General features: G+C 45.7%; 13 protein-coding genes across 25 annotated transcripts; 7 read left to right on the top strand and 6 right to left on the bottom strand.

The window, feature by feature from the left end:
• Nucleotides 1-7,681: 7,681 nt before the first annotated feature.
• On the bottom strand, nt 7,682-19,493 carry mfsd11 (major facilitator superfamily domain containing 11). Of its 3 annotated transcripts, none has more exons than XM_053442577.1 (15): nt 18,345-19,493; nt 18,213-18,250; nt 17,701-17,855; nt 17,568-17,623; nt 15,913-16,020; nt 15,746-15,825; nt 15,565-15,661; nt 15,183-15,241; nt 14,932-15,088; nt 14,219-14,262; nt 10,684-10,749; nt 10,370-10,495; nt 10,065-10,239; nt 9,776-9,911; nt 7,682-9,642 (listed from the first exon to the last, which is right to left on the bottom strand). In XM_053442577.1, the coding sequence occupies exons 3-15, from the start codon at nt 17,794-17,796 to the stop codon at nt 9,481-9,483; spliced, it is 1,362 nt and encodes a 453-aa protein (XP_053298552.1). In that variant the 5' UTR covers nt 17,797-17,855; nt 18,213-18,250; nt 18,345-19,493; the 3' UTR covers nt 7,682-9,480. The 3 variants fall into 3 exon arrangements, with proteins under 3 accessions (XP_053298552.1, XP_053298551.1, XP_053298550.1); XM_053442576.1 differs by lacking the exon at nt 18,213-18,250 and having other exon boundaries at nt 7,682-8,771; nt 9,471-9,642; nt 18,345-19,490; XM_053442575.1 differs by lacking the exon at nt 18,213-18,250 and having other exon boundaries at nt 18,345-19,491.
• Nucleotides 19,319-23,026, top strand: srsf2b (serine and arginine rich splicing factor 2b). 3 transcript variants are annotated; one of them, XR_008341977.1, is made up of 4 exons: nt 19,319-20,000; nt 20,711-21,029; nt 21,916-21,982; nt 22,817-23,026. XR_008341977.1 is itself a non-coding variant. In XM_053442589.1 (3 exons), the coding sequence occupies exons 1-2, from the start codon at nt 19,570-19,572 to the stop codon at nt 21,006-21,008; spliced, it is 729 nt and encodes a 242-aa protein (XP_053298564.1). In that variant the 5' UTR covers nt 19,319-19,569; the 3' UTR covers nt 21,009-21,029; nt 21,916-23,026. The 3 variants fall into 3 exon arrangements, 2 of the variants coding, with proteins under 2 accessions (XP_053298564.1, XP_053298565.1); XM_053442589.1 differs by having other exon boundaries at nt 21,916-23,026; XM_053442590.1 differs by having other exon boundaries at nt 19,320-20,000; nt 20,723-21,029; nt 21,916-23,026.
• A 1,027-nt stretch (nt 23,027-24,053) lies between these two features.
• eif1 (eukaryotic translation initiation factor 1) lies at nt 24,054-26,550 on the top strand. Its single transcript, XM_053442594.1, has 4 exons — nt 24,054-24,245; nt 24,994-25,151; nt 25,250-25,351; nt 25,452-26,550. Exons 1-4 carry the CDS (start codon nt 24,215-24,217, stop codon nt 25,494-25,496), a joined length of 336 nt encoding a protein of 111 aa, XP_053298569.1. The 5' UTR covers nt 24,054-24,214; the 3' UTR covers nt 25,497-26,550.
• An 850-nt stretch (nt 26,551-27,400) lies between these two features.
• si:ch211-198p11.6 (uncharacterized) lies at nt 27,401-30,472 on the top strand. 2 transcript variants are annotated; one of them, XM_053442592.1, is made up of 6 exons: nt 27,401-27,603; nt 28,396-28,440; nt 28,532-28,642; nt 28,941-29,078; nt 29,362-29,463; nt 30,140-30,472. In XM_053442592.1, exons 2-5 carry the CDS (start codon nt 28,435-28,437, stop codon nt 29,446-29,448), a joined length of 342 nt encoding a protein of 113 aa, XP_053298567.1. In that variant the 5' UTR covers nt 27,401-27,603; nt 28,396-28,434; the 3' UTR covers nt 29,449-29,463; nt 30,140-30,472. The 2 variants fall into 2 exon arrangements, with proteins under 2 accessions (XP_053298567.1, XP_053298568.1); XM_053442593.1 differs by having other exon boundaries at nt 27,411-27,436.
• A 1,766-nt stretch (nt 30,473-32,238) lies between these two features.
• LOC128457997 (chymotrypsin-like protease CTRL-1) lies at nt 32,239-38,998 on the bottom strand. The gene is made up of 8 exons (XM_053442578.1): nt 36,771-38,998; nt 35,199-35,219; nt 34,815-34,977; nt 34,264-34,532; nt 33,322-33,467; nt 32,787-33,175; nt 32,516-32,687; nt 32,239-32,390 (listed from the first exon to the last, which is right to left on the bottom strand). Exons 1-8 carry the CDS (start codon nt 36,823-36,825, stop codon nt 32,373-32,375), a joined length of 1,233 nt encoding a protein of 410 aa, XP_053298553.1. The 5' UTR covers nt 36,826-38,998; the 3' UTR covers nt 32,239-32,372.
• A 1,102-nt stretch (nt 38,999-40,100) lies between these two features.
• Nucleotides 40,101-53,119, bottom strand: fus (FUS RNA binding protein). 4 transcript variants are annotated; one of them, XM_053442568.1, is made up of 16 exons: nt 52,912-53,119; nt 52,610-52,798; nt 51,023-51,047; nt 50,555-50,742; nt 50,302-50,470; nt 49,377-49,594; nt 48,826-49,012; nt 46,942-46,976; nt 44,492-44,527; nt 43,006-43,115; nt 42,521-42,650; nt 42,239-42,337; nt 41,883-42,039; nt 41,656-41,753; nt 41,348-41,480; nt 40,101-41,202 (listed from the first exon to the last, which is right to left on the bottom strand). In XM_053442568.1, the coding sequence occupies exons 2-16, from the start codon at nt 52,620-52,622 to the stop codon at nt 41,163-41,165; spliced, it is 1,638 nt and encodes a 545-aa protein (XP_053298543.1). In that variant the 5' UTR covers nt 52,623-52,798; nt 52,912-53,119; the 3' UTR covers nt 40,101-41,162. The 4 variants fall into 4 exon arrangements, with proteins under 4 accessions (XP_053298543.1, XP_053298542.1, XP_053298544.1 ...); XM_053442567.1 differs by having other exon boundaries at nt 52,610-53,119; XM_053442569.1 differs by lacking the exon at nt 40,101-41,202 and having other exon boundaries at nt 41,399-41,480; nt 41,637-41,753; nt 52,610-53,119.
• A 449-nt stretch (nt 53,120-53,568) lies between these two features.
• arl6ip1 (ADP-ribosylation factor-like 6 interacting protein 1) lies at nt 53,569-59,688 on the bottom strand. Its single transcript, XM_053442566.1, has 6 exons — nt 59,531-59,688; nt 58,623-58,756; nt 57,933-58,052; nt 56,162-56,279; nt 55,646-55,730; nt 53,569-54,507 (listed from the first exon to the last, which is right to left on the bottom strand). Exons 1-6 carry the CDS (start codon nt 59,564-59,566, stop codon nt 54,389-54,391), a joined length of 612 nt encoding a protein of 203 aa, XP_053298541.1. The 5' UTR covers nt 59,567-59,688; the 3' UTR covers nt 53,569-54,388.
• Nucleotides 59,689-60,339: 651 nt separating this feature from the next.
• Nucleotides 60,340-68,739, top strand: srrm2 (serine/arginine repetitive matrix 2). 3 transcript variants are annotated; one of them, XM_053442746.1, is made up of 14 exons: nt 60,340-60,555; nt 61,779-62,030; nt 62,130-62,225; nt 62,592-62,777; nt 63,227-63,310; nt 63,395-63,460; nt 63,544-63,573; nt 63,716-63,829; nt 63,990-64,128; nt 64,217-66,009; nt 66,440-67,111; nt 67,207-67,278; nt 67,706-67,813; nt 68,264-68,739. In XM_053442746.1, exons 2-14 carry the CDS (start codon nt 61,783-61,785, stop codon nt 68,316-68,318), a joined length of 3,663 nt encoding a protein of 1,220 aa, XP_053298721.1. In that variant the 5' UTR covers nt 60,340-60,555; nt 61,779-61,782; the 3' UTR covers nt 68,319-68,739. The 3 variants fall into 3 exon arrangements, with proteins under 3 accessions (XP_053298721.1, XP_053298723.1, XP_053298722.1); XM_053442748.1 differs by having other exon boundaries at nt 67,706-67,872; XM_053442747.1 differs by having other exon boundaries at nt 61,745-62,030.
• Nucleotides 68,740-71,591: 2,852 nt separating this feature from the next.
• Nucleotides 71,592-75,605, top strand: si:dkey-16l2.16 (ras-related protein Rab-35). 3 transcript variants are annotated; one of them, XM_053442753.1, is made up of 6 exons: nt 71,592-72,153; nt 72,787-72,837; nt 73,301-73,424; nt 73,530-73,654; nt 73,740-73,864; nt 74,067-75,605. In XM_053442753.1, the coding sequence occupies exons 1-6, from the start codon at nt 72,099-72,101 to the stop codon at nt 74,214-74,216; spliced, it is 630 nt and encodes a 209-aa protein (XP_053298728.1). In that variant the 5' UTR covers nt 71,592-72,098; the 3' UTR covers nt 74,217-75,605. The 3 variants fall into 3 exon arrangements, with proteins under 3 accessions (XP_053298728.1, XP_053298729.1, XP_053298727.1); XM_053442754.1 differs by lacking the exon at nt 71,592-72,153 and adding an exon at nt 72,160-72,623; XM_053442752.1 differs by lacking the exons at nt 71,592-72,153; nt 72,787-72,837 and having other exon boundaries at nt 72,850-73,424.
• A 767-nt stretch (nt 75,606-76,372) lies between these two features.
• anapc2 (anaphase promoting complex subunit 2) lies at nt 76,373-82,207 on the bottom strand. Its single transcript, XM_053442764.1, has 14 exons — nt 81,796-82,207; nt 81,091-81,340; nt 80,266-80,587; nt 79,984-80,116; nt 79,635-79,854; nt 79,315-79,434; nt 78,999-79,116; nt 78,736-78,914; nt 78,511-78,652; nt 78,063-78,138; nt 77,682-77,888; nt 77,465-77,597; nt 77,045-77,286; nt 76,373-76,925 (listed from the first exon to the last, which is right to left on the bottom strand). The coding sequence occupies exons 1-14, from the start codon at nt 81,892-81,894 to the stop codon at nt 76,716-76,718; spliced, it is 2,451 nt and encodes an 816-aa protein (XP_053298739.1). The 5' UTR covers nt 81,895-82,207; the 3' UTR covers nt 76,373-76,715.
• Nucleotides 82,208-82,406: 199 nt separating this feature from the next.
• rnf25 (ring finger protein 25) lies at nt 82,407-86,495 on the top strand. Its single transcript, XM_053442751.1, has 10 exons — nt 82,407-82,459; nt 82,692-82,763; nt 83,910-84,006; nt 84,167-84,234; nt 84,464-84,533; nt 84,670-84,741; nt 84,904-85,050; nt 85,123-85,212; nt 85,362-85,499; nt 85,596-86,495. The coding sequence occupies exons 1-10, from the start codon at nt 82,443-82,445 to the stop codon at nt 86,259-86,261; spliced, it is 1,437 nt and encodes a 478-aa protein (XP_053298726.1). The 5' UTR covers nt 82,407-82,442; the 3' UTR covers nt 86,262-86,495.
• Nucleotides 86,496-87,097: 602 nt separating this feature from the next.
• On the top strand, nt 87,098-90,894 carry kat8 (K(lysine) acetyltransferase 8). The gene is made up of 11 exons (XM_053442750.1): nt 87,098-87,515; nt 88,008-88,082; nt 88,595-88,773; nt 88,859-88,912; nt 89,013-89,177; nt 89,266-89,355; nt 89,689-89,829; nt 89,997-90,090; nt 90,211-90,361; nt 90,437-90,591; nt 90,670-90,894. The coding sequence occupies exons 1-11, from the start codon at nt 87,212-87,214 to the stop codon at nt 90,732-90,734; spliced, it is 1,473 nt and encodes a 490-aa protein (XP_053298725.1). The 5' UTR covers nt 87,098-87,211; the 3' UTR covers nt 90,735-90,894.
• Nucleotides 90,895-96,314: 5,420 nt separating this feature from the next.
• On the bottom strand, nt 96,315-112,136 carry LOC128458097 (xylosyltransferase 1). The gene is made up of 11 exons (XM_053442749.1): nt 111,906-112,136; nt 106,162-106,696; nt 104,119-104,291; nt 103,810-104,012; nt 101,956-102,036; nt 101,432-101,648; nt 100,985-101,161; nt 99,620-99,888; nt 98,080-98,275; nt 97,467-97,803; nt 96,315-96,637 (listed from the first exon to the last, which is right to left on the bottom strand). Exons 1-11 carry the CDS (start codon nt 112,134-112,136, stop codon nt 96,315-96,317), a joined length of 2,742 nt encoding a protein of 913 aa, XP_053298724.1.
• Nucleotides 112,137-136,599: the final 24,463 nt, after the last annotated feature.

Raw genomic sequence — 136,599 nt, 5'->3', positions numbered from 1 at the left:
GGAGACAGAGAGGGAGCGAGAGAGGGAGTGAGAGAGGGAGTGAGAGAGGGAGCGAGAGAGGGAGTGAGAGAGGGAGCAAGAGAGGGAGCGAGAGAGGGAGTGAGAGAGGGAGTGAGAGAGGGAGTGAGAGAGGGAGTAAGTAAGGGAGAGAGAGAGGGAGTGAGAGAGGGAGTGAGAGAGTGAGTGAGAGGGAGTGAGAGAGGGAGTGAGAGAGGGAGACAGAGAGGGAGTGAGAGGGGGAGACAGAGAGGGAGAGAGAGAGGGAGACAGAGAGGGAGAGAGAGAGGGAGTGAGAGAGGGAGACAGAGAGGGAGTGAGAGAGGGAGTAAGCGCGGGAGACAGAGAGGGAGTGAGAGAGGGAGACAGAGAGGGAGTGAGAGAGGGAGTGAGAGAGGGAGCGAGAGAGAGAGGGAGACAGAGAGGGAGTGAGAGAGGGAGTGAGAGAGGGAGCGAGAGAGGGAGCGAGAGAGGGAGTGAGAGAGAGAGTGAGAGAGGGAGACAGAGAGGGAGTGAGAGAGGGAGACAGAGAGGGAGTGAGAGAGGGAGACAGAGAGGGAGTGAGCGAGGGAGACAGAGAGGGAGTGGGAGTGAGAGAGGGAGCGAGAGAGGGAGCGAGAGAGGGAGTGAGAGAGGGAGTGAGAGAGGGAGAAAGAGAGGGAGTGAGAGAGTGAGCGAGAGAGGGAGTGAGAGAGGGAGACAGAGAGGGAGACAGAGAGGGAGTGAGAGAGGGAGTGAGAGAGGGAGACAGAGAGGGAGCAAGAGAGGGAGTGAGAGAGGGAGTGAGAGAGGGAGACAGAGAGGGAGACAGAGAGGGATTGAGAGAGGGAGTGAGAGAGGGAGACAGAGAGGGAGTGAGAGAGGGAGTGAGAGAGGGAGTGAGAGAGGGAGTAAGTAAGGGAGAGAGAGAGGGAGTGAGAGAGGGAGTGAGAGAGTGAGTGAGAGGGAGTGAGAGAGGGAGTGAGAGAGGGAGACAGAGAGGGAGTGAGAGGGGGAGACAGAGAGGGAGAGAGAGAGGGAGACAGAGAGGGAGAGAGAGAGGGAGTGAGAGAGGGAGACAGAGAGGGAGTGAGAGAGGGAGTGAGAGAGGGAGTAAGCGAGGGAGACAGAGAGGGAGTGAGAGAGGGAGACAGAGAGGGAGTGAGAGAGGGAGTGAGAGAGGGAGCGAGAGAGAGAGGGAGACAGAGAGGGAGTGAGAGAGGGAGTGAGAGAGGGAGCGAGAGAGGGAGCGAGAGAGGGAGTGAGAGAGAGAGTGAGAGAGGGAGACAGAGAGGGAGTGAGAGAGGGAGACAGAGAGGGAGTGAGAGAGGGAGACAGAGAGGGAGTGAGCGAGGGAGACAGAGAGGGAGTGGGAGTGAGAGAGGGAGCGAGAGAGGGAGCGAGAGAGGGAGTGAGAGAGGGAGACAGAGAGGGAGTGAGAGAGGGAGACAGAGAGAGTTTGGGAGTGAGAGAGGGAGCGAGAGAGGGAGCGAGAGAGGGAGTGAGAGAGGGAGACAGAGAGGGAGTGAGCGAGGGAGACAGAGAGGGAGTGGGAGTGAGAGAGGGAGCGAGAGAGGGAGCGAGAGAGGGAGTGAGAGAGGGAGACAGAGAGGGAGTGAGAGAGTGAGTGAGAGGGAGTGAGAGAGGGAGTGAGAGATGGAGTGAGAGAGGGAGTGAGCGAGGGAGAGAGAGAGGGAGTGAGAGAGGGAGTGAGCGAGGGAGAGAGAGAGGGAGTGAGAGAGGGAGTGAGCAGAGCAGCTGATGAGTTGTGTTCTCATCGTGGACTCGTCCTCGCACACTCACCAGAGACTCGTCCAGGTCGTCCACACGGCGGCAGCACGTCTCCGCAAACATCTGGACACAGGACAGAAGACGGAGCATGTCAAAATAAAATGTACGATTATATAATCATTAAAATTGACGGTAAGATTCGAACATCTGTAAAAACGTGTCTTTCACGTGTAATAATAAATAAATAAATAATAATGTTAAAAATAAATTATTTATCTCTTTTCTGGGGGAAATACTTTTAAATATAAAGGTGGAAGATATTTTGTACACAATTATTTTTACTATTATTTTACAGTTTTGACCAGTTGACAGTAGAAACTGGATCTTCTCAGTCGTCTCACCTTCTGCTGCTGGTGGAGCTCGTTCACCTCGTCCACCAGGACGTCCTTCTGCCCACGGAGCTGCTGTAGGAGCCTCATGGCCTAGAGGGAGCGTGCACACACACACAGACACACACACACACACACACACACACACAGACACACACACACACACACAGCGTTTGATGACTTATAAGGATTATAATTAGAGCTATGAAGAGTATTTGTTGGTAGTAAAACTCAGGTATAAAGTATCACTCTATGGTTTTGTGATCACATTCACCTGAACACTAGGTCACAGTGACTTTACCCTTCGGACACTAAATGTTCTCAGTTCATCTTTAAAGGTTCAGTGTGTGAGATTCAGGTGAACGGATCCAGTGGCAGAAACTGAATATCAAATAATCCTAGTGATGTATAAACTTGTGTGTTTCACCTAAACTGCTTGAATTGTTATTTTCTTTACCCGATAATGATCCTTTATATTTACATACTTTATATTAAAATCAGGAGCGGGTCCTCTCTACCGTGGCAGCCATGTTTTTTCCCAGTAGCCCAGAATGGACAGAAAACATAAGACCTCTGGCCACTGGGTGTCAGCAGCGAGGAGACGTAGTAAAGTGAAGTTACACAAATAAATAAAACATTATATGTGTGTCAAGCTTCTAACATTAAAAATAATAAGAGATATTGGAGATGTCGTCGGTCTGATATAAAACAGGTCGACTGCTCTCACAGCTGCGTCACCAGCTGTGAACTGGGAACAACCAGAGCATCGAAACAAAGAGGAAGAAGAACTGAAGGAGATGAGACAAATCCAGCTGCTGCACTGTTTTCACATAATCTGCTCTTTACCCACGTTATTTAAACTTCCTGTCAGAGATTGTTGGCCCAGTAAACAGCTACATCTCATTTGCTCTAATTGTGTGTGTGTGTCCTTTTGTGTCTGTTTGTGTGTGTGGGTGTGTGTGTGTGACAAAGGACATTCCTGAGCTTATGTGAGGTCGTGTTTAACTTGTGTCAAATGTGCCGGGACATGAAATGATGCATAGCGACCCCACACGGCTTCACGGTGAGAATCACTAACAGAGAGTTAATAAGTGTCGTCCCACTCAGAGTCAGACGGGACCTGATCCAACACTGACGGGTTGGTCTGTGGCATCTTATATTAAATTAAGCGTTTTCAGACATGTTCCTGACATGTTCCTCACATGTTCCTTACATGTTCTTCAGGTTCTGTCTGTGAGAACAAATGTAAAACTGGAAGAACACAAACATCTCAGGATGAAGAAGAGGAGCCGGACACGTAGAAGAGAGAATAATTCATGATTCCTAAACATATATATCTATATTTATGATAACATTTTTAGAGATGTTTTTTGAGAATGAGGAGAAGCGACCTCCTGGACAGAAGAGGCCTTCGTTACTCTTTAAGCTGCTGCCTCAGTAAGGAAGTCGGCCATTAACAGAATCTGATAATGTTGCACTTTGAACAGGGAACGTCCCTCACACGTTCTCACTGGTTCACTTCAGGAACTTCAACACACCTTCAACCAGAACTCAGTGCAGCTCGCTCCTCCATCAAGGCCCAGCAGCTCGATTCTAAACGAGGTGCACCGACTCACACACTCAGAAATAACCATCCTCTAAATGTGTCTGATCATTTTATCAATATCCATAAATTATTCACTGGGAAAAAGAGGAAATGTTCACAAACATGCACTGAGTTGAATGTGTCCTTCTCTGACACAAACCACATCCTTCCACCAAGTTGACTGGAAATCTCTTTAGTTTCAGTTTGAACAAACAACTGGGACGGGGGTGAAAACATAACCTCCTGGTCTGAGGTAATAAAGCTTTGTTGAGAGTGCCCCCTGGTGTACGACCTGATACACATGACGTGTGGTTTAGTGGACACAGTAGAAAGAGACGGTGTTTATATTAGTGCTTTAAGTGATGTTGTCCCCCTGTTCGTTTGTACGTTTGTGTGTCTGTGAGCGAGGGGACACACAACTACTGGAGTGTAGTCGTTTTGGTGCAGAAGCAGATTCTCTAGAACACTGAGACAGAACGTTCCTCACACTTTCACTGATTTCTCAGAGGATCATTCATGGATGTTATCAGTTCAGAGGACGGACTTGTATGAGTGTGTGTGATGTGGAGCTACCATGCACATCTCCCAGTAACTGTGTGAAGTCGATACCATTATTAGAACCATTACGACTCTTTCTCTCTGTAAGATGAGCACTGGATATGAAACAGGGGTGAACAGAGACGGACGGGGTTAGGCCGGGTCGCCTCGTCATGGTGGAGTCAGCGGATACACCAGTTGACCACCGAGGACATGAATGATTCAGGTGGAGTTCTGAAAGACACGGCATCACCTGCACCATGTCCTGCTTTTCACCTGAGAGCTATTCATCCCCTGACAGCCAGAGTCATCTCTGCAGGGGACTAATTACCCCCCCCCCCCCCCCCCCCCCGTCTCACAGAGGACGTCAGCAGAGAGACAGGAGGTTTGGACAGCGTCATAAAACACCTCCAGCTTTCAAACGTTCTCCTGTGATGAAGCTGACGTTCCTCGGAGAACAGCTGATGGTCTGCATGGAGCTGAGGTTCTCATCTTCAGCTCTTAACACCAGCAGCTCAACAGAAACCTGAACGGAGACACGCGGGGACATTTGAGATGTCAGGGTGGAGCCCGTCTCCTTTTGTTCTGTCGTCTCCCATCGACAGCTCAACACCACGCTGACAGGTTCACCAGAGAGGGGGGAGAAGAAGAGGAGTGATCATCGGCCTCAGGGTCAGAGAGGAACCTCCAGGACCAGCAGGAAGTGGATCCAGATCCAAGCTGCTGCTGAACCTCTTCATCTGACCTGAGCCTTCAAACAGTGACCTCACACAAACAGAAGCTACGACACAACTTCACCTAAACGTGTCGACAAACTGAGAGAAACACAATCCATCACTTCTCCACTGTCTCCTGAGTGTTAATAATCAATAATCAATAATGATCTGTGGGGGTCACGATGTGAAGAGGAGCTGCTCCACCACAACAACTCCTTTGATGACTTCATATTGCTTTGGACTATAGAGCCAAAGTAAAGTAATATTTGTGTATTGTTTATTATTATCATTTGTCATTTGTCAAGTAAACAATTTGAATTCATAAAAAGACCCCTTTATTATGATTATGAATATTATCATAAAGCACTTTTCAATACTAAGCAGAAGGTTTGACATTGTTTTCAGTTGGATTTAAAATTAAGAATGAAAACACTAAAGAATATATGGTATATTAATTATGTATTGTAGAATTTAAAACATGAACAAACATAAAACAACAGTACAAACACTTGTTAAACATGTTCAGATGATCTGGTTCAGTTTAACCTTCATTAATGACTAAATGAAGTAGTTGTGTATGTTTGGGTGAAGTGTGGGTTCCTCACCTCGGACACACCGGCCTCGCAGCTCTGGATGCGGGACCGGAGCTCCTCGTCCTCCGCCGCCGGGGCTCCGGGTGAGGTGCCCGGGTCAGAGTCTGAGGCGGCCCGCTCCTGGAGCTCGGCTCCGGGTGAGGAGCCCGGGTCTGAAGCGGCCCGCTCCTGGAGCTCGGCTCCGGGTGAGGAGCCCGGGTCTGAGGCTGAGGCGGCCCGCTCCTGGAGCTCGGCTCCGGGTGAGGAGCCCGGGTCTGAAGCGGCCCGCTCCTGGAGCTTGGCTCCGGGTGAGGAGCCCGGGTCTGAGGCTGAGGCGGCCCGCTCCTGGAGCTCGGTGCCGGGTGAGGAGCCCGGGTCTGAGGCGGCCCGCTCCTGGAGCCGCTCCACGTCCCCCTCCACCTGGAGCGGTCCCTCCTCTGCGGCACCGGGGAGCCCCCCCGCAGTGCGGCCGGAGGGAGAGGCCCTCCAGCGGGTCTTCAGCTCCCGGAGCCCGAGCTGCCGGAGCACCGCGCTGAGCAGCGCGTGCAGGGCGGGGAAGTTAACGGTTCCGTGAGGCGTCCCGATGGATAAATCCAACAACTCCTCCAGGGTGAACACGTCCTCACACATCTCGGATTTACTCAGCTTTTATTAAAGTAGTTAAAGTTACGTTTTTAACATTAACTAAGTTACTAAAGTGAACTAAGTTACTAAAGTGAACTAAGTTATTAACGTTAGCCAAGTTATTTAGGTTAATTTACTAAACTTAGCTCAGTTATTTAAGTTAACTAGTTCTTTAAGTTAACTAAGTTATTAAAGTTAGCTAAGTTATAAACGTTAGCTAACCTCTGCAACTTCACTGTAACGTAAATAAAGCTAAAGAAAAGGTAAATAATAGGTAAATAAATATATAAAGATATGTTAATAAATGTAAACACAGTTAAATAGAAGTTAAATACATATATACAAAAGGTAAAAGGTAAACAAAGGTAAATCCGGTCACCGAGGTGTTCGCGGGTCAGTCCCAGTTTCCGGGATCAAACTAATCTCAGGTTCGGTCACTGGATGAAAACATGTTCCGAGACAAGTCAGGGATTCAAACTACAGACTCACACAGGAAACACACGCACCTCCCCTTCAGAGTAAAATACAGAAGAAAACTGCCACAACAGTTAGTTTGAACAGAATTTAGCTGAAGAGACAATTTCTTCAGATTTGTGGAAAATCAAACAGAATATACAAACACCAAAGTAAGAGTCCAAATTCAATTTGAAATTTGTTTATCACGAGTTCCGCGTCATCACTGGAAAAGTCTCAGTCTGGATTTGAAAACAATAAATTGTGTTGCAAAGATGATATGATTGTTTGAGTCTGAGCTTCACAATTGTTTAAGTTTGGTCGTTCAATGCAAACTCAGTTTTAACCAATTCACAAATTTTAGCGATGTAGATTCATGAAGACTTTAATTATTCAGACTCGGATCAAATACAACACAACAAGCTAAAGTTTATACAAAAGAGCAAAAGAGAAAACAACAAACTGACGTTTTAATTATTACTTTTCTTATCTTATTAATTTCTCTTATTTGACTGTTGTATTAAAACATGTCAGTTAAATTAATAGATAAATTCACAATAAGGTATTTTACTTTGACGGATGGACCGGATGTAGTATTTAACAGTTTCCTTTTCACGCCCCGGATTCCCACGCTGCCAGCGTTACTGGTTGCTAGGGAACAAGAGGCCAGTCAAGCTTCCTTCAGGAAACAAGAAAATGTCGAACTTCCTATAAACACATTATTAATAATTCATAATAACAGAACCTGTAAAGGTGGGTAGTAGAATCTATACTCATGCAGCATAACCTGACTGGAGTTAGCTGATTATATTTAGTATTCATAGACTTTGATCTATTTATTTATAGTTTCTGTTATCATAGCTTTTGTCTATCGGCTGAAAGATGAGTAAATATTTGATTTAAAGAATAATCATCAGAAGGTAGAAACTTCGTGTGTCAATCATTTTCCTTTAAACTGTCAAACAGACACAGGAGAGCAAATTAAAACAAGGATTGAATTCAAGTTTCTATTAATTCTCTGGCTCCTCCCCTTTAACTGCAGATCAGCTCAGATTATTGTAATCAAATATTTCACAGAATATTCCAGAGAACAGACGATTTATGTTCAAAATGACATTTTATTGATAATAAAAACAAGCAAGCGAAGGCTGGGGGGGGGGCGTCATTATTACATTCAAGTATAAAATCATCTTCAAAGTTCACATGCAGTTCCCTTAATATCCTGGAGATTTGATTTGGGACATAAAATAAAACGTGTGCAAACCCAAAGCCTCGTGTTTCATTTGATTATTACCCAAAAATATGTGCCGTCATTCAGAGAGTGACACTTTAAAGAGAGAACAAAAACTACAGCATCAGTTGTTGTTTTTTGCAACACAACATTAGACAAGACGACACGTGGACTCGCCCGTGTTCAGCATCAGAGTGGAGGGAGAGAGGATGGGGGGGAGAGAGGATGGGGGGGGGGGGGGGGGGATGTTTGTATAACTCTGGAGATTAAAATGAAAAGACTGAATCAGCAGCTCTGTGACAATGTGAAATAAAACCTGCAGATAAAAGTGAAGATGCTTCGTGTTTGTTTCTGTCTTTCAGGAACCAAACATTTCATTTCATCTGAACTCAGTGAATCATCCACGTGTGACACCAGAGGTTTCCTGGAACACAGAGTCGCTCTGGATCTTATCACGACTGAGGTCACTCGGTGTCTGATGAGGAACCAGACCAACAGGAAAATCAGTAAATCAAAAGAGTGAAGGTGGAAATGGATTCACAGGATTGAAGGTTCAGTTTGTTGAGGGTGTTTCTCTTCAAAGTGCTCGTCAGGTGTCACCACGTTAAAGTTCTACTGAAGCTGTGAAGTTTGAGACGGGAGCTGAGTCACGTGGACTGAATCTCAGTCTTTGTGTCTCTGGAGCTTCAGAGGGAAGAAGAATTTTGTGTCAAACGTTCAGAGGAGAGACTTTCAGAGCTGGTTCATCTTTATGTGAGGAGGAATTATTCTATTTTTAACTTTTATCAAATCCCATGAAAGAGGAAAAAACACCGATGTGTGACTAAAAGAACCAGCTCAGTCCAACCCGACTCCAAATCCACATGAACACAGGACAGCTCCAAAGTATCTCAGTCGCCCCCCCCGGCAGGTCGGGAACCTGCCTCCTCCATGTCAGCAGATGGGACATGGACCAAACTGAAAAAGGAGAAGTAGAAGCTGTTTTTAAGGAATTCTTGTGGAAGGGTGAGAAAATAACCATGTGGATAAACAAGGTCAAATCCAGGAAGGTCACTTTCTTTGGTGAGAGACAGGCACTAAACTCGGCTCTCCATCACGCTTACATTCTTAAAAACACCTCACAGGTATTGCGTTAGTGTGTGTGTGTGTGTGTGTGTGTGTGTTCGTGGTGATGATGTCACCAGTTTAACAGTGAAGCTCTCTGATGTGTTTTGAGCAGCGTGTGGAGTCGAGAGGAATCGGGCTACGATACGAGTTCAACACCAGTCGTCAGTTCAGAGCAGCTGCAGGTGGAAACCAGTCAAACCTGCAGCTGCTTCTTCATAAAGCCAGTGTTACTCCTCAGGACCAGTCAGTCCTGAACAGGCCTCAGTTAAAAGGCTTGATACTCGATAAACAAACCACGACAAGTGTGTTTTCATATTTCACCGGATTGATTATTAGACTGTGTCCACAAAAAGAAAAACCAGGGATGAAGCTTGATGAAACATCTGGAGTTCACTCAATCGCTCGGTCGTGGGATTCAGTTCAGATAAACGTTGGGCTCAAGACGAATGTTTGGTTTTCCAGCAGATCGAGAGGCTCTGAAAACCAAACAGTGTCTGTGTGAGGACACCTTCCTCCTCCGGTGCACAGAGCCCTGCTCCTCATCCTCACCGGGAGCAGATCAGATGCTGTCGTAGTCCGATTCCCGCCGGCTGGACTCGGCCCACCCCTCGGCCACGAAGAACGATATCGAGCCCAGGAAACCCGACAGGACCAGGATGAGCAGCTGCCAGTGCAGCAGCAGGTAGTTACTGTAGAAGAAGGCTAGAGCGGCCATGATGGACTGCAGGGGAAACAACACGTGACAAGAAGTTAGTCAAATGGAAACAATGGAGAATGAAACTCGGATCCAACACCAGAGGACGAATGTGATGCAATCTAAATATGAAGATATCAGCAGGCAGAGCTGGAGGCACCTGGATGAACTTGAAGACGGCGAAGGCCGGAGCACTGTTGTCCCGGAACATGACGCCGATGATGCTGAGCAGCTGCGTGTTGAAGCAGCTGTCGCCCAAACCCAACAGGAAGCTGCAGAGCATCGCCACCGCAACGCTGAACACACACACACACACACACACACACAGACACACAGGAGGATGGGACTTGGACCAACTATGAACAATGTACATATCTGTGCCCGGGGCTCATCCTCTGATCACCCGGCCACGCCCTCGGGTCTGAGCTGTGTCTCTGGACTCTTCGTACCTCGGGCTGATGTAGGCCTGCAGGTCGGTTCCCTCCTCCGGGGCCAGCGGAGCGTCGCTGGCAATGTTCAGGAAGATCAGGTAAAAAGCCACAAAGTGAGTGACGAGTCCCAGCAGCACCACCGGGTTCCTCCCAAACCGGTTCCTCTTGTTCAGCATCCCAAACACGCCCCCTCCTGGCAGGCAGAGGAAGGACCGAGAACACAACTTGCTCAGCTCGTTTCCTCGTTCTCTCTCCAAACACGTGACAAACATGTGACACGTCAGAAATGAATGATCGGACGAGTGACAGCTCAGACGACTCACCCAAGATCTCGCCTATGCCGATGAAAATCCCAGAGATGCCAATCAGACTCTTTGCATCTTTGCCGAACCTCGTCATGGCGCCGATACACGTCCCGTACACCCCGCTGTAAAAAGTGAGCTCCAAGCCTGAAGGAGACAGAGCAGCGGTGTCACCATCAGTTCACCTCCATCAGTTCACCTCCACCTCCTCCAGACACCTCAACCAGACACCTCCACCAGACACCTCCATCAGTTCACCTCCACCAGACACCTCCTCCTCCACCAGACACCTCCTCCTCCACCTCCACCAGACACCTCCACCTCCTCCCACTCACCTGTGTATCCGATGGAGAAGCTCAGCAGCAGCATCTCTTTGGTGACAAAGATCTTACACGCTTGAACTGCGAACAACAAAGTGGATGTTGACATGAGAAGGTTGTGTGACATTAATGTTGAGATGAGAAGGTTGTCACATTAATGTCGACATGAGAAGGTTGTGTGACATTAATGTTGAGATGAGAAGGTTGTGTGACATTAATGTTGACATGAGAAGGTTGTGTCACATTAATGTTGACCTGAGAAGGTTGTGTCACATTAATGTCGACATGAGAAGGTTGTGTGACATTAATGTTGAGATGAGAAGGTTGTGTGACATTAATGTTGACCTGAGAAGGTTGTGTCACATTAATGTTGACATGAGAAGGTTGTGTGACATTAATGTTGACATGAGAAGGTTGTGTGACATTAATGTTGAGATGAGAAGGTTGTCACATTAATGTCGACATGAGAAGGTTGTGTGACATTAATGTTGAGATGAGAAGGTTGTGTGACATTAATGTTGACATGAGAAGGTTGTGTCACATTAATGTTGACCTGAGAAGGTTGTGTCACATTAATGTCGACATGAGAAGGTTGTGTGACATTAATGTTGAGATGAGAAGGTTGTGTGACATTAATGTTGAGATGAGAAGGTTGTCACATTAATGTTGACATGAGAAGGTTGTGTGACATTAATGTTGACATGAGAAGGTTGTGTGACATTAATGTTGAGATGAGAAGGTTGTGTGACATTAATGTTGAGATGAGAAGGTTGTCACATTAATGTCGACATGAGAAGGTTGTGTGACATTAATGTTGAGATGAGAAGGTTGTGTGACATTAATGTTGACATGAGAAGGTTGTGTCACATTAATGTTGACCTGAGAAGGTTGTGTCACATTAATGTCGACATGAGAAGGTTGTGTGACATTAATGTTGAGATGAGAAGGTTGTGTGACATTAATGTTGACCTGAGAAGGTTGTGTCACATTAATGTTGACATGAGAAGGTTGTGTGACATTAATGTTGACATGAGAAGGTTGTGTGACATTAATGTTGAGATGAGAAGGTTGTCACATTAATGTCGACATGAGAAGGTTGTGTGACATTAATGTTGAGATGAGAAGGTTGTGTGACATTAATGTTGACATGAGAAGGTTGTGTCACATTAATGTTGACCTGAGAAGGTTGTGTCACATTAATGTCGACATGAGAAGGTTGTGTGACATTAATGTTGAGATGAGAAGGTTGTGTGACATTAATGTTGAGATGAGAAGGTTGTCACATTAATGTTGACATGAGAAGGTTGTGTGACATTAATGTTGACATGAGAAGGTTGTGTGACATTAATGTTGAGATGAGAAGGTTGTGTGACATTAATGTTGAGATGAGAAGGTTGTCACATTAATGTCGACATGAGAAGGTTGTGTGACATTAATGTTGAGATGAGAAGGTTGTGTGACATTAATGTTGACATGAGAAGGTTGTGTCACATTAATGTTGACCTGAGAAGGTTGTGTCACATTAATGTCGACATGAGAAGGTTGTGTGACATTAATGTTGAGATGAGAAGGTTGTGTGACATTAATGTTGAGATGAGAAGGTTGTGTGACATTAATGTTGACATGAGAAGGTTGTGTGACATTAATGTTGAGATGAGAAGGTTGTGTGACATTAATGTTGACATGAGAAGGTTGTGTCACATTAATGTCGACATGAGAAGGTTGTGTGACATTAATGTTGAGATGAGAAGGTTGTGTGACATTAATGTTGAGATGAGAAGGTTGTGTGACATTAATGTCGACATGAGAAGGTTGTGTGACATTAATGTTGAGATGAGAAGGTTGTGTGACATTAATGTTGACATGAGAAGGTTGTGTCACATTAATGTTGACCTGAGAAGGTTGTGTCACATTAATGTCGACATGAGAAGGTTGTGTGACATTAATGTTGAGATGAGAAGGTTGTGTCACATTAATGTCGACATGAGAAGGTTGTGTCACATTAATGTTGACGTGAGAAGGTTGTGTCACATTAATGTTGAGATGAGAAGGTTGTGTCTCATTAATGTCGACATGAGAAGGTTGTGTCACATTAATGTTGACCTGAGAAGGTTGTGTCACATTAATGTTGAGAAGGTTGTGTCTCATTAATGTTGACGTGAGAAGGTTGTGTGACATTAATGTTGAGATGAGAAGGTTGTGTCTCATTAATGTTGACATGAGAAGGTTGTGTGACATTAATGTTGACATGAGAAGGTTGTGTGACATTAATGTTGAGATGAGAAGGTTGTGTCACATTAATGTTGAGATGAGAAGGTTGTGTGACATTAATGTTGAGATGAGAAGGTTGTGTCACATTAATGTTGAGATGAGAAGGTTGTGTCACATTAATGTTGAGATGAGAAGGTTGTGTCTCATTAATGTTGACATGAGAAGGTTGTGTGACATTAATGTTGACATGAGAAGGTTGTGTGACATTAATGTTGAGATGAGAAGGTTGTGTCACATTAATGTTGAGATGAGAAGGTTGTGTCACATTAATGTTGAGATGAGAAGGTTGTGTGACATTAATGTCGACATGAGAAGGTTGTGTCACATTAATGTTGACATGAGAAGGTTGTGTCACATTAATGTTGAGATGAGAAGGTTGTGTCACATTAATGTTGAGATGAGAAGGTTGTGTCTCATTAATGTCGACATGAGAAGGTTGTGTCACATTAATGTTGAGATGAGAAGGTTGTGTCACATTAATGTTGAGATGAGAAGGTTGTGTCACATTAATGTTGAGATGAGAAGGTTGTGTCACATTAATGTTGACATGAGAAGGTTGTGTCTCATTAATGTTGACATGAGAAGGTTGTGTCACATTAATGTTGACATGAGAAGGTTGTGTGACATTAATGTTGACATGAGAAGGTTGTGTCTCATTAATGTCGACATGAGAAGGTTGTGTCTCATTAATGTTGACATGAGAAGGTTGTGTCTCATTAATGTTGAGATGAGAAGGTTGTGTCTCATTAATGTTGACATGAGAAGGTTGTGTCACATTAATGTTGAGATGAGAAGGTTGTGTCACATTAATGTTGACATGAGAAGGTTGTGTCTCATTAATGTTGAGATGAGAAGGTTGTGTCTCATTAATGTTGACATGAGAAGGTTGTGTCACATTAATGTTGAGATGAGAAGGTTGTGTCACATTAATGTTGAGATGAGAAGGTTGTGTCACATTAATGTTGAGATGAGAAGGTTGTGTGACATTAATGTTGACGTGAGAAGGTTGTGTCTCATTAATGTTGAGATGAGAAGGTTGTGTCTCATTAATGTTGACATGAGAAGGTTGTGTCACATTAATGTTGAGATGAGAAGGTTGTGTCACATTAATGTTGAGATGAGAAGGTTGTGTCACATTAATGTTGACATGAGAAGGTTGTGTGACATTAATGTTGACGTGAGAAGGTTGTGTCTCATTAATGTTGACATGAGAAGGTTGTGTCACATTGTGTTTAAAGGATTAAACCTCATGAAGTGCTGGTTCATGTAATAAACTTACCGAAAGCATCCAGCGCCTGTGAGCAGAGGCCTGAGTGAGGTGAGCTGCAAGAACAACACAAACACAAAATGAGACGCCAGTGAACCCGACACTGGTTTAACTGGAAGTTCTTCTCTTGACCAGCTCCTGGACTGGGTTGCTGCGGTGACTGTATCACAGCAGAGTCCAAGAGAAATGTAGGAAAGGACAATATTTACAGTTAAAGGTCAACTGTCCCGTCCTTTACTGGTCCGATCAAATAATAAATGGTTTCGCGGGGTGGGGGGGTGGGGTACGGGTGGGGGGGTGGTGGGATTGGAGGCTCCGTCTGACTTTAAAGGATTTACTTTCCAGGACGTTTACAGGCTACGTTTTGTTTGTGGACATCTTATTTTTAAGATGTCAGAAGGCTCCAGATGGTTCTGGATCATTTAACGTTTCAGTCCTGACCCGAGGTTCCAGGTCGGCACCTCCTCTATCATATAACAGCATCTGTGAGGTCACCTGTGCAGCCGGCCTATCTAATATACTGGCTTCATTTTTCCTGGATCGTGGAAAGACGACGTCCATCTTTACTTAGTCTATGACAACGAGCAGCTTGGCTCCGCCTCTCTTCTTCTAACAAACCGGAGAACCAGCTGAGATCTTCCTCCAGTGAAGAACAGTGCTGCTCTTTCTTAACAGAGATGTAACTGAAGTGCATTGTTCCTGTCAAAGCTACACATCAAACCTACGTGTCCGTGGAGCTCTCTGTGGACTCGGCCTGCAGCAGCGACTCCGTCACCTCGGAGGGAGACGACTCGGGGTCGGGCCTCCGGATCAGGAAGAAGAGGAAGCAGCCGACCAGGCTGATCACGGTCAGAGAGATGAAGACCGTCTGCCGGTCTTTGTCTGAGACAAAACACACGAGTCACACTTAACTTCTCATGGGAAGAAACCACTGGAACCAGTGAGGAGCAGGTGAAGTGTGGGTGTGTGCAGGTACCTGTGATGTGGACGTGTCCATGCCAGGCAAAGTAGATGTAGAGGTTTCCAAAGAACAAGCTGCAGAGACATGAATGATATCGAGTCAGTGTGTGAACAGATTGCTGAACAGACCTCAGCACATGAAGAGTGTTTCCTCACATGGGTTTAAATAAATGTTCTCACTTTTCTACTATGTTTTAACTGTTGCTCTTCTTACTCATGTTTTAATTTAACCTGAAGAGCAGCTTGTTTTTAGGATTTTATGAGGAAAGGACTCATCAAATATAAACTGTGTGTCCATGTGAGTTCTGTGAGGCCGGTTCCTGGCCCTCAGGGATTGGCTGGAGGAGTTTGACTGGTTTTCTTCGAGGTGTTAACTGGATCAGAACTCCTGAGTTTACCTGCACTGCAGCAGAGCCCAGAATATGCCGCTGTTTCTCCCGATGTTGTTGTCAGTGGAGTTGATGGTGAGCACGTTTCCCTGCGCCGTCCAGAGCACTAGAGAACAGAAACACTGGTCCACACACATGCAGAGGAGAATCCTTTGTTCCACAAATCACATGTTGGGTCACGTGTCGTTACCTGCTGCTCCTACTCCAACCAGCACAGACGCTGTGTAGAAGCTCCACGTGTACGGGTAGATGAACATAGCGATGTAGCCGCTGTGGAGACAAGGTGAGGACGAGTCAGGAGCCTGACTCAGCAGAAACGGGTGGGGACAGGAAACATACGAGTCAGTGAGTGTTTACCTGTAGAGAAGCCCACTGAAGAACATGGAGAGCTGGGGTCCAATGAGGGTCACCACTGACGGAGCGATGAGGTTGGACGCAGAGAAAACTCCATAGATGATGGCCATGCTGAGGACACACCACAGATTGACCTCTGACATCAGAGTGAGCAGGTCAACTTTCAAACACAGGTAGAGTCACTGAAAGAGGTGATTCACGTCTTTCCTCCTGACAGAAGTGTGTCTGTCTGTCTTTCCCCTGTCTGTCTGTCTGTCTGTCTGTCTTTCCCCTGTCTGTCTTTCCCCTGTCTGTGTGTCTGTCTTTCCCCTGTCTGTCTGTCTGTGTGTCTTTCCCCTGTCTGTCTGTCTTTCCCCTGTCTGTCTGTCTGTGTGTCTTTCCCCTGTCTGTCTGTCTTTTCCATGTCTGTCTGTCTTTCCCCTGTCTGTCTTTCCCCTGTCTGTGTGTCTGTCTTTCCCCTGTCTGTCTGTCTGTGTGTCTTTCCCCTGTCTGTCTGTCTGTGTGTCTTTCCCCTGTCTGTCTGTCTTTCCCCTGTCTGTCTGTCTTCCCCCTGTCTGTCTGTCTTCCCCCTGTCTGTCTGTCTGTCTGTCTGTCTGTCTTTCCCCTGTCTGTCTGTCTGTCTGTCTTTCCCCTGTCTGTCTGTCTGTCTGTCTTTCCCATGTCTGTCTGTCTTCCCCTGTCTGTCTGTCTGTCATCCTCCTGTCTGTCTGTCTGTCTTTCCCCTGTCTGTCTGTCATCCTCCTGTCTGTCTGTCTGTCTGTCTTTCCCATGTCTGTCTGTCTGTCTTCCCCTGTCTGTCTGTCTGTCTTCCCCTGTCTGTCTGTCTGTCATCCTCCTGTCTGTCTGTCTGTCTTTCTTTCCCCATGTCTGTCTGTCTGTCTGTCTTTCCCCTGTCTCTCTGTCTTCCCCTGTCTGTCTGTCTGTCTTTCCCCTGTCTGTCTGTCTGTCTGTCTGTCTGTCTTCCCCTGTCTGTCTGTCTGTCTTCCCCTGTCTGTCTGTCTTCCCCTGTCTGTCTGTCTTCCCCCTGTCTGTCTGTCTTTCCCCTGTCTGTCTGTCTTTCCCCTGTCTGTCTGTCTGTCATCCTCCTGTCTGTCTGTCTGTCTTCCCCTGTCTGTCTGTCTGTCTTCCCCTGTCTGTCTGTCTTCCCCTGTCTGTCTGTCTTCCCCCTGTCTGTCTGTCTTTCCCCTGTCTGTCTGTCTTTCCCCTGTCTGTCTGTCTGTCATCCTCCTGTCTGTCTGTCTGTCTTCCCCTGTCTGTCTGTCTGTCTTCCCCTGTCTGTCTGTCTGTCATGTCCAACGTCACACACGTCCTCTCACCTCACACTCGACCCGGGAGTGAATTATGACTAATCAGATGTTGGCTGGTGTGAGTGGATCATTTGTGGAAATGAGGCTTTATTGTTAGTGAGTGATGGTTATTGTGTGTTTGTGTTGTCTGTAGAAACACCCTGTGAGTGCTGCTGCTAATAAACATCCCTACAGCAACACTCACAGAGTCACGTGACCCCGTCGGTGGAGAACTGTGTGATGGAGAAGTTTGAGGAGACAGACTCTAGAACTCAGTGGAGCTCTAATCGCCCTCAAGGCTCAACAGACGCTTTATAAACACATTTAGACTCAAGAGCTCTGAGACACTCTGTGATGTGTGAGGTTCTTCACCTCGTGTAGCCGCTCCCGTGGAACTCGGTGCTGTTGAAGCTCTTTAGAACCGTTTGCTGTGAAGACAAAGACGTGTGAGAGAAAGAGTCTGGTAGTGTGTGATCGACAGGGACTGAGCACAGGTCCAACCCACCTCTATGTTTCCACATGTTTGAAAAGCAGTGAACATGAACATGAAGCCGAAGCCCAGGATGATGATGTTCAGGAGCTTCTTCCCCTCTGGATTCATTTTGGAAGCTGTTTGAGGAAGTGAAGACGGAAAAAACTCTTCTGGAGTGAACCGCACGTCTGAGGAGGGAAGAAGACGCACAAAGACCAGAAGTGTCAGATATCACAGAACCTTCGAGGCACTCACTCAGAGCTCAGCCTCAAAGCAGAAGAATCACGTGACTCACAAACCAGTTGTTTTAGGACAAACACAGACAGACGACAGGACAGTGACTACTCGTGAAAGCGTTGTACCTCGGCCCACAACACACAACACAAACACACACATTGAACACAGGACTGAACCACTATGTGAACGGGTTCCCACAGCTCGGCGCCTCCGGGCTCGTGTGTTTTATACCGAGTTACAAACTTGTTGTGTTGGATCATTGAAGCACTGACGTGTGTGTTCCTTTAGAAGTTAGGACCGACTCTCACCAGACGTGTGGTTGACAGGGTTCTGAAGGGGCTCGGTTCTGGAGACGAACCGGTCCGGACACGAGTCACATGAGACACATATGTCTTCTCAAAGTGTCCAACATTATACAACTCAAGTAGATCTCGACTCACCGGCGGCTGCGGCTCTCTGGACGGACTCACTGGGCGTTTAGCGTCGTTAGCTGCCGGTGGCTCAGGAATCCTCCTCTGGCCCGAGAGACCTGTGAACTACCGGGGACATGCCGGGGTCCGCCGCGAACAACCGGGCTCCTGAAGTTAATCTCTCCGCAGCACCGGGAAACAGCGGCTGAACCGGAGGCTGTCACGTGAGGGAGTCAGCTGACCAGCTAGCTTACCCGTTAGCCGTTAGCATGAACCCGCGGACACACACAGGTTGAGCGCAGCATGAGTTCAGACCCAGAGGACCGGGCCGGACACAGTGTCTACTCCAGGACGCTTGTTCAGACACATCATGAAAAACCAAACACGTGATTTCAAATGATCGTTGTTCTCAAAACATCCAGGAGCTGCTCCAGCTAGCATGCTAGCTAATTAGCACAACAAGATAACTTGCGCAACTTCCGATCAAAAATAAAACAACATGTTATACATGTAAGACTTTAAATTCATATATTAATGATATTAAACTCAATAGTGTGAAATCATATACACATGTAGAAAACACGTTGAGATGTTTATTAATGATATTATTTTACAATAGTATGAAAAAACATGTTGATAACTGTTGATAGTTTAAGAAACACCTCAACCTATTTCTATCTTTTTGCTTTTAATTAATTTTATCCTCTTTTTTTTACCACCATTGGTTCTTTTACAGCCTTTGCAGTTTTAAGGTTTTATCCTAAGTTATTTTGTAATGCTAACGTGTTGTTATTGATCTAAATTTCCCTCTGGACAAATAAAGTATCTCTCTCTCTCCATTTGAGCTGTATTCTATGTATGAAAGCTGCTGTATGAGTTCATGTATTATTATATTATTAAAGGTGAAACATTCATGTTTCTAAAAAGGTCAACAACCGAGTTTATGTAAAAGTCCCTTGTGACCCCCCCTCCTGTCCAGATGGTGGCGGTAGTGCGCTGATAACCAACCGCCATTAAACCTGCGAGGAGGAGGATGAGGAAGAAGCACTAGAAGAAGAAGCAGCACAAGTTCCGCCTGCTCCGGAGCTGCAGCATCGGATCCGACCCAGAAACTGAACAATATTCAGGTTCGTGAAGATTTAAATCCGCCACAAGTGCAGAGTTCGACTTTAAACCGTGTGCGTGGACTTTCTCAACCCGCGCGAAGACTCCCGCTGCTCGTTCGAAGGCGACCAGGCCTCGCGGGCTCCTCGCCATGAGTTACGGAAGGCCTCCGCCGGACGTCGACGGCATGACTTCGCTCAAAGTGGACAACCTGACGTACCGGACCTCCCCAGAAACCCTGCGACGGGTGTTCGAGAAGTACGGCCGGGTCGGAGACGTCTACATCCCGCGGGACCGATACACGAAGGAGAGCCGCGGCTTCGCCTTCGTGCGTTTTCACGACAAACGCGACGCTGAAGACGCGATGGACGCCATGGACGGCGCGCTCCTGGACGGACGGGAGCTCCGGGTCCAGATGGCCCGGTACGGCAGACCCCCGGACTCTCACAACGGAGGAGGTGGAGGCGGCGGTGGTCGCGATGGAGGTGGAGGTCGCGACGGAGGTGGAGGAGGCGGAGGAGGAGGAGGACGGCGAGGAGGAGCGCCCCGGAGGAGCGGAGGCTATGGCCGCCGAAGCAGAAGGTAAGAACCAGTTGAATGAGTGCGACGCGGTAAAATCAGGCTTTCGCTTTGTCCTCGACCAAAACACGTTGAGACGGGGAAAGTGCTGTGTTGCTTTCAAACGGGTGGAATTCACTACACAACTCGGCCGAGACAAATATAAAATGAATATAAACACATCGAGGGGTTTCTCCGTAAATAACAGAACTCCTGGATCCACCAGGAGAAAGTGAGGATCCAGTATTGACCATCATCACATGTGCTCAGATGGTCCCACGAGTCAAATGACCAGAGTAGTAACTTATTCTAATAGTTTTCTTACAATCATTATAATCTCTATTTGTTTTTAATTTATATATAGCAGTATTCTTAAAAACGTTACTTATTGCCTAACAATATTTGAAACCACATGAGAAACCAGTGAAAGTAATTAAATATTAAACGTAGTACGAACAATTTAATGGATGCAAGTCACGTTCCTGAAAGCTTAGTTAGAAGTTGTGAGTTTAGTTTTAGCTCAACAAATCTGAGGTGTATTTTATTTTTTGCAGTAGATCAGGATAATCCCATGACATCTGATCTTTTGATTTATCGTTTATTATCTGTGACCAAAGTGAAACTGTGATATCTGTTGGGTTGTCTGTGACTCCCTCCAGGTCCCAGTCTCTCTCAATTCTGTTCCAGCTGTTTTCACTTTACCGATGTTAACACAACCCACTGAATGTATTCAGCTCTTCCCGCAGCCCGAGACACAAGAGACGCAGCAGGTCCCGCAGCAGGAGCCGCTCTCGTTCCCGCAGCAGGTCCAGGTCCAGCAGATCCCACTCCTACTCCAGATCCAAGTCCCACTCTCCCAGGGCCAAGACCGCCAAGGCCAAGTCCCACTCTCGCTCCAGATCAAAATCCAAGTCTAAGTCCAGGTCCAGAAGCCATACCCCTGCCTCCAAAAGAGAGTCCAAGTCCAAGTCTAGGTCCAGGTCTAAAAGCCCGCCCAAGGCCGCACCAGAAAATGGAGGTGAAACCCCGTAGAGCTCTGCAGATCAGCAGTAGGTGAGTTCGATATCAAAGCACTGAGACATTTCATATTCCATTTTCATTTCCCTAACCCTCCTTCTCCGCAGATAATTCAGCAGGTGTCTGGTGTAATTTCAAGACCAAATTAAATACAACTTATCTTAACTTTAAAGAACAGGTAAAACAAACCTTGAATGTTGGTTTAGTGCTGAGGTACCACTGCTCTATCTGCCCCTCAGGCCTCAGCTGTCCTGTAGGAGGAGGGTGTGTTGGGGTAGTGGTGCTTGAGGAGTCCAGACTCGGTTCATCCCCATTTTGTATAATTTCACCTATTCTCGTGTTTGCTTTTCAATCTTGTCGATCCGATGGAAGTCTTTTCTCTTCCTGTAAAAACATTTCAACTGTTTTGAAACTGTCTCAATTTGCCCTTAAGGGTATTTACTCAATGACCTCATCAGAATGCTTTCTGAAAATGTTAACCCCCCCCACCCTGATTATAAATTGACTGAGTTATCGGCGCTCTGTCCAGTTGGTTGTTTAAATCCATAGGCGAAGGCGGTGGTGAGACGTCCTCGACAGCAGAGAGTAGGTTGTTGTGATGGCGCTCCATGTTGAGCTGCTGGTCACTGGACTCTGTCACCGAGGGGCATGATGCACATTCAGAGCAATTGGCTGCTGGTAACACACCCACATTCACGACTGTTCCCTCAATAGCTTCATGCTTGTACCAGAAACGCGTAGATTTGAGGAATCAAACATGTGACATCCTTTTGAAGTTCAGCAAAATAAACATCGTCTCATAAACTGTGCACAAATGATCAGGTTTTTAACAAAGACGTTTGTTGTTCCGGCTTAAAACTCGAGGTTTGTAAAAGTTATTGTCTCATGAAACACTTTGTCTAACGTTTCCTTTTTTTGGCAGTTTCAGGTGATGACATCAGAACTTCTTAGACAGGATCCCACACGAGCGACGTGTACGGCTGTTAAAGGTTATTACTGTGTTATCCGTGCTTTGTTCTCATTTATTTAGCTTCAGTACAGCTTCTTTTTTTTCCATGTCATCGATGTGCTGTGATTTTTTTCTTATTTTCATAAAGTTTAATCATTTATTAAAAAGGGGTGGGGGTCGTGTTCAGACATCACTTTCAGATGGTTCACTAGATACTGCGAAGCGTCCTCTCTGCATCCTGTATCATGGAGTGAGTTCTGCAGAGTCTCGCTTGCTTTTGAGTTCTTCATTGCAAACGTTCATTTTGTAAAAATGTTCAACGGGGGGGACCTGCTGTTTTATGCTAGCTTCTCTGTAATCTCACTCTGTGATACAGGCGTCAACATAATGAGACATAAACATCAGAGCCTCACTTAAAACATTTGCTCCTAAATTTCCATTTTCAGTCTGGAATCAAAAAGGGATACAAAGTCCCTAATCATAATATATGTGAGGAAAAGCCTTTAGTTTCCCTTACTTCATTTCACACACACACGAGTTAAATTGAAGTAATCCCGCAGTAAACAACACGGATGCTTCCTTCCTTTGGTTGCTGCCGCTCAGGTTGTTGTCCATGTAGACAGGACAGTTGTTTATTCTAACTCAAGTTAAATATAATCACATGTGAAGTTCAGTAAGTTGAGTGCAACTTTCAAGTGTGGGTAAAGGTCATCGATGTGTAGAATGTGTCATGTCCGATTTTAAGGTAAAACTCTTGTCGTTGAGTCTTTTTATTTTAAAGGATATAATTTGCTGCACTCTTAGACACTGTTTGTTCATCTTTTCTTTTTAATTTCTGATCCTAATCCTGCCTGTATGTGTTTTTGTGCACTAGGCGCAGTTGTGTAGCAGTTGAATATTGCTGGTTAGCTGTTAAGGTGGCGTGTTGCTCTGCTGAGTGCTTGGATGTATCCAGTATTCTCCAGAAAGCTCCTGTGACTACCAGTGGTGCGGTTGCTACAGTCTCATGCTCTGTACCATGACATGTTTATTTCCCATGTGATCCAAAAATGAGACCTTCAATAAAGAATTATTTGGTATTTTTTATGGCCTGTTTTTTTATTCCTCAGATAATTGTAGGTGTTTAACTGTTTAATACATGCAGTTGATAAAAGTTTAACATGCGCGTCACACTGATGATTTGATCTATTTTTTTTTTATTTGAAAAGTAAACTGACCCTCTGCAGTAAAAACTCTTTAATGTAAAAGCTTGTTCTATACATGGGCCTGTTTTCTAATTCAGCAGTTTGTTACTTATCTCAATAAAAACATTTTTGTATAGCCCATATTCACATATCACACTGTTTCATAGGGCTGAACAAGGTGGGAGATCCAGTTCTCAACCCTCAGCTAGATTTACATCAACCTTATTAACAGGGAATGAGTGATGTGAGGGTCCCTCACCAGGACGGCAGTAGATGCTGCGTGGAGCTGAAGAAATGGGTTATAAAAAGTAGGGGTAAAATATTATTACATGATAAACAGCACAAATATGTCTCAGCCTAAGAAGTATGTTCATATATAAGGCAGTATGAGCAAAGTACAGTTTTAACTTTCTCCATGAAGTGTAGGGTTTTTAAATAACTTACACTCCATAGAATTTCTAATCTATTTATTTTTCTACAAAATATGAAAAATATGCTCCAAATAATTTAATACGTCGCTTACCTATTTATGTTAAATGTGTTTTGTATTTGAGAGCACTTTAGTTAGAACTGTTACTCTTGATTACTGCCTCTTATGTACGAGTCCACCTACATCTCTCTGTCTTTACACATATCTATACACCTATCTATACGTATCTATACATATGTACATCTGTATTCATCGATCAGTCCAAATATATATAAAACACTTCTGCTTCTAATAACTATTAACTTTGAAGTAAGTGTAAATTTAACTATTAAAAAGATAATTATACTTAAACGTAAGATTTGTTTTTTTCCTATTGACCATGTTCTCAAATGGTGACGTCAACATTCCAGTAAAGTGGGCCCTGTTGGGGCGTGGCTGGTTGGAGACGTGGCGACGCGGTGACGTCAGGCTCGGGGCGGGGCATAAAGGCTTGTTTTCCAGCCGCTGGACGACTTCAGGCTCCATTTTGTGAGAAGCTGTGACGAAGCGAGTGTTGATCCACCGACTGATCCCAGACCAGTAACAGCTCCAGGCACAGACCGCCGACTCACCGACCGTCAACAAGTTATCATCCGAAAAGGAAATCCAATCTTATCGTATGTCCTCTATCCAGAACCTCCAAACTTATGGTGAGTGGCTTTTCTCCGGGGCGAGGACACCGGGTGGGGGAGGGGTACGAGCTAACGAGCTAACGAGCTAACGAGCTAACGGGGCTAACGTCCAGCGTCACCTGGAGCTTTATATCTCTGATTTCGGTCATCGTCACAGCTCGTGTCCGTCCGAGTGACCAGGTCCACAGAACCGTCGACCTGCAGCGGACCGGTGGGACGGGTCCAGTTTCTGTGTTCGTCCCCAGCCTGCTTGCTGTTCGAACGGCCGCCATTAGGCCTGCATGTCACCGCTAACGCGTTAGCCTATTCTTCTGACGCGCTAGCATCGATGCTGAAAATCGTGTTTCTGCTAATAAATCCGTTATACCTATGATTTGATCGACTCGCGTCAGAGTGGAGATATTTATCATCCATGTTAAAACGAAGGCTTCTACGTCACGACGGGCCCGGTCCTCCCGAGCGGTCGTGTTTACTGACCGGAAGCCGCCGCTAAGCTGTGGCCTCCGGGCCGCAGTAAGCTGGGGAGCTGAATCTGTAGCATGGGCTCTGCGCAGTTCTCATCTGAAACATGACACCGCACAGGGGATCTGGATTTTCACTTCGATTGACGTCGAAAAAAAACTGAAAATATATAAAATATCTCGTTATTATAAAAAAATATGGACATATAATGGTTTGACGATCAAACTGTGTAGAATCGTTCCATGTATTGTGTTTATCCAGTGTCACTAACGAGCTGTTCTTCTACCCCCCCCCCCCCCTCCAGACCCCTTTGCTGATAAGGGTGATGACCAACACCCAGCTGGGACTGAGGACTACATCCACATAAGAATCCAACAGCGGAACGGCAGGAAGACCCTCACCACTGTCCAGGGCATCTCCTCCCAGTATGACAAGAAGAAGCTAGTCAAGGCCTTCAAGAAGGTGGGTTCTTCTGTTTCAATGCTTCTCTCTCACGTTGGTCTTGAAGACCAGGGCATGGCCTGTCTGACTCACAGGTTTGTTGTTTTGTTCCTAAACAGAAGTTTGCCTGCAACGGGACAGTGATCGAGCACCCAGAGTATGGTGAAGTGATCCAGCTGCAGGGTGACCAGCGCAAGGATATCTGCAAGTTCCTCACTGATGTAAGTCGAGAGTGCGACGAGTTGTTTTCATGCTTTGTTTGGAACATGTGAAGTGGGTCAAGGGTCATTTCACTGATCAGCCTTTGTTCTGTCTTTGCAGGTTCACCTGGCCAAGGATGAGCAGCTCAAAGTCCACGGCTTCTAGAAGCTGCCGATCGGCCCTCTCCCCGACTCTCCAGGGTGGCCATTAACCCCCCTCCCCCCTTCCTCCTATGTGCTGCTGTTGGCCCCCCCCTCGTAGTCCCACCAGCTCCTACTAGCTAACACAAGATTTACCTCTTGACAAATATGGGACTCTGTAACACCGACCCCTACAACACCAGGGGGCAGGCTCGCTCTCACAAAGACACGCCACTGCAGCTCCACACAACATCAGGGATGAGTGGTGATGACCCCGCCCACTTCCTCCTCCCCCTTGTTTATTCCTTTATTTTTTATTTTTAGGTCTTGTGTCGCAGTAAAGACACTTCATGTAACTTTTTGTTTTGTATTCAAGGTGTTTCAATAAAACAATGAGTCTCCATGTGTTGGAGTTGTGTCATGGGGGACGGGGGGGGGGGAGGTCACATCTGTTCCAACTGATGTGGGTAATTGAGAAGCCTGCAGCGGGGGGGAGGGGTCGGGGTTTGTCTGCATGGTTTTTCAGTCTTGTTTTTACCTTAACAACTCATTGCTGTTTACATGTCTAGCTGCCTGCTCTCAGGCTAGAGAGCTGACTGTCTCCGGCATCTTAAATGTTTAATTAAATTATTTGTTCAATTATTTTCCTGCTAATGCAAGTTTAAAACTAAGTGGATGTTCTCTGGTCATATTAAGGTCCGAGTGAGTCCTGTGTGGACGGCTGAGTCGGTTCACTATGATCACATGAACCCTCTGGAGTGGGAACAAGTTGATGCTGGTTTCTTTGGAAACACCAGTTGAGTTGGTTGAAATAAGTAATTTTGAATTAACTAGTAAATAAAGTCCTGCTCTGGTGGATGACCAGCTTTCTCATCCAAAAACAAAACTCATCAAACCTGTGGTTATTCACACTTGAACCTTTGATTTCCTCTATTGCAATAATGTATAAATAACAGTACGTAGTAATGCAGTTAAATTAAAGCCATGGCCAGGTCACACTGTGCTCCTATGACTGACGAGGGATGGAGTGTTTTGCAAAATCCACATTTGGCTCAATAAAGTTCATGCATTTCCTTCCATGCACGTGTGTTATTTTATTATAAACATGATCTCTGGACCAAAGACAAATTCAAGAAGTCTAGTGTTAATTAATGATGCAACAACTCGCATGGCAGGTGATTTGGGCTGAACCACACTGCTCACACACTTAATGTGTCTTCTTAATGTTTTTATCTATTTATCAGAATCAGCTGTTCAGTTAGTTTCCTTTGCTCGAACCATGCGGTGACAAACCTTCAAATGAGGTAGAAAGGAAAAACATACTTATGTCATCACAAATAAATGACTACCAGATTTCATGTGTTTAATTGAATGAATACAGATTAACTTGATGAACTTTCTTGTACAAGTAGTTCAGTGGAATTGAGATAATTGAGCATCAGCAGAGAACTGAACTCTCTGAAGTAGAATGTGAAAACTCCACCTGTCGTTAGAAACCGAGACTCAGGACCACACACAACCTTCTCCTCTAACATCCGCTCCAGGGAAGTTCTTCTGATCCCAAACGTTCACCTGCACTGAGCTGACTAGATTTAGGTGCAGTGGGTCAAAGGTCAAGGTCACGGGACTGTCCGAAGGGAATTTAATTACATTTGATAGAATTCCCCTGGATTAACGGATTCTATTTCAGGGGTCAAAGTCCCGGTGTCTTAATGAAACCGGGGTTGAGTGTGTTTGGTCGTGTTGCTCTTTGATCTATGAGACAAACCGATTTGTGAATATGGACTAAACAAATAAAACGTGTCAGGGACCTTTATATGAATGAGAGAGGAAAGGATGTAGAAATATGAGCACGTGCTCTGGTGGAGGATTCTGCTTTATATATATTTTCGTCATCTCAGGTTTTTTATTTTGCTTTCGCCTAGCCGCTCCTTTGTCCCTCGCGGTGACCCGTCGGGCTCCATGGTAACGCAGCCGCCGCCTAAGCTAAAGCTAAGTGCTGTTTTGCTAGCAGGCGGCAACATCAAAGCTTTTTAATACTTTAAGCAATAAAACCCTAAGAATGTGACGTCACGTTAAATTTACCGACAACCCCCGCGAGCTGAGATGAAGAGACCGGAGCGACCCGAGCGGTGAGACGCGGCCAGCGGGAGAACTGTGGCGGATCTGTTAGCTAGCTGCTGTTAGCATCTGTCGTTAGCACCCGTTATATTTATTATTCCTTTATTTCCCGCTGATAACTTGTGATCCTCCAGAGAAGCGTGTTCCCTCTAGAGCACAGATCCTGAGTCTGTCTCTGGCTCCTCCAGAGAAGCGTGTTCCCTCTGGAGCACAGATCCTGAGTCTGTCTCTGGCTCCTCCAGAGAAGCGTGTTCCCTCTAGAGCACAGATCCTGAGTCTGTCTCCGGCTCCTCCAGAGAAGCGTGTTCCCTCTAGAGCACAGATCCTGAGTCTGTCTCCGGCTCCTCCAGAGAAACGTGTTCCCTCTGGAGCACAGATCCTGGGTCTGTCTCCGGCTCCTCCAGAGAAGCGTGTTCCCTCTGGAGCACAGATCCTGAGTCTGTCTCCGGCTCCTCCAGAGAAGCGTGTTTCCTCTGGAGCACAGATCCTGAGTCTGTCTCCGGCTCCTCCAGAGAAGCGTGTTTCCTCTGGAGCACAGATCCTGAGTCTGTCTCCGGCTTCTCCAGAGAAGCGTGTTCCCTCTGGAGCACAGATCCTGAGTCTGTCTCCGGCTCCTCCAGAGAAGCGTGTTCCCTCTAGAGCACAGATCCTGAGTCTGTCTCCGGCTTCTCCAGAGAAGCATGTTCCCCCTTGTGGTGAATGAGATTCTCTGAGATAACCTGATCAGACAGGAACTCTTTCTGTTTATCTGTGAAGATGTTTTTGGAGCGTTGAAGTAGAAACCAGGTCTGTTTTCATTTCAGATGTGATCCCTGTTGAAGATTCCTCCTCCAGAAGACACGATGCCTGTGAGAATGGATTGTTGGATATTTGATCAGATGTAATATCTTCTCTGTCAGATTCACTGGTTCACGTGATGCTGCTGGTCGTGTTCCTCAGGTGCTGAACATCTGGGAGCTCTCCATCCCGCTGCCGGCTGTTCTGATGATCACTCTGGGTGTTTACATGGCTGTTCTGTGCATCGGGCTGTGGATCCGATTCTGTCTCAAGGTTTGTGCTCGTGACCGTTCTGATCCGTCTCACGGAGGCTGAGACACAACAGGACGTCCACGTCTTCTCCAAGTAGCGACATGCCAATTCTGAACTATGTTTTTATTATCAGAGCAGCTTAAAGTAAGTGAGTTAGTAAGAATGGTCTCGTGGTCTCCAAATGGACAAAGTTCAAAACAAACAAATCATCTAAACTTCAATAACTAAACTTCCTTATTAACCAGAAACAGGCGACTTCCTGTGGTGTCAGGTTTCTGTCCCTCTGTTTGAAGGTGTCCCCTAATGTCTTCTCTCTCAGGACCGGTGTTCCTCAGACTGCAGGGACTGCTGTCCCAACATCTCTGTTTGTGAACGCTGCTTCAGACTGGCTGAAATGTGCAACTGTCGCCTGCCAACTGTGCGTTCATGTCTGACCGACTCGTGTCCTGCTCCGACTGTAAGTAACCGACACACCCTCTTCTCATCTGCACCGACCCGTTCGTTTAGGAACCAGAGACTGACACCAGAACGGGAGCTCGTCAACAAGACCAAAGATCATCTCAAGAGACACATTTGTGGTTCAGATTTGCCACAAAGTTCTTGTTTTATTTCGTTTATATCCAATCACACGAGACAGGTGTGGTCATGTCTAATCAGGAGCATCTGTGACTTGTGGTGGAAAAACTATTTACAGAAAGTTTAGAGACATTAACATTCCAGTGTCGGACATGTTTTCCCAGTGTGCCAAGTGGGACTGTGCCTGCACCTGTCAGCCTCCCGAGTGCGAGTCCTGCAACTGCCTTTGCTTCGAGATCCGGATCAAGTAGAAGAAGAGGATGGAGGTAAACTTAGGCCTGAGTCAGCAACAGGACCTTCAGTAGGTCGACAGGCCGGAGTCTGTGCTGAAGAAAAGTTATATTTATTTTACAGAAATCGTAAATTTACCCGAGAATTCCACCAAAATAACTTAAACCATAGAACAGATTCACTTACTTCCTCCATCCTGATGTGTGAGCTCTGAGAAGCTGCTCCTTCACACCTCAGTCCACTCTCCCTGATTGACAGCTGATCCTCACGTGGACACTGAGCACAGACACTGAGCACAGACACTGAGCACAGCCACTGAGCACAGCCACTGAGCACAGACACTGAGCACAGGCACTGACATTATCCTTCATTTAATCTCGGTCATTGTCAGTTTCCTAACAAACAATCAGATTGGTTCCAGATTTCTCCAGGATGGTCATTAAAACACTATAAATGTGTAAACATCCTGAATTAGTTAGCTGGTTCAGGAGGTTTGAAGTGAACTGGGTCACGGATCTAACCCTAACCCACATGGATCCATGAGACACTTCACTTCTGTTGAGTTCACAGGAGGTTGAAGGAATGATGATGAATTGAGGATTTATCTGGATAATATGCAGCATAACATTAAATTAACTGATGCGTACAATTAACACCTCAAATAATAAATAAATATGAGTAAACATTGAAACAGTTTCTTCTTTGTTTCAGAATCGTCATGTGTCTGATCCCAGAAGTTCTGCTTTCCTCCACCTGGAGGCGCCGTCTCTGTTCACAGTAAATTCAGGGACTCATTCATTCACTTCAACATTAATATGGTTTTTATTGTTTGAGGCTTTTATTTCTCAGAGTCTCTGATCTGCTTCGTCTGAAGACGACGATTTTTATATTCTATTTTTTTAATGTTCTTTTTGTGGAATTTGTATCGTCAGACTTTAATGTTCGAGAATGTTGTAAAAGAGACTGAAGTTGCTTGTTGCTGTGATTTTATACATTTATATTTTTATTTTTCAAAAGTTGTATTAAATTCTGAAGAGTTAAAAATGGATTTGTCAGTTTACTTTGTTCTCAGATGTTTTCAGATGTGTGGGGGGAGCAGTGCTGTCGACTGACCTCAGTTCAGTTACTTAAAGCTGGTTAAGACTTTTGAACGTTAAGACATAAAATCACATGTAAACATCCAAAAGATTTTTAAAGCGTGAACTTTTATTTTAAGAAATAAACAGAGGTTTTCAGAGACTTGGTCCAAATCCACGTTTCTCATTCTGCCTCCGAGCTCCGTGGAAATCTGATCAGTGGATTTCATGTAAACAAACACGAGTGCAGTCAGTGATTCAGATTCACTGCAGTTTTATTTCAAGCTTTGACTTCAAGTTGTGCGTCAGTGTCCAGTGAGACGTTCCCCTGCTGGAGGTCGTGAGGTCGTGAGGTCGTGGACTGGCGACAGTTTTCTTTTCCTCAGTTCAAGACCCTCAGATGATGAGTTGAACTCCATCTGCAGCGTCATCATAACCACCGCTCTGCATGTGAGCTCAGCTTGATGCATTGTTTGTAATGAATCACTGATTCACACAGTATTTAAAAAAAGAATCAATCCTCTTCAGGATTCAGAATTTGACACAAAAGATTATATGACTTAATTTTTTACTGATAAAAAAGGTACAGGTGAAGAATGACATTCTGGAGCGAGAGGCTTTACAGTATCATGTTTAGTGTAGCTTAACTCTCCATCTCAACACATCTCAACACATCTCATATACGACATTCAAACATTAAAGGAAACATATCACAACCCCCCCCCCCCCCCCCCCCCCCCGAACAGAGGAGCTGAGGGAAGTGATGCTTTCTGAACAGTAGAGCACGGACACATTTGACAGTAATGACACTGATTATTATGATAAACCTGGAGATGAACAGAATATGTCTCCTTTAGAGTTTCCATTTGTTGAGTCTGCGGCGAGATCAAAGGAAACGAGTCGAACACAAGCTGCTCCTCGGACTCGAGTCCCAGTTCCTTCATTACACTCATGTGTCAGTCACTTCCTCACTGGTCACAGATCAAGATGGAGGTTTCTACAAGAAGAGCAGGAGACCCGGTGAGAGGAGGACGAGGTGGAGGAGGAAGTGAGGGGTGGCCCCGCTGCCGGTGGTCGGGGGGGAGGTGGTGTTGGCTGCTGTGGTGTTGGTGCTGCTGGAGGCCGGAGACAACAACTTCCCCAAGTTCTCAGAGAGGAACGTCTGGTACTTGTTCAGTTTGGTGAAGACGGTCACAGGGTCGGCTCGTGTTGTTGTGTTGGAGCTGTCAGCTGATAACACAGACGCCTGGAACCAGGAGCCGTCCTGCTTACACATCAGTGGCCCCCCCGAGGTGCCCTGAGCAAACAGCAGAGAAATCACATCCAACCAGCTGCTTGGATTTTAACCATGAAAGATCCATCAGATGTAAAGAAAAACCGAAGCTAAGCCAGGACATCGTCAGCTGATGGTCGACACCCACATGAATAACATCACAATAATAACAATAATCTCATTATTAACCTGCTCCAGTGTCAGACTTCCTGTACAGAAGCTGTCGGTGCTGGACGCGTTGCCACAGTCAGACACCGACGTCTGGACCTCCTGCAGAACTTGTTCCTCTGAAGTGGAAGAATGAGAACATGAGACTCACACATCATGAGGTCAGAGGTCAAAGCATGAGAGGAACTCACCTCCTCCTCGTCCAGAGCTCCAGCCGGAGGCCCAGCATGTGGAGCCCTCACTGAAGCTCCGCCCCGGGTCCAGGCAGAGGGGCTGGATGTGGTCGCTCAGCGCCGGTCGGGACTCCAGATGCAGAACCGCCACGTTGGAGCCGGTCAGGTTGCTCAGGGTGATGTTCCTCACGCTCAGCTTCACCTCAAAGGGATTCGATCCATTTTGTTTCAGACGACCCAGGACCACGGTCCACTCAGAGGCTGAGGGTGACCTGTGGGAGGGAGAGGGAACCACATGAGGCCTGAGGAGAACTTCCATCCCATAGACCCCCCCCCCTCTCTCACTGTCCAGACATGAAGCTCAACAGACCCGTGTTGTTCTCTCCTGGTGTCTTACCTGGAGAAACAGCTGGCCTGACTCAGCACAGCGTCCACGGCCACCAGTGTCCCGCCACACACGTGACCTCCATTCTTCTGCAGACTCACCATCCACGGCCACACGCCGGCCGTCACCACAGAGCTCCCCCCCGGGATCCGAGTGTTCAAGGGGGCTCGGCCGCAGACCACAGCTGGAGAGAGAAGACAGTTCAGCCAGTTGACCTCGTTTAAATAGAACCAGTGAACGAGTCTCATTTAAAGGTTAAAAACCAGTTGATACAGAGACTCACGTTGGGCTGTGGTCGTGGGGGGGGGTGGTGGTGGTGGTGGTGGTGAGAGGCTGGATGGTGGTGGTGGTGGTGGTGTCAGGCAGGACCTCGATGGGAGGCAGGACCTCAATGGGAGGCAGGACATCGATGGTAGGCAGGACCTCGATGGTGGGAGGCGCTGGGAGACCTGTACAGGTGACGCTCAGGTCGCTGTCAGTCCCATTGGAGGAGAAGGTGACGTAGCCCGGCTGGTTGGTGGTGATGGTGCTGTTGATCCATGCCTGATAGCGGGACACTCGGGTGTAGACTCCTGGGAATTTAGGCAACGCACAGCCTTGTCCAAAACTCACCACGCCCTCCAGGATCCAGCGGCTATTCTGCTTGCTCACCATCGGGCCGCCGGAGTCTCCCTGTGGGGACAGGAAGCGTCAGGAGACAGGAAGCGTCAGGAGACAGGAAGCGTCAGGAGACAGGAAGTGTCAGGAGACAGGAAGCGTCAGGAGACAGGAACCTCCTCACAGGAAGTAAAGACACAAGCAGGCGGTGAGATGATCACCTGACACGAGTCCTTCCCTCCGGCTCGTAACCCGGCACAGATCATGTTGTCTGTGATTGTATCCACGCCGTAGTCACAGCCACACTGTCTGTTGCCCACCACCGGAACCTCCACCTCCATCAGGTTCTGAGGGGAAGGAAGAGGAACTGGACAGAACCAGTTCAGAGAAACACGTTTTAAACTCCTGACACGTCAAGAGAACAAATATCAATTCAGGTTCGGTTTGTCATGTGTCATCCATCTATCAACCATCCATCATCCATCATCCATCATCCATCATCAACCATCCATCATCCATCATCCATCCATCTTCCATCTTCCATCTTCCATCATCCATCCATCTTCCATCATCCATCCATCTTCCATCATCTATCATCCATCATCAACCATCCATCATCCATCTTCCATCTTCCATCATCCATCCATCTTCCATCATCCATCTTCCATCATCCATCATCCATCATCCATCTATCAACCATCCATCATCCATCATCCATCATCAATCATCCATCATCCATCCATCTTCCATCATCCATCCATCTTCCATCATCCATCATCCATCATCCATCATCAATCATCCATCATCCATCATCCATCATCCATCCATCTTCCATCATCCATCATCCATCATCCATCCATCTTCCATCTTCCATCATCCATCCATCTTCCATCATCCATCATCCATCATCCATCCATCTTCCATCTTCCATCTTCCATCATCCATCCATCATCCATCATCCATCATCAATCATCCATCATCCATCCATCTTCCATCTTCCATCATCCATCATCCATCATCTATCATCCCTCATCCATCATCCATCTTCCATCTTCCATCATCCATCCATCTCTCATCATCCCTCCTCCCTCCTCCCTCATCCATCATCCCTCATCCCTCATCCCTCATCCCTCCTCCCTCCTCCCTCATCCCTCTCTCTCTACCTCCTGACCCGATCGTGCCCCAGCCGGTGACCCAGGAGTCGGTCCCGCTGTGGAAGACGCTGTCGGGGGCGGCGAGGCAGACGGGCCGGATGTAGTTGGTGAAGGTGACGGGTGAGGAGAGCTTCAGGAGGGAGATGTCGTTGTCTTTGGGCGGTGAGTTGTAGCTGGGATGGTTGATGACCCTTGACACGGTGCGGGACACCTCGTTGGGGTTGGACCCTTCTTGTCTCTGACGTCCCAGGTACACGACCAGGTTGTTTGTGCTGGAGCTGCGATGATAAGACGAGAAATTTGAAGCTCTGGTTTATTTTAAGATCTTCTCTGGATCCACGGTGCTGGAGACGCTGGGTCGATCTCCCAACAACAGCCACACCACAGCGCCCACTGATCCCATTCTTTAATTGAGAAAAATCTATACAACAAAAGTACATTAAATAAATGAACCATTAATCCACCAAGCTCCTCTGCCACATTTGGCCAACGGGGGGGGGGGGGGGAAACAGACACTATCAATTACACATTTAGTTCAGTGCGTATGTGTCTCTTCTCACCTGGAGAAGCAGTGAGCAGCTGACACCACCCATTCGTTGTTAATGAGCGATCCTCCACAGAAGTGACCTCCAGACCTGTGTAGACTGACCTGCCAGGGCCAGCTGCCCTCAGGGGCCACCTCCCCCCCCACGATCCTGGTGTTCAGAGCAGGTTGACCACAATCTGCACAGAGACACAACAAACACACACATGAGGAAGATGATCTGCTTCTGACATCCTAATCATCTCCGAGGTCGAGACCTTGAACTCACCTCTTCAGAACGACCACATGTGTGACAGTGTTATTTATTTAAATCTTCTTTTAAGTGTCTTACAATCAAAATTATAATAATCATCATTATTATGACCCAGTCAACAACAACAACATATTCACAGAAACTTACCAGCGAGTTGTGAGTGTGACTCTGAAAAACAAGAACAAATCGGATGTGATCAATTCAACAATGAGTCATCACTTTCATTTCTATGTTTCTATAAAGTCATGAGTCATGTTTCAGTGAATCTCTCGTAAACATCGACGACACTTGAGGGTTTAAAGTTCCCGTGTCTGTCCGTCCTCGTCCTCTGACAGGTTCATCACACACGTCTCCCTGTCCTCTCAGACTGGTTTGACTGGTTCTGTGGCTGCTGCTGTTGTGTGTTATGACTCACAGCTGTCGCTCACTCAGTGTAAAACACTTATCTGAGACAAGATTATTATCTGTTGAAGCTACAACAGCTATTTATTTATTCAGTCATTCCTAACTTCTTTATATTGTGAAACCAAATCATAACAACGCTCCCGTGCAGATCACATCTCTGATGGTTTGAGGAGTTAGTTCATTATTCAGTTTCTCTCCGTCACTAATGTTGTTTATCTATAGGTTCAGATCTTTTAGCCCTGCATGGTTTCACTTCCGGATTTTACTGATCATATGATGGAGAATAACTTTCTGATCAACCTCAACTTTATTTTTTCTCTCTGTTATTTATTCTGATTGTGACTTTATCGTGGATCAATATATTTGACGACCTGACCTTTGACCTATCGGCTCCAAAAGTTAATGATGTGGAGATAAACTCCCAAATGATATTCTCGCCACATCTGTTGTAAATCTGTCCTTGTGTTGATGTGTTGAGTTATTTGTACAGACACACACAGACGGGGGGGGGGGGGGGGGGGGGGGGGGTTCTCAGGTTGACGATGCTGTCGTCCTCTTTCACGTCAAAGTGAAACGACTGAAATCACAGAACTTCAGAAAACCGAGGGAGAAAAGAACGAGGTTTGTGCTTCACGTGTTTTTATCAAACCTTTGAATGTGACTCACTTCCTGTCGTCCTGTCGATTCTGTTCTGAAACACGACGTCTCACACATTCAATAATAAAACCTCATTAATCTCAAACTCCCTCAGAATCAGTTTAAAAGGAAAAAATATGGTTTTAATTAGATATAATTATTTTAGTTGTTATTTTAGTGTCACATTTTGATTTATCTACTCAACGTCAGTCTGTCAATGTTTCATGTAAATAAGATCAAACGTTCCTCACTCGGCTTCTGTCTGTTGATCAACGTCCATATCTTAAATTGTCTCTTAATTCATGTGAGATAATAATTAAACTGAGTGAAACAGTCGATTATTGTTACAATATTTTACTTTAAACAATATTCTAAGAAAAACATCCCTCAGTTTCACAGGAGGCACTAATATTCAATTAAAGATCTTAAAACAACTTGAACCAGTTTAAAAAACAAAATAAAATTCATAAATGATGAATCTTCTTTAAAAAGCAGATTTTTAAGTTCAACTGATCCGGTCGTCCTGCAGCTGTAAAGCCACTGAGCTGCTGGGTTTAATGGTTTTAAACCTTTCTCTACACACACTCTGGTGGTTTTTCATGGACGAGCTACTTGTTCCAACGAGTTCCCTTCCTCCTGAGAGTTCTGCTGGGATCTGAAGCTGCGGCGGGTTCTTACCTGGCGTCAGGAGGCCGAGCAGCGCCGCCACACAGAGGACTCTGCACAGCGCCATGAGTGAAGCTGGAAACCTGTGATCTGCTGCACAAACCTTATTTCTCTCTCTCTCTCTCTCTTTGTCCCGAGAATACTAAACATGCCTGGCTCTACCGCTGGCCTTGTTACCTGCCAGGGACACGCCCTCACACCTGACCACGAATCAGCTGCTTCTGTTCAGCAGCACATTAATCACTTCATTAATATGACACTTTAACAATGACGAGTAATTAAAAGCTCAAAAAAAGTCCTAGTTTATTTTTAATGTTGAGTTGAAGAATCTTTCTGTGATTAAACAACCCTCAGGTTCACAGGAGGCACTTATATTCAATTAAAGATCTTTAACAACTTGAACCAGGATGGAACAATGAAATAAATGATTAGATTCAATTAAATCTAATTTAAATAAATGTCTTTTTGCCAGTGACGTGAATGTTTTCCATTCACGTCATTCATGTCCCTGAGGCGGTCGAATGAGCCACGATCATATTTTAAAATAACATCTGTGCTTGAGAACGTTTCTGTTTCCTGTGAGGAGGACCCCTCAGAGTCTCCTGGTGGCCCTCGGGCGGGCCCCGACCCAGAGGCTGGGAACCACTGGACTGTTGAAACCTTAAGGCCTGAAATCAGAAGCAGCTCCAACAAACGCTCTCACCTGTCGACATTCCATCACGGTGGATTCCTCACTGTTCAGGGAAACGAGCTCAGACTGAAAGAGAACACTCTGTGCAGAAAAGGAATCCTTGATTAACACAAGTAGATGCATTGATAATAATATAATCAGCATAATCTATGGAATCATAGAGCAAAGTTTTTAGTCCCAAAATTGTTCCAGATGCAAAACTGGACGACCGAAGCCGATGAAATGATAAATGATGGTTTCTCCCTCGTCCTTAAAGAAACGTTTAGGACAAATAAAAGTTATTTAATTTTCAGCAGTGAATGAAATGTAAACAGGAAGTGATGAGGGCGTCATGTCGGAGGATTCTTCACTCGAGTCACAGGAGAAACACGGTGACACATTTCTCTGCTGGTTTGAGATGAATGGTTTCAGGAACAGCTCGACTCATGTGACGTTAAAGAACGTGAACTCATCGTCTTATTGATTTATGTATTAATGTTACTTTACTCGATGGGGCCGAGCTCATCAGCAGCTTTGTATCTGCTGTCGTTTGCCACTTCCTGAAATCAAACCAAATGACCTCTTATAGAAGAGAAAACCATAATTCCATCACTTCAACCAGAAATGCAAAAAAATCAAAACAAAATGCAGCAGAGAGAAAAACCCAAAGCCATAAAGTGCCGTGTTTAAAATGAATGATTCCACACGACAGACGAGATAATTACTGCTGTTAACAAGTAAACTATTGTTTATGTAAACATGAATTATGTAACCTCATAAAGAACAGTGTCATCAGCCTTGTACAATAACTGTTGGACTGACACACGACGTCTGTTTCATTTCTTTAAAACCAGAACGAACATGTTCAAGGTTTATTTCACACATTTCTGCCTTTTTATCTCTATTTATTCATTTTAATGTCTTTTACATCAGTTTTTAATCCGTTTTATTTTCACTGTGTCTCTACAAACACGTCTGTGTCGGAAATGTGCTTCATAAATAAAACTTGTTATTACGTCTTAACGAGGGTGAAACTCTGGAGTGACCTTTGACCTCTGGGACCCCAGCTGGTCCGAGTGGATCAGGTTTTCAAACCAGCAGATTCTTAACGATCTACAGTCAGTCGAGGAATGACAGGTGAGACTTTTTCCTCTTTTGAACAATTACCTCATCGAGGTTACGCTTCTCGCTCAGCTGCAAATACCTGAACTCAATGTACAGGGTTTTTTTCTCTGTGTTTCTATTGGTCGACGGCCTGATGCTTCCTGGAACACCTGCTTCCTGACGAGAAGCTGGCTCTACTGGTTCGTCCAGGAACCCTTACTGATGGTAACGATGACTCAGGGAGGTACATAGTGATGAGGGGACTGAGGAACTGAAGTCCTCACAGCAGCAGAAACACAAACAATCTGTGATAATCATTAAATCATGTGCTCGCTCAGAAACCATCGCCCAGAGGAGCCGTCACTCACCGACCTGCTGCTGTTCTTCTACTGGACTGAAAACAACAACCTGTCACAGCCTGAGGGTCGGACCAGCTGCCGGCTGCAGTGTGAGTGGAGGTCAGCATGTTCTCCTCCTCGGCCTCACGTCCCCGTCCAACCTTCATCTGCACTCGCTCAGATCCTCCTGTCCAGGGACTCATATATCAAAACAATCAAAAGCTCATTTTTGTGCCACAGTTCAACTTGGTCTGGATTTGTTGCTTTGAGAAGAACTTGATCTTCATCAGATCAGTTCACTCACCTCAGTGATCAGACACAGAAGTGGATGAAGGAGTCGACTGCAGAGTGAAGCTGTCAGGAAGATGAACCATGTGACCAGTGAGGAGGCGCGGCAGCGGGCGTACCGCCTCAGGTCCGACCGGCGACCTCACGACCCCATCACAAGGTCGCTGGGAACATTCCACTGGTCAAGAGAGTGAGGCTCAAGGTCGTACGCTCGAGCCAACACAACTTCAAAACTACACATGAGTAACACAATCCTGAGCAGAGATACAAAAACTCTCAAAACTGCCCCACAACAAATAAAACAAATATTCTTTAAATGAATTACAGTCTCGTAATAAGCAAAAAATACTGAAACATTTTGATTCTGCATTAAACGAGATATTCAACAAAAAGGCCCCAAAATCGGTTCTGTACTAAAACATCACATTTCATGGAGCTGACGCTTTCATCCAGAGCGACTCACAACTAGAGCGTCAAGCACGAGGGGACGAACCAGAACCAGGATCAAGAGACTGGGGTTTCATCAAGAAAGACAAAGTGCAACATGGACCCAGCTACTGGTGTTGTGAAACGGATGAGGGCGACGACTGGGAACAGTGAAGGGACTTTTATTAGTGTTTTTAATAACTGTTTGAAAAGGAACTTCAACACAGAGATATCACAAACTCCATCTTACATCACAGACATGATGCCGACACGTTATCAACATTAAAATTAAAACGTATATTAAATAATTGAACAAAGTCAATTATGTTTAAGACTTAAAATTCACTAAAATAGTGAAAACAATCAGATAATTTTTTTGCAGTTTACTTGTTAAGTTGTTCATTATTAGCTGGACTGTCTTTTGTGATATGTTTTATTACGTTGTGATGTTTACATCCCAAACATTCGTAACTAGATTTCTTCTCTTGAAGTTCATTTCTTGAAGAACTGCACGAGTGAGATTCATCGTTTGCTTTAATCAACACTTTCTTTGAAAACAGACACATGTACGATACAAAACAACTTTCATATTAAAACACACAAGTTCAGTCTCAACAAAAACCTGTGAAACACGACGGAGACGAGGCTCATTTCAAACTTCTTTACATTTTCTCCCGTGACAAACTCAGAATATTCAGAAGCATCGGAAATATCCAATGAGATCTGGACTCAGAAATGAAACCAGGAAGTCATGTGACCTGTTGTAATGTAAAAAATGAATAAATATATACACAAACAAATGAATAAATACAAAGGAACACACAGTGTTAAAAACAGAAGAGGAGAGTTTCACATCTTTCTATTGGAGCTTTAATAACTGATCGTGATGGATTCATGCTCTAACGTCTCAAACTGCAGATTCACTGTTCAGATGTTAATCTGTTGACTGGTGTGAGAAACCGACATGAAAACAATCCTCACTGAGACTTTGACTAAAAACTAAATCAAAGACTCGACTCACGATGATAAAACCTTTTAATTATTTGCTGTGATTTTGAATCTTTTCAGTTTAGTTTAGTTTTTATCCTCAGATTTGAGTCTGAATTTAGTTACGACCAAAGAAAAACATGGTTTGAACTAAATGAATGAAACTAGATCAAATTTCTTGAACACTTCACTGAGAAGGAACATTTGTTTTTGATGAGTCAAAGTTCGATGGAAGTGTTGGATCAGAAAAGTTCACTGTGACGCAACCTTCAGAGTCTGAAGAACAAAGAACCTGTGAGATTGAATTTCCACAGCTTGTTATTATGAATCACGGAGACGACAGATCTCTGACTTCTCTGCTCATGAAACCACACGAGTCATCGGACGGGTTTTAAATCCTGAAAACAGATTAGACATCGATGGGATTTGATGCTGAGTTTGTTTTTGTAAACGAGGAGGACGAGGACGAAGAGAAGACATCGAGGGACAAGAACACAACAAACAGGGACATATTTCTACACTGAGGGTCACAGTGAACAGAGGAGTGTTAAAGGACAGGGACATACTGGTCCTTTGTCCTCCAGGGATGACTCAGTAGGGACGGCCCCGTCGCTCCTGTCTGTGGTCCCCCCTGGAAGAGACAAACATCATGATGTCACCGAGCTCAGGTTCACATTCATTTCTCAATCTGGTAAATATCTGGAAACAGAACTTAGAACTTTCATGTGATAAAACATCGAGGACCTTTCACCAGTGTTTAATGGACAGACTCTGACCTTGTGTCCATCTTGCCAGGGCCGTATCCTCCCCGGTCGCCTCCCCGGGCCCCCCTGAAGCCCCCGCGGTCGCCGCCTCGGCCCCTGAAGCCCCCCCGATCGAAGCCTCCTCGGCGCTCTCCTCCGAAGCCTCCTGACGGCAGAGGAGCAGAGAGAGAGTCGGTCTCTTTCAAACGTCCACTAGTGATCAGTGACTGAAGCAAACATAATGAACATTTCTCCAGTTGCTGATTTTCTTTATTTTTCCTCCGTAGAAACAGAAGCACTAGAAGCTGAAAACAGGACAGACCATAATCAACATGTCCGACCTCTTTCCAGCGGGGGGGCCCCTCCTGCGTCCTCTGGTTTCGGGGCCTTGCACTGGTTACACTCATTTCGCCACGAGAAGTTCAGGTTGCCACAGGTACTGGGGAGAAGTGACAGCCATCAATAAATCATAGAAATAAGAAGATAAATATTATTATTGATTTGTATAATGGCAGAAACTGTTGTTTTAAAATATTAATTCCATTTGTTGAACATTTCAGTGACTCACGGGTTCGAGCACTTCCAGTCTCCAGCTCTCTGCTGTCCTCCTCCTCCTCCTCCTCCTCCTCCTCCTCCTCCTCCAGCACCTCCACCGTTGCCGCCGTTGCCTCCTGGGAAACCTCCTCCTCCTCGACCCCCCCCAAATCCTCCATGGCCCATGGGCCCTTCAACGAGAAGAAGTGTGACCAGTGAGACCATCAGCAGAACTCGTGGTGATGAAGAGGAGTTTGTCCTTCACACTGATGCTGTGAAGTTGAATCTACAGAAGCTGCTTCTTCATCTTATCTGATTTTGAATAACCTTTGAACGAGATGATTGTTGTGAAAGTTCAGACAGAAAACGAGTTCAGAGAGATGACCTCACCTCCTCGTGCGCGACCCCCCCTCATCCCCCCCCGGCCTCCGAAGTCAGCTCTGCGGGTGGCGAAGGAAACGTTGATGGGATTTCCACTGAAGTCTTTACCTGGAGAGGAAAGTGAAGACGTGAGAAACACAAAGTGAAACGCAGACTGTGCTTCATCTGAAATCAGTGAAATGACTCAGAAGTTATGAAAAAACTGAGTTTATCTCCAATATTCAGCAGGAAACTCTGAAATATGAATCACTCTAACAGAGTCGTGGATTTGAACTAAACCACAGAACGAACCATCAAACCAGTCGATGGCAGCTTTAGCAGAGGGGGGGTCGTCAAAAGAGACGGTGGCCTCTCCTTTCAGCTTCCCCGTCTCTCGCTCGGTGTACAGGTTGATCATAGGAAGACCCGTCTTCTTGTTGACCTGCCGGACAGAGGAGACGGACAGGGACTCAGACAGAAGGATCACATCCAGGGTCCAGATTGAGAAGACGTCAGCTCAGAACTTCATGAGATCTGGATTCAGACATTTACAGACACAAGGAAAAACTAACAACCACAGACTCCACATATTGATTGATCTCACTTTGAATCCTTGAATCTGTAAAATGTCTCTTTTTGAATAAATCAACATGAATTTGAAGACACGACTTGGAGATTTATCATCTTTATGTAAATGTTGTTTGTGTGAGTCTTACACTTTGGTCAAATCCACTCATATTGAACTAATACATATAAAGTCCACAGCTGAGCTCGTTACACTTCATGTAGAAACTCACCTTAATGATTCCAATCTGCTTGAAGAAGTCGGCCACGGACTCCACGGTGTAGTCGTCTCCCAGGCCCTGGACGAAGATGGTGTTGTTGTCAGAGTTCTCCTGGTCCTGCACTGTGGACACAAAACCACAGTGGACATTAGAGACGCAGCTCGGGGTCTTCTCTGAAACATCTGACAAGTTATCATCTTATGAATGTGATGAAATCCTCTATTCACAGATGATCATTCTGTTGTTATGAACAGAACCTGAGACGTGGAGATTCTGAACAAGGCCTCAAACAGGTTCGTCCAATTTCATATCTGTTACGTGTCTGGTGTGAAACAGAAGCTGTCGAGATGATGTGGAGATGATGTGGAGGTGATGTGGAGGTGATGTGGAGATGATGTGGAGATGATTTGGAGATGATTTGGAGATGATGTGGAGATGATGTGGAGATGATGTGGAGATGATGTGGAGATGATTTGGAGATGATGTGGAGATGATTTGTGGAGATGATGTGGAGATGATGTGGAGATGATTTGTGGAGATGATGTGGAGATGATGTGGAGATGATGTGGAGGTGATTTGTGGAGATGATGTGGAGATGATTTGGAGATGATGTGGAGATGATGTGGAGATGATGTGGAGATGATGTGGAGATGATTTGGAGATGATGTGGAGATGATTTGTGGAGATGATGTGGAGATGATGTGGAGATGATGTGGAGATGATGTGGAGGTGATTTGTGGAGATGATGTGGAGATGATTTGGAGATGATGTGGAGATGATGTGGAGATGATGTGGAGATGATGTGGAGATGATGTGGAGGTGATGTGGAGGTGATGTGGAGATGATGTGGAGATGATTTGGAGATGATGTGGAGATGATTTGTGGAGATGATGTGGAGATGATGTGGAGATGATTTGTGGAGATGATGTGGAGATGATTTGGAGATGATGTGGAGATGATTTGTGGAGATGATGTGGAGATGATGTGGAGATGATTTGTGGAGATGATGTGGAGATGATTTGGAGATGATTTGGAGATGATTTGGAGATGATTTGGAGATGATGTGGAGATGATGTGGAGATGATTTGTGGAAATGATGTGGAGATGATGTGGAGATGATGTGGATATGATGTGGAGATGATGTGGAGATGATTTGGAGATGATTTGGAGATGATTTGGAGATGATTTGGAGATGATGTGGAGATGATTTGTGGAGATGATGTGGAGATGATTTGGAGATGATTTGGAGATGATTTGGAGATGATGTGGAGATGATGTGGAGATGATGTGGAGATGATGTGGAGATGATGTGGAGATGATTTGTGGAGATGATGTGGAGATGATTTGGAGATGATTTGGAGATGATGTGGAGATGATGTGGAGATGATGTGGAGATGATGTGGAGATGATTTGTGGAAATGTGAAGGAGGGACTGAGGTCACATGATCGAATGAAAAACCTCCCATGTGTGAGAGTGATGGAAACAAATGAAACTCACTGAAGCCGGGTCCTCCCTGTCCCGAGTCTCTGGGTCCTTGAGGACAAAAAGACAACAACACGTCACTTGTGGAAAACAACACAAACACACACCAACCACACAAACTGTAAATGGATTTGATTCCCACCAGAACAGAACCAGCATTCAGCCCCTCTGGACTCGTTCTACTGTCTTTAGTCCTCACATCACCTCATCTGTCAACAAGCAGCTCATTGGTCCAAGTGAAGGAAACAAGCTCATTCACATAGTTGACATACTGTCAGTTTACGCAGCGGGACAACTCGCCCCCCCCCCCCCCCGTGTAGTTACACTGGTTCCAGTCGATTCTATAACTCAGTCTGTCACTTCACACACAGCCGCTCGGGTCCAGCTCGTTAATCCTTCATGTTCTCAGATCAAAGCTTTTGTGTTGATGCATTTCTTCCTCTTCTATTGTTTCCTTTCCAGTAAATGAGGATCTTCATCAGGTTAAAGGGCCTCGAGTGCCTCCTCTTCGTTTCACACTGTTACATGTGCCGTGTCTTTGCTCTTTCAATGTTAGATGTGTGTAGTTTTGCTTCCTGTCCAAATTGCTGTGACCTGTGATGTTGTACATGATGCTAACAACTCTCCGATGCTTTCACACAACTTTCGTCATCGCTCACACAAACTCGACCGGCCTCTGAAACCAGGTCCAACCCGTTGCAACACAATCTCTTCTGGAGTATGTGTACGTTCCACTGGCCCGTCAATCCATATCACTCCTTCCTTTGTCTACTTCAGGTTTCACAGAGCTTTACAAAGAATTCTTGTAAATGGCATCAACATACATCTCGGGATTAACAATCCTGGGTTTGTGTTTCCAAGAAGGTTTTGAGTTACGCATGGTTTCATTCCAACATGTCTCTTGTGTGTAAAGTCCCGTCTGAGTCACTGGCAGCTGGATCTACAGGAGCTTCAGGAAGTGGATCAGTTCTTTCTAATTTTAAACCGACTAATCGTCAGAAGTTACTGAGTTACCAGAAGTCCCCCCCCCCCCCCCCCCCCCCCGCATCAACACAACACTCGAACCATCAAGAGGCTCGTTTTCTACACAACTGATTGTTTCCCCACAGTGACCTCACTTCCTCCTGTGACGTCACCAGTTCACCTCCACATGTCACATTAGTTTACTTTGTATTGGTTTAACTTTAGGACCAAGTTTTCTTACCGTTTTGCATTTTCACCATTATTTCCCCCCCGATCACCAGTTGATGAACATGTTCTCCTCGACTCGTTGTCTCAGTCGTTCGTTGGAGCTTTATTTTGGTGGAGCTGATGATTTTATCGCTGTTTGTGAGCGAGTTTAAACTAAAAACTGATTTTCTTTCAACTTTGGATCAATAATTTATTTCACTGATGAAACTTTTCCACCACTTTCTTTAACTTTGTGAGGGTTTTTTCACTGGAATGTGAGCAGTACTAATACAGAATAGATTAGAATCCTATTATTTAGCAATTATGAACAAAAACATTATTATTCAACATAAAGATAAAGTCAGTGTTGCAGAGGTTTCTCTCTCAGAGTCCGTCTGGTTTATGTTCTTGTAATAATTTAAAAAAGATCAGATCCCTGAGAACCGGTCAACGTGTCACCTGCTCATTTAGATTTTTTTTAAAGCGTCTTGAAACTAAACGGTTGTGATTTCACCTTCAGCCGTCACCGTATAACATGTGATAATTAATTAAATGTAACGTGGGCCTTTGGGTTTTCTTTCCACAAACAGACTGAGTCATGTGATAAATCCTCTTTATCAAATGATCTTTTATTCCAAATGAACCGTTGAGTTGCTGTAAAACCTCAATAACTCCTGGTGTTTACAGAACACACTGTACACACAGCACCAGTATCAAGTTACTGGTGCTTGATTATGTTGCACAGTGTGTACTAAAAGCAGTATACGTCATCCCACCCTCATCCTACAGGTTCCACACACTCTGGTATAATGTTAATCATCAGTTTGTGACACACACACTCTGAACCCAGGACATTTCCCCTGGTGGTTGTTGTACCAGCTACCGACTCTTCTCTCCTCTCAGCTCTTTTGTTCATCGACTCAGGAGCAAGTCCACGGTCCCTTGACAGAAGCAGCTGAACACCCATTGATTCAAACACCTTCCAGTTCTACCAGCGGATACAGAGGTAGGTGAGAGGTCTGTGACCAGAGGGCTCCCTCTGCTGAGTGGGAGTGAACCTACAGCCCCTCAGTATCCAGACCCTCTGCTCTGACTACACACCACTGAACACACACCGAGCTGAGACACCTGTAATAATCAGGTGTATTTTCTTTCTCCATGTCCTCAGGCTGTTTAAACACCACACACGTGAATGAGCACAGCTTTCAGTCTCGAGTGGTGACCTCTGACCCCTTCCCTTTAGCTTCCACTCTTCAAACGCAACAAACCTCTTTGCTCAAGTTTAAATCACTTACCACCAAACTTATTGAATCCTCCACGATCGCCCATTCTGATGAAGAGGGAGAAAGAAAGGACTCACATTGAAGGCTGGTGCTGACAGCGAGTTCTCTCTTTGGCTTGTGGGTAACCTTCATTCTCAGTCTCTTCATTAACCCCCCCCCCCCCCCACCCTTCATCTGCCACCTTATGAACCCCTACTTCATAGTGTTCTCCCCTGGATAAACCTCCAAGGACAAGAGGCCACTTTAAAGACCTTGTCTTTGTTTGTGAAACTGAAATCTGACAGTTTTACCCCAAAAGTCTTTTAGCAACTTGTCCGGTTCCATTTCCTCACACAACTTGGGTTTGTGTCGATTAACCAAACACTAAGATGTTGACTTCTTTCTCTTTACGTCTTAGGCAAGAAATGCAGCAAATCCCCAACCAGGTTTTATCAAGGTCACCCAAGCTATGAGTATTTTTTATTATTCATTATTCTCATAATTCCAGCTACTAGAGGACTGTTTACTATCTGGTGACTTCCCCGTGTGTCCATTTCCATAATGAGGTTTTAGAGCAGAGAGCCAGCGTGGAGAGAAGGTAAAGCCTAGAAGAAGATTCAAAGATTGATTAAAGCAGAGTATGACACAGTGATGGGTCAGGGCTGCTCGGACAGGGAGACAGGCAGGGGGGTGAGGCTGGCATGTTAGTGTGTGTGTGTGTCTGTGTGTGTGTGTGTGTGTGTGTGTGTGTCTGTGTGACGAGGACGCTCTTTGGTCAAGGAGCTTGACCAAAGAGTTGAATTAGATTATATAAAAACAAAAAGCCGTGCTGCTGTGCGTTGTGTTGCATCGTCTTCACTTTGCATTTTAACACTTTCTCAGTTTGTACATTTTATAAACGACACAATAAACGTGATTATACTGGGATAAGAACCTCAGGTTGTACCAAGACACAAGCGCCAGTCACACACTGGATTAACGACGAGTCTCCACTTCCTCCCATTGTTGAAAAGAAAGAAGCTGAAATGCTCTGGATCCGTGCGCCACCTCGCCTCCACATCCAGGCACTGGTGATTCATTCAGGTGGAAGCTGGCTGGAGTTTTACCAGCGAGACCAGTTTAGGGATTTTAAGACTGATACCAGGGATTTAAAACCTGTTGTGTGTGACATGAGATCAAGTTCTGGACACAAACACTTGTCTCTGCTTCCTGCTGCTGTGTTCATGTGCACAGCGACCACCAGACGCTTATGAAAATATAATATATTACACTGTGTTTGAAAATGAATGTGACAAACTGACCAACAGACTCAGTTCAATGTTTATAATCATTAAATGGTTATAAAATGTTTTCACTAGCAGCCTATTATTAGTTAGTTCACCTTGAATAAATCATCATGTGACTTTTCTCTCTGTCACAGAATCGTCTTTTAATAAGAAATATTGGGATAATTTTCTTATCTGTATTATTTGGTGCAGGATCACAACTGATTATATTTTATAACCAAGGTTGAAGCAGATTAATGATCAAATAACCTCCGTCCACACGACACACCTGGAAACATCAAGTCACGTGACCATTCACACACACTGGTCATGTGATGCAAACAGGAAGTACATTGTCTCCTCTGCAGTTGGTTGCTTAATTACACAAATACTACAAACGAGGAGCAGTGATGATGAAGAGTCAGAGCGATGACGAGGTGGAACTGTTACTGACAGGAAGTGTAAATAAGAACCAAACAGGAAGTGCCATGCCTTGTGGTAATTTAGTTGTCATTGTTAAACATGTGTTTAACAACACCCAGTCTCTTACTTGATCTCAGTTCCATGTGTAAGACATGTTCATGCATCTCTCTACTCAGATTCATAAAGCTCTCTTCTTCCAGGAGACCTAAGTGATTGTTCACACACTTACCCCATGCCTCCTCTTCCTCTGGGTCCACCTCGCCCACCTCTGTCAAAACCACGGTCATATCCGCCACCACCACGACCTCCAAATCCACCGCCACGACCCCGGCCCCCGCGAGCCTCCTGCCCCCCGTAACCTCCGTCAGGACCACTGTAGCCTCCATCACTCATCGGGGGGCTGTCGCCTCCGTATCCTGAGAGAAGCACAATCAGACCTCAGCACTTTTCTTTGTGATCGTGTGACAAACGTTCTGAACATGTTTTAGAATTAAAAAGCTTCTGTGTATTATTCAGTTTGGTTTATTGTCCCAGTTATTTAAGATAAGCCGCAGGGTGTGAACAGATTTCTTTCTTTCTTTCAGTGGGTTGACTTGCACTAAGTTATATTCTGCAGACTGCACCCGCCCTTCCCTGAACGCTCTGGACCTTCTCCTGAGTGGAAAATGGCTTAAGAGAAGCGCCAGAGGAAGAACCTTGAGTTATCTGACTCTTCTCCTGTGGAACCAGTTCCCGGTTACGGCTGGACTTTGAAAATTAAAAACTTAAAAACATTCTCACCTCCACTTTGTCCGTACTGGCTCTGCTGACTGTAGCTCTGTGGAGGAGGGGAACTGTAGCTCGGAGGCTGGTTGTAGGGACCTCCTCCATGTTGGGGTGGTTGTTGTTGGCTTCCACCATATCCACCTGTCTGACCTCCAGCGCTCCCGTAACCACCTCCAGCCGGTCCACCACTGGGTGGCTGGTTGTAGGCTGGGGCCTGGGAGGTCCCTTCATAGCTGTTGGAGAAAAACCCAAAGTGAAACAGGTGGACATCTTGGCTCTGCAGGAGAGAAACTCTATTCTATCTTTAAACTCTATTCACAGTGACAAATCTTTTCATCTGTTCCTCTCAATCACTATTTCTAACTCCTCTAACCGCATAACAATGACTTGTCTGCTGCAACACAACACATAAAATAGTTCACAGGGTTTTAAATAACAACTTGTCTTCAAATGAATTCATTGAAATGGGCCGAAATGCAGTATTTAATAATAATGATAAGATTCCTGAGACGTCATTATCAAACCCTTAATACAAAGAAACGTAATTGAGAATCGGTATCTGCATTACAACCAAATAAATATAACTGAAATTAAGACAATAAACATTTTTCATAAACTTAATGCATGTCTTTCCTGCACAGTTTATTCTGTCAAATGAGAAAAAGATTCTTTTTTCAAATGATAGTGAGACGATCATATTGTCAGATTTTTACAGGCAACCGATAAATTGCCTAATGAGCATATATCCAGTCCATCCACTAGATGTGTGAGCGGTCACATGACTGATCAGTGTGTGTTGACCTCAGCTATGCATCTTAGACTTGGAGAAATTGTGCCGGAGTTTTGTTCTTTACAGAATAAAATGTCTCCCAGGACCCAAGCCTGGTTTCAGAGGATCTTCATGTGAATCAAAGTAGAAGCAGCAGAAAGTGAGGATTACCCTGCAGAGGAGGAGGCAGGTGGCTGCTGGCTGTGACCAGAGAAGGATGACTGCTGGTTGTAGGTCATGTTGGAGGGCTGGCTGCTGCTGCTGTAGCCTCCAGAGCTGTAGGACTGACTGGAAGGATTATAACCCCCTCCCTGGTTAGAGGGTGGAGAACCGTATCCTCCTGGGAGCAGGGAGAAGACATGACAAGCTATTAAATTCCACAACACCACAACGCATCAGTGAAGATCGGTGACGGAGCCTCTACCTGACTGAGGCTGAGCGTAGCTGCCGTATCCTCCCTGGTTGTAGGAGCTGCTGTCAGAGCCTTGGCTGTAGCCTCCGTATCCCTGCTGGCTGTAGCTCTGACCAGAGGCCTGAGCGTAGCCCGGGTTAGCACCTCCACCTCCACCTCCACCTCCACCGCTACCTCCACCTCCGCCATAGGAGCCATAGCTGCAAGTGGTTCAAAACAAGCACCTCATTTAACAAGAGAACAAGAAAGAAAGAAACTCATTTTCATTGTATGAATTTGGTTTCTCATACTTTTGATGCTTGTGACAGTTTTATAATGAAAACTAATCGTGGCCCCAACAATTAAACAGTTTTAAGTTAATTTATGAATGTTTGTATAATATGTCTCGACTCTTGATAGTTTCAAGATAAAACTTTCTAAAACTTAATGACACAAATGTGTGAGAAACCTTTATGATCAGATAAGTGTTACAAGACTCACCCCTGGGAAGGTGTTTGGGAATAATCTATAGAACAAGAATGAAGTGTCAACATTATAAAGTGCAACACATTATGTTTTCAAAACCAATTCATTAAATAGGAAAGATTCAAACTATGCACTTAATTCACATGGTTATTGTCAACATTAGCAGCTAGCTCCTCTCATCCTAGCATAAGCATCAAGGTTCTCTCATCCTAGCATTAGCATCTAGCTCCTCTCATCCTAGCATTAGCAGCTAGGTCCTCTCATCCTAGCATTAGGATCTAGCTCCTCTCATCCTAGCAATAGCAGCTAGGTCCTCTCAGTCTAGCATTAGCATCTAGGTTCTTTCACCCTACATTAGCATCTAGCTCCTCTCATCCTAGCATTAGCAGCTAGCTCCTCTCATCCTAGCATTAGCAGCTAGCTCCTCTCATCCTAACATTAGCAGCTAGGTCCTCTCATCCTAGCATTAGCAACTAGCTCCTCTCATCCTTGCATTAGCATCTAGCTCCTCTCGTCCTAGCATTAGCAGCTAGCTCATCTCATCCTATCATTAGCAGCTAGCTCCTCTCATCCTAGCATTAGAAACTTGGTCCTCTCATCCTAGCATTATCATCTAGGTTCTCTCATCCTAGCATTAGCATCTAGCTCCTCTCATCCTAGCAATGGCAGCTAGCTCATCTCATCCTAACATTAGCAGCTAAGTCCTCTCATCCTAGCATTAGCATCTAGCTCCTCTCATCCTAGCATTAGCATCTAGCTCCTCTCATCCTAGCATTTGCAGCTAGCTCATCTCATCCTAGCATTAGCAACTTGTTTCTCTCATCCTAGCATTATCATCTAGGTTCTCTCATCCTAGCATTAGCAGCTAGCTCATCTCATCCTATCATTAGCAGCTAGCTCATCTCATCCTAACATTAGCAACTTGGTCCTCTCATCCTAGCATTAGCAGCTAGCTCATCTCATCCTAACATTAGCATCTAGCTCCTCTCACCCTAGCATTAGCAGCTAGCTCATCTCATCCTAACATTAGCAGCTAAGTCCTCTCATCCTAGCATTAGCAGCTAGCTCATCTCATCCTAACATTAGCAGCTAAGTGTTATCATCCTAGCATTGGCAGCTAGCTCCTCTCACCCTAGCATTAGCAGCTAGCTCATCTCATCCTAACATTAGCAGCTAAGTCCTATCATCCTAGCATTGGCAGCTAGCTCCTCTCATCCTAACATTAGCATCTAGCTCATCTCATCCTAACATTAGCAGCTAAGTCCTCTCATCCTAGCATTGGCAGCTAGCTCCTCTCATCCTAGCATTAGCATCTAGCCCCTCTCATCCTAGCATTAGCATATAGGTTCTCTCATCCTAGCATTAGCAGCTAGCTCATCTCATCCTATCATTAGCAGCTAGATCCTCTCATCCTAGCATTAGCAACTTGGTCCTCTCATCCTAGCATTATCATCTAGGTTCTCTCACCCTAGCATTAGCAGCTAAGTCCTCTCATCCTAGCATTAGCATATAGGTTCTCTCATCCTAGCATTAGCAGCTAGCTCCTCTCATCCTAGCATTGGCAGCTAGCCTCTCTTCTCTGAGCAGATCCTGGTGTCTCACCGTTTGAGGCCATGTTGGATCGGTTCTGTTGTTTCCTCCTTCACTGGACCTTCTGGTGCAGCTTCTCTCCTGACCGCAGGGGGCGCTCAGCGTGGACTCTTCTACTTCTGCTTCTTCTGTTAAACCCGTTTAAAGGCGCAATGCCGCCACCTTCCGGGCAGTGGAGCAGTAGATTGGCTGCAAACTAAACTAAAAATAAAATGAGTTAATTCTTTGGTCCCTTTTCTCTTAAGTAGATGATTAGATGATTTAAATTCCTTGATTTCCGTCCCATCACATTTGATGTCAGGAGTCAGTCTCACCTACTTCTCTACCTGAATTCTGTACAAATGTCTTCCTGTGTCATAACTCCCAGTATTCTTTCCATGTTTTGTGACTGATGCTGATTCGTCCATATCTCGATCTTCTAGAATCACATGCTGTTCTAGTTAAATGTCACGAAAGATGTTGATCCTCAGAATATGTCCCCAGACGTCTTCCTCTGAGAACACAGCTGCAGGGCAACAGTTATGCAAGTGTCAGTTACGCAAGATACAAAGTTACAGGAGAGGAAATATTTGTTCTCGTTTTGTGAATTTGTGTTGCAACAAATTTAGAAAGTAGAAACCTGTCGTCTCCAGGATGTGTTGTTGATTAAAATTTACGAGGTTAAGATTATACTGGTTTATTTTACGTGACATGATTTGTCCTTTTCTCACTTGATAACAGTCCGAGAGCGGGTCACAGTCGTGAGGTCATCCAGGTCACATGCTTCATCATAATAGAAAGGTAACATCTGGAGATTTACATTTTTTGCTATGTTTATTGAATTCACATTCCTGCCCCCCAGATCAGGAACCATGTTAAAGTCAATAACCCTGTGACTTTTCCTTTGACAATTTAAAGACAAACATGTGAGAAAAATGCAGCTGCTGAAAAACAGCAATTATCTTAAATCAATACAAGAAACAACACATGGATTTTCACTTAAATCAAACTTTAATCGTTTTTAATAAGATCTCCAATAAAGACAAATAATGAAATGAGCTGACAGACAGTGATCAGACTGAAGAGGAAATAACATAAATAACGAGAATAGAGAAAAGGTTGACTGACAGGGACCGAGAGGGGGGGGGGGGGGGGGGAGATAGGTCTATTTACACAGAAACAGCCCACACCATTAACACTGTGTGGTTTTATATAAGAGCTAATAGACTCGGGTCCAGCTAGCAGCAGTACAGCAGTATGTCTGCATCTAGACACGGTGGAGCTCCTGAGGAGCTCAGCTTTAAATCCAGTTCTGCTTTAGTGCCAAGTTAAATACAAATAAAGCAAAAAACACTAATGACCTGTTCTGACAAAAACTGTCCTGAGGAAAATAAACACTACCGTGAAGAATCCGAGAATATGATGCAGTAATGCTACAAAAACTGCTCAGTAGTCACTTAGTCCATGAAGAGGGAATGGCTTAAAAGCATCACTAACATCTTAAAACAAAATCACGTTTAAAATAAGACAGGAGGATTTAAACTGTGTGTGACGTGCTGCAGAATGTTTCAGTGCTTTAGATAAACGTGTCAGAACCTTCATGTGGCTGCATGCATGGCAAATTCATGAGAAGAAAAAAAAATGTGATGAAATGTCAAATAGTGAGCTAGAGAGAGAAGTGAAACTTATTCAGCACAAGAAAAGAAAAGAAAAAAAGTGTCTCGCTCTGCGACGGAGACGAGAGAAAACGAGGCCCTTCCTCAAAACTTCCATTTTGTGTCTTAGTCATCGTTCTGAGATTCCCCTCTTCGTTTACTCGTTCTTCTTCTCCTTCTGTTTGAGCAGCTTGTTTATCTCCCTCTTGGCCATGGCGGTGTACTTGGTGATGACGCCGTGCTGGTTGAGGCCAGGCAGCAGCAGCAGAAAGTTCACTGCAGGGGAGAGAAAACACAGTCATGATGCCAGAGCTCTCCTGAGTCCTCCAGCTGGTGGAGAAGGTTTCCTCCACGTTCAGCCTGCAGCAATCTGCTGTCCTGGATTCAATGACATCCAAAACCTTATTATTCCAGAAGAGTTATCCTCTGAACTGTTGAAACTTTCAAACAAGCAAGTTCCCAGGAAGCTGAGCACAAGCTTTGTGTTAAATATGTTTTATTGCTGCTACGCAACTGACCCATAATTGATGCCAAAAACCTAACGCCTCATTTCCCATGATTTCTGATTTCAGAGACATGAGCATCAAAAAGCTCTTTAATCAAGAAGCTTCCACTTGACAACATCAGCCGCCCTGTTAACCTCAGTGACAGGTTGGCTGGTCAACAAGGAGCAGGACTATTGACAGAACAGGTTGAATTGAGGTTCATGAAAGCCGATAGGGGATCTCAAACAGAATACTTTGTTGTTTCAGAGTCACTTCCTCTCTGAACTCAGTTCTTTTTCACGGTTTTCCCATCAGATGAATACGTCTCATCGTACGACAGCCTCCACTTTCCAGAGGCACCGCTGTGCAGGTGCAAGTCTGACAGGAGCGTTGCTCATTATAATGTTTGACTTCCACTGCAGATTGTGATAAACACCTTCCTCGTGTCATTAATAAGGAAGAAACCAGCTTTTTACCATCGTCACTGTAGAGGTCTGTGGCCTCAGGGATCCAGTTATTGAGCTACACTTCTGAGTCATGGTAACAGGAAGTCTGGTAATGATGGGTCATGCTCACGTGATGAAATCACACACAGCATCAGTTTCATTCCATCGTTACAATACACAAGGAAAACCGCTGCAGCTGAAAGCAGCATGAGATAGTTATTAAAACGCCTCCAGCAGAATTAATCATGTGGCTGTAAAAGGTACTTGAGTAAGTTCTCACATGGACTCAGACACTTTACAGATGTTTTACCAGGAGGCTTCAGGAGCAGATCCAGAAAAGTTCCAGAGACACTGACTCAGACATTTGATCTCACACAGACCTTTGAGTGACCAAATGCACAAGTGACAGAAAATACATCCAACATACGAGGAAAAACCCCAAGTCCTTCACCAGAGGAGGAGGTAGATCTGTAATATACTCACCAATCAGGTAGGTGAGGAACAGGTTGTGCACCTGCTGTCCGATCCAGGCCACTGCCAGCAGGCCGCTGATCACGGAGGCAAAGTACTATGAGAGCAGAAGGGGGGGAGGGGGGGGGGGGGGGGTCACATTACATTCAACCTACAGTTACTCACACTAACCAACATCACTGAGTTTAAAGAATCACATTTCAGATGAACAGAAACTAGGTTTATTTTCTTTAGCAGAACAAGTTCTTATTTTGAAAGAACCGACAAAGCTATGTTGATCAAAGAGTGTGATTAACAGTGTGTGTGTGTGTGTGTGTGTGTGTAACAGTGTTGATATGAGGCCTGGTTAACGCAGCCTCTAACCCAGTTTGCCGTCTGCTAAGTGGAGCAACCCAATCAGCTGAGGATATTTTTATCTGGAGCACAGAGAAAGCTCAGCATTGTAAGAAACAGATAAGAGTTGATTTACTGCCCTGACAGAGCTTCACAGCTCATATCTACATTTCAGCCACTTTATCATCAAGGTACCATTTTGGGCTTCTCCTCCTTGAGGGCGCACAGACGCTTCCCCCAGCCCACGACCCGACGCTGGGTCTTCACCAGGTTTCCACAGATCTCATGGAAACGCTGCTGCTGCTCACTGGTCCTGCACATGGCAACAGAACGGAGAAAAGCTTTTAATCACATGTTAGCTTAAAGAAACATTAATTTTTTTAACAAAAACCATGGGGATGTTTTCAGAACAATATTAACTGACAGCACCATCCTGTCATGAAGAGAGAACACAAGCTACGGTCTCAATAGCCTTTTTAAATGAGAAACTACTTCAAGTATAAATGTCACACGTCCCCGACTGTGCAGTTATTTTCCAGTTGAACAAAGAAAAGTGATCCGCAGGCTTCATTAGTTTGTTGGGTAATTTCTATCAGAACTGAAAATCGAAGTGAACCAAATAGCGACTGGACACAACAGGCTTTTTATTTTAGATACATCAAGTTCATTGAGCAAAACACTCGACAGATAAAGACCTGACGGAGCAGCCATATGAATGGATCACAAATGTATAGATTATCACCCTGTGTTTAGGTGCTAGTGTTATATAACTACAGGAGGCAGGGGGGGGGGGGGGGGGGGGCTGAGAAAAGTGGCCCCTGTTTTCTGCTTAGCCATCGTTCCTATTTCAGTGCTTGGTGTCAGGAATCCAAACATCGACGTGAGCAGACTGATGGCTCCATTTCTCCAGCGATCAGACCGACTCTGCAGGATCGTGCAGCTTGAGCTTCACTGTTTTCATAGTTCAGTTCAGACTCTACAGATTAATGTGCACGTTCCTGAGCTGCATCAAAACATAAAATCTGCATTTAAAGCTCAGGCATGAAATTTAGAAGAACTAGTGTGACAAAGGTTAGTTAATGACAACTTACTGCAGCACAATAAACACCAACAAAACTCTTTACTGTTGATTCAAACAGTCACTGAACAGACCCAGCTTTTCTCAGCTGCTGTCTGTGACCCGAGATCCAGAGCGGCGCTCTGCTCGCAGGGTGACACACTAAGTCTGAAGGCGTCAGACGTCCAACACTCCGTGCCAGCTGCAGGACGTTACTCTATCCTGTCCTCGGTGTCTGATTCTCACCATCAAACGCACACAGCTGAGTCGAGGGCTTTATGCGAGCACTGTGTAATGTCAAAGCTCCATGAGCGAGGCGACACCGTACAGGACCAGTTTCTGGTGGCAGTTTATAGGTCATCATATTAGGTAGAGCCCAAATGAAAACTCCCTGCTCCCCCAAAAGTCCTGAAATTACTTTGGTGCAAATCTTTTAGCTTTTCAGTCGGTTTTCTGTGTCACACGGGATGTTTGACATGGAGGAAGGAAACAATTATTTGTAATCGATGTCATAACGAAAGGTTGAAGGAGTCCCAGCTTCTTTAGAGTAAAACTTGCTTAAATCTAGTCTAAGAATCACTGGATCCAGATGGACACGATATGTCCCTGACGACTTGCCTCACATGCTCGATTTATGGCCCATTTTACCCCAAAGATTTATTAAGCTTGCAGTTTAGTTTGACGTCTTTGAAACATGACACCATTTCATTATGTTTTGCCTTTAATAAAAAAAGAGACAGAAGAAAGATGCCCGAGTGAGAGGTCTATCTGTTCAGAAGGTACGGCTGATATGAGTGCAATCAGAACAACCATCATTTTTAATAAACAAGATTTCATGGTCTAATTATGGAACAATATAAAAAACCTTTCAATGTTCCAGCTATTAACAAATGAATGTTCTGCCCTCACCACTTATTGGAGCCGAAGACTCTGGGAGCGAGGGTGGGCACCAGGTAATCCGCCAGGCAGAGCAGCATGACGGTGCAGGAGAGCCCAGTCAGCACTGAGGGGTCCAGGTAGTAAATCATCCTGGAGGAGGAACACAGAGCAGTCAGTGGTGCTATAGACCGGTCTCACTCCGGCTACTCACATGGAAAGAAGAAGATTCTTTATTGTGCAATGCAGAGAAGTTCCCGTCCAGTATGTGACACATTTATAACATAACATAACAGACACTCATTTATTCTTGATTTGTTTTAAACCATCTGCCTCCAGGAGAAACCCAGAGACAAACAGGGAGGGTGGTGTAAGCATTCAGAACCTCACACAGAGACTGATTGTTAGTTTCTCTGAAAAGCTTTTCCAAGAGTTACCTTGACAAACTGAAGAATTTTAGATAAGCTCATTAATCACACTAATCTTGTATAATCTACTGTGTTTCCTTCTTCATGCTTCAACAATGAGGCTCAACATAATCTTCAACTATTTGTTCCACCTGACAGTTTTAAACCAAAGTGGAGCAGCTGAGTTTGAGTCTTCTACTGGTCTCAGTCTAGTTATTGCTACTTCCCTGCTGAGAGAAGGGAAATGCGAGCTATGCTAACTATGCTAGCCAGCTGCATGTGGCCCTGTGACACAGCACCCAGTGGGTCGACTCACAGGAAGAGCAGGGTGGTGGCGCCCATCAGGACTCCAGGGAACCAGGGCTTCTCCCAGCGCACGACTCGGTCCCCGGCGAGGATCACCTCCCCCCAGCCCTGCAGCTGCTCCTCCAGCTGGGCTGTCTCCTGAGCCTGGACACGAGAAAACACGTTCAACCTCTAATAATCATATCTGTCTGCTCCTTAAACAACGATACCAGAATCATAAGCATGTGTGAGACATCAAGTTTCAGCTGAGGCATAAAGTCCAACTGTTATTCTACTACACCCAAACTAGTTACCCTGGTTCCTACGCGTCATGTGTACTCCTCACCCGTGACCTACATGACCTTTAACCCATTAATATCGAAAATACATAAAACCTTGCAGTCGGCTCAGTTAATGTCTGGATGGGGTTTACTCTGCTGGATTTAAATATTGTATGGATGTGATTAAAGAGGATTTTAAACAGAATGGTGTGTGTGTGTGTGTGTGTGTGTGCATGAGGCAGCAGGTAACGGTATTCTCCACCCTCCTGACATGACGGTGCAGTAAACCTCAGATCGACCATCACGACGCGGACCCGTTCAACCCAAACACCTCCACTGGATCTCACTGTCCTCCGGGTGAACGCGACCCCTGCGGCGGGTGCTCGTTACCGACGGTGCAGTGACAGAGGAGCCGTCAAGCTGGGTCAAGAGCATTACACCCGCTAGCTAACGAGCTAGCAGCGGTCGGGGCGCTGGCTAGCGGCCACTGGGCGTCGAGTTAGCGGTTTATTAACAGACGAAATCACACGGTTCGATTCCCGCCGGAGCGGAGTTACACTAATCTATTTCAAAATGTCCTCGGGTTAGCCCCGCGTTAGCATTAGCATAAGCATTGCTCCGTGGGGGCGCTGCGCAGGTGGCGCAGGTTCCCACTCACCAGCATGTTGGCGCTCTTGTTGTCTCCCTCGGTCATGGCGGTGCAGCAGCTCGTCCCCCTGATGCAGCTCGTCCCCCTGAAGCAGCTCGGTGTGTGTGACAGTGGAGCAGCTGAAGCGCGGTGCTCTACTTCCTCCTCCGGCCGCAGCGTCACTAACGGCCGAGCGATGCCAGGATGTTTTTATCTCCGCCCTGCGTCACAAGCGGCCCGCGGCATTCTGGGACATGTAGTCTGACGTCACAGACAAGTGAGCGCCGAGGAGACGTTTTTTTATTAAAAATTTAAAAAAGATGAAGAAAAAAACACGTCACTGGCTTTATTGTCCTTTCATGAGAACACGTGTGGTCCTGGTCTGAACTAGGGTTTTATTTACTTCTATATATATATCCATATGTCTCTCTCTCTCTCTCTCTCTTAAGATTTAATTGGACACAGGTGAGGCGTTGGCTTACTCATTGAGGAAATCGGCCCTTTCAGTCTGGTGTCTTTTGAAGTTACTACTTTTATTAATCACTGATTAATTTTTTTTAATTTAAATTATTACTTGATTTGTCTTTTTTTAATCACAGTATAAAAAGGGAACCTGTCTGTAATTCAAAGGTCAGTTTTGGTGTAAAATTCAACAATGTTTCCTCCACAGTGTCGGTAGTTTCCTGTTTCTTGGCCAATAATGAAGTAGAAACATGATAAATTACAGACATCAACCATTACTGTTTACTAATATTATTACTGAATTATTCATGACTGAAATACACAAACACACAAAGCGATGCTGGTTGAACGGACTTTATTTGAACGCCTCTCGGGTCGTACGCACGTCCTGTGCGTGTGACGTCACGTGGTAGCTCGTAGTCCTGCTGTGCTCGGTGGTCGGAGCCGTTAGCTCGAAGCTAACCAGTCGCTTTCTTTATTGTTCCGCGTTCGGAGGACTCGGCTGCTGTTCGGTTTGTTCCGGTGTCTGGATCCGAGGGATTTATTGATCGTTCATTTCCCCCAACGCCGTTTTCTCTGCGGAGGAAACACTGGTACGTAACAACTGCGTTAGCTCGCTAGCTAGCTGGGAGTGGGCTGGCTCGCGCTCGGGCCTGTGGGAAGTTTAATGGTTAAATCCAGCTCGGTGTGAAACCAGTGAACGCGTCCGAGCCACTCACTGGAGCTCTGCTGGTTACAGTTCGTGAAGTCAGTGGTAATCGTGTTTTACCAGTTCGTCAGTCGTCTGTAAGCTACTTGCTAACAGACGTAGCATCAGGCCCCTTGTGTTCTGGCGCACGTGTTAATGAGCAGCTCTGTTTTCGAGTGGCTTCGCCCCGTGAGGGTTGAAGAAGATCAACATGGAGGTTCCAGTGAGGAGACTCAGAAGATTCACTTTCCACCAGTTCTCCGTCACGTTGAGAGGAACTTGGGCCTCACGTAAACCCACCAGGGTCGATTAATGAGCGTCACACCAGCAGCCGCTCGACGTCACGGTCCAGATGTTTAATATTCATGGTTCCGGTGTTTCCCACCTTGGACCAGTCCAGGACTCTGAACCCAGTCCGACCAGGATCTGCCACTTTACTCACGTCAGCCATTTTAGAATGGAAGTCCGTCACTACCTTAATGTGTTCCACTGGTTTACTGGTTTACTGGTGTTGATCAGAATAATCCAGAAGAAACGATCAAAACCTTCAGAACATCTGGTCTTCACATGGAGAACAGACTGGGGGGGATTTTAATATATTGGAAAAATATTTCTCACATGATTTTTCCTAAAACAAACTATTTTTCTATCAAAAAAATCTCAATTATTAACTGAAAACAGAAAAAACTCTTAACGAGCATCTGTGTTTTAAATTGTTCTATATTTTCCAATTGTTGAGTCTGTTGGATAAAGTGTCATGTTTGTGACGCGTCAAATATACTTTTCTGATATATTTGAATTAAAAGCAAATATTTAGATAATTTCAAGTTCACTTTCAGTCATGGCTCAAATGTTTACTCTGTATTTCAAAGATGTGTGTGTGAAATGATTCGATGTCTGTCTGTTGATTTTCTGCCTTAACTAAAATATAATGTTTAATGTTGTGCATAGAAAAGATGATCCGAGCTTCATGTAAAAGATAACGTGCATCTCTCCACCACAGAGAGGTAGAAGTGGATCAACTGGGATTGAAGAAAACTGATCAACCCTCTTAGATAATTTATTAATATTAAATATGACCTATTGGGTTTCAGCACGAATCACTGAACCCCTGACTTGTCTGTGCAGAGCCATGTACAATGGGATTGGCCTGGTGACTCCGAGGGGCAGTGGCACCAATGGCTACGTGCAGCGCAACCTGTCGAGCGTTCGCGCCAAGCGTCCGCGGGACGAGCGCGGTGGAGACCGGGACGAGAAGGACCGGGAGCGGCTGGAGAGTCAGCTCAACAGGCAGCCCAATGCCGACATCCTGGAGCACCAGCGCAAGAGGCAGCTGGAGGTCAAGTGTGCGGAGTTACAGGACATGATGGAGGAGCAAGGGTAAAGTCACACGTGCTCACCAACCTGAACTGACTTCTGATCAGATTATAAATCATGTTTGGTACATCGTTAGATCCTCATGGCTTCTCTCACGCTCAGGTATTCTGCCGAGGAGATAGAGGAGAAGGTGAACAGTTTCCGAATGATGCTGCAGGAGAAGGAGGAGCCGGCACCTGCCCCCTCCGATAGACCAACGTGAGACCAGCACACACAACCTGCATTTAACTTGGCTCCATTCAAATGTCTCGTTCAGACTGAAAGCTGCTGCGCGTTGTTTATGTAAAAACAAAACAAACTATTGTCCCTGTGCAGAATTAGTCTTTACATTAAAAACATGACAGAATTGAGATGAAAGTCTGACTGTACATAACATTTTGACAGAAGGATTTGTTAAACACAATCTAGACACTAAAGTGTTTATGTACATTTTTATGATCTGCCCATTTTCCATTGCATGAAGAAACTCTGGATCCCTGTTCTTTGTTTTGATGAAGTTCTGAGAGCATCTCATTGGTTTGTACGACACCGTGTTGGTGACAGAAAGCTTGTTTCTCTCCTCAGGGCCACGGAGACTCACGCCCTGGCTGCAGCCAACCAGCAGAAGAACGACCGTCTCCGCGCTGCGTTTGGAATCTCCAGCGACTACGTGGACGGTTCGTCCTTCCACGCCGACCGCAAGGAGAGAGAGAAGGAGAAGAGAGAGCAGGAGCGTCTGGAGCGAGAGAAGCTGCAGCAACAGAAATATACGTGAGTGGGACAAACACTGTGCAGCTACACATATTTCATTATCTAAATAACTGTTGAACAATGTGGCTCAATTATTATCATGTTTTTAATATCCTGTTAAAACCTTTATATTCAGACAAATGTTCCGATCTCTAAAACAAACATTTCCATAGTTCTATTAACTTATGAGGAGTTGGACTGAGATCAAAGAGACAGCCTTGGTGTCAATGATGTTGATTTCACACAATAAATAGGAATCAATACCAGCTTCATCCAAACGACCTAGAAAATACATTTCTAGTTTGTTGCTGCAGGGTATCTTTTGTTTTGGGGAGATGGCATTTCTCTGGAATATGACTCTATACCATAAAGTTGACGTCTCTGGTTCCGTGGCTGAAATCTCACCACCAGTATGATTAGACTTCACCAGCTCCGTCCCTGACTTGCTGCTGTTGCCCTCGCTCTCTCAGGTTGGTGGAAGATTCGGACGATTCAGATTCTCCTCCCAAGAAGCGCAGTCGGAAGAAGAAGAAGAAAAACAAGAACAGAGACGGGTGAGAAAACCAACTTGATAAGAATAGAAAATATAAAGGTTATAAAAGCAGGTTTGACTTTGTTCCTGTTCCTTGTCCCGGCAGTTCAGAGAGTCCCTCCCCGTCTCCTCGCAGAGAGAAGAAGAAATCTAAAAAGAAGAAAAAGAAGCGGTATTTTACCACAAGATTCTTTCATGATTCACTGACTGGTTTGACATGGAGAGAGATTAATAACTGGGATATTTGTTTTTCAGTGAGGTGTCAGAAGAGAGTGAAGAAGACAGGTTGGTGAATTCAAATGAAACCGTCTGTTTATATAAGAAATCATCGTCTTGTTTTAGTTTTGGTGCTGTAAATATGAAATGTTGAAGAAAGTGGGTTCGTGTGCAGCCTCGTCCTCACATCCGACCTCTCCTCCACTCAAAGCTCCTCAGACGAGAAACAGAAGGTGTCCAAGAAGAAAGGAAAGGGTGATGGTTCGAGTCCTCAGAAAACCAAGGTGGTACAAGGCGGCAGTATTTCCTCCGACTCTTCTCACAGGTACAGAAAAAGAAATGTCCCCAAAAGGTTCCACCTGTCTCACCTGAATGTTCCCACATCGTCCCGGGACAATCTGCCGCTCTGGTTCTTTATTACTGAGCTAAAACTGCTGATAATTATTTTCATCAGCATCTGACAGATTTTTCTCTGATGTCCACAGTCATTCTCCAGCTCCAGTGAGGTCACGTCAACAGGAACAATCTGCAAGAAAAGATGATGACGGACGACAGGACAGATCGCCCGACAGGAGGAGGAGGGGCCACGAGGAGCTCCTCCCACATCGTCAGGGAAGAGAAACGGTAAAGTCCGGAGCTGCTTCTCCTTTTTTCCTCTTTTACTTTTGTGATGATAAAATTCACACCAACTTCAACCTTTTCTCCTCCAAAGAGGCCCAATCCTGAGAGAGAGCGCCCGAGTGAGATGGAGAAGAGCTCCGCCAAGAGGAGAAATGACTCCTCATCCCCCTCTCCACCGCCGCAGGCTGATAAAAGCCGGGAAAGGGAGAAAGGGAGGCGCTCCAGAAGCAGAGAGATGCAGAGGAAGAGGCGTTCAAGGAGCGTAGAAAAGAGAGAGAGAGGGAGGCGATCCAGAAGCAAAGAGATGGACAAAGGAAGGCGATCAAGGAGTAGAGAAAATGAGAGGGAGAAAGGGAGGAGGTCCAGGAGCAGAGACTTGGAGAAAGGGAGAAGGTCCAGGAGCGGGGAGAAGAAGGACAAAGGAAAGGAGAGTGCTCCTCAGAGGACCAAACATGACTCCTCATCTCCTTCTCCACCACCTAAACAGGAGACCAGGAGGGGAAGGAGCAGAGACACCGAGAGGGAAAAAGACAAGAGTAAACTGGACAGAAAGACCAGACACGACTCCTCGTCTCCTTCACCTCCTGAGAAGGAGAGAGCGAGAAGGGAGAGGAGTGGAGAGAGGGAGCGCAGGACCGAGAGAGATTTGCACTCAAGGGCACCAAATGAAAGGGACAACAGGAAAGACACCGGGAGGCGACAAGAGAGGGAGCTGTCTCCTCGCCAACAGAAACACGACAGAAGAAGGGATGGACACCCGTCTCGTGGTTCACTGTCCCCCGCCGCTCGCTCCCCTGTCTCCACCGGGGGTCCAAGAGAGAAGGAGAGGAGAAGAGAAAAAGACCTGGAGAGGAATCTGAACAAGCAGGGAGAACCAGGCAGAGAGCAGGGTCAGGGAGACGGCAGGAAAAGGGAGGTGGTGGTTCGACCATCTGCAGGAAGCAGACAAGATCTCAGGCCTGCCGATAAAAACACGAACGAAAGACCCGACACGCTCGACCGTCAGGAGAAGACGAGGAGTCCTCCGGCTAAGGACAAACGAGAAGACAAGGCAAAACAGGTTGAGAAAAGAAAAGAGAGCTCCAGCAGCAGTAGTGGGAGCAGCAGCAGCAGTGGCAGTGACAGCGACAGCTCCTCATCCTCCTCTTCATCTTCATCCTCCTCCTCCTCCTCATCCTCTGAGGATGAAGGCAAGGCGAAGAAGGCAGCAGGGAGGGAAAAAGCCAGTCCCGTGAAAATTGCCCCAGCTGCCATTGGAGCTGCGGTTCATCGGTATTTAACCAATGGAAGAAAAGAAAGTTCTGCTTCTGAGGGCGACGCACTGAGACGACAAGATGGAGGAGACCGACGCGAGAGGACAGACAGACCTCCTCACAGATCTCCTGTAGACGACTGTCCGTCCCAACCCAAAGGTCAGGAGCGATACAGCCCCACACAGGTGGACAGTCCCAGTCCCCCCCCCTCCCCACCCAGCAGAGCAGACCACAGCAGGGGCAGCAGGTACCCTGAGGCCGAGGCTGACAAAAACAGGCTGGAGGCCAAAGTTGGGGAAAGGGATAGAGGGAGGGACAGGGGCACAGCCAGGAGGGCGGCAAGACCGAGCCCCCCGACCAGGAGGTCTCCGCCCAAGAAAACAACCACCACCTCCCCGGCCCGTCGCACCCCACCAAGGCAGTACCAGGAGGCCCCGCCCCGCTCCAGGAGAGCCTCCCCTCCTCCGGCCTGGTCAGACAGGGAGAGAGAGAGGCAGAGGGACCGAGAGAGAGAGAGGGACCGAGAGAGGGACCGAGAGAGGGACCGAGACCGAGAGAGGGACAGAGAACGTGATCGGCCTCCAAGACGCAGCAGATCGCGAAGCCAGAGGAGGCGCAGCCCCCCCAATAGGTAAGACAAGGACCTGCATGTACATTCTGAACACAACAAACTCGTATGTGATGCTGTGTGGACACGAGGAGACAAATGGAAAAAACATCAGATTTGTATATTCTCTAAATTTATGACCGGTTCAGTACGCTAATCGTATTTTTCAGAACCAATTAACTGAGGTTTTACTGGTTTTACGGACTTGATGCAATTAAAGATTCTCCAGGAAATGACATCACACAAAGTAAAAATAAAGGCCACAGGGTCAGACTGAAACCTCTTTTTAGTTTATGAAAATATGAAAATTAATCCAAGATAAAAATTATGTTTAAGGAACATTAACTGTATAAAGGTAGATCTGATGTTAAATATTTGTATCATGTTTTTCTTGTCTCTAATGACAAAGTTTGATCAATTCTAAAATCCTCTGCTTCATATCTCTGTCCTCCAGGTCCCGTCGCTCTCCTTCTCCTCCACGACGGAGGAGGAGCAGTCGCTCCCTCTCCAGGGAACGAGGGAGAGAAAGAGAAAGAGAAAACGAGCGGATTAGACAGAGGGAGGTCGAACAAGAGAGAGACAGAGCGAAGATGCAGCCAAAAGATGTTCCCCCGCCTGGCAGGTCCTCTTCCTCCTCATCTTCCTCCGGCTCCTCCTCTTCCTCGTCCTCTTCACCTTCACCGGCTCGTGAGAGTAAAGACACAAAGATACCAGCAGAGAAAGACGGAAGAAGAGAGGACGACAGGAAAGAGGACAGAGAGCAGAAGAGTCGCTCTTCCTCTTCACAGGGTCCCTCCGGAGACTCCTCCCACGCTCCACCCTCAGGTAGAAGAGGCTCCCAGTCGGACCCCCCCCGCTCCGACGTGACCTCCAGAAAGTCCCCGGCCAGCAGCCAATCAGACGCCAAACAGCCATCACAAGGTCCGACCAGGAAGGAGTCGCCACCGGCTGCCGCTCGACCGTCCGACCAAACGGTCAGAATCAAGAGCACGGTGAACGGCAGGGAGGCAGCTAAGAAGAGCAACGGAAGCAGCAGCTCCAGCTCTTCTTCCTCCTCCTCCTCTTCCTCATCGTCTTCATCCTCCTCTTCAGACAGTTCTGACTCTGAGGCCGAGCCAGGAAAAGGGTGAGCAGGCGACGGGGAATGAGCGTGAACGACAGAATAGAATGAGATGTTTTATTTTCAAAGAGGATTTACCTTTTTCTCATGTTGTCTAACAGGAAAACCACCAAAGCTCCGAGCAGCTCGTCCTCGTCCTCCTCGGACGGAGAAAAGGAAACAAAGAACAAGAGGTAAGAGAAGGAGGAGAAGAAGTTTCAGAATTTAAACCTAAACTTACAAAAAGAGATTTGTCTGCTTCGAATGAAGGAAACATCACGAGTCCTTTACTCTGGCATTGTTGTTCAGTGATACATCCACTAGAGGGCAGGTCCTCCACTTGTCCTCCACTTGTCCATTTTTCCAACATCAGATAGATTATGGTTGTCTTTCCTGAACAATTGGCTACACCCCCCCCCCCCCCCGATTTCCAGTGGTATTGCTCTTTGGTCAGTTTGGTCTATAACCCTCAGCTTTCAGAAGAACTCGATCTGTTTCTAACACAGAAAAATATGAATTTCGCTCTCACATTTGAAAACGACCTTTTAGCTGTGATTGCTCGTTGCACTGCGTCGTCCTCCCTCAGAGTGAAGGTCTGAAACTCCTGTGTGTTCCTCTCAGTCCTGTCAGGCCCCAGCGGAACCCGGCTGATTCACTGAGAGACTCTCGCTCCCTCAGTTATTCTCCTCCGAGGTACATCAGAGCAGAGCCGTCCCCCCCGAGCCGCAGGTCTGTACACGCCAAGACGTCTCCCGGAACCGAATGAGAAGCAGCTTCAACTAGTGGATGTGTGATATTTAATAATTATTCTCTGGATAAACCGTTTTTCATATGTATCAGTATCAGTGTTTATTTAACAATTTAGGGAAGATTCATACAAAATTTGTTGATGTTTGTTTTCCTTTGTATTCATTTCAATGTTTAAACTGTCAAATATAAAACCTCACGTATGGTTTGATAACATCTGAAGAATTTAAACAAACTCACGGTAGCAGATATTTCGGTGTTTAACAGTTTTACTCCCGGATAACGGCATCGACCCCAAAATCCAGATCAGTCGGGTTTTAATTTACATAAACACTTTAACTTTGAGCCCGAGGGTTTATTGTGTCTTAACGTCTTAATTAAATCTTATTTTGACAGGAGGATTAATTCCTCTTCTTCTCTTCTTCCTGGTAGAAGCGGCAGCCGACAGTCGCCCAGTCGCTCGTCAACCAGCAGACGAAGGAAATGAGCTGAGGACACAGAGACTCGTCCCCTCTTCTTCTTCTGTGGTGTTTCTGCACTCACCTGCGACGAGTCTGAACAACATGAACTTCAGACCTCAGACGAACTTGGGTGTGAATGTCTGGGGACTGGATTTGGGTCTGAGCCGCGACACGTGGATCAGCAGTGTGACGCAGGACCAGTCTGTACATTATTCTTATGAGCTGAGTAAGAAAAGCTAACACATGAAAACAGCTGAGTTAAAGTAACGATGTTCCTCTGTACCTGTACTGTGGATTGTGTTCTACCTGTAGATATGGGCTGTCTGTATTTTGGTTATTAACATGTAATAGATTCGTGATTGCCATTTAATGTGAGGAGAAACTGAAACGTGGTTAATTTCTTTGTTGAAAAATGGTTGATAACAATAAAAAGGCAATTGTACATTTTATTTGTGTGACATATTTGCTGTTCATCCATCTTGAAGAAGGTTCTATATTTTTAATAATCAGACGGTGAATATGTTCTGCTAACGAAACTGCGTAGATCTGCATCGTTTCCATGAACTATTAAAAACACAACGAAGAGTCTGAGTGACTTGTTCCTCCATCATCACTCTCTTATTTTAACACTCACACTGTCCTGCTGCTGGAAGCACTACGTCACCAAACGCTCCCCGCCTTAAACACCATCGCCCTCTGAGTGACGTAGGTAGAAGCTTCCTGTCGGTCGACGGGAACATAAACCAGTCACGTTACAACGTGCTGGGAAAACCAGGCAAGTGTCAATCTGGTAGTTTCTATAGAAAGAGACTTCTCACCTTATAACGTCAGTAAACATTCAGGAGTCTCAATCTCTAGTTTCAAGTCTTCTTCAAACAGCTGATGTCCACTTAGTGAATTAGATTCAAACAGACCATAAAGCACCGGATGTGTTCGGGGATACCTGTCCAATTGGTATAGGTGGGCGTTTCAGGCTCCACCCCCTGCTCCTCCAAATATGGTTACTTCTGGTCTCGTATAACCAAGATGGCTGAACAACCTGTGAAACTGAGGCTTCATAGCAGCAGTAGAAGGTGTGAAGGTGTTCTGCTGAGGAAGGTGGAGTCATCAGGATCTCCACCTCCATCCTTTTAGTGTTTTCAGTTCATATTCACTTTTATCAGAATTATTACTCTGGGTTCTACATGATGAGTCCTCGTGGTGTCTGCAGTATAAAGTCCTGTCCTGCAGCTGCTGATGCACTTCGGCCCGAGACAAATAAAATTGATTTGATTTGATAAATCGATAAATACTCAGGAGCTGTAGAAACATTCCTTTAGTCACATGTGACCGAGAAGTGGTTTTTCCCACATGATTGAACGCAGCACCAGATGATGAGCGGCTCATCAGGCAGGTGTGGTCGGTTCAGGACCCGAGTCAGAGTCGGTTCAGACCAGGACCCGAGGAGGACCAGGACCAGACCAGGACCAGGACGCTCTCCCACCGGAGCCCACACCCAGCGGCCTTCAGCCGGACAAACAGCAGCGGGCTCACGGCCTGACTGACCGCGGTGAGTGTTCTCGCTCAGGCCGGGGAGGGCTCAACTTTCTCCGGGGAAGTTTTTCTGACGTGTTGGGAATAGGCCCCAGGCTCCGCCGGCCCAGACTGGCTCTAAAACACGGGACATTTTCCCGTTTCCGCGCTGATGGGCCTCGGTTCACGGTCCCAACACACAAACAGACCATTGTGTGAGACGTCGTGTGTCGGTTGTGTGTTCGGCTCAATCAGTTTAAACTCAACGTGAGGTGAAGTGTGTTTGTGGCTCGTGTTTGTCATGTTTCAGACCCGCAGCTGCAGCTCACACACCCGCTGGAGCTAACTCCGCTTTAACGTCTAAAAACGGGAGTTAGTTCACATGTTGTCCAACATGCTTCTTCACATGTTGTTTAACTGTAGCCGAACTGAAGAGGGCTCCTCCCTCGTTAATCACATGTCATCACCAGCAACCAGAGCGAAACCGAAACCTCATTAATCCTGAATTCCCTGAAAGTCAGAGAATTCAGAATGAAGTCTGGTAGCAGCCTGGAGCTCGATGGAGAAGGTGAGTGACTGTCACCAGCTGGAGCTTCATCTGTAAAGACTCGTGACTTCTCTGGGTTCGATTCTCTAAAGGTCGTTCACAGGTGAGCTTCAGTGAACTAGCAGGTCTCAGTAGATTGTTTCAAACAGAGAAGATCCTGAGGAGAGGAGCAGATCTTCTGATGTTTCTAAATCTAAACTCTTTGTTGACTCATCAGCTTCTGAATCAAATCTAAATATGAGAGTTTCTGCAAAGACGAAGTGAAACTGGACTTTTTTTACTCTCAGAAAACAAAGTGTTCAGCAGCTTCATTAACATTACACAGGGTTTTACAGTCACTCTCACTATGAGTAGATTTATAAACCTCACTTATCAAACCTCTTAAACGAACTGTCGGGATCTGAACCAGACTCAGATCACTGCTGTGGTGAGAACCTGCTCAGTAGCTTCTGTGTAATCCTTCAATCTAACACTTCCACCGGTGCAGATGAAAACATGATGTGAATGAAACGGTTTGTGTGACTTCAGCTGATCTTCAGGAGGATTCATGATTAAACCTGTTGTGGTTACACAATGTGTAGAATCTGAAGTTCATCGTGTGCAGTTTGTCTCCTTCTCTGGCTCAGATCATCAGGATCCTGTCCGGTTGCTTGAAAGCAGCTTTTCCTGTTTTTATGGAAACTTTAGCTTCGTTAGCTCAGCGAGCCGAACCCCCCCCCCCCCCCCCCCCCCCCCCCCCCCCCCCCCCGGCCTGACTGAGCTGGTGTGGTTGCTTCCCCCCCAGCCCAGTGGAGTTATAGGACGGGGGTGGATGAAGCAGGATGAGGAAGTTATACTTAGTGACTCAGCCGTTGTTTGAGGAGCAGGGAGGGAGGTGAGGAGGGACACACACTGATGGCTGGTCTAACTTCATATCACCTCTCCCTCCTTTCTTTGTTTAGTGTCTTTACACCCTGGACTGAAGAAGTGACGCCCTCTTCCTGTGATGTGACGTGTGACCGAAGGAGCCGAGGAGCTGAAGTGAAATCCGGGGCCGGACCTCAGCAGACGTGACGCCAGCTCGCTGCCTGAGAAAGAGGAACATCCTCGATTCTCACTTCTGTTAAATCAGGGATGGAGTCGTGCAGGAGCTCGGGCCGATAACTGGGCTGACGATCAGTTGTCAAGACGCTGGAACGTTTAACTGTCAGAGCTACAACCACAGAAGGCCCCACCCCCCCCACCCCCCCGCCCCGGAGCCTCAGACGGGCGACTCGGCGCTGAGACCTCTGTGAAGACACCGAGCTCGCTGAGGGGATCGAGAGGAGGAGGAGGAGGAGGAGGGAGCTGCTGACAGAGCTGTGGATTTCAAAATCGATGAGTCGCCAAGAGCTGGAAATCCCCCCCCAGAGGAGGTTCATCGGGTGGAGCTGGAACTAAGGTGGAGCCCCGCGGCCGCTCTTCACCATCGAGCATGAATCACGAATGCAGAGGTCTTAAGAGATGTTCCATGTTCTGCCGGCTGCGGTTTCACTCTTAACGTTCACACTGAAACTCGCAGGATAAACCCAAAACTCTAAACAGAGATTCAACTGGAGATGTGCTGGTGCTGGCGCCGTGGGACCAATGCTGATGAGTTCTGGACGAAGTTCTGGTCTCTGAGCCCGTAGCGTCGGGAGGTGGAGCCGAGGAGCCGAGGAGCCGAGGAGCGACCGCGCCTCCTCCTATGAAACTGATTTTACTTTGAAATTCAGATCGCGGCCTCGAGATGGCGGGAAAAGACTACAACCATCTGTTCAAGCTGCTCATCATCGGAGACTCCAGTTAGTGCTTTTTAACTCCTTCACAAAGTGCTGTCAATGAGCTCTGAAGAAACAGATCAGCTCAGGAAAACACAACTGATCCAAAGTTTAGATTTTAAAAGTCTTTGACTTTTTATTAGCTGTTAAATCATTTGAAGTCATGTTTTCACTTCGTTCTGATAGTTTTCAGAGTTTGAAGCTTTGTGGTGACGGACAGAAGTCGGACACGCCCCCTAACACAACCAGGGCTGTGATATATAAAACCCACACATTCACATAATGAGGACCAGTTCATTGATCAACTGGTTTTCAGTGTAAACAGCAGGAGCAGTTTTTCCTCTTCAGTTATTCCAGTTAGATTTTCTGCTGCTGCTTCATTCTGCTTCATTCTCGTTCGAACAAGTTCCGACTGGTTCTCAGTTCTCAGCAGATTATCCAGACGTGATTTCATCCTCTTTGAATCAGATGTTTCATGGTCTCATGTTTCCAGTGTGAGTTCAGTCTGTCCTTGTGTGTGAGTTTCCTGAGTGTTGTTACTGGAATGAAGCCGTCGCTCTGTCGTCCTGAGACGTGAGCGACTTGTTCCTTCTGCTCCTGGTCGCTCACATTCCCTCAGACTGAGCTAACTGCTGCTCTGCTGTGTTTCTGTCTCAGATGTGGGGAAGAGCAGCCTCCTGCTCCGCTTCGCAGACAACTCCTTCTCTGGTGAGTTTCCACATCCGGACACAGACTCTTCATCTCTGGTCCTCAGGTCCGTCCAGAGCAACGTCCGACTGAGAGGACGTTGGAGACATGTTTGTCCTTTCAGGTCGTTCTGACCTCACTGATGTTTGTTCAAGTGTTTCTGATCAGTTTGGTTTGAATCAGTTATTTAATGATGTAGAAACAGGCTGGGACGTGATGATTGACAGCTGGGGGGCGTCCTCTGACTCCCCCCTGGACGTCATTGGTGGAAAATGGCTTCTTTCTTGTACAGTGGGAGGAAGTGGAGGAATGTCGTCCATCTTTATTAACAGACTCTGCAGAAGACATTTTATTTCCCTTTTTAATGCTGCTTCACAAGCAAATGAGGATATGAGTCCATCCTGTGTGTGTCTGTGTGTGTCTGTGTGTGTGTGTGAGAGACACAGTGTTCAGTGTGCGTCTGTTTTCCGCTGGTCTCCTGCAGGCAGCTACATCACCACCATCGGCGTGGACTTCAAGATTCGAACCGTGGACATTGAGGGCGAGCGGGTGAAGCTGCAGATCTGGGACACAGCGGGTCAGGAGCGGTTCCGAACCATCACGTCAACGTAATCCTCTCCAGACCACAGCTGGGTTTATGTTCAGGGGTTTTCCTTCACTGTAGTTTGAGTCTGTATCCGTCAGTTCACTCAGTTTCCTCCTCCTCTCTGCAGGTACTACAGAAACACCCACGGTGTCATCATTGTTTACGATGTGACGAATCCAGAGTCGTTTGTGAACGTGAAGCGCTGGTTGAACGAGATCTCCCAGAACTGTGACAACGTCTGCAAGATCCTGGGTGAGTCCAAGTGAAGTAACCGTCTGAAGAGGCTTCATCCATCAAATGTTTCATTGATAAACTAAAGTTGCTGCTTTCTTCTCAGTGGGGAACAAGAGCGACGACCCCGCCCGCAGGCAGGTGGATACCCAGGATGCAATGCGCTTCGGGGAGTCGGTGGGAGTTCGGGTCTTTGAGACGAGTGCCAAAGAAAACATAAACGTAGAGGAGGTAACTGAAACACGTCCTGTGGCTTCACTCATATCACAATATTACACTAGATTCAGTTTTGATTCAATTTATTTAAGTTTAATTTCACAAACTACAACCAGAGCATTGTTGTCAACACGTGTGTATTTTATATACTCGTGTTTTTCATATTTAGATCTACAGAACATATTCAAACAGATGTTTGTGTTTGCTCCCTGCTCAGATGTTCATGGCCTTCACCCACATGGTTCTCCGAGCCAAGAAGCAGAGTCAGAACCGGGCCGAGCGGGAGCGCGAGCGGGAGAAGGGCACGGTGAACATCAACGCCCACAGGGACCGGGACCGCCGGAAGAGAGGCAAGAAGTGCTGCTGAGACGGGGACGCACGCCGAGGACGCTCATCGCTTACAGAAGAAGACGAGTGTCTCATCTGCAGATATGAATGTGAGAAACTGTGGTTCACTCCTGACTGCGCCAAGTTTCAACACAACAGTCGGGTCCCACTGCTCAGCTGCTGCTGTCAGTCCTGAGGGATCAGGCCCAGTCCACACGGGACACTTCACCTCTAACATGCATCACGGTCACGCCTGCAGTTGTCCAGCGCCTGAAACAGAAGTTTGTAAACGCTGCTGATCTCGTGTCAGTTTGAAAACTCTGAACAGAAACTGAGACGCACACGTTCTCTTCCTGGTTGGTTCTCGTCAGTCACATGACTCGACTCCACTTCTGTTACCAAGCAACCAACTGCAAGGACTATCTACTTCCTGTCTACATCACATGACCAGTGGATGTGAACAGTCATGTGACGTGTGTTTCAGGTGTGTTTACTGTTTTCAGTTTTAAACTAAAACGTTGCTGTGTGGGCGGAGCCTCGATCTGTCATCAGTGACTTCCTGCAGCAGCTGAGGACAGTGAGAGAATCGTTGTGATGTTTATTAGATGGAAGCAGGTTGTAGTGTTTGAGTCTCATGTTGAAACGAGGAGCTCAGACATCTGCACTTCAAGTTTATTATTACTTTGCATTAATGTGGTGAATGGTTTATTGATTAATGATTAATCTTTCAGTGTTTAAAATGAGATGTTTACAGATTCCTAACTTCCAGTCTTTAACGTGCTTGATATGTTGGACGTGTTCCAACCTGGAGTCTATTTAAATATTGGAGAAACAGAAAATCAGTATTTGTTTGAAAATGAGCTTTGAGTTTTATCTTGGACATGAAATCTGAGTCGAGGCGTCACAGTGATGATCGTTCTGTAGTGAAACCAGTCGTGAGTCAGTCTCAGCTCCACAAACCACTGATTCCAACAAGACTCGGCAGGAACATGAAGACGTGAACGTACATGTCCCATCTGCTAACATGGAGGAGGCAGGGTGACATCACTTCCTCTCGTCCAGAGTGAAACAGAAAAACTCTGAAACCCACAACACTACAATCTGCTTTTAAATAGACCTGAGATATAAACTAACTGTAATGAAAACACTGTCATGGTCCCTTAACGTTGCTCTAGTGAACCACTGAGTTTTGCCTTTTTGTTCTAACCAGTGTGGTACCACTGAAAGGGAACTGGTTGTTGTCGTTACTAAATCGTAAACGTGACACACTGACAGTTGTGTTCAGTCTCGATGCACGTTTGCCTTGTTTCAGTTAATAACGCCAGTAAACTCCGACTACACGACAAAATGTTCCAGTTGTTTGTTGTTTTTAATGTAAATCTGTCGCCGAGCAAATGTGTCCAAATCCAAATAAAGCAATAAATCCAGAGTTTGTGTTCAGATGCAAAGATATTTCATGTCAAGGTGCAGCGTGGAGAGATGGCGTCAATCAATACGTCTGTTGGTGTGTAAGCATTCTCTCAGGAGCAGAACTTTCAAATCTGTTTTCAGTGCTGCAGTTTAACTTCAGCTCCTTTGAGCAGGAAATCATCCTGATGATTTAAAACAGTTAAATCACCACAGACTGTAAAGCATCATTCTGATGTTCAGTGTGAACACGAGTTTCCTCCTCCTCTCCCTGAGCGTCTGTAACTCTGGTGAGTGGGTTCCATCTCCTGAGAGAACAACTGACAGTCACAGACACAACCAGCTGAAGAGTGACGCTCAACTGTTCGATGGTCTTTAAACATAAAACCCTGATTTTTGTTCAAGCTCCTAAAGTATTTCCTCTCAGACCTGTAGATGTTCTGCTTTGACTTGTGCCCAGCAGGATTAAAAACTGTTGGATATAGATCCTGAACTTTAAAGCACAAACAGGAACAACTCACTGAAGAAACTCCATCAACTAGAGGCTCTGACACGTTGCTTGATTGTTTCTGATCCTTCTGAAATCTGAAGTATTCCAGTTGTCTGGTACCTTTCTCTATAAAATGTTAAAGAAAAGTTCCTCAATTCATTCTCCGCTACAGTTAGTTCTTATTTGAGTATAAATGTAATTCATTACATTCACTGTTAAGAGAAACCCATCCAGGTCAGAGAACGTTTGAAGAAAGTGTAAAGATCTGCAGCTGGACAAAAACATTCAAACCCACAGGAGACAAGACAGAGATTTTATATTTAAATCACAAGAATGTTCAAAACGACCTGACCTACGTCATCTCCAGCTGCAGCATCAACATCTGGACGCTGAGGAGGGTGGAAGTGCTTTTATTTTGAAAACCAATCTTCAGAGGAAGAGCCTTCACATCACATTGAAATCCAGTTTGAGCAGAAGGAGTTTCTCTCTGGAATGTTAAAATGTCTCAGCTTCTTTCAGACTGAGGCTCAGAACCCGTCTGCGGAACAAACAGTAACTTTATGGGAACTGATATCTGTGGATTCCAGACGTTTCTGAGGACACCTGAATGCAGCGTCCCACTCGGACGGTGGCTCCTCCCCCTCAGTTGGATTTGGGGAGTCTGTAAACGCCGGCAGAGACCATCAGCTGATGCTCGCGGACCTTCCTCTGCAGGAAGGCCTCCAGCTCGTTCACGTCCATCTCAGTGACCACAGGCCCCGTGGCCACGAACATCCGGAGCATGGAGTGGATCCGGTCCAGTGTCATACTGTCCAGGTTGGTCAGCATGGCCTGGATGTAGGCCCAGAACAGCTGGAGGGAGGGAGAGGGTGAGAGAGGGAGAGGTTAAAGTTTATCATCCTGTTAACTGTGTGTGTCTGTGTGTGTGTGTCTGTGTGTGTCTGTGTGTGTGTGTGTGTGTGCGCCTGTACCTGCAGCTTCTCCTCCCTCTGCTCGGACTGGGTCGTGGTGTTGGAGTCTCTCTCCTCGTCGCTGTCGATCAGCATCACTCCTCTCTCCATCTTCTCTTTGGACGAGCCCGTCTCCACCACGTAGTAGCGCCCGGCCGCCTCCTCCCTCAGCACGCCGTGCTGCTGCCACAGAGCGATCTTCCTGTGCACCAGCTCCCTCGGGGCGCCCAGCTTCACGCTCAGCTCCTCCAGCGTCCACGAGCCTGATGGACAACACACACAGGACATGATCAGGTTTCAGGAGCTCGGCTGAGAGCAGGTCCACACGAGGAGACAGGAGATGTGGCCTCAGCTCTCAGTTCACCTCCTTCTGTCACGTCACAGTAACTGAGTCTGGAGAACAACACTATTTGAAATCTGTTTTGAGGAGAGGGTTCGTACTCTTCTCCTGGAAGTGCAGGATGATGGCGGCGTGGATGGGAGACACGGTGAGGTTGGTGAGGGTTCGATCCTCCAGCTCCACGTCCAGAGTGACCGAGCCCAGATGAGGCTTCCAGCTCAGCGTCCTCATGGCCTGAAACGAAGACCAAGTGTTCAGTGATATTAAAACCCAACAGAACAACCAGCCACTGGTCAGGAAGCAGCGGGGGGGCTCCACCTTGAGCTTCTCGTAGCGGTGGGTGTAGGCCTCCATGGCCTGGCAGACGACCGGCGGCAGCTCCAGCTTCTCCTCCTTCAGCGGAGGCCAGAACTCGGAGGACAGGATGATGGACGACAGGGACAGCGGCGGCTGCTCCTCCTCCTCGCCGAGCCTCGACTCCTCCTCCCGGATGTTACTGTTGATCCTGCGAGAGTCGGCCATGTCCTGGAACAGAGGAGAGGAATGTGTACCCACTTTCCTTTAAACTGATCAAACACACAATCCTTACATTTTAAAATACATCAGCTTAATAAATCTTCTCTGTCCTTGACCATGCTGAGGAAATGACTTATTCTTTTTCTTTTGAAAGTGAAATGATGAGAGCGTCCAGGTCTTTACCTTCAACATGACCTCACAGTAATGCATGTGAGACTCTCCGAACCGGAGCTTCAGCAGCTCCACGTTACGAATCTCCCTGAAGACACAAAACACAACTTCATGTATGATGGAGAAATGACATCAGGACGAGTCGTCTGTCTGTTGGTGATGAACGGGTCAGTGACGTCGATCTTCTTCCTGCTCCTGTGATGCTGCTACATCATCACTGTGGGACTCTAAAGGATCATCTCATCTTACAGGCTTGTTAAAGGCTCCATGTTCTACATGAACCTCATCCTCTCAGCAACATGGCACGAAATACTCCAAACTTCATTGATCCACATGTGTAAATTGACTCCAGGCCAACATCCTTCTGTCACTGATGTGTGTGCTCACATGTGTGTGTGTGTGTGTGTGTGTGTGTGTGATGGTGTAAGAAGGTCAGAGGAGAGGACCTGTGAGTTCACACCTGGCAGTGTTGTAATTGAGCTGGTGCAGCAGCCGGTCGGCCAGCACGGCTCGGTACTCGTCTATGAAGATGTCCTTGCTGCCGTAGATGCTGACCAGGAGGCTGATGATGTCCGACGAGCGACGCTTTGAACCCATTTTATCTGAAAAAGGTCCAAAAAAAGTTTGAGGTCATTCAACGCAGCCGGAGGAGTCAAGGAGTTACAGACATGACGCGTTCACTGACCTGGAACAGCGTCCGTGGGGTCCGGAGTCCAGTCCTCTGGTTCGGTGCCTTCCTCGTCACTGTCCTGCATCTCCAGAGTCACCGGGTCTCCTCTGGACAGCTCTGACGCCAGGTCGGTGCAGCCCTCTGCGTCCCCGGTGAGTCCGGCTACGATCTGCCTCACCGTGTCCTCCCGAGTCCTGAAACCAGCACAGGAGCTTTGACCACGTGGAGAAACTCTCATACATATGATGCATGTATGTAAATAGTCTGAAGAGACTCACCTGAGGTATTTGCGGATTGGTTGGCAGGCAACCTGCAGGATGACCATGGACGGGTCCAGCTCCCTCAGCGCCTTGATGGCTGAGATGTAAACTGTGAGGATGTCAGATGTGTGGACGCCTGAGGACGGTGGGACAAAGACAGAAACTCAAAATAAACTTTATATTCAAAGGATTTTAAAACAGCTTCTGGTTTCTTGTCTCTGTGAAAACGTGGTACCTTCAAAAAACAGACATTTCATGAGAAGTACAAAAACAGAAGCGTCTTGTTCATTGAACTGGTGTCGAAGCAGAAACGTGCACAACACAGAGAACTGACCTGGGTGCAGCAAACGACTCTCAAAAGCTGATTTTAAAGAGGTGAGCAGCTGCTGTCTCTGGTTCGTCCTTTCCAGACAGAACTTCAAGTCCTCGATGGCAGCTTTGGATTCTGGGAAATCTGTGAGACGGGAAATATGATAATAAACATGAGAAACCTTGAAACTGCAAGTATGAGTAATATCAAGGAGTTTATAAATGTTAAAAACTCTTCAACAGAAACATTTCTGCTCTTGACTGCAGATGATTTCACTTGTTTTTAACTCACACATATTTAAAAAACTGAAGTTTAAAAGGTGAACTGAGACGTAAAGCTTTGACCTCTGATGATGCTGAAGAGCTCCTCGATCCTCATGTTGACGTAGATCCTGCAGAAGAACTGGTGCATGTGGCATCTCCACTGCTTCAGGATGGAGCTGCCTGGCTGCCCGGCCTGGGCACTGGGAGCGCTGGGTGTGCAGGGGATGCTGGGAGTCGTACCGTCGGCGTCCGCCTTGCTTGCGAACACTTTGCTCAGCCAGCCCAGCACCAGCTCCAGCCACTGCTCAGACGACAAATGAACAAATGTAGAGTGAAACCAGGAGCTGAGGAGCTGAGGAGCTGAGGAGCTGAGGAGCTGAGGAGCTGAGGAGCTGAGGAGCAGCTCGTTAATGTCAACACTCGGTTTTACCTCCTGGAACTCGAGCAGGAACGAACACTCGTACTCGCCGCGGCAGTGCTGCTCCATCCGCTGCTCGATGAGCTTGTGGAGGATGGAGGTGACGGCCTCTGAGCTGACCCACTCCAGCAGCTGCAGTTTGGAACTGAAACCACACATGTGCAACTCGTCATGTATGTTAGACACATGCTTAAAACACACATACACTGCACCAGTGTTTGATTTCACTCCTCCTGGAGACACAAAAGTCGAAACATGCTTCTTGGATGAATACGAGACAAAGTGAGGACTCACAGAATGTGGCTGAGCTCCTTCAGTTGATCCAGAGCCTCCTGGCACCAGCACTGCTGTGATGGGACCCCACAGCCACGGCAGACCCCCCCCTCTGGGACCTCAGGAGCCTCGGCCCCTTCCTCCCCCACCCCCTCCTGGTTCATGTAGACTGAGAACGTCCGGCTGTAAAACTCCAGCACTCGCTCCTGGAGCACAGGTGATGGGGAGAAGAGGAGGAGGGCCCTGATGATGGTGAAGGCCCGCTCCTGGAGGCCCCTGGGCCCCGGGCCACAGAGACCACCACGACCCTCTTCCTGCCACATCCCCAGCCGCTCCAGACCACCTGAGAGGGAGAAGAGGGGCGGTTTGAATTCTGCTGCGGCCCCAGTGATATTTACCTCATCCGGGGGGCGGGGGGGGGGTGCGTTTTCACCCAGTCCGTTTGTTTATTTGTAAAAAAGATTACTCGAAAAAATAAAATAAAAGATTTCCAGTAGCTTGGTGGACGGATGTGGTTTGAGTCAGAGAAGAGCTCGTTACATGTTCGGGTCCTGGAATTTGTTCTCACTTTATTTAAAATTGAGTGAAAAGAGGTTTTCAACATTGTCCCTGATTTGTGAGTTCAGGGATCCTGATGTGTGTGTGTGTGTGTGTGTCTGTGTGTGTGTGTGTGTGTGTGTGTGTGTGTGTGTGTGTGTGTGTGTGTGTGTGTGTGTGTGTGTGTGTGTGTGTGTGTGTGTGTGTCTGTGTGAACAGCTTGGTTGAACTTAAAGGGGCCGTTGGGCCTTGGTGGAGGTTTGAGCTCTGCTAAGTGACCTTCTTCTTTCTCATGTTTCCTCTCCTTACCCAGGAACGGCTCCAGCCGGTCCAGCAGCGTCCGGAAGACGGTGAGGAGAACCCAGGCCCGGTCTCTTTCCTCCAGCTCGTTCTCTGGCTGCTTGAGTCCGGACCAGAACTCAGGAACCACAGACGACGACAAACGCATCTGCAGAGTCTCCAGCAGCCAGCCGCCCAGCAGCCGCCCCAGCCCATGAGCACAGAGCAGGGCCAGAGAGTCCGAGAGGCCCGGCTCCGGCCCCGAGCCGCCAGGGGACACCTGAAGATAACCAGAGATCAGGGATTCTGACCCGACACCACACACAGTGCACCGCCTCAGGGAGGTATGTAAGTAGGGAGGTAGTAACTAGCTCATATAGTTAGGTCAGTATGTATTATGTATTAATAAACAAACTGTAAGTTGGAGTTGATTCAACTGAATGTTGGAGCTTCATCGAGCTGAACCTGGTTTCCAGGAGGAATCTGCTCAGAACCACCTTCACTGAGGTGATGATAGTAAACATTGACTTCTGACAGAACCTCATGAAACACAGGTAAACCAAGAGAAACACACAGAATCACACATCCCGAACCGAGCCGGATAACTCGACTGACCGGTGAACGGTCCTGAATCATGTGCGTGTGCGCGTGAGCCGCTGTCACACGGGAGGAAACATTAAATCAGGAGAAACGTGAGGGGAGCTCGGCTGCTTCTGGTTCCGGTGAGAAACTCACCAGCGCTGCAGTGACACTCTCCCACGCGTCCGCGACCCCGTGAAGAGGAGCCGGGGCAGAGACCTCCGCCGGGTCCGACTCCATCACACTGTCCTCCATCGGCTCCACTCTGTCTCTCTATCAACAGCTCGACTCACTTTATCCTCCACAAACAACGAGCTAAGCTAACGTGAGCGTCGAGTCGTTATGACGTCACTCACGTTCATCTGCAGGGAGGCATTTTTTGTATTAACGTCTATAAATAATAATTAATAATAGCAGCTCGTGTCACTGGTGTTATGGAAATAAAGTAAAGTAACTTTTTATAAAGAATCTGGTAACGACACATGATGTCTTCTTCTTCTTCTTCTTCTTCTTCTTCTTCTTTAGGTGAGTTCTCCTGCACGTCTCTGCTCAGACGCGCCCTCTACAGTCACTCCCGTGGTATTGGATTATGTTCGCAGACAAAAAAAATGTATTCGTAACATTTTTATTCACATTTGATCATATTCATATTTTGCCTCTTGCTGATGGTCTTATTGTATTTGTTGTTTTAGGTAAGTATCACTTAAATTGTGTGTATTTGTAATAAATTGGAATAGAAAGCCACTTCCGGCCTACTGTATACCAGCAGCTCCCCCAGCGGCTCCTACCAGAACGTCACCATCATGGCAGCGGAGTGCGAGTGAGTTTGTTGACATTCTGTCTCTTTTCTCTTCTCACACTTTCCTCCGTGTCGCGACTCGTTCGTCTTTGTTTTCTTCAGTTTCACAGTCGCTCATTGTTTCACGTTAAACTCTGACCACGTGTCGCAGGCTCTGATGACGCTAATCAGCAGGCTTTAGCTAACATGCTAACGTTAGCGTAATGTGTCCTGTGTGAAAGCCGTTAACAACGAAGCGTGTTGTTCTCCGCAGTGTTTCTTCTGAGATCGAGGTGCTGCAGTCGATCTACCTGGAAGAGCTGCAGGTGGACAGGAGACACGACGGGTGAGACAGACACACAGGCAGTGGGACAGACACACAACCAGGGAGGCAGACACAACCAGTTAGACAGAGACACAACCAGTGAGGCAGACACACACCCAGTGAGGCAGACACACAACAAGTGAAGAGAGACACACAGGCAGTGAGACAGACACACAGGCAGTGAGACAGACACACAGGCAGTGAGACAGACACACAACCAGGGAGGCAGACACAACCAGTTAGACAGAGACACAACCAGTGAGGCAGACACACACCCAGTGAGGCAGACACACACCCAGTGAGGCAGACACACAACAAGTGAAGAGAGACACACAGGCAGTGAGACAGACACACAGGCAGTGAGACAGACACACAACCAATGAGGCAGACACAACCAGTTAGACAGAGACACAACCAGTTAGACAGAGACACAACCAGTGAGGCAGACACACACCCAGTGAGGCAGACACACAACAAGTGAAGAGAGACACAGAGGCAGTGAGACAGACACACAGGCAGTGAGACAGAGACACAGCCAGTGAGACAGACACACAACCAGTGAGACAGACACACAGACAGTGAAAGAGACACACAATCAGTTAGAGAGACACACAACCAGTGAGGCAGACACACACCCAGTGAGGCAGACACACAACAAGTGAAGAGAGACACAGAGGCAGTGAGACAGACACACAGACAGTGAGACAGACACACAGACAGTGAGACAGACACACAGACAGTGAGACAGACACACAACCAGTGAGACAGACACACAACCAGTGAGACAGACACACACACACAGACAGTGAAAGAGACACACAACCAGTGAGACAGACACACAACCAGTGAGACAGACACACAGACAGTGAAAGAGACACACAATCAGTTAGAGAGACACACAACCAGTGAGACAGACACTAAGAAAAACAGACAAACCCTCATTTGAATTCTAATATCATTATAATGATACAATAAATATAATAATGGCTAAAAACAAGTAAAAGCTTCAGTGAAAATAAGATTTCAAGAGATAAAATAAAATGCCTATATTTAATCAATTCATACAATGTGTATATTTATAATATAGATTTTATTGGCACAGAGTGTTGTTTTTGTCTTGAATTAAACCTCCAGTGTTTCTGTGGCTGCTGTGTTTCCTGTCCTCAGGGGCTGGGAGGTGAGTCTGGTTCTGTACCCGTCCACAGCGGAGGACTCCGTCTCTCAGTTTGTCCGTCTCACTCTGACCTTGACGCTGGATCAGCAGGTAGCCTGTCCATTCTCTGATCCTGGTTTAAAATAATAATCATTCTGTATCACATCATTAGAGAGAAGGTGGTAAAATATCTGTTTGTTTTAATCATTATTTTTATTTGTAATGCGGATGAACATTAAGTTTGAATATCTTTCTCTCTTTCTTTTTCTAGTATCCTTCGTCTTCTCCAGACATCTCCATTCATAACCCTCGGGGACTTTCTGATGACAAGCTCAGCAGGTAACGACCTGAAGCTTCAGACAGATCCGACTCTGCAGCTGGTTTCAGATATGAGTTAGTGTTTGTGAAGCAGCAGCAGGTTGTTGGGTCCGACTCTTTCAAATCGGAACACGTGGGGAACATCTAGGCAAGGGGCGGAGCCTGTAGAGCAACAGGAGGCGGGACATGACGTATAAATTCTGCTGTGTAAAGATCCGTGTTGTTGTTTACAGCTCATCTTTTCTCTTAGTGTCCAGAAGTGTCTTCAGTTGGAGGCTCAGTCCAGTCTGGGCTCACCAGTGTTGTATCAGCTCATTGAGGTCACTATATATCCTCTTCTCATTTAACTTTAAGAAATCAGGATTATTTCAGTGGATGATAATCTGTGGAATTATTTTAGAGTATTTACTAGTTGTTTTGTTTTTAAAGTCTCTCTATGTCTTTTCTCTTCTTCAGAAAGCAAAAGAAATCCTGACTGAGAGTAATATTCCTCATGGGAACTGTGTCATTTGTCTTTATGGATTTAAGGTTTGTTGTTTGTGTTTCCACATCGTTTCCCATCAAACTGTCAAACATAGACCCCGATACAGATGTGATCGTTTTTACAAAAGGAATATTGAGTGAGCTTCCATTCACCAAATGGACATAGACACAGAATGTAATCAAACCCACTCATGCTTCTGTTTACAGGAGGGAGAGACGTTCACCAAGACGAGCTGCTACCACTACTTCCACTCCCACTGCCTCGGGCGCTACGCCAGCCACTCTGAGAAGGAGCTCCGCCAGAGGGAGAGGGAGTTAAAGGAGGATAAGACCAGGGAGAGGACAGACTATCAGGTTTGAAATGAGTTTCACAGATGAATAACGGATCAATGAAATCCTGGATACTTACTTAACGTCCTCTTACAGGAGCTGGCTGTGGTGTGTCCGGTGTGCAGAGAACCTCTGGCGTATGATGTTGCTCAGCTTCTGTCGTCTGCTGCGCCACAGCTGCCCGAGGTGAGACCGACTCGTAACGTGCGTTAAATAATCCCTCCATCATGTCAGTGTCTGGCTTCACTAACTGCCCTCACTGTGAGGCACCTTCTGAGGTCCAGGAGGAACGTTCAACCTCAACAGTTAAAGTATGATGTGTTGTGTTCACCCAGCTGGACGAAGCTGCGATTGGGTCAAATTTTCAAAAGAAGTGGGTCAGACTGCAGAAGCTTCTGGAGAAGCAGAGATCTAAAGGAGGAATCATCGACCCAGAGGAGGAATCAAATCGCTTTCTGATCCATATCAATGAGGTGAGTGTGGATCACAGCAAACATGGTGTCATTTTAGACCATCAGTACAAAGCTGCTTTATTTAGACTGAGTCTACATGATGTTATTTTACAACAGGCTCCGTCTGAAAATGGAAACCTGGACGTAGATGTCTCCCCTGGCTCTCTGGCTCCGTCTGCCTCTACTGTGTCACCTGAGGAGACTGGATTCAGAGTGGATCAGTTCGATCCTGGACTGTCCCACTGCAGAGGCAGCGGTCAGGGCCAGAGGCGTCATAACCACTTTCGGGCCCCAAGGAGAGGAGGCCGGTTCAGGCCTCAGCACGGCCGAGCTGCCCCCGTCACAGAGCAGCTGGACAAACTCTCTCTGTCCTCAGACTGCACTGAAGGACCCATCAAAGCTCCAGCTCAGGGGAGTCTCAGCTATCACATGCAAGTAAACGCAGAATCGTGTAAGCTGAAGATGAGCAGGGACGTCCCCGCTGAGCAAGAGACACTCGTTCCTCTGGACGTTCACCCAGGGTGCAAGTCCGGTTCGGAAAATGAATCCTCAAAATATGCAGCAGACTCTGCGGGCGGCCGTGGTCATCGTGGAAGGAGGAGGGGTCCTCCCCGATCTGTCCCACACAGCGGGGGGCCCGGGCCTGGTCGATACCACTGGGAGGGGCGAACTCCAAGAAGCAGGGGAGGGGGCAATAACCTCCACAGCAGAGGAGCTGCGCCCCAGCGGGGTCAGGGCAGTGGGTTCCAACAGAGGGTGGTGGAGAGAGAGGAGGTGCTATGACAAAGGGCGACAGGAGGGCCGATGAACAAATGTAAATGTGCCTCCACGATGAGTTTGCATCAGTTAAAGCCCTGCAGCAGAAACAACGTTCTCTGTAGTGTCCACTCCTCCAGGACGCCGCCCGCTCCCTGGTCTCTGATTGGCCCTGACCCGCACACTGAGGTCAGATGGCTGTTGTCTCTGGTTGTGATGCAATATGAATTGAGAGAAACACAAATTAAATTTTGTCTGGATGACAGTGTCACTGTGTCTTTTATCTCATCGTCAGGATACGGTTCAGGTTGAAACATATTTCTCTTCAGGTTGTTTTGACATTTGAAAATAAACTGAGTAAAATAAACATTTTTTATTTATAGAAGATGTTCAAAACAATACACAGACTGAGGCGAGAGCCGCATGAGGCCTGTCCCAGTTTATATCTTTTCACTTAGGACAGTACATTATGACAGTACTTCTACTTATAAAACAGTTAATATTACTCTGTGGTGTCAAGTACAGGATCTCTAACTGAACATAACACGGCCTAGAGAGACTGGTCTACAGTCGATGGGACCAAACCAACAGCCTGGTGGGAATTAGGTTTACTTAAAAAGTCTGTCTGAGCTTTGTGAGGATGGGAATCAAACTTCAGTGTTGGTCTGTTGTCTGTGGTTGTGATTAATAACTCATTCTGAATCCTGCATGTGTCAGTGTGTGATACCTGGAGGACTTTATAATGTTATAATATAATATGACACGTGTTTCACTTGAATCATGTTAATAAACATCTATGCAATATGCCCTCGCGGCGCAGAGGCTCATGGGAGGTGTAGTCTGTTGTGGGAGGAGCTATGGGGAGGAGCATAGCGTCTCCCCGCCGCCATCTTGTCTGTTGTGTTGTTGAGGACCGTCCGCTGTGGACAAGCGGGATGTGCGCAGGTCTGTGTGGTTGAGTTCAAACCTGCGGGGTCATGATGACTGGCGGCAGCGACTTCCACAAGAACTACAACAAGGAGCCGGAGTGTCCGATGGAGGTGGAGTCCGGCCTCATGGAGCCCGAGCGGGGGGAGCTGGACTCCAGCGTCCCGGCCGCCTGCTCCTCGAACGGCAGCGGCGGGGAGGAGGACGAGGCGGAGGCCGTCGGCCGCGGCAGGCAAGCCGGGGGCTCGAGTAGTCTGCACACGCCGGGCGGAGGCTTCTGCGGCGGCAGAGAGCAAGAAGTGTCGGTGGAGATCGGAGAAACGTATTTATGTCAAAGAGCCGATAAAACATGGCGTGAGTTCCTACACCCCAGTCACGTGACTTCATGAGATTAATACCTGGTTGCTTCAAACTCATGTTCTGTTGGATCCGAGCCTCGTTGGACTTCATGTTACATTAAGATGAACGTGACACTGTAAACAACGCGCGAGCCGCGGCTCCATGTTCCCGCTCCACGGGACACATGAGCCGCAGCTTCCAGCTCCGTGCGAGACGAGTTCTGCCGAATTGAAGAATGTCCCAAGTGGCTTTGATCTTCACCGGATTGAAGCAGATCCCGGTTCAGTTGTTCTCTAGTTATTAGATTGAATCTCAGAGTGTAATAAACCCTGAGGAAGTCTGGTTGATGAGGTTTCCTTCATGTTTCCTTTATGGCTCCTTCATGGTTCCTTTATGTTTCCCTGATGGTTCCTTCATGTTTCCTTCATGTTTCCTTCATGGCTCCTTCATGGTTCCTTCATGGTTCCTTTATGGTTCCTTCATGGTTCCTTCATGTTTCCTCCTCAGACACAGCTGAGGTGATCCAGTCCAGACTGAACGAGCAGGAGGGCAGAGAGGAGTTCTATGTTCACTATGTGGGATGTAAGTACACAACCTCAACTGATACACACAATTATACATCAGACACCCCCCACACACACACACACACACACTGCTCGACAATGGCGGTGCTAATGCACATCCCTGTTGCTATGGTTTCGCCTGGTGGAGTTTCCAGCCTCTGGATCAGAAACTGAGATTTAATTAACGATGACGCCCACGTTCTCTTCCTGATTGGTTCTCAACAGTCACATGTCTCGTCTTCCAACACAAAGCGTGGCTAACACTTCCTAACAGTGACACTTCCTGTCAGTGACACTTCCACTTTGTCGTCCCTGCTCTCACGCTTCTGCTACTAAGCAGCCGACTGCAGAGACAATCTACTTCCTGTTTACATCACATGACCAGTGAACATGTGTGTTCAGGTGTATTAGTGTGTGTGTGGGGGGGGGGGGTATTTTTGATATGCAGCTTAATCACTTGTGTGGATGGAGATTGTTTGTACTTTAACACCAGAGTGGGTTAGAACCTTACTCTCCGCTCTTTGCCTGCAGTCAACCGGCGCCTGGACGAGTGGGTGGGGAAGGCCCGGCTGGCGCTCACCAAGACGGTGAAGGACGCGGTGAGGAAGAGCACGGAGATCGGAATAGTCGGGGACTTGGGCGACCAGCCGGAAAGGAAGATCACACGCAACCAGAAGAGGAAGCACGATGAGATCAACCACGTGCAGAAGGTGATTGTGTGATGTGATTCTTTCATGTTGAGTTTGTCGGCGCTCCTGATTGGACGGAACGTGACTCATCTTCTTCTCTTTGTAGACGTACGCAGAGATGGACCCAACGACAGCTGCACTGGAGAAGGAGCATGAGGCGGTAAGTGTGTGTCTGTTTGTGTGTGTGTTTGTTCTGGAGCTTACTGTGTTCAGTTGTGTCATCATCACTTTATTTCACCACCGTTCCTTCCTTCTGACAGATCACTAAAGTGAAATACGTGGATAAGATCCAGATTGGAAACTTTGAGATCGATGCCTGGTACTTCTCACCGTTTCCAGAGGATTACGGGAAACAGCCCAAACTGTGGATCTGCGAGTACTGTCTCAAATACATGAAGTATGAGAAGACCTTCAGGCATCACCTGGTCAGTGCTGGTTTCATCCTCATCCATCAGTACATTTAACACCAGGAAGTGAAGCAGATGTTTGACCCCGTGACCTTTGTCTCTTCAGTCCAATTGTCAGTGGAAGCAGCCTCCAGGAAAAGAAATCTACCGGAGGAGCAACATATCAGTGTTTGAAGTGGATGGACGAGACCACAAGGTGAGAACCTCTGCTCTTAGAATATAACTTAACATGAGGGGACGTCTAAATCATAAAGTTATTATTGTTCTACACATTACACCTGTTTCATTGTCTGCACGTGTCATGTGACCATTCCAGCGATGAGTCGGTGCTTTATGGTCTGTTTGACTCTAAATGATCTTAATTCACTAAATGAACATCAGCTGTTTGAAGAAGACTTGAAACTAGAGACTGAGACAGAAACTCCTGATTGTTACTGACGTTATAAAGTGAGAAGTCACTTTCTAAAGACTTCAGGAGGTTTTAATTTGTGATGATGTCGTACTAACCAGCTGTCGTCTCTGTTTGCAGATCTACTGTCAGAATCTCTGTCTACTAGCGAAACTGTTTCTCGACCACAAGACGCTCTATTTTGACGTGGAGCCGTTTATCTTCTACATCCTCACTGAAGTCAATAAACAGGGAGCGCACATAGTCGGCTACTTCTCCAAAGTGAGTCGTCTCCCCCCCCCCCCGTGCTCTGGACCGTTTCCAGACTTTGATCTGTGAAGTGGATTCAAACATATTTAAATGCATCGATCTCTGTTCACGACAGATTGTTGTTGAATCCATTAAGATCCAGTTAAACAAAGGACGTAACGTTGGCTCTTTGTTTCCAGGAGAAAGAGTCGCCGGACGGGAACAACGTGGCGTGTATCCTCACGCTGCCGCCGTACCAGCGCAGAGGCTACGGGAAGTTTCTCATAGCTTTCAGTGAGTGATGCAACATAACGTGTGTAACTGCACCAAAGCTACTGGTGGTCGATGTAGTTATAATCAACACGCATCATCAGAAATCTCTCTTTGTGTGTGTGTGTGTCTGTGTGTGTGTAGGCTATGAGCTGTCTAAGCTGGAGAGCACCGTCGGTTCTCCTGAGAAGCCTCTGTCTGACCTCGGGAAGTTGAGCTACCGAAGCTACTGGTCCTGGGTTCTGTTGGAGATCCTCAGGGACTTCAGAGGAACGCTGTCCATCAAAGACCTCAGGTAGAAACACGCCCACAGTCCTCCCCTCCCCCGGGGCCCAGATCCCCATCCTCACGTCCCTCTGTTGATCCACAGCCAGATGACCAGCATCACGCAGAGCGACATCATCAGCACGCTGCAGTCGCTCAACATGGTGAAGTACTGGAAAGGTCAACACGTGATCTGTGTGACGCCCAAACTGGTGGAGGAGCATCTGAAGAGCGCCCAGTACAAGAAACCCCCGATCACAGGTGAGGCTGGTGGAGCAGGGAGCCCCGTGTTTCATGACGCTTCCCTCGGGGGTCTCACACCTGTCGTCTCTTCCACAGTCGACACCATGTGCTTGAAGTGGGCGCCTCCAAAAAACAAACAAGTCAAGTTGTCGAAGAAGTGAAGAACGGATCCAGGACCCGAGTCCGTCAGCGAGCCGGGTCATCGGACACCTTCCACTCCTCAACCGACCAAACCCCCGAACCCGCTGTAATAAAACCCTCTGTATATAATTATTAGTAGCATCTGTCTGTATTTTCTTAAAATATATGTTAAAAAACAAACATGGCTGCTGTTTTCTTCTTTCTCCTCAAACAACTGGTTCTACAAGTCCATCACTCATATTCCATACAATGGGATTCAAGTTAGTCGATTAAGATAGATAGATAGATAGATAGATAGATAGATAGATAGATAGATAGATTACTTTATTCATCCCCGAGGGGAAATTAAGTCGTCATAGCAGCCGGTACATTTGAATACAATAAAATACAATACAATAGAATAAAATATAAAATATAAAATATTGCGGTAGAAAGAATAAAAACAGAAACACAAGATAAAATAGGTAGATAAGGTGCAGTGGCAGATGATGGTAATAGTACTGATGATATGATGGTAATGTTATTGTTAGACAGTATATCAAAAATAGTACAGTATATATAGTATATAATATATATTTATATATGATAGTAATTATACCAATATAATAGCAGTATATAGTAATAATAGCAGCAACAGTATATATAATAATAATAGTAAAATATAATAATAACATGTACACATGTATAAATAAAATATGTGTATATAGACTTATATATACAAAGAATATACAAAGAGTATGATATAATATATGATATATAGTACGGGTATAAATATAAGTATTTGGCGATACAATAGATAATATAATATACTGTGAGTGTAAGAATATGTAGACAGAGTGTGCAAAAGACAATATTATTGTATAAAATGATGAATTGAGACAGGTATGTTTAGTGCAGGTCTGTGATGGTGGCTCTGACAGAGGTAGAGGAGTTGTATAGTTGCTTCATATGCTATATGAATAGTAAGAAAAGTCAGTCAAATATGTTTCTACTATTCAACATTTAAAGAAATGAAACCACTGATCCGTCACTGGTTTATTAACGACAGCTGAGCTTCCACCCGATGGTTTGAAAAGTTTGTTCACCACAGAAACTCAGAGCAGAGAATCTACTGGGAGGTAAGAAGACTTCTCACTGGAGGTGATGGAGGTTTGAAGCTGGAGAACAGGAGAGTGGTTTTATTTCTTTCAGTTATTACAGCAGCTTTCACTTTATGTTTGCATCAAACATGAACATCCAGACGTCCCAGCTCCAGGTTCAACACGAAGCTTCAGGTGAGCGGGTCGGATGTAAGTGACAGAACAACCACACGAGGGCAGCAGCACTTCGTTTCTGAGTTTCCTCTCAGAATTCATTTCTGTTTCCAGTTTAACAGAGTTTTCTTTGTAACACGTGAATATTATTTTTAATTCAGGAGTAAAACACAGTTAATAAATGTTTTCACTGATCTTGACCTCGGATCTAACTTCATCACCTTTAAATCAGTATTTTAACCACTAATTTATATTTCTTTCTGTTTTATTTCTTTCTCTCCTTTTGATGATAGTCTAAACTGGTTGATTGTTTTTATAATTGATTCTGAATTTGCTTTAAAAAGTGTTACATGATTATACGATATCAGGTTCCATTAATAATCTACTGATTGTCTGTGTTGATATTTTTGAGTAAAAACATGTTTTTGACTCTTCAGCTTCTTCAACATATGAAATAAAAGCTGGATAACAAAGATGAAATTAATCTGGAGTTTTTACCAAACATCTTCAATAACCTGCAACAACACAAACATTAATCACAACTTTGTGCATTTAAACAGTTAAAGTCACTGTTATAGGTTGATTTATAGATAAAATCACACTTATTTAATATCAACCAGTCAAAACAACAGCAGGTTATTAGTGAGAAGTTAGTTAATGTTAATATTAATGATAAATATCTAACAAATACAAATAATAAAATACTAAAATAAGTAAAACACTGTAATACCCTGGATATCACAAAACCTTAGAAAGTGAGTTTCAATAATCATTATGATGAATAATTCTGTAAATTACTTTTGGTCCAAAAAGATTCTTCACTTTGGTTCATGTCCCATCTGCTGACATGAAGGTTTATGATCTAATGCAGCCGTCATGTCGTCCATCTTTATGTCTGTGGTTCTCTGGGGGGGGGGGGGCAGAATGTGTTTAGCTCAGCAGAATAACATCAGTGTGTTCTATCAACAGTTTATATTATCGATGTGACACGTTCTGCTCAGAGTCACATGCTGAGGAGCGTGATTGGCTGTGTCCAGCTGTTATTGATCACATGTATGGATGATTCCATGACGCTGAGAGAACCAGAACCCGGAGCCCTCAACAGACAAGTGCTTCAAATCACAGTGGATTCTCTGTGTGATTGTTTGTGTGAACTCATCCCAGGAAAAGAGCAGAACCGACAACGTGTCGGTCGAGTTCTCACACGTGTGTTAACTTCAACTTCAGTAAAGATAATGAGTGATTTCCTGTAACAGCAGGCGAGAGAACCTGACCTCATTCACACACGAGGGCGACAGACAGCACAGACAAGGAGATTCTGTTTTTTAATTCCAAAGTTGTACTTTAAAAACCACTACAGTCGTTATAAGGCATTCACAACAATTCTTTCTTTTGGTTTTGGACATTTGAGACAGTTTAGATGTTTTCAGAGAGGATTTCCTAAAACAGAACAGAACAGCTAAGGCACAACACGACCTCCAGAGAGAGAACGATGAGGACGAGCGAGGAAATGAAAACAACTGAATCGTCTGAAAACCTCTCGTCTGGGATTTTCCTCCAGAATCGAACAACTTCAACATCTGAACATTTTCACTCCATCTTCAAACTCCTCTAGAAACGGTCACGTGACTCGTCAGTGACTTCAAACTGTTCATCATCTGTTTGATATTTAACAAAATACTGATTTACATCGATTCACTCGTCATGTGAAAAGTACATATTGGACATAAAATGGCTCTTAATTTGAAAAATGAATACTATTTATCTTGAGCAGGAACAGAAAATCCAGTTTATCTTTCTAGATGTTGGACATTTTAGACGTTGAGCTGAAACACCTGATGGAGCTACTGGTCAGTTTCATGTTGAACTGGATTCGTCAGGTTTTGACCTCGACCACTGGAGCAAACAGTACAAAGCTTGTTTCTTCACATGGAGACAGAATCCGTAACGACCTGAACATCTGGGAACATCTGCTCCTTCAGCTGAGACACTGACCTTCTGCTCGTGACCTTCAGCTGCTGATCGGTTCATTGTGAGCTTTGTCGTCATATTTACAAAACTCAACTCCAGTAGTTTTGATCCCAGAACAAATAATTAATTAAGATGTGGAAACTTTACAAACTGGAATAATATCAGATATGAGCTTTGACAGAAACGAACAGGAGCTGTAAATAAAAAGGGACCTGTCTCCACTTCCTCTCATCACAAACAAAACGAAGCTAAAATATCTAGAATACAAACGCTGCCGTCGGGAGGCGATGACATCATTAAGCACCTTTGGAGCCACAGTCAGGTCCCAAACATACTCGGCCAATCAGGAGTCAGCTGTCAATCATGACGTCTTGTTTTTATATCATCAAATAACTGATTGAAACCAAACTGATCAGAAACACTTGAGCAAACATCAGAGAGAGAAGAACGACCTGAAACGACAGAAACATCTTAACAAACATTTATTTAACGTCCACTTTGAGTTTTGGGTTTGGTCCACGTCCCGTCTGCTAACATGGAGGAGGTCAATGACCTGTCCTGCAGCCAGACACCAGGGGGCGATAGAGACGCTCTGCTTCACTTTTGAGGAGCTGTGGTGTCGTCCATCTTTATTTAAAGTCTCTGTTTTGCCCAAACGAGGATTAAACTGGTTCAAACACTGGAAACAGAAACATTTGGCACTTCTGACGTATTCAAACTACAATCTAGTTTTTCTTGCAGTGACCTGTTAATCAATCGCTCTTTATGCTAAACTAACCCGCTGCTAACTGTATAGACCTGGGTGTGTTCAATCTAAACATCAAAAATGAAATAGCATTATTATAAATGTGTGATGCCTCTGTAAAGGGGGTTTGTTAAAAGGTCTCGGAGGAGACACGTGATGAAGCGTTAAAGGTTTGTAGTGAATTTAAAAGTTCTCAGAATCTCGGTTCTAATCAGAAAATGTCTCCTTTAAAAAATCTTTAAAGAAAAAAAATTCTGTCGTTGTCTTCACCTTCAAAATGTTCAGGTTGAATATATGAATATTATTGAATGTTTATGTAACAACAATTAAGTGCGAAGAGGTAATAAAGTAAATTTGTTGCTTTTGTTAATTTGATAATTTGACCATATACATATACTCGTTAACCAACAGCAGAATCCGGAATAAAGAACAGGACTTGAAGAACCTGCAGCTGAACTTTCTCACAGTGGATGTGACGAAAATAATCGTCTCTGAGGAAAAGACCTGATCCCCTTCTGCTCCAAACCCAGATTCATCCCCTCACTTCAGAAAACAACCTGGTTTTATAAAAACTTGAGAATAAATTACTCACAAAGCAGAAGTTTGCTTTGACTCTTCAGCTTCTACAGAGAAGAGCAAATTAAAAAGAAACAGGAGGTGAATCTCTGCAGGAGACGTCTCACACCTCAAGTCTCAGGGCGTCTGACAAGATCCAGACACACACACACAGACACACACACACACTGACTCACACAGACACACACACACACACAGACACACACACACACTGACTCACACAGACACACACACACAGACACACACACACACACACTGACTCCCACACAGACGGACACAGACACACACACAGACACACAGACACACACACACACACACACACTGACTCACACAGACACACACACAGTGAATGGGGGAAGTTCTCATTGGGTTTTTGGCAGCGTTGGTTTAAACGACTTCCTATTTAAAGTTCAGAGTTACTTCTATGGAGCTAAATATCTTAATGTCTGAAACTATCACAGTGAAAACGTTTTGTGCTTCGACTCGTTTGAAACTTTCTGAACTGAAGCTTCGAGTCACGAGATTTATTAAATAATTTATTATAATTCTGTCTTAATCTGAAGAGCAGGACAAGAATATCATCTGCATTTGATGGTAAAGTTCTATATCTCTCACGATTTCCATCCATCAACAAATATCTGTTAATAAACAGATACGTTTTTAAAGAATTGAGGGTTTCCATGACGACTGGGAACATTGAATAACAGTGATGGCAGTGATACCAGTCTGACAGAAAACCAGTCCACCTAAAGATGAGCGACCAGTTCAGCTTCTTAACATGGAAAAGAGGTAAACAACTCTTCTGACACACACACACACACACACACACACGCACACACACACACACACACACACACACACACACACACACACACTCTGAGAGCAGCACACTGAATGAGGACTGAGGAGAACTCTCTTCCTCTGAACTTCTGTCTCCTCCATCCTTCACTGACTTTAAATAAATAAATATGACGCAGTGAAGCATCAGACACATGATGGAGGACTCCATCATGTGTCCCTGTCCTCCAGCTCGTGTCCCTCCGTCTGTCCGTCTGCTACCTGATGCGTCCGTCCTCTCTGGGCGCGCCCACGTCCGACTTGGGGTCGGGGCTGTGGGAGCTCCAGGCCGTGAGGCGGCAGCGCTGCATGACGGGGCAGGCGCTGGGGCCCGTGGAGCAGACGTCCGAGGCGGACCAGTGGCCTTCCAGCAGCCGGTCCAGCCACTGACGCAGCGGCGCCCCCGTCAGGCCGGCGTTGGCCTCGGCCTCCTCCACGGCGCCCAGGCTCACCGGCAGCCGCAGCACCGGGTTGAGGCCGTGGAAGCTCTGCTCCATGTAGGAGTTCCTGGGCGGGCCGGCGTGCAGCCGCAGAGCGTCCTCTGCAACACGAGAGGACACACACGTCTCACACCAAATCATATAGATGTGGATAAATCTGACATCAACATCAAACCTCTAACACACACACACACACACACACACACACACACACACACACACAGACACAGACACACACACACACACACACACACACACACACACACACACACACACACACACACTGTGCTCAGATTACATCGCATGCCACCTTCACTTGATAACAACCCATAAAAATCTCACCGTCTATTCTTACTCTGGGCTTTGGAGTCCTGACGTTACACACACACAAACACACACACACAGACACACACACAGGCCTGGAGGTCAAACAGTAACTCAGAGGAAGCTAATTTGGACAGAGGTGACCCTGCGTGTGTGTGTGTGTGTGTGTGACTGGACACCAACACGATAAGTGTGTGTGTTTAATTTAAGAATTACATGTGATGTGTTTTGTGTTTGAATCTCATCTCCACAGTTTTCAAAGATTCCCCTGTTTGCAGATGTCGGGTGGGGGGGGGGGGGGGGGGGGGGGATCTGTGTATTTGCTGGAGAGTCTGAGTTTGTTTCAGTCTAAACAAAAGAGAAGTTCTGGAAACTAAAGTCCTGTAAATGATCTTTCTTTGGCCTCCATTAAATTTGGTCAGTCAGATTGAATCAAGTACAGGGTGACCTATGACCTTTCAGTTGTTGATCTTAAATTAATTATTGTAAGTGTAAGTTTCCATTTATTAGATGTTTTAAAAAGTGGTTTTATGTGTAATTGTCGTGTAAACACACAGTTTTGTGAAGGAGGAGTTTCTCCGTGTGGGTCAGAGCTGATCTGCTCACCGAGTCCTGTGGGCTGTTGTTTGTGAAACTCCAGCGGAGCCACGATGAAGCTGGTCTGGCCGAGCGGGCTCCAGTGGTGCAGCACCCGCAGCGTCCACACGCCGGGCCTCAGCGGGGGGGCGAGCGGCGGCCGGTAGTGCGTGACCTCAGCAGAGGCGTCCACCAGGATGTCGTAGGTGGCGGCGATGACGTTGGTGGGGTCGATCCACACCACGGTGGCCGTCAGGTTGCTCTGGCTGCGGCTCCACCGCTGCACGGCCACCGGCTCGTCCCTGGGGCCCAGCATCCCCCCCCAGTTCCTGAAGAGACGCTCCTTCGGATCCCAGTCGCCTCCCACCTGAGGAACCGGAGACGTTCAGAGACCAAGTGCAGGTTCCTTCTGACTCCATCAGTTCTAACAGCAGCTGATTTCATCGCACACGCTCGACCTCAGACTCACAAACACAACTTAGAGACAAAGTTCTATCATGAATTTTATAATGAAATCTGATTAAAAACAAGTATCTTATGAAACATTAACAGTGGCTCATAACGACACTTATTTGTGTGCATGTGGATACACTTTGTGTGTGTGTGTGTGTGCGTGTGTTTTGTGTGTGTTTGTGTGTGAGACCTGGACATGCTGCAGTCTGTTGGTGGGGTGGGGGGGGCTGGCCGGGATGAAGTGGTCTCTGGGTGTGACCCAGGTCTCCAGCGTCTCCAGCTGGGTGGAGGCTCGGTTAGTGGCCACATGGCGCAGGAGGTAGCCCTGGAACTGGTCTGACAGGAAGTAGAGGTGCACGGACACCGGGTGGCCCACGGCCTCGAACCTGCAACACACACAACACGTTCATTATCACGTGTTAACCACAGAAGTTCAGGATTCCTCCTCCTGCTCAGTCAAGTTTCTTTATTTCTGTTCACGAGTGGTTTATCTGTAAGTTTGAAGGATTTACTGGACTTTACCAGATCTACTGGACGTTTGTGGAGATTCTCATATTTTATTATATTATTTTATTAAACCTTATAGATTCTCTACTCGAGCTGCTATGACACAAGTGACCTTTATGTTCTGAAGAGGATGAAACATGCAGACGGTGAATTCAGGTTGATTCCATGTTGGTGTGGACGTGTTTTTCGATGTTGATTCACTAAAGTCACAGAAACAGACTATTCCTGTTTTAACTCCCCGACCCTCCCCCCCTAAACACACACTTCCCTTAATGCTGCCTCCACCCATTCTAGCCACCAATCCCCACCAGAACTCCAACAAGTACCTCCTTGTACCTACTGTGGGTCTCCCCCCCCCCCACACTCTCTACTGGAAAAACCCAGCCGTGTAGAAACTGAAGCTTGATTGTGCCTCAGGACAAGCTCACGTTATCTTCATATTTAATTTGGACAAACACACACAAACTGGTGAGTTTAGTGGAAAGACACATTTCATGTTCTGACCCTGCTCGTTTCCCTCGTTAACAGATTCTAGAGTTTCTCTCGTCTTTATTTACTCAGCAGCTACACAACTTTTCCCAAAGCAGCCTCGACTGTGCGACTTTAGAAATGTTGTTCGACACGCCCTCACGCAGCGTCCTGCAAACCAATCAAACCTTCACTGTCACATCTGGAGCTCGGTCCAAACCATGGAGAAAGAAAAGTTCTGATCTGCTTCTTGTTCACATTTATAAATTCAGATCATTTGATGTGTTCAGCTGTGAACATGAGGTCGGTCCTCACTTCATGGATCCACATGAGAGTAAGAACCTCCTGAAGCTCAGTCATCTCCTGATGCCACTGGGAGTTTTCTATCTGAAACATTACACAGTGATGATGTCAGTATTTAAATTCACTGGAAAGTTCCCGGAGTGGAGAACAAGCTGCTCTAACTTCTCTTCACGTGTTCGGAAAAATCTGTTTCTCTCAAACCGACGTGCATTTATGATCCCATGGTTTCCAAACATTAGTTCTTAAATGCATGCGTTGCTTAAACTGTTAGAATAAAAACACGTTATCACACCGGCGTCATCATCTCTAGAAACTGTGGAAACAAAACAAGCTCCTGGAACTTTTCATTTTCCATTGATAACAATGAGGAGCCGTGTGGACAAACGTCTGCCTTTACAAACCCTCGGGACGCCATTAAGAAGTTCCTGAAGTAAATAGAAACCTGCTGGTACCTGCAGCTGTTGTCGGTGGGATGTCCCTGCAGCGAGCTGGCAGCGCGTGATAATCCCATTCGAGCGAAGGCGTGGTAGTGGCTGAGCGCAGAGTCCGATAGGCTGGCAGGCCCGTCCGTCTCCTGCTCGTAGGAGTTCTCCCAGTAGGCCTGGAGGCCCGGCGTGCCCGGGGCCAGTGCTCCGAACAGGAACCAGTCCAGCTGGCTGATGATCTCCTGACTGACACTGGCTTCAAACTTCCTGGCGAAGAACGTGGGTCTGGACACTTGCTGTGGTCGATAAAGACAGAGGAAGACGAGCGGTTACAGTGAGAGAGGAAGGTACTGTACTGGTAATCAGAGGGAGAAAACCAACAATGAACAGTTAAACCGTTTTAATGCATTTTACACAATCGATCAGTTTTGGGGACTTGATCCTCTTTTCTTCTCACTGTATGAAACATCTGGATCCGAGCTGGTGACCCTCCGTGTTTCCTGTGTGTTCCTGACCCTTCAGTCAGGACTCGGAGTTTCTCTCTAGCTGCCGAAACCCGACATTATGATAATGACAACCTTACAAACCTCCGCGGCAGCTCGCTGCGAAGCTCTAAAAATACTGAGAGTACAGCTGCTTCCAGGATCAGCTCTGCTTTTAGAAACCACCAGGAGCTCCACCACAGACGCTAACGCAGAGCCGAGGCCGCCTGATGTCAGGAGACGCAGCACCGCTAATTTGTGAATGCAAAGCTATTCTGGTCCTGAGAAGAGGAGGTGGACGCTTCGGGCGGAACGTCCAGGGTCACTGACACGATGGAGCAGATCTTTGAAGCCGAGCTCCGCCTTTACACAACTGTAACTTTATCACACTACATGAAACGCTCTGTTAGAGCTGAGACATGAAAACAGAGATCCTCGGCCAATCAGGAGTCAGTCTCAGCTGTCAATCATGACGTCTCAGCCCGTTTTATATCATACCACATTTAATTTAATTATTCAAACCAAACTGATCAGAACCACTTGAACAAATGTCGGTGATATAAGAAATGAGAGAAACCATCTTTTCTTCAACATCTACTTTTTTAGTTGCTCGACGTCCCATCTGCTAACGTGGAGGAGGTTTATGATCGATACTACAGCCAGACACCAGGGGGCGATCCAGATGTGATCACGTGCAATACTTTTTCACATGTTGTTAAATCAGTGCAACAATAAAACATCTAGAATCTGTAGAGGTTAAAGACGTTAATAACCAAAGTTCCTCTAGGACACTGTAACTGGAGGATATAGAAAAACGATTCTATCAGTTTTATAGACAATCGGATTCTTTCAACGTTCTTAAGACTTTCCAGAGCTCAAAGTTAAAGACCTGGTTTCCGTCGGCTCTCACCTGGAACCGCGGCAGGTCCGAGGGCTTGAAGTCGTTGGGCGAGCAGCCACACCAGTCCACGATGTGCTTGTACTGACATTTACAGCCCAGCTTCCGGTTCCAGTTCGTGAGCCTCAGGTTGTTATCCACCATGGTGCCACAGAGGGCGCTGTTCTCCAGAACGGTGTGAAAAAAGGACTGCAGGTTGAGACAAGGACACAAGGACAATTTTCAATCCCAGGTTCTAATCTACATGCAAACGCAGAAATGAATAAATGTTTGACTAATAGTTGTTCAGGCCTCAGGAACAACGTTGAAATGACGCATGTGAGTGTAAAGTAAAACAGACGAAGCAGAGGCCGATAAAAGTTGCTGTTGATACTCATGTTCCCCACTAGGGGCGCTATCAGGGCCTGTCTCTGTCCATGTGGAGTGTGAGGGGTGACTTGAGGGCATGTGTGTGTTTACCTCAGCGGGCAGCAGTGTGTAGGCGTAGAAGCGCTTCATGCTTCCCACCAGCTCGTCTCTGGAGTTGACCACGTAATCCACAAAGGGGCGATTGAGCAGGAACCAATCAGAGCCTCCGTCCACCGCTATGCCCTCTGGGATCTTGCGGTCCCCGAGACGCCACATGTGGGTGTCGCACTCGTAGAAGAGTCGGTCCAGACCCTGTTTCCGGATGAAACTGAGACGACACAAGGTTTTCAGGGTCGAGGAGAAGAGTCGACTTCACACACGAATCAAATGTTTTCTCCTGGAGACTAATTCTCTTCTGCTTTGTAGTTAAATTTTCGCTTCCAGCTGTAAAGACGAGGTCGTGTTAAACATCCCCCCCGCTACGCAGTGCAGCGCCCCCTGCTGACCGAGGCAGACACGCTGAATCGCATGAGATTTAATACAAAACTTACTTTTTCACAGAAAATAGAAATAAAATGTTTCATCAGCATCGCACAAAAAGACAGAATTCCTGAGGAGAACTGTCCCTCTCTCACCGTGCGTTGTCTCGCCCGTGAGACTTGATGAAGTTCATGTTGCGATACTTTGACAGGAACGACACCAGCAGCTCATTGGTCCTGAGGAGAGACGGCAGCTGTCAATCATCAGCTCAGCCAATGATCGATAACAAAGATCAAATCACATTATACATCATAGTAATACAGTGAGGACGAGACCTGAACGGTAATATAGAGCAGGTCCCACCACGAGCTCGAGAACAGGGAGAAACCTGGAGGGTTTGAATCGAGTCACTTCTTCTGTGTCTCATCTTTCCACAGAGTTTCACGGAATCTGATCCAAAGTTTTACGTTTCCTGTTGATTTCTTTCTTTTTGTGTTTGCAGTGTTTTCCATTTACGGACACAAATCTAATCAGGATGAGATTAAATATTTAAACGAGGCATCTTTATTTTTTTAAATGGCGCAAACAATCTTCCATTAAGGAAACTGGACTGACTCCATGTTTGGAGTCAGTCCAGTTTATTTAGCTTCTCCCTACAAATAAAAGCTGCTCAGCTCGTGTGTGTGTGTGTGTGTGTGCGGGTGCGTGTGTGTGCGTGTGTGTGTGTGTGTTTGTGTATGTGTGTGTCCCTCCATGCAGCTGCCTGCACGGAGACGAGCTGTGAGCGGCCTCGGCCTGGTGGTCGTCCTGATGAGCAGACAGACGTTTGATCCCAGTCGGTGGGACGAACCGCGGGGCGTGCATGTGTGTGTTTGACGGCATGTTTGTGTTCATGAGTTACCGACACACACAAATCTGACTGAAGAGCCGGGAGCAGCAACATGTTGACAACAAGAAACTTTCATCAAGAGAGAAACCTTCAGGAACAAGTGCTCTACTCCGAGCTCAGATCACAACCTAGATAAAGTTCTTTATGCAAAACACGCAAACACACACACACACACACATCGACTCACACTGCATGTGCCTTCATGACGTCAGCCATTGAGCTCATGCTGAGGCTGTGTTATGGATTTTGCCTGGAAGCGTGTTCAGTCCCTCTGATGTGGGACAGTGTGTGTTTCATGTGTTTTTGTGAGTCCTGGAGAACCGTTCATTTCATCAGCTTCACACCTGTCGTGTGTGTTGTTCAGGGTCCAGGGACGTGCACAGTGGAGTTTGGTGCGATTTGCACACGTGATACGTTCTATATTAATCAAATGTGAATAAAAAGTGAACCGGATCTCTGTAGCTGGGACTCGTTAATGAAAGAAACGTCTTCAATCAGGACACAGACAGATTGTCCAGGTTCTGTGAACTGAGTCACGTCACTGTCCTCAAACTGTCCAGTGCTGCAGCTCCTCTCTTCAGCCGCTGAGCCCAGGCTGCTCTGATTGGTCATCGGCTTCCACTGTGTAGGACGGTGTAACTAGGTCATTTCTTAATGTGTAAAGTTAGTTCTCTGTGTGTGTTCTCCTCAGGGTGGAGTCATGATCTTGAGGTTAATTGAGGGGGGGGGGGGGGGGGGGGGGGGGGGGGGTTGTCTCTGTGCGTCGACCACGTGATGTCCAAGGAGTAACCCCCCCCCCCCCCAGCAGCCGGGATCAGCCTCAGAGGATCAGAGGTGACGGACGGTTCCAAAATAAAAAGTGGCTTGATAAGGACGTCTTAGGAGTCATTGACCATTTCTTTTTATATATGTGTGTCGGCCGATATTACATATTATATAATATATATTGGAATTGATTTATTTCGACTCCAAAAGACAAAGAACCAGTTTTCTGATCTTATTTCAGGTCAGAGCTCTTTATGTTTAAAGTGTTTCTCTTATTCAGTTAAATTCTAAAACAGAATTATTAGTTTGAACTGAAATTCTAAATGCAGTTGAAGCAGCTTCAGTGTGGACTGACCTGATTGGGTAATCAGCTCCACTCAGGTTGATGAAGAAGTCCCAGGACCAGTCGCTCATTTTGAGGAGGTCCTCCATGCTGCGCAGGTACATGGTCAGCAGGCTGGCTCCGCCCCAGATGGTGGACATCCTCCACGGAGTGACGCGGACGTTGGGAAACTGTCGGGCCAGAGAGAGAACCTCTCTATGGAGGTAGTTGGACCTCTGAGGAGAGCAGGGAGGAAAGTCTCGGTTACTGTCATCAGTGTCTCAATACATTAACACCTTGGTAATTTGAAAGCTGGTTTCCTTCTGGATGATGTGAGCTCACCTGGTCCACGTGGATGTAGTAGTAGTGGGAGGTGTGGTAGATGGCTTTGAACAGACGCTGGAACTGGCGTGAGGCTCGGCCGTGGACGACCAGGACGAAGGCGATCCTCACGGGCTGGAGCGGGGGAGCGTCCGCGGGGGGGATGTCCCACTGCACGTTCACGTTAGCCTTCCCTGCACAGAGAGGAACCAGCTCAGATCAACTGACCGGGTCACGTCCTCAGATGCTTTTATTCATCTCATATAACAGAAACGTTTAGATTTCTGGGATTTGTCAGTTTATCAGAAGAGAAAAAACATTTAATTGGCTGATGGAAATAATAAAGTGCAGCTTCTGAGTCTTATTATTTTCAGCTAAACTCAATTTAAAGTCAAGTAACTTGGGTAATTTTAGTATTTTACTCCTCCTCCTTCACTTTGGTCTTTCGTGGAAACATTGTGTGTCTGTGGCTGCCTGAGCTAAATGTGCCTCCTGTGTGTTCAGGGTGTAAGACGGCCTGATGCGGCTCCTTCATCACGCTCACTTTAAAGATGGCACGAGTTGAGGCCTGCTCGGCTAATTAGTGACCTCCCCGGCTGCGGGGCTGCTGGGATGGCAGCTCCAGGAGGAAACACTGTAATCAGGGAGGCAGACGTGGATCTGCTCTTATGTCGGCATTAGCACAGAAAAACCAAACTTTTCCATCAACTTGTTCTCTTTCAGTGCACGTCAGTCAAATCAGACCGAAGCAAATCCTGTTACTGCTGCAGCTTCACTGTGGATAGAACGTATCATCAGAGAAACCTGTAATCATATCAATGAAACCTCGAAAAGCCCAGGGTGGTTCCAAGAGAGCGACTACAAATCCTTAGTCAGCCGTTCCAAAAATAAGACGACAAACTGCTTGTTTAATGAGGGAGTAATTACACTGGATGAGCAGCCTCCCTGTGTCCATTCATGCTTTGTGTCCCTGGAAATAGAACTGGAACCCGAGGGGAAGCGTCCTCAAGGCCGCGGCACGTGCCGCGTTAAAAATGATCCTCAACGAGTAAATTTAGAAGAAAGAAAGTCTCAAGCAGCCGCCGCTCGTCCCACTCACTGTCTCCCTCTCATTTGTTGACTCAATCACTATGTTGAGCTGAACAGATCATTCAGCCCTGAGATCAAAGTCAAAACGTTGGAACCATAACTCTGAATCATCCTCTGGATTAACCCCCAACATGAGGCTCCAGAGGTTTTACAGACATCTGCTTAATAGAAGATGCCAAATGCACCGGGACAGGAAACTTTCGAGTTATATCTGAAAACCAGTTACTCAGATTCTTTGCTCAGCAACTTATTTCTTATCTGACTTTGACTTCTATTTTAATGGTTGAGTTTTTGTCAACCTGAACATTTCTGATGTTCCTGACATGTTCTGGAGGTTCTATATGTGAGAACTGAGTCCGCTGCTCTGGAACCTTTCCTGCAGGACAATGTGTGGAAGCTTCCCAGTGAGCGAGTGGACGTGTGGACGAGGTTTCTAACACGAGACGTGAAACTACAAGAACACAAATATCTCAGGATGAAGAAGAGGAGCCGGACACGTAGAAGACGAAGACGTCGACTTGGACAGACGAGGAGATTCCAGATCTTTTGGTGATGAGGGCCGAGGCCACACCTTCCAGACCGCGACAGCAAAGACTTCAGTTAGTAAAGTCGGATTTCATTAAGTTTCTCACCATCACTTCTGAGAATATGCTTGCTCTAGATCGCAGACACGTTTCGATTAATATAACCCTGGACTCTGATTGGTGCATGGAGGTGTATGATGTCAGAACTGAGATTCAGTGCTTCACTCTGCGCTCTAGAGGACGATCTAGAAAACAGGTTTTCAAAAGCCTCGACCCAAACTCCTGAACATCCCGAATCTGAATGTTCTTACGCATCACGACAAACATTGTCTTCGATGATCTGAGGGATATTCCTTGACGTATCCAAACACAACTCATTCTGTTTTCCTCCAGTTAGAATCCTTGTGTCAGTGTTTCATGAACCTTTGCGGCCTCACTCAGCTGATCTCACCTTCTAGGGGGCAGTAGCGAGGAACTCTCTCGGGCAGCAGCGCTCCGTCCTTGTGTTTGCAGTAAACCTCCACGATCTGCTGACGACAGCCGCGGCTCTTGGCTCGGGACAGAGCGGAGATTGCTTCCTTCCCGCTGACCTCGCACTGCGGCGGCGTCTTCCTCGGCTCCTGACCGGCCGGCGTCTTGACCCGGAGGAGCGCTGGATCCTGATTGGACCCCCGGACCGGAGCCGGGAGCGTCTGGGGGCGGGCTTTCATTTTGTGGGTGTGGTTGCGACTGGGCCCGATCCCTCTGCGTTGGATCGGAGGCAACTTGAGGACCTCGTTAGCAGATTTTCCCAGAATGCTCTGCACCCTGTCCAGCTTGTGTCTGCTGTTTCCGACCGGCGCTCGCTGGCGTTGCGAGCGAGTGGCGAGGTTGCTGTTGCTGTTGCTGTTGCTGTCGATGGAGTCGAAGTCTTTGGGGACAGAGTTCTCGTTGTTGTTGCTGTCCAGAGGAAGTTTCTCTTTGGGACGGTGGGAACGGTAGACGTCCTGTACAGAGGAAAAATAAACAAATTAGAAATCATGACAGAAACTCGCTACAACCTTCAATTTATTTAGATTTCTTCATTGGAGGAACCCAATCTGACCTGTAGCGCCACCACTAGGTTGATATCTGTCGTTTTACTGCAATGTCTCGATAAACAGGATTGACGTACAAACGCTCATTTCTACATTAGGTTGAGCTCTAATCGTTTTTAAAGACTTTACATCTAGCGCCACCATCAGGTTAAAATTTGAATGTGTCCAGTTCTTTGATTAATGAACAAATATTTGAAAACCAATGAAACTCTCATCGACAGACTTGAGCTTGTGTTTGGTGATAATTAGCAAATGTTTGGAGCCCGACACGTTAGAGTCAGTCAGCTGTGGCCTTCACCTCACAGTCAGCTGTTAGTGTGTGAGTGAGTGTGTGTGTGAGTGAGTGAGTGAGTGAGTGAGTGAGTGAGTGAGTGAGTGAGTGAGTGAGTGAGTGAGTGAGTGAGTGAGTGAGTGAGTGAGTGAGTGAGTGAGTGAGTGTGTGTGTGTGTGAGTGAGTGTGTGTGTGTGTGTGTCTGTGTGTTTCAGTAGAAAAGGAAAGTCACATGACCTCAATGAGTATTTTAATCCCACACATATCCATCTGCCTTTTCCAGGGATAAAGAGTGTGTCTATTAGTGTGTGTGTGTGAGTGTGGTTTAGTGTGTGTGTGTGACAAACACACACTATCCGGGGTTCCTTTGGGAAGGCTGTAATATCAGCTGCTGCCACCTGCTCCTCAGACAACCTTTCATTATCTCATCTATAATATCAGCTCGGAGGAATGTGTGTGTGTGTGTGTAGTAATACAGTGAGTATATATTCAGCTCTCCTGTTATTGTGAGTAAAATACAGAAGGAACCATAAATCACACTTTAATCTTCATTAGTGTAACATTGATGACACAATAATACACGTATCATATATTATTATTGTATGAACGATGACCATTTTCACATTAGGCCGGCTCATGTTAATTTTAGCTGATTAAATAGACTGGCAGTTAATTCATCTGAAGGTTCTCCAGTTTGTAGTTATCTGTTTTACTGGTTTCACTGGTTGCAGCTTCTCTCATGTGAATATTTGCAGCTTTCCTTGGTCTGAGAGCATCTTCAGGTTCTGGATGTTCAGAATGTATTTTGAAATCTTAGAGACCAAACGATAAATTGAGAGAATATGAATAATAAATAAAAATATAAATCCACAAACTAATCAATAATGAAAATGACCTAATGTCGTTATTATCAGACGTCACAAAACATCCTGGAAACTTTGTGTTCTTGCTCGTTCCCGTGGCCGTTTGTTCCTCCTCTGGAAAAGCAGCGGACTTGTGTGACCACAGGAATCTAGAGCGTCCTGCTGACATTCTGACTTTTCACTCAGAGAAACACAAACTGCTCTTTCTCTATCCTTCACAAAGCTAAAAGCAACGACCTGTGAGTGTTTCCCAGAAGTCTTTGCATTCCAGGGAGACGACCACAGCTACATCACCTACAAAGACATCATTCTTTACACAGAGCGAGTCTCCACCGCTCGGCTCCTCAGCAGGTTCTTATTGAAGCTGCCTTCAGACGTCCTGCTGCTTCGAGATAAAGACGACAGAAAACAGACAAGAGCGTCTGTCGCTGGGCACCGGGGCAAGAGACATTAAAAAGGAGGTGAGAGAGCGTGATGGGAATAGTGGAAGAAAAGAAACCGTCGCTTCCAGACGCTCTACACAGATGTCTCGCTCGCCATCTCGTGTTTTTGACGTCATTTGGAGTCAGAGTCTGCCCTCATCCAATCAGGAGTCAGTCTCAGCTGTCAATCATCACGTCTCAGCCTGTTTTTATCATCAAATAACTGATTCAAACCAAACCGATCAGAAACACTTGAGCAAACATCAGAGAGAAGAACGACCTGAAATGACAGAAAGATCTTTACTAACATTTAATTAACGTCTACTTTGTTTTGTGTGTGTCCCATCCGCTAACATGGAGGATTAAATCTCTTTTCCACGCGTTAAAAACCCTGAGTATACTCGTTTCTCACTTTCTGTGTGAAGAGGAGAACGAAGCAGCCTCACACTGAAGCTTGAGCTGTTGACAGTGACTTCAACGTCTCATCATCTTCGGATCTTTTGGGCCATTTTTACATCTTTCATGCGTCGAGTTAAAATAAACAGGATTTCTACAAATGATCGGAGGTTTTGATGATTATTCTAAATCAAACTAACTCCTTCACCTCAGACTCCATCCAAAGACCGAGTGAAGGAAAAAACAACAGAATCTAATCAGAGGAAACTGAAGAAACATCCGTCTAAACAAAATGCTGGAAACAGAGCCGAGAGACAGAAGGAGAAACAGAGCCAGATGGAGAAGGGACAGCTAAGTGGACGCTAACGAGGGGACGGGACGCGAGACCGGGCGGCCGCAGCCCCGCGCCCACGGGACGACCCGGGATTAAAACTATCTCTGCCAGATTGAGTGAGAATTATGGAAAAGAAAAAACATAAAGCAGCTTCCGGGTCTTATATCAGTATGTTGTGCTAAGTCCCTAATAGAGGGTGGAACACACTATACATGACATCATGTTACTAAAGCAGCTTTCGGATCTGCACTAAACCCAGAACATGTTCCTGACGTGTTCCTCACATGTTCTGCAGGTTCTCTATGTGAGAACAAATGTCTGAGTCAGTGACTCTGGACATTTTCTGGATCTTCTCCTGCAGCCTCATGTATTTAGGTATTATTGAAGAATCTAAACTAGATTACAAAGTAAAAATCCCATCAATAAAATCTGATTCAAACCTATTGCTGAATCTGGTCTGACCTGGCTGTTTGGATGTGTGTGTGTGTGTGTGTGTGTGTGTGTGTGTGTGTGTGTGTGTGTGTTTGTCCATTCTCCCAACAGTGTGATGAATTAGGTCTGTGATACAATAACATAGATCCCATCACATTATACATTTATATGGTTACTTCTAGGACTGTTCGATTAATCGAAATTTAATCGTGATTACGATTATGAGGTTAAACGATCTCCAAACTACTATAATCGACGATTATTTGCCTTTTTATTTTAAAGAGACGCGCATGCGCAATTCAGTCCTTCCCCCAAAGCATTCAGCGGCCCAGCTGACTGGCTCTCACTCTCAAGCAGCAGTAAAGTGAAGGAGGCGAGTTGTGTGTGTGGTGACCGGCGGTGGAAAAACAGCGTGAGTGAAAAAGCAGGGAGGGCAGCAGCAGACCATGTAGCACCGCTATTCTCAGGCGCGCTCCCGCCTGGCTGGTCAGACCGGACCCGCATTTCTCCGCACCGGTCAGTCGGTCAGTCAGTGTTAAGGTTGCCATCATTAAGGGTTTGAATAACCGGGCACCGATATCCTGGCTTCCCGGAGGAATAAGACACGCAGCCGTCATCGGTGTTTACCGGAACCGGAAGTGATTACAAAAATAAAGCATAGACTTCAGAATAAGGGCACATGTTAATAATCGTTTAAATAATCGTGATTTTGATATTGTCCAAAATAATCGTGATTATGATTTTCTCGGTTGTTCTTCTTTTTATGGTATTTTTACCTCTTCGGGGCCACTTTTAAAATCTTTTGACCTCACTTGTTTCTGCAATCGTTTTGTGTCTTTGTAGTAGTTTTGTGTAATTGTAGTATAGTGTCTCTTTGTGTATCTCATGGCTGTTTTGTGTGTCTGCATTGTGCTTTGTATTCGTCTTGAAAACAGACTCTGGCCCATCCATGGCCCACTTCCTTAAAACCTCCTATATTCAGCCTTGTTTGCAGAACTCTGACGCAGCTGAGACCAAACATCTCTCCAGCTTCACACACACCGACCCCGGTCTTTACCCAAAACAGACACACACCAGTCAGTGTGTTACACTCACACTGATCACACACAGGAGTTCCCTGCTCGCCGTGTCTTCACGTCTCTAATTAGTCATTTAGCTTTCACACCGAGATGCTGCTCCTTCATTTCATCCCTTCTTTCTTCTCTCGTCCGTCTCTCACACTCCGTCTCTCTTCACCTCCAAAACTCCCGTCCTATAAAAACTGCTGGCATGTATCTCTAATGTTTTAAGAACCAGAAACTGTCTGGACATATCACCACATACACACACACAATCACACACACACACACACACAATCACACACACACACACACAGGGAAGATCACAGGGCATCCGGTTAACTGTAATGAAAGGCTGCAATATAACCCATGTCTCTGCCCCTCTCTCTCTCACACACAGACACACACACACAGACAGCATGTACAGTATGTTCACTTCTCAACAACAAGTTTGAACACCTGGATGTCTGCAGGTAAAGCAACACACAGAAATTATATAATTTGCTAAACGTGAGAAAACAAATTCACTGTTCTCACACAAACAAACACACACACACACACACACACACACACACACACACACACACACACACACACACACACACACAGATGATGCAAAGTGGATGAAAGCTGGAAATCAAATAGAAGTGAGACCTGAAAGTGACAATTAGCTTTAAATGAGCAAATAACCTTCGTTCCCCTCGTGCGTGTAAAGGACCAGTGTCGTGTTGTCAGACCAGTTTAATGATTCCTCTCCCAGTGGATCAGGGTTTGAATGAAGCTCTTCATCACTGAGCTCCACGACAGACTCACAGTGTGAAGGATGTGTGCGTGTTTACCTGAAGGTGAACGTGTTAGCTGGAGGTTCAGGTTCAGACCTGATTCACAACATGAAGGAAACGAGCAGCGAGCTTCTAACGGCAGAGAGACGTCACACAAAAGTCCTTTAACACAACGGGACATTTAACAGGTTTTAGTTTGTGTTACACGGACACACGATGGAGAACTAGACTGAAGATTATTTAGGAACACATCCGCCTCGGTCTTACATTCGGCGCGGATATGATCGATTAATCGACATTTCATTCAGCAGATATCAATGTTTTGTGTTCGCAGCTCGGTTGAACGGAGCCGGGCTCGATCCAGTGAAGTTGTGTCCAGGTCTGATTCGCTTCTGGGTTAAATGATGAATGTGTTCAGTCGAGCTGCTTCACACACGAGTCGTTGTTTCCTCAGCTGATCCGCGGGAGAAGCGTTAAATCTACACACTTCACAACGAGGCTCGTGAAGCAGCTGCAGCATCTTCACGTGTCCACCACACAACCCTCGGGATTCGAACCTACCGCCTGCAGCTGGTGTCGAGCGGCCGCCTTCCCGAGTAGCGGCGGCGGGTCGCCCCTCTTCCAGCGCGGCTGCTCCCCGCCGGCTCGCTCCTCTCTCCTCTCCCGGCTCCTGGCGCCTCCGTCCAGGCTGCTGAAGTTCCACACGACCAGGGTCTGCAGCAGCAGCGCGGCCACCGCCGCCAGCAGGAGCCCGGAGCGGAGCCGGGCCGGCCTGCGGGAGCACGGGTTCATCTCTCTCCTCCCTCCGGACCATCTGAGGAGCAGCGAGGAGAGGGGTCCAGGAGGAGGGGAGGGGGAGGAGGGGGGAGGAGGAGGAGGGGAGGGGAGGAGGGGAGGAGGGAGCTGGCAAAGGCTGCAAATGAGGAGAGAGTCTGCAGCAGCACAGAGGAGGAGGACGCCCCCATGTGGCCATTAGAGAGTAAACGGTTTACAAGGGGAGGGGCAGGGCCGGAGCCAGCGTCTCCACGGCCCCGGGCCCCGGGCGACAGAGTTTAACCTGAAACCACATCTGTCCCCAGCAGAGCTTCAGTCCCTGTTCATTCTGCTGAGCTCCAGTAAACCCAGTGAAGTATTTGATCGTTACTGGTTTATGGAGAAGGGCTGAGACTAAATGAGTTGGTCCTTCTTCTCACTCCAGATTCCAGCGTTTCCAGAGCTGATGTGTTTTCAAATGAAGATGTAGCTTCAGTTCTGAGTGTAATAATAATATCACTACTAACAACAATACATCCATGAATAACCATAACAATCCCTTTTCAATCAATCAATCAATCAAATTTTATTTGTATAGCCCATATTCACAAATTACAATTCATCTCATAGGGCTTTAACAGGGTGTGACATCCTCTGTCCTTAACCCTCAGCAAGAGTCAGGAAAAACTACTAAAAACCCTTTTAACAGGGTAAAAATATGTAGAAACCTCAGAGACACATGTGAGTATCCCTCTCCCAGGACGGACAGAAGTGCAATAGATGCCACGTGCAGGAGAACATCATCAATAATCAAAGTCTCTAGCAGCATTTGATGAGGGTAGACATCCCGAAGGACAACCCCAACATGACATGCCAAGCAGTCCCGCTGTGATCACAGTCCATGGTCAGCAACCAGCAGGACCACGATCCACCATCCAGACCAGACGCCACTCCAGTCCTCAGTCACCGTCCACCGCCGCCCACCAGGACCCTTCACAAGCCACCACCGCGGTCCTGGTCCACCGCCCGTGCCCAATGCCAACGCGACACAGGGTCCGCCACCAGCACCACGATCAGCCCACATGACTCAGAATCCGCCACACTGGATCCAACACCACGACCCCCGGTGCGCGATCCACAAACCGCAATCCATGGTGCGGCCACAGAGGCCCTGGATCTGCGGGTGATAAAGCAAAGGGATTCCGGGGAAGGGGGAGAGTTAATAACTGAATTCAGCTTTAAACTGAATCTAAACTTTCAGTGTGAGTTTGTTCTCAGATTGAACTCTGGACACAAATGTTCTGGAGTTTGTCTTTTCACAAAAGAAGAAGTCGGTTCTCTGATCGGAGCGACAGTGAAAAGACATTTATTCAGCACAGTTACATTTTAATCCACATGAATAAAGTCTGGAAGAAACAGGAATAAAAAATTAAAGTTGTTATCGTGCAAAAGATTTCAACACAACATACAAAAGTTCAAAGATGAATTAAACTGAAGCAGCATTTTCCCAATTTTCCCAATCAGATAATTAAATGTCCCCCTGCCCATCCACTACAGCCACACAAGCAGTCATATAGATAAAAAGAGGGGGGGGGGGGCTGGGGGCTTGGGCTATGAAGACCATCATCATATACCCCCAAACCAGTACATTGAACGGGTTACATTCAACAACAAGTGGAGAAAGCAGAATCGCGGGTGTGGACTGCCGGGCACCTCACTTTCCACCTTAAAACTATGAAATGAACTGAACTATGAACTAGTTCAAATTTTAAATTGTGAACTATGAACATGAACTATTCATGTTTACTTGTATGAACTGAACTTTGAATTAGTTCATGAGCGATGTGAATGTGCACAACACTGCACATATGTGAGGATGCTGTACGTGGACTACAGCTCCGCATTCAACACAACACTATTGTGCATGCCAAGCTCGTCCCTAAGCTCAGGAGCCTGGGTCTTAAAACCTCCTGGGCAACTGGATCCTGGACTTCCTGACGAGCAGACCCCAGGCAGGGCCGGGTCTAGACAGGCATGTATGAGGGGGCAGCCACAAATCTTGAGGGGGCATTGTGCTCCAGCACCTTTTACCATGTCTAATTGACAAATTCACTCACTAGGATGCGGGTACACTGAACAAGTGCCTTGTAAAGTACTGTGGTCTCAAATGCTTGGCACACTTATTTCATTGTAGTTATTGTTGTTAGACTAACCATATATGAACTTGGGTTGTTAGTTGTATGTCCTACCCTCAACCTAAACTGACTGCACTTTGTCAGGCCTCTACCCTAAGACCTGCCCAACTTGGGTGTCCCTATGAAGACTAGCTTCTGTTGGTATAGCTCTTAGGGTCACTGAGGCACTCAAACCTCCTGACCACGATAAGGTGGCAATCCCTCAGGAGGATGTTTTTGTATTTTTTTTGTATTTTTTTGTATTTTTTTATTTTTATAATACCCTCAGGAGGATGTTTTTGTATTTTTTTGTATTTTTTTATTTTTATAACACCCTTAGGAGGATGTTTTTGTTTAGTTTTTTAAATAAAAATTAAAGAAATAAAACAAAGGCTATTAGCCTAGAAAAAACAAACAACGTTGGCTAACTACAGCATTTTTGCTGGCCACTATTTTTAGTTAAGTTCTCCTAGGTCTCTAGGTCAACGTCAGCCTCCTGCTTCCCTTGGCAAACTCCCTCACAAATTCGTCCATGTCCAGCTTGTATGTAATTGACTTTTCATGGGCCAAGATAACCAGGTTCCTCTTTCTGTGATGCAGCATAGTTCTGCGAAAGGGGGTCAAGACACGGGACAGTGTGGAGAAAGAGCTCTCACATGCAGCTGAAGAAACCCCAATGACCAGTGCTGTAATGTATAATTTGTACAACAAGGGAAATGCTGCCTTGTAGTGCTGAAGGGTTTTGCACACTGTAGACAGATCTGGTTCATTGGGGCATTCCTTAAGCAACATGGGCTTTGCCACCAGGATTTCATTATTCAGACATCCTGCATCAGTGCCAGCCAGCTCAACCAAAGGATGCAACAGAGCTCCATGGGGGAATGTGCCAGATGTAGGCACAAGGCTGGACGTGGCCTTCATCAGCTCCAAATTCTTCTGGCAGAATCTTGTCTCCAACTTGGTAATTGCCCGGTCCAGAATGTTTAGTAGAGGTCTTTTAAGTGTCTTATGGGGGGGAACACTGTCATCTGTGTCTGTGTGGCCCACTGTTGTAATTACAACACTGTCACTGAGGTGCCTATTCATTGTTCTCCTTCTCTTTGCTGGAATGTCATCCCCAGCTGCTGTGTGATCTCCCTCTCCCCACTCATCGCTGTGATCCCTCATGGCCCTCAAAGAATCCAGTGCTGTACCAACCTCGTTTGAGGCTCTGCACATATCCACAGACTGAGACTGTAGTATGGCATTTGCTGGTTTCAGTAGACCAAGCACTTGCACCAGAAACTTGCCAATTTTAAAGAAGTGCTGCCTCTTAATCTGGCAGAGCAGGCCTGATGCTTCAGTGCACAGATCCACTGCAGCATCATCATCCGTTGCCACCTCAGACAGAACAGTGATTATTTGATCTTCATTCTCAGTAATGCAACCTGTCACCTCATAGTGGCCAGTCCATCGGATTTGAATTAGCCTCCTAAGATTAGGAGCATCATATTTTGTAGTGATGTAGTGGTGCTGAAAAAAGTTGTACAAGGAAGAAGACAGATCAAAAAATATTTTAGTACATTGTTCGCTCTGCATGGCATGCACAACTACCAGGTGCAGTTGGTGGTTGTAGCAGTGAATGTAGGGTATATACTTTCCCAGCTTCTGTTGGAGCAGAGCTTGAACACCTCCTCTCACCCCACTCATCACTGAAGCTCCATCATAACACTGGCTCAGAATGTTGTCAGCACTGTAACCAGCATCAGAGAGGCACTTCAGGATCTCAGAGGTTATGTACTGTGCATCTAGTTGGTCGAGGTCAAGCAACCCAATGAGATGCTCCTCGGGTAGGGAAGCACTGACAAACCTAATCATAACTGACAGGTTTTCGACATTACACCTGTCCCTGCTCCCATCACTCTTGAGGCAAAAACCCACAGCATCAGCATTTTCATATTTTTTTTTTATCTCTCCGAGCACCATGTTTGCCAGTGTGTCAATAATTTCATTTTGTATGTGATTTGATGTATATGATGCATTCCTTGGGATACCCTTGGCGATGCTGGCTAGTTTTTCATCTTTCTCAAGGGTATATTCCATTAACTTAAGAAAAAGCCCAGAAGCAATATCATCATCATCATGACCAGCAGCATCACGCCTGTGTTCCGTTGTTCCACGTAGACTCAACTCATTGACACAGAGGAACTTCACAGCGTTGCCCACACTCTTAACATAGTACCGTTTTTTCTCTACCTGTGTCTTGCCAACCAATAATGTGTCAACATTTCCCCCAGTAGCCTCTCTCTTCTGGTGCTCAGCCCACAGAGTAGAAGCATGCACATGCCTCTGCAGCCCTTTGTCACTTTCCAGTGCAACTTTCCAGTTGTTGAAACCAGTCAGAGTGAACACAACATCCCTCTCATTCACAGTACTGTATTTGCGACAGGGAAAGCAGAAACATGCATCCCGTTCAGCAGAGTATTCAAGCCATGGTCGTGTGCGGTACCAGGCAGGATTGAACGACCTCAGTTTTTTGCTAAATGCACGTTTTGGGTAGCTACTTAATAATAGCTGAGATGGTGCAATGGTGGTTAAGTCACTGGGTAAAATGGGAAGTTTGGGGTTAACTGTAAGAACAGCTGGGAAAGGAGGAGGTAGAGTAGAAGTAGTGCTTGCTGGTGTTATGCTAGCTACTGCTGGAGTGATGCAGGCAGCAGAACCACTACTAACGTTAGCTGATGCGCTGCTAGCTACAACACTGGTAGGGGTAGGTGCAGCGCTAGCTGCTGAGGTGCTAGCTAGAGCATTGCCACCATGATCTCCATTGGTAGGGGCAGGAGGAGTATGTTTTTTAAAAGCTCTGAAAAACTGATGCATTGTATATGTAACCTCAGAATGATCAGCAGAATGGAATGCAAGCAATCTCTACACTAGTGTTGTATGTCACTTGTTTACAAGGCTGAGTCCCTGAGGAGAATGAGATACACAAGGTTGGGACAAGTCTGCTGAAAGTTTTACAGGAGTGGAAAAGTGAAGACGGGATTGTAAAATAGCAGCCAGATTGCAGAAGTTGGGTGGGGGCGGGGCTTTCTTTAGGGGTCTGCACGCACAGATCATTTGTGCTCAGTCTGTGGCAGGGAGCGGACAGTGCTCTCTCCCCGTGCTGTGACACATGACAGGGACTGTGGGCCCACACACCCTGATCTAGGAGAATAGGCTACAGCTTAGCTACTACAAGAATTTGGTTATGTGGTTTTGGTTGTTGTTGTTGACTGAGCAAATAAAGATTTTCAAGAAAAATATTAACTCTTGTTTTTATTATGTTATTAGCAATTAAGTCACTACACAAAACACTATGACCGAATTTAACAGAGCTCCTTTGCTTCGCAGTTTACTGCTGCAAGCTGCTATTAGAAACCTGACACTAGCTCATTTGCATACTAAAGGGTGATTGGAAGTTGGGCAGACAGCTATCCCTCACAGTGAACCGGCAGCAGGCCGATACACTGAGCAGAGCGAAAAGGGGAGATGGAGCGGAGGTGAGAAACACGACATGAGAAACAACTTGATATATTTTATATTTGAGGGGGCAAGCAAGACATTAAGACATTAAGAAGTGGAGCGGAGGAGAGAAGCATGAGATAATAAAAAATATATGAAATTTAATATATTTTGGGGGATTTAGTTTGAGGGGGCACAACATTTATTTGAGGGGGCCAGGCCCCCTCTTGCCCCTGCCTAGACCCGGCCCTGACCCCAGGTGGTGAGAATGGGTAACCACACCTCCTCCTCACTGACCCTGAGTACCGGGGCCCCTCAGGGCCTCCTGTACTCCCTGTACACGCAGGACTGTGTGGCAACACACAGTTCCAACATCATCTTTAAATTTGAAGACGATACTACCATCCTGGGTCTCATCTCTAACAACGAGGAGACCACCTATATTCATGAGGTAAGGGGCTTGGTAACATGGTGCCAAGAGAACAACCTGTCTCTCAACGTCTGCAAGACCAAGGAGAAGATCATCGGCTGACATCATCAAGGACCACAGCCACCCAGGCTGAGGACTTCTCACACTGCTGCCGTCTGGCAGACGTTTCCGGAGCATCCGAGCTTGGACTACCAGAGTCACAAACAGCTTGTCCCCCAGGCCGTAAGGCTTCTGAACCAGCAACACTGACCCTCTGAACAGTCCCCATCACCATGTACATTCTGCTCCCCCACTCATACAACTACACTCATTAATTACTTACTACGCATATATGCATATTATTTAATTTAATATTCCTCACTCCTTCACCCTGTTATCTGCTGCTATCCCTTCATTTAAATTTAAATTGTTTTACTATGTTAAATGTTAAATGTTACTAGGTTATATGTTATATGTTATATGTTACTATGTTACTATGTTATTTGTTGTATGTTATATGTTATATGTTATATGTTATATGTTATATGTTATTTTTTTATCTTGTAATGCCCATCTACTGCGTAGATGTTGCCTGCAAGGAAATAAGAATTTTACTGGCCAAGTTATTTGGTGCATGTGACAATAAACTTTGATTTGATTTGATTTGATTTGATTTGATTTGTTTCTGCTCCAGTTCGACCTCGTCTGCACAAAAATAAAAACATGATCTACAGAAACTGTGAAGTTTCAGAGATGAAATGAACAGGACACTTGGTTTTCAAGAAACAGCTTCTCAGGTTTATTTAGCAGATTTTGATAATTGTATGAAATAGTTTTTATCCAATATATACAATAAGCTAAAAATAAACTTGTAACATCTCGCTGTGCTCAGATGTTCACATGATCCCACACCAAGACAACGACGATCCTTAAGTGGCGGTGGCGGCGGCGGCAGTGGCGGCAGTGGCAGCTGCGTTGATGGCTGCGGCAGCTGCGGCTGCGGCAGCTGCGACTGTGGCGGCTGCAGCGATAGCAGCTGCGGCTGCGGCGGCGATGGCGGTTGCTCTGTTTGTTTATGAAGCAGTTCTCTGCTGCACCTTCATCACAGAAGAAATCACGACACACTCTGAGTCTCACAGCTTTTTATTGAACAATATAAAAATGCACAGATAAAATGGCATTTATAGATCAAGATACTGTGGAACAAATAACGAACATGTAAATGAGACACAAGACAGATATGAAACTAAAATATTGTGAAGCAAAAGAAAGAAATGAATCATGAATTTATAATTTCTTTGGTGTAAGAGATATTAACTCTGAAAGAAACTAAATCTCAGTTTCCCTTTCATGTGTTTGTGAATGGGACATTTCCCGAGGATAAAAATAACTTGAACCAGGAAGTCGTCTTAGCAAGGTTTCCGTCAGGACTCGATAAACAACGACTTCCTGAGGAAGAATGTTCCAAGCTGGAAAGGTTTTGGGAAAAAACGTTTATGAACATCCAGGAAAAGAGTTTCAGTTTCATCACAAAAACATAATTATTGATATCAATTCAAATTTCTGTCTTAACCCTTGTGTTGTCATTACGTTAAGCGTACTGCGTCATTTCCTGTTTTCTTGCTGCTGGCGGTGGTCGCTCTCTGTATTAGCTCCTCCGCTAAACACAGCTGTTTCTCTGTAGCACTACGGCTAAAATCACCGGTCTGTAGTTAAACACCCACACATAACAACCCATACTCTATCGTGCTTAGTGATTCTGGGTTCTGTTTGAGCTCACCCTCGTAGCTCTATAGCAGCGATGTCTTCTCTCTCTCCCTGTTGCTCTACTGCTCTCTCTTGCTCCGAGTGTCTTATGTTGACTTAAGGCCGAATTATAGTCGGGTTGCACGCAAGACACGCAACACGCCCCTTTCGTGCCCTCTGGCGGCTTGCGTGTGTCCGCCGATTTTTCTAACTATACGACAAAACGACGCGAGGCTCACGCAGCCCGCAAGGCTTGTGATTGGTCTGCTTACTACATCCCGTCCGGAGTCTAGTTTCCGGTTTCATGCCCCACAATACGTGGAAATCACGGAAGATTTAGAAGAACAAATATGGACCAAATAGATGAGCACTTGGCAGAAGAGATCCGAAAGTATGACCACTTGTATAACCCGTCACTGACTGGCCGATTTGTCCGCCAGAAATAGGCTATGAGGAGCCGTAGTGGCGATGTAAATAAACAGTCGACGAAGAAGAAGACGTCTCCTCTTTGTGTGTTTTGTCTTCGACAAACAACGTTACTCCGCCTAGTGTTCTGGCGGTGAATTGCGTTGCAACATGCGCAACACGTTAGTGAAGCATAAACCAAAACGAGTCCGTCGATGCAGCTGCGTGGCCTTCCGCGGTTGAAGTCGCAGGACTATAATTCAGCCTTTACTCCTCTGCCTCCCTTAACAGTAGAGGTACTTGTAATAAATGTAGTGTGTTGATAGCGATTGAGGCTCGGCTTAGCGACTTAGAAGCTCGGCTCCGCAGCTTAGAAACTCCGTTAGCTGTAGTTAGCCGGCTACCGCTAGCCGCGGAGCCACCTAGCTTAGCACGTAGCCTAGCCTTAACTAGCAGCCCCCTAACTAGTCCCATGCAGCAGGGAGCCCAGGGCAGCTGGGTGACGGTCCGGAGGGGGCATAGCAGTGCTTAATTTGTAAATCACAAGGTGCCGGAACGCAAAGTACATATGACAGCGCAGGGATGACGAGACGGACACAGGTCCCGGAATGCATACAGAAAACGGTGCTGAAAAAAACATGCAAATGCCCACTGACAATGCTGTGGGATTTACAAGCCTTAATTTCAAATAATATCCATGGTATAAATGTTATGACAATAATTTACAATTATTTTAGGCTATACTGCACAGCACAGGCAAATGCCCACATCAACACAGGTGGGACTTACAGTCAGCAATTAATTTCTCAACATAGATCTAACTTGTAAAACATAAAAAATGAAAGTTCAAAGCTTACAATAAATCACATAAATCTTCTATTATTATTATTTAAAGATTGGCACGGCGGCCTATTAATAGACAGTATGCTCACCATATTTATTTGTCCAAAACACCCCACATCACGACCATGTCCGGATTCTCCTCTCCTCCCTGTTTCGGGTTTTACTGTGTGTGTCTGTGATGCTGGCGCTGTAGCTAGCTCCCGCTCCGGCTGGCGGGCAACCTGACCTGCTGCTGCCGCGGTACCGGCCTCCTGCCCTGGCTTGGCTAGCTGTCGGTGAAGCTGGCTAGCGGTTGCGGCGCTAGTCTCCTGCTCCAGCCGGTTTTGCTCGTCAACATGACCGCTGCAACTGCCCTTGTCGCCGCTTGTCGAGGCTTTTCTGACTCGTGTCGAAGCGTCATGCAACTCTTCCTTCTTTTTGAAAAAGGACAGTAAATTGTATTTTTGACATGTTTGCATTGAGCAGGTAACTCTTTGTTCCTCTCTGCTGCTTGCTCCCCAGATGCGGCAAATTTCAAAAGTTTTTGTCTGCGAAGCGGGGTGCATCAACAACAGATCTCCGAGTCTTTCAAATGACGTCGTTTTATCTTAATAAACAACATGAAATTCATGGGACTTGTTCTGTAAATTATTATATGAATATTATTGTTTTATTTTATACATTTTTTGAACATTTTTTTAATATTAACAGAGCTGCCAACTTTTCAAAAAACCTTGGAGTGAGATTTTGTCGGGGGTGTTGCAAGTTGCAACACCCAAAGTGTGTTGCACCCAAGTTGCAACACACTTTGGTTGCAAACACAAAAATCAAATGAGAGATTTATTACAAAACGTCACATCAGCGGCGGTGTGTCTATAGCCGCCGCCGCTGCCGCCACCCCCCGCCCTGGACGATGTAGCGAACCTCGTCCGCGGCGGACCTCTTGTCAGGGGGGTGGGTGGGCGTGGCGGTGCCGGCCCACACTGCCTTCGCGATCGACGTATTGGCCACTTGTAAGAACTCACTTTTTTTTTTGGCGTGAGAAATTGGATGTGTGTCACACGCCGAAAGCGTGAGAGTTGGCAGCTCTGTATTAATATTTGTTTCTATACGAGAGGTACAGGATCAGCCCAAATAAGTCCCGGAACACGGGCAGGCCAAAACCAAGAGGTGCCGGATCCTGTTCCTCACGTTTCAAATAGATTCTCTCCACTCAGCGAGGCACCCGCTGAGAAACAAACTCTGATTATTGGCGACTCGGTTCTGAGAAACGTCAGGTTAGCGACACCAGCGAACATAGTTAATTGTATCCCAGGGGCCAGAGCCGGCGACATCGCATCTAAACTAAAGCTGCTGGCTAAAACTAAACGTAAATACAATAAAAATGTAATTCGTGTAGGCAGCAATGACTCCCGGCTTCGCATGTCGGAGATCTCTAAAGTGAATGTTGAGTCCGTGTGTGCTTTTGCTAAAACGATGTCGGACAAAGTAGTTTTCTCTGGCCCGCTCCCTAATACAACAGGTGATGACATGTTTAGCCGCATGTTGTCTTTTAACCGCTGGCTGTCGAGGTGGTGTCCTGTAAACGGTTCCGGGCTTTGTAGATAATTGGCTAACTTTTTTGAGAAAACCTGGTCTTGTTAGGAGAGACGGTGTTCATCCCACTTGGGATGGAGCAGCTCTCTTATCTAGGAATATTACTCAGTCTATAACATGACAACCCATAGCTGGGACCAGGAAGCAGAGCTGCAGTGCTAAACACTTCTCTGCGCTCCCTCTGGATCAGTCACACAACCCCATAGAGATTGTGTCTGTTCACCGTCCGATTAAATTATTGAAATTAAACAAAAAACAGAGCGAGAACTCCACACAAAAATTTAATACAAATTAAAACAACCTCTGAAACAACACAGGAAACCCAGACTTTTAAATGTGGTCTATTAAACATTAGATCACTGTCAACTAAGGCTATTTTAATTAATGAACAAGTCTCCCATTACAACATAGATTTATTGTCCCTCGCTGAGACGTGGCTGCATCCTGATGAATATGTCAGTCTAAATGAATCTACTCCCTAAACTCAGCTACAAATCATTTGAATGTCTGGTTCTTAGTCTTCCACGCCAATCCAGGAAACACCAACAGTCAATCATATTTGCTGTAGTTTACCGTGCTCCGGTGGCTTATACAGAATTTTTAACGGAATTCCCTGAGTTTTTATCAAACTTAGTCCTAAAGACAGATAAAATTATTATTGTTGGTGACTTTAATATTCATGTTGACAATAATAAAGATTGCCTTAGCGTAGCATTTATTTCGATACTAGACTCAATTGGTTTCAGTCACTGTGTGCACAAACCTACTCATTGTTGTAACCACACACTTGACCTTATATTATCGTACGGTGTCGGAATTGTACATTTAACAGTACTTCCGCGCAATCCAGCTCTATCAGACCATAATTTAATAACCTTCGATTTTTCAATAACTGAATATATGCCACTAATAAAAAACTCATTTTCTAGATGTCTACCTGATAGTGCTGTAGCTAAATTTAAGGAAATAATTCCAATTACATTTAAACCCGTATTATCCGTAGATTTAAAGAACAAAACCCGAGCTCCATTGAGATCGACCACCTCGTCGATAGCTCTGCAGACTCATTACGATTAACATTAGATTCAATAGCCCCTCTAAAAAAGACAAATGTCAAACGTAGTAAATTAGCTCCGTGGTATAATTCCCAGACAAATGAGTTAAAGGGGACATATTATGAAAAATCGACTTTTGGGGGGAGATCTGGTGGAGGAGGAGACCGGGTTACGTTACGAGCCACAGCACCCTCCTCAGCTCGAGGCGGCGGGTGTTAGCTGGGAAGATAGCCGAGGGGGGACGCTAACCAGCCGGTGAGCGGGGTGAGAGGCGGAGATCTGGCCTAGAAGCAGAGCCTTCGGTCGGGGTAAGTCACGAGCCAAAGCCCCCTCCTCAGCTCGGGCTCGTTAGGTGATGTTTGGCTGCTGGACCCATGTCTGCGGCTCGCTTCTGGTGGACCTGTCGCTGTTTGTTTATGGTTAGCAGCAGCCGCCTGACTGATCGCCCCCACGGACAGGTGAGCGTTGACAGTGCGTGTCTCGTGTCGCAGTGAGTGTCTATAACCAGAAAAACTGTGGCGTTAGCCTCATAGCAATCAGTGCCCGGCCGGCGTTGAGAACCGTCAAATCGAACTAGCTGTCAGCGGCTAGCTGGTCTCTCATCGGGGCTTGAGAGTACAGCACCGCATATTTTAAGTGTAGATATGTGTGTATACACAAATATCTAATGCATGTATTTAAATAATGTACATCTTTATCAAAAGGTGTAGTATTTAGAAAATTGTAGCTTCAATGAAGAAACACAACAAACAGATACAGAAATATATGTGTAGGACAGTGACTTAAAATGATTTTAACAACCTTAAATATGCTAAGGGGAGATTTAAGATGTGTGTGTGTTTGTGTCGGGGGCGGGGCAGTGAGAAGGGGGATGGGTTGTTGGTGAGAGGGGGGGCGGGGCGGTGAGAGGGGGGGGGGGGGCGGGGCACTCAAAACAGGTCAATCTGAGGAAGGCTGTTTTAGACAGGGTAAAAAGGGTGCTTTTTTAAATGATCCTTGTGGTTTTTTGTTACAGACATTTCATTAAGACCCAAGGAGCCATATCAACTGTGGTGAAATGGGCATATGGTCCCCTTTAAAACAATTATCAAGAAAACTAGAAAGGAAGTGGCGCTCCAGCAACCATGTTGAAAACCTCATAGACTGGAAGAATAGTGTTAAAGAATATAAAAAGGCTCTCCACAAAGCAAGAGCCGCCTACTATTCAAAACTAATAGAAGAGAATAAAAACAACCCCAGGTTTCTCTTCAGCACTGTAGCCAGGCTGACAGAGAGTCACACCTCCACCGAACCCAGTATTCCTCGATACCTAAATAGCAATATCTTTATGACCTTTTTTAATGATAAAATTCTAACTATTAGAAATAAAATCAACCATCTCCTGCCCTCAATTGGCACTAATACCCTCCCAACAACAGAGATCTCAGAAACGGCTGAGAATCCTACCCTTTACTTAGACAGCTTCTCTCTGATCACCCGTGATCAGTTTACCAAATTAATCTCAGGTTCTAAACCAACAACCTGCATCTTAGATCCCATTCCTACCAAATTACTTAAAGAAATTCTGCCCCTAATTGATAGTTCGTTACTTAACATTATCAATCTGTCATTATCATCAGGTTATGTACCACAGTCTTTTAAAATATCAGTAATCAAACCCCTTCTCAAAAAAACCACCCTAGACCCAGAGGTTTTAGCCAATTACAGACCAATATCTAATCTCCCCTTCATGTCTAAAATCTTAGAAAAAGTGGTAGCCAATCAGCTGTGTGAGTTTCTCCAGGAAAATAATATATAGGAAGACTTTCAGTCGGGGTTTAGAGCCAATCACAGCACAGAGACAGCCTTGGCCAAAGTCACTAATGACCTTTTAATAGCCTCAGATCAGGGACTTGTGTCTGTCCTCGTTCTGTTAGATCTCAGTGCAGCATTCAACACAATTGACCATCAAATTCTATTACAAAGACTAAAACAGTTAATTAACATTAATGGAACCGCCCTTAACTGGTTTAAATCGTACTTTTCTGATCGCTCCCAATTCGTGCAAATTAATGATGAGTCATCTGTGCGCACCAAAGTAAACCATGGTGTTCCACAGGGCTCTGTGCTCGGCCCAATTTTATTCTCATTATATATGCTCCCACTAGGAAACATTATCAGGACACACTCTGTAAATTTCCACTGCTATGCAGATGACACCCAGTTATACTTATCAATAAAACCTGAACAAAGTAATCAATTAACTAAACTTCATCATGTCTCAAGGACATAAAAACCTGGATGACCCGCAATTTTCTCTTATTAAACTCAGACAAAACAGAGGTTATAATACTTGGCCCCAAACACCTTAGAGATACATTATCTAATGATATAGCTGTGCTAGACGACAAAACAGTCAGGAACTTGGGAGTGATCTTCGATCCTGATTTATCCTTTAATAGTCAATTAAAACAAATTTCTAGAACCGCCTTTTTCCACTGGCGTAATATTTCAAAAATCAGATCAAGTCTGTGTCTCTATCTTAAACCAGCCAGTCTCTCTCTCTCTCTCTCTCTCTCTCTCTCTCTCTCTCTCTCTCTCTCTCTCTCTGTCTCTGGTTCTCTCTCTCTCTCTCTCTCTCTCTCTCTCTCTCTCTCTCTCTCTCTCTCTCTGTCTCTCTCTCTCTCTAACATTTTCTCTCTCTCTCAAATTGACACAGTCTGTCTGTCTTTCCCCCAAAAAATGTTTTGTTTGTGGATCCGGCAGCTAGCAAGGCACCCATTCGAAATTTCTCGGCAGGAGAAATTTTCTAGTTAAAATTAATCTTCAGTGTTTAAATGGAACTTATCACCTGCAGGTGAGATTCAGTGCAGGCGTTAAAAAAAGTTCTGTCGCTATTCATGCTTGGTTCGTTAAAAAAATTTGGATTACATTATAGCAAAATAATAATTATTATTATTATTACACAACTGCTTGGTTTAATTTCTTATTTTGAAGCCTTTTTTAAATCTTTTAAAACGTGAAAAGGGGGCCACCCCAAATTTCTGATGGACCCCCCCAATCTGAGCAGTCAAGGTGAATGTTTCTGTCTCCGTGTCTCTCTGAGCTTTTTATCACTGAATGAGCTTATCTTATTTTATTACCTCAGTTGGAGCATTTCACTTCCTGTCAACAACCACATGTGACTTCAAACATCTGTGAGGGACAACATCTTCATATGAAAGAGATTAACTGTGTGTGTGTGTACGTGTGTGTGTGTGTCTGTTTGTGTGTATGTGTGCGCGTGTGTGACTCTTTTACCTGCTCTTCATGTTATTTCTCGACCCTATGAACCAAAAGAGGATCGACTGAGAAGAAAAGAGAAAGCAGCTTGTTCTTAATATCAAATACTTTTACTGATTAAAGCGTACAATTCAAAATTAGACTATATCAATCATGTATACTCCACAGACCTGTGTGTGAGTGGGACACATTTCGATTCAGAGAAAAACTTAAACCTTCACCTGAATGTGAACTTGAAGGAGGAATACTCATAAAGCTGGTGAGAACTAAGGAACGTTATTTTTCTCGAATAATCAGAAATGTGAATAATTAGTCAGTATTTTTTAAATCTAAATCAGTTGATATGAAACCTTGTAAACCTCTTTAGAAACCGATTTCTTTGTGTTGCCCTCTGCTGGTTAGACAGAGAATGCAGGTTTCAGGCAGCACATTGGCATCACTTCCTGGAGTCTACGTGTAAATATAAAGCTGCAGTCCGTCGTCTGTTAGCTTAGCATAATGGAAACAAGAACCTCTTTATGATCACTAACATATCATATCTTATGAATTTATTCTAACCCTATGTCCAAACGTGACGCATCATGAATTCTGGAGGTTTATGTGTTGGAGCGTTTCCGAATTCTGCTCCAGTTCGACATCATCTGGACAAAATAAAAACATGGTCTACAGAAACTGTGAAGGAGTTTCAGAGATGAAAGGAACAGGACACTTGGTTTTCAAGAAACAGCTTCTCAGGTTTATTCAGCAGATTGGTAACATCTCGCTGCACAGATGTTCACATGATCCCACATCAAGACGAACACGATCCTTAACGGGCGGCGGCGGCTGCGGCTGCGGCTTTGGTGGCGGCGGCGGCTTTGGCAGCGGCTTCGGCGGTGGCTGCGGCGGCTGCAGCTGCAGCGGCGGCGGTGGCTTCGGCGGCGGCTTTGGCGGCGGCGGCGGTGGCTGCGGCGGCGGCGGCTGGGGCGTCCATGTTGATATCAGTGATTCTGCAGAGATTAATGGTATTATTATAATTATCATGATAATATTATATATCACAACATGTACTGGTCCGTCACTTTCACCGAACCCAGTGATGACAGTGTTCAATATCTGTATGTGATGACCCCCCTCACAACATAATATCAAATGACAGCTTCTTCTTTCAAACTAAAATCATTTGTTCGGCTGCCTCTCGAACTCTGTTTCCTTCAACCAGCAGGTGTCACCAGATCATCAGGAAGTTTTCATGAGGCCTTTTTAGGTTTAGGGCTGAAAACAGGAAGTGCTCATGTAATACATTATGTTAATAAAGATGATCCACGTTGCCATCTTGTGATCAACAGGGTCAAACAGGGACTCCATCCGTTTTTATATCATTCAAATAAAGCTGATCAGAAACATGAGCAGTGGAACTGGCCGATGATACTGAGGCAGACAGACTTTAAATGCTTCTGATGTTTCCACAGTGATGAACTAAAGATCACTTCTTCTTCTTCTGTGCATATAAAAGAGTTTTCCAGCCCTGACTTAATTAAAAAGTTGTTTCCAATGATTTAACAGAGCTCAGACTTTTGCAGGTTTAAGCCTGAACACATGAATCTGTTTCTTCCATTGAAGGTTTCAGAACAAACTTTCCATCAGACGAACACGGATGAAGATCTTTATCTTTTACTGCTGGCTGTAAAACAAATGTCCCCTCTGGGATAATGCAGATATCCTTCCTTCCTTCCCAAGATATTTACAGTAAAACCAGATTTGTAGGAGAAACAAAGTGAGTGTTCACGTACCTGAGTGTTCGACAGTGAAAAGTGGGTGAGTCCTTCTGAGAACTTTTAGGGAGTGTCCCTTATTTATTCAATTCGAGTTTGTGACGCAGCATGTTGTAGGCTCCGACTGGTTCACAACAAAATTAAGGTGTGGCGAACTTGTTTTGTAATATATTTTAAATGGACATCTCCTGCGTCATTAAAATGAATGGCGCAGTTAATTTTAAAGACTTCGGGTCATTACGTTAAGCGTGCTGCGTCACTTCCTGTTTTCATGCTGCTGGCGGTGGCCGCTCTCTGTTTTAGCTCCTCCGCTAAACACAGCTGTTTCTCTGTAGCACTACTGCTAAAATCACCGGTCTGTATTAAAACACCCACACATAACAACCCATACTCTATCGTGCTTAGTGATTCTGTGTTCTGTCTGAGCTCACCCTCGCAGCTCTATAGCAGCGATGTCTTCTCTCTCTCCCTGTTGCTCCACTGCTCTCTCTTGCTCCGAGTGTCTCATGTTTACTTACTCCTCTGCCTCCCTTAACAGTAGTGGTACATGTAATAAATGTAGTGTGTTGATAGCGATGGAGGCTCGGCTTAGCGACTTAGAAGCTCGGCTCAGCAGCTTAGAATCTCCGTTAGCTGTAGTTAGCCGGCTACCGCTAGCCGCGGATCCACCTAGCTTAGCACGTAGCCTAGCCTTAACTAGCAGCCCCCTGACTAGTCCCGTGCAGCCGGGAGCCCAGGGCAGCTGGGTGACGGTCCGGAGGGGGCATAGTGCTAGACTTAAAAAGCCCACGATTAAAGAGCCACCAGCTCACGTTTCAAATAGATTCTCTCCACACAGCGAGGCACCCGCTGATAAACAGACTCTGATTATTGGCGACTCGGTTCTGAGAAACGTCAGGTTAGCGACACCAGCGACCATAGTTAATTGTATCCCAGGGGCCAGAGCCGGCGACATCGCATCTAAACTCAAGCTGCTGGCTAAAACTAAACGTAAATACAATAAAATCGTAATTCACGTCGGCAGCAATGACTCCCGGCTTCGTATGTCGGAGATCACTAAATGAATGTTGAGTCGTTGTGTGCTTTCTGTCAGGCGTGTTGGTTTATCCTAAATAAGAGATGAGCCGGACTGGTCCAAATTAAGTATTTATTGAGATGCAATGAAAGTTGAACAACATAGCTATGGACAATTATCACAGCCTTGGCTAAATCAGTTAGCAATAGGTAGTTAATAATGGCCCCGAACAAAAGGGGTTTGATATAATTATAAGAGTAGATTTAATATGATTGGTTATGAAAGATTGAAGGGGAGTCACCGCAAATCAATTTGGGTCTCCCTTATTGGTTCACAGCTGTAGTCCCCCGCCTCTTGTCAAGGAATCCAGGAAGTGACAAGAAGCCACTACTACTCTGATAGTTGCTAAGCAAAATGTTCTCTTCATGAAAGGCCTTGACACAGCTGATGCCATGTGGGCCATTGGAGAAAGGAATATGATGTTCCTGCTATATCCAAACAATGTCCTGTTGATGTAAACATTAGGATCCTCGAAACCAAAACAATGAAACAGAACAATGTCAACAAAGTCCCTCTGTCCGACCTCCAGAACTTATCAGACAGCTGCATGAGATATATGTGATGTGAATGAAGTTAAGGGAATAATGGTTTAATACCAAAAGTTAGAATTCAGAATAATTATAAGATTCATTATTAACACTATGCAGCAAGGGTTATTTATAAATCATTTGTATAAAGGCCTTATATCTGGCCCAACCTGCTCAAGGCCCCCCCCTCCTGCCTTTATTGCAAATACTACAGTCAGACCCACACAACAGCTAAAATATTGAATTCCTAACAGTCTCTCCTTTCACACCATTTAAATGGTGTGAACCACTTACTGGGGACAGTGCTGTTCGGAGATCAGTTTAAGAGTCAATGAACTGGATTTAGCCTTGTGGAGATCCTTTTGTGGAATTGATACTTTCCGTTTGTCAGGTGCAAGAGGTACAGCTGTCACCGGATGGGAGTGGGTTGTGGAGACATGGAGCCCAGATCCCATAGATTGAAAGGAAACAAACAGAAAAGTTATTAATATGCTGCGGTGAGTAACTGAGTTTAAAGTTGATTATATAAGCTTATATTTGCAAAGAAAAGAAAAAATTATCAAAACATAACATACATAGACCCTCCTTTTGTGGTCAACAATTTCTTAAAAATTTTGAGGAGTAGAAGCCAAATAGGTGGACATTTAAAAATAAAAGATTCAAAAAGTGGCAGAAAAGTGACAGAAATCTTTGGCATTTCATGAAAATTAAATCTTTAACAAGCTGAATTTCAATAAGCAGCAGAATTGACAGCGTTTGAGTATTTGTGTTCAAACCATTTCCCAAAAGTCACCGAATGCTTCATTGCATCATAATTCAGAAGCTTTGACATCAAATTGCCCTGTGGTAAAACAGGTATCACATACAAAGGACAAATGTGTGAGACATGAGATTCAACCAAACGTTTCAGAATCGACAGCGGAACCAAAGGAAAAAAAGTAAATAAAAGTCATTCTGCCACACTTTCCTTCATGATAAAATAAAAAACAACTAAGCCTCCTTATGATCTCACCGACAGTTGCAAGCTGCAAAACTTTTGGCCTTCCTCAGATGGCTTTCGGACTCCCAAACACTCTTATCTCCCTCCCATTCCTCTTGTGCACGTATTCAAAATCTTTCTATCCCACATCTCTTCCCCTACTTTGTTTACCACTCAAGTTTTACATTCTATTATCCATCTCAGAGCAAGATATCACTGGATTGAAACATCTCACTCTTAAAGATCTTTCTCCTTCCTAACGCTAACTTTATCTTTCTAGTCTTACTTCATCTCTCAAACCTTCAGTCAACATTCTTTCACTTTCTTTGGCAAGTCCTTTACACATATACCCTCACATCCATACATACAACATACATCAAATGGCAGGTGTATATCGCCTCTAGTCTAGTTTTTGTATTATTTCTGTCTCTCAGTCAGTCCTTTCCCTCTCTGTCTCAGTCAGCAAGCTGACCTTGACTCTTTTTCCTCTCCTCCTCCCTAGTTTTCACAGACACACTTTTTCATTCACACTAGTTCCTTCAGAAAGAACTCCCTATATTATATAATCAACATTAATTTATAATTATTATATTATTATATAGTAATTTCCTCTTCCAAAGTTTTAATCGTAACAGCCTTCCGTTATTTTTGCCCAATTGAAAATACGTTGTGTCTGACTAGTAAAGCTCCTGTCTCGTAAGACCAGGCCAACTACTACCTCGAGAAACACAATAATATTTTTAAGATCTGGACTTCTTAAATTTAGGACCGATTTAAGAAACGGTGGTTCTGGCTAGTCAAGCACCTCACTTCTGTGTAGGCTACTCAACTTCCTCAAGAATCCCACACCAACTAACTTAGTTTGCAGAGATGCAACATTTGCTCAAGTCGTCTTTCTTCTTTTAGCCCCGATCACCGGTGTGTCTCTTCTCTAATCTGAATTAGTTTTAAGGATTCGTGCGTCACAGACTTATCTGTTGCGCCAAGACTCTGCACTGTTTAGACTTATTATTTTACCTCCTTTCTCCTCCCCGCACACTCAGAATCCATAACTAAACAGAATTTGTTTCTGCTTACCTTTTGGTTTGAGTATGTGGAGAATCGATAGGAGCAGCCTCGGACCTTGGGAGTCTCCGGTCTTTCTGGTCAAAAGATTCCTCCTCAGGATCACGTCGGTAAAAACTTCTCTTAGGATCATGTCGGGGTCACCAAATTGTCAAGCGTGTTGGTTTATCCTAAATAAGAGAAGAGCCGGACTGGTCCAATTGAAGTATTTATTGAGATGCAATGAAAGTTGAACAACATAGCTATGGACAATTATCACAGCCTAGGCTAAATCAGTTAGCTATAGGTAGTTAATAATGGCCCCGAACAAAAGGGGTTTGATATAATTATAACAGAGATTTAATATGATTGGTCATGAAAGATTGAAGGGGAGTCACCGCAAATCAATTTGGGTCTCCCTTATTGGTCCAAAGCTGTAGTCCCCCGCCTCTTGTCAAGGAATCCAGGAAGTGACAAGAAGCCGCTCTCCGTGACGCTCCTACTACTCTGATAGTTGCTAAGCAAAATTTTCCCTTCATGAAAGGCCTTGACACAGCTGGTGTAGGTGTGGCGAACATCCAGGCGAGTATGAACTTGTTTTGTATCATATTTTAAATGGAAGACTCCTAAAAGTCGATTTAACTTTTAAAAGATGCAGCAACAGTTTAACTCGATGGTAAAGTGCATTTAACTCAGATTCACTGATGAGAACTTCTTTGTTTCCATCTGAATTCTTCGCTGCAGCTTTTCACAGAGAGAACAACATGTGGTGACTCTTCAGTGATGAGGTTTCTCCTCTGTGCTTCTTTCATGTGTCGACGGTGCCTTCGTCTCAGACAATACAACTCTTCACTTTCCAACACACTGGTTCAGAAATAATCTAATAATCTAACAAACCGAGGCGTCGTGTTTTCAGGTTGTTTGTTCGTCCCGTCCTTGTGAACACGATATCTCAGCAACACCTTAAAGGAATCTCTTCACATTTGGTACAAACACTCAGTTTGACTCAAAGATGAACTGAATAGATTTTGGTGTTTTAGTTCAAATGTCAAGGTCACGATGACCACAAACTGAATACCACCGACTGGATCCTTTGTCTCTAACGTTCACTTGGACTCACAAACTCACTGATTAGATTTCTGAGGTCAAAGGTCAAGGGTTAGGGTTAGGGTTAGGGTCACAGTGTTCCAACCTGCTTGAAACACGATGATGCCAGCGATGGTTCAGTCACATGACCAAACTGCTTCTGAAACGAGTCATGAACAAGTGACAACAGGAAATTAAATTTAAATGGTTTCTCTGTTTGTTTATGAACCAGTTCTCTGCTGCACCTTCATCTCAGAAGAAAACACGACACACTCTGAGTCTCACAGCTTTGTATTGAACAATATAAAAATGCACAAATAAAATGGCATTTATAGATCAAGATACTGTGGAACAAATAATTAACATATAAATGAGACACAAGACAGATTTGAAACTAAAATATTGTGAAGCAAAAGAAAGAAATTAATCATGAATTAATAATTTCTTTGGTGAAAGAGATATTAGATACTAACTAAGTCATCTTAGCAACGTTTCGGGGAAAAACGTTTATGAACATCCAGGAAAAGAGTTTCAGTTTCATCAGAAAAACATAATTATTGATATCGATTCCAATTTCTGTCTCAACCCTTGTGTGGTCCTTGCTTCCCCCGGCATATTAGGACACACACGTAGGGCAATAGACACGTGAGCAGCCCTTTGCAGATGTATTTGTTACACCGGCAGCACACGGTGCCAGTTTTACAGTCTTTTTTCCTGGGGCATATCTGACACCTCTTACTCGCCCTGAGCGGGGCTGCTGCTAGGGCTGTGGAAGAGGCCGGACGCTCGGCTCAACCTCCCCGGGTCAACCTTCCAAGTATGTGAATTGAGTTCAAACAGGTAACCAGTATATTCATTGTCAGTTCAGGGTTTCCCCCAGTGCTTTATAGGCCTGGCGGGCCGCCAGGCTTTTCTCCCCCCCCCGCCAGGCTAAGCGTCGCTTGTTTATTTATTAAAAAAAAAAAAAAATGTTATGCACCAGAAACATGATACCAAAGACGGCATTGCGCTTTTAACCGCATCTGGTGATACGGTTGAAACCGCAATGGCGACATCTTATGGTCAGTATGTGAACCCATAAGGTAAGAGGTCAGGTGTATTTTCCATCACCTGAACCTCCAAAACCACGACCCGTCTCTACCACGCAACAACTTTCACGCGACATGTCACGGAGAAAGGGTAACAAAAACCTTGGACTCTTTCTTTTTCCGGAGTCGGGGGAGGCCGCTCGTTCAGCCCCAGGCCAAGCGGAGAGCATCGCCAGCGAGCCGACCGAGCCGTGGGCTCGATGATGAGGCAGAGCCAGAGCTAGTTAGCGCGGATGTTAGCGCGTCGGATGTTAGCATTTCGGATGTTAGCGCGTCGGATGTTAGCATTTCGGATGTTAGCGCGGCGGATGTTAGCATTTCGGATGTTAGCGCGTCGGATGTTAGCATGTCGGATATTAGCACGTCGGATGTTAGCCCGTCGGAGCAGCCTGCTGCGAGTCGCGATGGGAAACATCCAAGTAGCGGATTTAACCCAAAGACCTCAGGAACAGGTTGCCTCTGTATAACAATAAATGGTCCCTCTATGGCTGATCTTGACTACAGTAAGGCTCTTGAGGAGTTCTTTCAGAAGCCGAGACGGATCACTTGCAAGAAGTAAAAGAGGTCACACAGCATACCTCTTCAGGCCCTGAGTTCCCTGTTCCCCCTTGGCCATGTTTGCACTTTTTTATTTATGTTAATTTATTTTACTTTTAAATGTGACCAGAAATGGCTAGTTTTTTTAGATTCATTTAGATTTTATTAATTGATAATATTTATTTTTATTTCATTTATTATTTTTTGTAAACTGTATTATGTAATATTAATAAGTATTGTTAATAAATGTCTTAAAATAACAATTGTCATAATTTCAAAATTCCTGTCAACTTTTAACATTTTTTTGTCGGCCGCCGGTCGGCTTCTCTAGCGGCCTTACCACCAGGCTTAGCAAGTTTTCTGGGGGAAACCCTGCAGTTGTCAAACTGGTGATTGAAGGTGGCGAGTTAGACGTCTCGCTTCCTGATCATCTTTGTGGAGAAATGCACATGTGCAGTTCAGGAGAAAACGAAACTTTACTTTTCACTCATATTTCAATGAATTGACATCTTTCAGAGATGTTGTACCTCAATGTGGCCTCTCTGCTTTCCCACACACGTCACAGCGGTGTGGTTTCTCCCCAGTGTGCGTGCTGCCGTGCTGATATCTATCAAGGACCATACCTGACTTAAGTATAAATAAATACATTAATTAATTAATTAATAAATAAATAAATAAGGAATTAAATACAGAAATATATAAATAAATACAGAAATAAATATATAAATAAGTAAATAAATATATAAATAAATATCTTAAATATATTTCTGCATTTATTTATTTCTCTATTTCTGTGTCCGTATGCTAATGAGAAAGGCGGGCCTAACCGCTCCCCCACACTGCTGCACACTCGCTCAGAGACACACTATCGTATCATTCAAGCAGCAGTGTCTTGTCGAAGTCGGTGTTTGAAGAGAGGAGAAGCCGACCCAGAACTTGCAGCATAACTGAATTTATTACACAGAAGTTTCACAGGTCAGACGGGCACCATGGTATGCCCTGAGAAATCACACAGGCCGAATAGTGAAAATCTGACTTGCCTCTGCAAGGCAAGTATTTTTATAGGGAGAGTTGTTTACCACAAACCTAGAGATAAAATGACGTCACACAACATGGCCTTCTGCCTAAATTTGGGAATGTTCCTTAAGATTTAGGGACCTGCTGAAAACCATCTCTCCTCTTATTATTCCATATGCGGTTCAAGGATAGTTCATTATGATCTATACCTATGCTAGAGAAATCCATTAGCTGGATATTAACATATCATTTATGGTTTGTAAATGTGCTATGGAGATCCATTGGCTACGGGGATATAGTACAACACTTAGTGAGATCTGAGCTCGTCACTGTGAAGCAGCCACTCAGTGACTTTGTAGAACAGTGGAAACTGGAAACAGTGGAAACAGTGGAAACAGTGAAAACACTGAGTTCTCTGGTCACATCTGCATAGTGATCAGCTGC

Source organism: Pleuronectes platessa, chromosome 16 (genome assembly GCF_947347685.1).
Source record: "Pleuronectes platessa chromosome 16, fPlePla1.1, whole genome shotgun sequence".
Lineage (NCBI taxonomy): Eukaryota > Metazoa > Chordata > Actinopteri > Pleuronectiformes > Pleuronectidae > Pleuronectes > Pleuronectes platessa.
The sequence above is the reverse complement of the archived record's forward strand: the minus strand, read 5'-3'. Positions and strand labels throughout refer to the sequence as shown.

What these genes read in the sequence shown, in the direction of transcription:
- mfsd11 (XM_053442577.1), bottom strand. Translation starts at nt 17,796, where the DNA reads ATGAATCCAGAGGGGAAGAAGCTCCTGAACATCATCATCCTGGGCTTC. An exon ending in CTTCTCCATCGGATACACAG is followed by an intron (nt 10,496 to 10,683) that starts GTGAGTGGGAGG and finishes TGTCTCCTTCAG; the next exon opens with GCTTGGAGCTCACTTTTTAC. An exon ending in CCGTCTTCAAGTTCATCCAG is followed by an intron (nt 9,643 to 9,775) that starts GTGCCTCCAGCT and finishes TTTCCCCTGCAG; the next exon opens with TCCATCATGGCCGCTCTAGC.
- srsf2b (XM_053442589.1), top strand. Translation starts at nt 19,570, where the DNA reads ATGAGTTACGGAAGGCCTCCGCCGGACGTCGACGGCATGACTTCGCTC. An exon ending in TATGGCCGCCGAAGCAGAAG is followed by an intron (nt 20,001 to 20,710) that starts GTAAGAACCAGT and finishes GAATGTATTCAG; the next exon opens with CTCTTCCCGCAGCCCGAGAC.
- eif1 (XM_053442594.1), top strand. Translation starts at nt 24,215, where the DNA reads ATGTCCTCTATCCAGAACCTCCAAACTTATG. An exon ending in TAGTCAAGGCCTTCAAGAAG is followed by an intron (nt 25,152 to 25,249) that starts GTGGGTTCTTCT and finishes GTTCCTAAACAG; the next exon opens with AAGTTTGCCTGCAACGGGAC. An exon ending in TCTGCAAGTTCCTCACTGAT is followed by an intron (nt 25,352 to 25,451) that starts GTAAGTCGAGAG and finishes CTGTCTTTGCAG; the next exon opens with GTTCACCTGGCCAAGGATGA.
- si:ch211-198p11.6 (XM_053442592.1), top strand. An exon ending in GGATCCGATTCTGTCTCAAG is followed by an intron (nt 28,643 to 28,940) that starts GTTTGTGCTCGT and finishes CTTCTCTCTCAG; the next exon opens with GACCGGTGTTCCTCAGACTG. An exon ending in ACTCGTGTCCTGCTCCGACT is followed by an intron (nt 29,079 to 29,361) that starts GTAAGTAACCGA and finishes ATGTTTTCCCAG; the next exon opens with TGTGCCAAGTGGGACTGTGC.
- LOC128457997 (XM_053442578.1), bottom strand. Translation starts at nt 36,825, where the DNA reads ATGGCGCTGTGCAGAGTCCTCTGTGTGGCGGCGCTGCTCGGCCTCCTG. An exon ending in GTCACACTCACAACTCGCTG is followed by an intron (nt 34,978 to 35,198) that starts GTAAGTTTCTGT and finishes GTCTCTGTGCAG; the next exon opens with ATTGTGGTCAACCTGCTCTG. An exon ending in GAGGGAAGGACTCGTGTCAG is followed by an intron (nt 33,176 to 33,321) that starts GTGATCATCTCA and finishes CTGTCCCCACAG; the next exon opens with GGAGACTCCGGCGGCCCGAT.
- fus (XM_053442567.1), bottom strand. An exon ending in CCTGCCTCCTCCTCTGCAGG is followed by an intron (nt 49,595 to 50,301) that starts GTAATCCTCACT and finishes TTTCTCCAACAG; the next exon opens with CTATGAAGGGACCTCCCAGG. An exon ending in GGGGGGTCGCGCACGAGGAG is followed by an intron (nt 42,040 to 42,238) that starts GTGAGGTCATCT and finishes TTCTCGTTGAAG; the next exon opens with GGCCCATGGGCCATGGAGGA.
- arl6ip1 (XM_053442566.1), bottom strand. Translation starts at nt 59,566, where the DNA reads ATGACCGAGGGAGACAACAAGAGCGCCAACATGCTG. An exon ending in GCCACCACCCTGCTCTTCCT is followed by an intron (nt 58,053 to 58,622) that starts GTGAGTCGACCC and finishes TTCCTCCTCCAG; the next exon opens with GATGATTTACTACCTGGACC. An exon ending in GTTCCTCACCTACCTGATTG is followed by an intron (nt 54,508 to 55,645) that starts GTGAGTATATTA and finishes TCTCCCCTGCAG; the next exon opens with TGAACTTTCTGCTGCTGCTG.
- srrm2 (XM_053442746.1), top strand. Translation starts at nt 61,783, where the DNA reads ATGTACAATGGGATTGGCCTGGTGACTCCGAGGGGCAGTGGCACCAAT. An exon ending in AGGCGCAGCCCCCCCAATAG is followed by an intron (nt 66,010 to 66,439) that starts GTAAGACAAGGA and finishes TCTGTCCTCCAG; the next exon opens with GTCCCGTCGCTCTCCTTCTC. An exon ending in AAGGAAACAAAGAACAAGAG is followed by an intron (nt 67,279 to 67,705) that starts GTAAGAGAAGGA and finishes TGTTCCTCTCAG; the next exon opens with TCCTGTCAGGCCCCAGCGGA.
- si:dkey-16l2.16 (XM_053442752.1), top strand. Translation starts at nt 72,925, where the DNA reads ATGTTTGTCCTTTCAGGTCGTTCTGACCTCACTGATGTTTGTTCAAGT. An exon ending in TTCCGAACCATCACGTCAAC is followed by an intron (nt 73,425 to 73,529) that starts GTAATCCTCTCC and finishes TCCTCTCTGCAG; the next exon opens with GTACTACAGAAACACCCACG. An exon ending in CAACGTCTGCAAGATCCTGG is followed by an intron (nt 73,655 to 73,739) that starts GTGAGTCCAAGT and finishes CTTTCTTCTCAG; the next exon opens with TGGGGAACAAGAGCGACGAC.
- anapc2 (XM_053442764.1), bottom strand. Translation starts at nt 81,894, where the DNA reads ATGGAGGACAGTGTGATGGAGTCGGACCCGGCGGAGGTCTCTGCCCCG. An exon ending in AGAGTGTCACTGCAGCGCTG is followed by an intron (nt 81,341 to 81,795) that starts GTGAGTTTCTCA and finishes GGTTATCTTCAG; the next exon opens with GTGTCCCCTGGCGGCTCGGG. An exon ending in CCCCACGGACGCTGTTCCAG is followed by an intron (nt 78,653 to 78,735) that starts GTCAGTGAACGC and finishes GACCTTTTTCAG; the next exon opens with ATAAAATGGGTTCAAAGCGT.
- rnf25 (XM_053442751.1), top strand. An exon ending in TGTTGTATCAGCTCATTGAG is followed by an intron (nt 84,534 to 84,669) that starts GTCACTATATAT and finishes TCTCTTCTTCAG; the next exon opens with AAAGCAAAAGAAATCCTGAC. An exon ending in GGGAGAGGACAGACTATCAG is followed by an intron (nt 85,051 to 85,122) that starts GTTTGAAATGAG and finishes GTCCTCTTACAG; the next exon opens with GAGCTGGCTGTGGTGTGTCC.
- kat8 (XM_053442750.1), top strand. Translation starts at nt 87,212, where the DNA reads ATGATGACTGGCGGCAGCGACTTCCACAAGAACTACAACAAGGAGCCG. An exon ending in CTGTCCATCAAAGACCTCAG is followed by an intron (nt 90,362 to 90,436) that starts GTAGAAACACGC and finishes GTTGATCCACAG; the next exon opens with CCAGATGACCAGCATCACGC. An exon ending in CAAGAAACCCCCGATCACAG is followed by an intron (nt 90,592 to 90,669) that starts GTGAGGCTGGTG and finishes TCTCTTCCACAG; the next exon opens with TCGACACCATGTGCTTGAAG.
- LOC128458097 (XM_053442749.1), bottom strand. Translation starts at nt 112,136, where the DNA reads ATGAACCCGTGCTCCCGCAGGCCGGCCCGGCTCCGCTCCGGGCTCCTG. An exon ending in GGAGCTGATTACCCAATCAG is followed by an intron (nt 102,037 to 103,809) that starts GTCAGTCCACAC and finishes GTCTCTCCTCAG; the next exon opens with GACCAATGAGCTGCTGGTGT. An exon ending in CACGGGCGAGACAACGCACG is followed by an intron (nt 101,649 to 101,955) that starts GTGAGAGAGGGA and finishes GTGTCGTCTCAG; the next exon opens with TTTCATCCGGAAACAGGGTC.